Source organism: Sinohyriopsis cumingii, chromosome 7, assembly GCF_028554795.1.
Source record: "Sinohyriopsis cumingii isolate HCF-2022 chromosome 7, ASM2855479v2, whole genome shotgun sequence".
Taxonomy (NCBI): Eukaryota; Metazoa; Mollusca; class Bivalvia; order Unionida; family Unionidae; genus Sinohyriopsis; species Sinohyriopsis cumingii.
In genome coordinates this window covers 20010950-20140158 of record NC_142967.1, presented here as the reverse complement: position 1 = coordinate 20140158, position 129209 = coordinate 20010950, and the positions used below count along the sequence as shown (strand labels likewise).

Sequence of the window (129209 nt, the reverse complement as noted above, 5' to 3'; positions counted from 1 at the left end):
CAACCTGACTTTGAACAGAATGGCACTAATGCTGGCAACCCCTGCACCATTTCATGCTTAACGGACTTTCCATATTAACACGGCGCCATATTGTGTACACTATAGGCTAGTTTATTTCCATCAGACAACATAATTATTACTTAGTTCATCCTGTTTGGCAATGCTGAATAATTGCGTAAATAACATAACTTTGAGAGTTTGGAATTATATCCATCTGCATACATGAACATAGAAATTAAACCGCTTGTTAAATCCACATGAAAAGCGTAGTTGTCATTTTCCTTTGCTTGATTCGACATTGTAAATATCGGAAGCAGACGACTTATGTATGTACATATGTAGTCGTGATACACCCCTTTAATGAAAATGGACTTGTCCAGAAACTGGAAATGGATCCGAGCATATCCGTCTATTGCACTGAAAACTTCCGTTAAGCATGAAACGCGCATAAGATGACGGTGTTAGGGCCACTCTACTCAGAGTCAGTTAGAAATTATAAATCAGTAAATGAATTGACTAAGTTCCTTGCACTTTTTATAACATTAAATTTTCCATTATTTAAATCGTTAGGGGGGTACAAACAAACGGGTTTGTATTATCAGATTATAATTAAAATGACTGCCCCTTGTGCAAATAGGAAAAAAGAGGATGCATTAGTATAAAGTACAGCATCTATAGCAGTTATTAAAATAGGGAAAAGGAATTTTTCCAGACTAGTAGAAAATATCAGCTTCTGAAAGTGCAGTGAATGAATTACCAAATATAAAAAATTTAAATTTAATAAAAAGGAATTGGCTTTTTGTTGTACAATTAACCTCATAGTCAAGGCAGTGGAAATGAACAAGCGGAGCTAGCAGTATTTTTAAAAAGGGAACATCTGAAATAAGGCAAAGTTGTATATTCAGTATATATTACAATATTACACGTATCAATCATGCAGGAAAATAAAGGGAATTAAAAGTTCTTTGAATAATACCACTGTCTTCTTTTTTGAATATCCAGTATAATCCAGTCAGGAAAACCAGGGAAATTCTTTTCGTTTAAAAATTTGTGCAAAATATGAAACTGTATAGCGCCACCTTTTGAACTGCCCTCGAGCCATCATCGCTTGCCAAAGTTCCAATATGTTAACCCATCTACAAAACTATAGACGTTGAAACGTGGTGTAACTTCAAAAAAGTCACTACGACTTGATGACGTTTCATCACTAACAGCAATGCATGCAATAATTTGTTACTAATGAAACCGAATGATTTCATCAATTTTGTATTTTATAAAGTTTAATGAATAACATTAAAAATTTAAAGTTCACATAAAAGAAACATATTCAACATTTATCATTTTATAATAATCTGTTCTTGGACAGCAGGATGCTCGTCCATCAAAACTTTTGATTCAAAAGTTATTAGACTCGCATCGGAAAGATGCAAGACTATGTCAAGATATGCAAGTTGAGTATCCCCAGCATCTTTTGGACTATGCAACGATGATTCTTTCGGTTAAATAGATACTGTAATGAGTAATTAATAACATAATAGTAAGTTCTACTATGTTTAAATTAAGTGGATGATGAAATGTAAATCGATATAGTAACTAATACAGTAATAACATCTCCACTGCTAACGCAGAAGTTCAGTCTCGAACGATATCTCATGTAGTCTAATATTTCACATGCATAACCGATTTTTTTTTACATAGCTGATACTATGAAATAGTCTACCCATAATCAAAATAAAATAAAGGAGATTTTGCAAGAGGATCGGGACAGTGTTTTGGGTTTTTCACTTTTGTAGTCCATACTTAGAGTGTTGGTTATGCAATACATCATAAACGAAGTCATTATCTTTCTTTTAGTACAGAAGTACAACTATCAAGGCCAAGTTGAAATGAATCTATCGCGCTGTTATACAGTCATGTTTACTTTAGGTCTAAAAGACCTCCACAGCAACTATGAAATGCTTCCAATTAAGGTACTCTAATTAACCTTTTTGTAATTTTGCATTTTTTGGAGTGAGTCATGAAGGAGGGTTTATATACATTAACAATATCAGCTCTGTAAACTAGATGCACAAGACTCGGTTTATTCCGGATTGATAAAGACAAGTACTATATAGGAACAGGAGAGTATTAATATGCGATACTTGAAGTACTAACGGGACTTAACATTAAGCCGGAGGTTCACATTAGGGATAATATGAGCACAGGAAAGGGATTTCACACTGAGACTATAAAGCTGACATTTATGTTGCCATGAGCATATTGTATACACAGTTACATTGTTAGAAGTTGCTAATGGCAATAGAAAGATATGTTACCATGGCGTATGGCTACTCTGCTAAGTGCAGACATATGATAGAGTATAAAAAAAAGTTTAGGAGTGTAAAGGAAGGAGTAAGCTTTGACTACAACGAAACCATGGGGTGAAACACCAAACTGTAATTTATCTCATGACCACCAAACTCTGTGTTAATATGCTGGAGAATCCGTAGACTTCAGAATGCAAACGAATAACCACATGATTCGAAGTAAACTTGACACTAATTTCTTGAACCATTTCATTTATGTCGAGGCCCTTGGTATGCCACCAATCAAGTTAAACCCAGGGTAAACCGAATCAGAACGCGCATGAAATAGAAACCTCTCATAACGTTTGTGTAAAGTCCTCTATATATAGGGCAAGATGGAAAATGTAATGTGAAATAGTGATGTACTATCCAACTCTTTGTAATCCATTGCCTAATTATCTAATATCCAATATCTCACGCAATACCATCCGTAACCCCACCAATACTATCCCAGATGCCGTATTTAGTGACCAATACTTAGTTTTCTAGAATTGAAAATCCAACCCTCTACTATCCAATACCCCTCATCAATATACTATCCAACACGCATAGGGGCCCCGAGTGGCCGAGTGGTCTAAAGCGCTGTCCGTCACGGATCACTGCCATCTCACCTCTGTCTGTGTGGGTTCGAGTCCAAGGCTCGGCAAATGTGGATATGTGAGAAAGCTCGCCGGTAGCTTCTCGTGGGTCGGTGGTTCTTTCCGGGGTTTTCCCGGGTTCTTCCTCCACCATTAATACTGGCCGCCATGTATAGCCTATCTTGTGCTGAAAAATGGCGTTAAACCCTATAACAACAATAACAACCAACACGCATCTTTTAGTGGCCGAAAATCCCACACGTACCAACAAACGAAAAGGGTAGGACGTAAAAGAAGGCAGACTTAATCAGAACTATCATAAACAAGCAAGGGTATGAGTTCTTATATACACGCTTTCTGACATGTATGCTATCATACACAAGAGAGTTAAGGATTTTAATGCTTATGTTTAAGTTGACTGTGAACATAGACATAGACATATACATACACATATACAGACATATAAGCATAATACATATAATGGCAGAGATTTTAGTAGTATCTCTCTTTCAAAGAAATTTGGGGGGACATGAAAAGAATAGTTTGGTTTGCTTTCTCAGCCATCACTCTCCATTAGTGGCTGCCGTACATCTCTGGCCAGGCTCCAAGTTAAGCATATCCTTACTTCCATGCATCTCCACCCTAAATATGGATGGGAACAGTAGGCCTAAAATCAGGCTTTTTGGCTTGCATCTCCCAGTCCTCTTCTTGTGAAACCAGGAACTGTTGCTTCTGTTGTTGTTGCTGTTCTTCTCGTTCTTCTCTTTTCTGCTGCCTGAATAGTTCCTGCACTGCTATCCACCTTGCAAAGAGATGCTAGTATCCCTTCTAACTTCTTTCTCCTTCCGCTCCCTCTTTCTCTTCCCACGACCTCTGGATCTTATGTACTTCCTCGTCGATCACTTCTTATATGAGCCCTTTGCCGAATTTAACGAGATCGTCCCCCTACAAGTGCCGGAGGTAATTCTTCCATTCGGTCAGGAGGTGTTGCAACCTGTCCAAGAGCATCAAAGCAGTGCTCACCCATTTTCTTAATTGTCGACACCACGATGAATGGCAAGAATGATTTATTGATTTTAATTTTAAGTCGTATAACCGTGTTTGGCAATTCGCGACTGTTTCAATATACGCACGGCGTACTAATTAAATAATTAATTAATTATGGCACCATGTCAGTCCGAGGTCAAGTTAAAAAGACTGGTTCAGAGGCACAAAACGGCAACAGAATCATGCTTGGAATCTCTAGTTACACTCCATTTGTCTAATTCTAGCCATTATTTGTTGGAGGAGGGGGGAGCGGGCTGTCCATACCGGCAAAATGTGTATTAGCTAAATATTTTAATTGTGTTACGTTTAGACTCTTACAACACCAAACAAGAATAATAGAGTGAAGACAACAGGCTTTGTCAAAGTTAACAAATAATGTATTTCCCTAGAAAAACATGGTAAAAATGAGAAAAAGAACTTACGGTTCAAATCCAAAAATAATCCAAGAATAATCCAAGAATTAAAAAAGAAGTCCTTGTAATAAAATGACCAAATGAAACTGAGATCAAATCCCGATGAAATCCCAAACAGAAGGCGATGAAGTATGCTGTGGTCAGTGTCATACTGATATATCAACATTTCTTTCTTTAATCAAAGAAAATAATATTCCATTATTTGATTTCTTTGTAAATTTTGATAACTGTCCTTGTCCAAGATTTAATTTAGAGCACAAATATTTCCAAGGGCAAATAATTTATTGGAAACCAAAATAATTTGAAGAAAACAAAATAATTAGCCAAATAAAATTGGTCACAACGTTAAACACTTGGACTCAACCAGTGTTAAGGCACAGATTGACTATTCTTTCTCAAAACATCAATATTAAGTCTGAATAAGACGCAAAACAGACGCCCGGATGTGGGTTAATCCACTGGATAAACCTAATTGATACGTGTTATTTATCATGTACTCCAAGTATGGCATCGATTTCACTTTACGAATCTACTCTGAGAAAGAATACAAAAATAAATAAATAAAAGTTGTTTACTTCAACTCTCGCTGATTTTCTGAATCAAGGTCAGGAACAATGTCAACATTAGATACAAAGTTTCAATTATTAGTGTTTACGAAAAACAGTCAGGCCAAACTGAACTGAATTTCTTTATAATGTAAAATCTAGTAAATAAAGTTACATTACAATAGCATGTAAGGAATTAAACAAATAAAACTAACAAACAATTATATTAAATCAAATATAGATTAAATCAAACGTACAGAACAATTGTAATAACCTATCTAATTAAAATTTATTTGCATCACTCAAATTTAAAATTTAGTGTAAAGAGTGTACTTAATGCTTCTATAAAAAAAAACGATCCGTCAACAAGTGAGTAGTATACTACAATGAGCTTTTTTTGTCATATCCTTATTTTGCATTAAGTCGAAAGCAAAATTATCCCCTCCCATGCCCCCAATGTTAGTATAAACAAAACCGGTAAACAACTTTGTTGAGGTAACATCGTCTATTTAATTATTGATTGGCTGTCAAGGACCTACCATTACATTATCATAGTCGTCATACAAAGTAGGGGTTGGCTGCAAAACGCTCATTATAGTCTACTACTGCGAGTTTTATTATATCTTTTTTTTACATAAAATTTTACTTTACATTTACACGAATCACTAGCGATTTACTGTAATAACCAATCTAAAAAAAACATCCACCTTTGCTAAAAACAACACTATCAGACTTTTTATAACCCAACGCAGATGTATTTATTCCATCAGGGCAGTATCGTTTCTCATCAAAGTTACAAAGACCAGATCTTATGATTGACATCATCTCCACATGACTTGAAAATCCATCTAACGCAGCTTTATAATTATTGAATCCTATCACCTTACCTACCACATTTCTTTTAATTTCCTTAGCTCTTTTGTTAACTTTATCATCATTTTGTTTTTGACAATACATTTTATTAAGCAATCTGATAAACTCGACAATACCAACAAAATTTATCTCATCCTTAAGTTTTCCTATTCCTTTTTATTATTATCGAAGTGGAATCTGCTGCTGATGGGATAATCTGTAAAATCAAACATTTCTCGGTTATCGTAAAATTCTTGATAAATATCGTCAGCTTTTATATTTTACGTTAGCGAGTCATTATTTGTAAATAACAATTCTGCATTACTTAACCTTAACAAAATCGTAATGAATTTGTTTCATTAGCCATATTGATATTTCAAGTAATGCCATACCGACATAAACTGGCTTATTCAACTTCAGATTTGTCTTTCGTCATTGAATGGCTACTAGATGTTCATGAAATATTTTCATACTAGCAAAATCATCAGATTCTACAAGTTTATTACGAAGGTCCACGGTATTGACTGTTACGATTCTGGTGCATTTAAAATAAGTAACAGAAAAGAGCGTAGACAACAAGCTATGTAATATTTAACAAATTATTTATTTCCCGAAAATATAAAGTGACAAGAGAGGAAAAAGAACTTACGGTATTTCAAATCAAATGCAAAATTAATCTAAGGATTAAAGACACAAATCTTAATAATAAAACTATCTGAATATAACTCAGTTCAAGTCCCGAAGAAATCCAAAATTGAAGGAAATGACGTGTCTATTATAAGCTCCTGACATTGTTCAGACCAATGAAACTTGGATTTCTTGGTCAATATATTTGTCAGGAGTTCAGTAATTATGGAGAAATTCGAACAAAATTTCCGATAGTATCTAGCCCCAAAATAGCATCTTTTGATAAGTTAAAAGCCATGCTTAAGAGTACACCAGTTCTTACAGCTCCAAATTTCAGCCAATCATTTAAACTATCTGTTGATGCAAGTGATGTTGGGATTGGAGCAGTATTGATTCAAGAAGATAAAAATGGTGTTGATCATCCAGTGTGCCATTTTTCTAAGAAATGAAATAAGCACCATATAAATTATTCCACAGTCGAAAAGGAATGTTTGGCTTTGATATGAGCATTACATCACTTTGAAGTTTACATTAGTTCAGCTCCTTCACCGATTATTGTGTTTATTGATCATAATCCCTTACTTTCATTGGCAAGATGAAAAACAAAAAACAGAGATTATTACGGTGAATTTTCTTGTTGCAGGAATAAAATATTGACATCAGACACAACAAGGGAAATGACAATTTAATACCAGATGCACTTTCAGGGGTATAGAAATTTATCTTGTTTTATGTATACTTTGCGTCATTCATAAGATTTCATCTTATGTTTCTTTTACCACATGCATATTTGACTTATTGTAAAACGAAAGCTTTATTTGTAAATCTTTTTTCTTTACGAAGGGAAGTGTTATGTATGTTTAATTTCATTTTTTGTTTGTTAGTTTTAATTTTTTATTCCACTATATGTTATTGTAATGTGACTGTGTTTGCTTGACTTGATCTTGTCAAAATTAAGTTCATTTATGCTTGACCTGATTGACTTTTTTTCTTCATTTATGTAAACAGCTAATAATAGCTTCATTATTTTCTATTTGTATGAGCTGGTTATTAGGATTATGTTTCACGTAACCAAAGAATGAGTAAATATGTTGGTCAGGGTAAGGTTTTTGGAGATTCCTAAGTGAATTTTATATTCTATTGTGTTGTAAATAAACAAGGCTCATTAGATCTTTCTAGAAGGTCTTTTGTCCATTTAAGTAATGGTTGCTTTTAGAAAATGCTAATTGTTTATCTGAAGTCAAGCAGAGAACTATATTATCTTGTGACTGTGAGAATTTTACGAGTCGTGCCTTAACATCTAGCATTTTAAGTTGCATTATGGTGTGACCAGTTTGGGTTCAATTTTTTTCTTCAAATTACTGAATTCAAGTTATTATTTTCTCTGGAAATACAAAAGTGCTCTGATAAAATTACTGGATAAAGACATTCATTGGAATTAATACTGAATCCAAACCTGAAATAATATTTATGTGATTCAACAAGAGATTGTTTGGCACATCAGTACTTCGTAGGCTATAACAGACACGTCATCACCTTCAATTTTGGATCTCTTCGGGACTAGAACTAACTTTCATTCAGGACCTTTTATTGCTAGGAATTGTGTCTTTAATTCTTGGATTATTCTTGGATTAAATTCGCAATATCGTAAGTTTTTTTTTCCTTCTCATTTTTCACATTATGTTATAGGGAAAGAAATTATTTGTTGAATTTTACAAATCTTGTTGTCTTCACTCTTTTCTATTATCTTAAGAGCACAGACTCGTAAGAGTTTCGATAATTTACCAATTAACTTGTGAATAACTTAGCCGGATCCGATTACAGCCCGTTTATGACAGCACTGAGAATAAGTTACTATTTTATCTTGCACACTGCTAACTAAAATGACTGCTCCCTTGTGTTAAAAAATCAGTCTGAATTAGTCTAAAGTACACTATACATAGCAGCTATTAAAATAGGGAAAATGAATTTTGCCAGACTAGACAATACCAGCTTCTGAAAGTGCAATGAATGAATTACCAAATATATAAAATGTAAAAAAAGTTATCGGCTCTTTTTTATACAATTTACCTCTGAAGTTCAGGAAGTGAAAATGACCAAGTAGAGCTAGCACTTTGTTGAAAGATGCACATCTGAAGTAAGGCCAAGCTGTATACTCTATAACCCATAGTACACCCATCAATCATACACCAAAATAAAGGGAATTAAAGGTTCTTTGCATTATATCTAAGATATACAAGGTCTTTTTTAAATAGCCAGTATAACCAGTGAGGAAAGCCGGGGACATTCTTTTTCTTTAAAATCCTAACCCTATGCAAAATGCGAAACTGTATAGCGCCACCTTAGTGGATGGACCAAAGAGCGATTTACCTCCTGGTACAGGGTAGCATTAGTTCCCTCCCACGTCCTATTCTCAGTAGAATGGGAAGTATACTTACCACTATTCCTGCTAGCATCGGACCAATGAATCCTCCCTGGACTGCTTTCCTGTTCGTCTTCTTTTTAGTTGTTTTACTTTTGTTTTCTTCCTGTTTTACGTTTCCAACCGCTTTGTGTTTCGGGTATTTTTTGTTTGTATCGTTAGACAAAAGTGAAATGCTGCACTAACTGTTTGATACCGTCACCCAACACAGCCTTGTTTTTGTCCGCGGATATGGCGCCCGAGGCATCATCTATCCCCAGGGTGCCTAGCACTGGTCGTAACTTGGGTGGTACCTTTCTTACAATATTCGCCATTGCAGGCCCCAAAAATCCTCCACGGATTGCTTGTGATCTGGACATTGCAATAACTAAAGCTGATGCTAAATTTATATTAAAAGGTAATTGCAGTCCTATTTTATTGATTTGCGGCCGTGGTAACTTTTTTTTTTTTTTTGCAGAGAGTGAATCGCATTGCGATTTTGCTCCCGGGGTGCTAAAATCTAACTTGAGCGAAACAGACCTTCGTTTAATAATAGCTTGTGCTAGTTTTTTTTTTACTTGTCCCGGTGATAAATTCACAATGTATTTCATACTGTATTTATTTTCCTTGTGCTTAATAAAGTTTGTATTGCAGCAATTACGCCGCTTGTTAGAGAATCGATATATTCTATCCGATTTTCTGATAAAACATTTCCAGTTCAGAGGAGCTGGTAGTGTTTCTTGATCAACAAAGTATTACATTCCCACCGCTTGCTTGTTGAAAAAGTTATAACCCAGGTACTTCACACTTGGCATTTAGATTTGGTCGGTCATCCTGCCCTTGGTATAATCTGTTTTTAAGAATATGTCAGATACACTTAGCGCGTAAGCATAATACGCATTATCCGGAGCAAATGGAGCCTGTCCAAGTGACCACATGACCTCAATATCAGAATTCAACCCGATAGCTCGTTTGCTATGCTGAATGACGTCAAAGTGAAATATCGAATAAAGCATTCTAAACTCTTCGATTGAAATTTGAGATCCGCTATCAGCATCCTGATATTTTTGCATAGCTTCCATCATATGCATGTAGGCTCGATATATGTTTCTATCAGCTAGCTCTGCAGCATCAGCAGCAAAGATACATTATATCGCTCGTTCTGGATACTGCTTAGAATTTATTCTGACAAATATTCGTCTGACATCTGGACTATCAAATACAGAATTGTTCTGAAGCTAACCTCCACGTCTATTCTGTCGTTGATACACAATAAATATATGCCTTGGTAACTGTTCGCTCGATGATGTTGTTATTCTCCATGTGCTATTGAACAAATTCAGTATTGCGGTTTGATAAACGTTATTTCGCATAAAATGTATTTTTTGTGAATGCTGTTATTATCATCTGAAGTTATATTGTTTTATCAATAGATGGACCTACACGTGGCATCTACAAAGCTAGTCGTGAAATTACAAACTGAGCATCATCACAACCAGCTCGCAATAGACAATCGCTTTGATTAGCTTGGTCAAGTATAAGGGTATGTTTGGTACCGCGAAATACCTTATTATAGACTCTACAAAATCCAAATAGTGTGCTAAGTGGCAGCAACATAAATATTTGATGAAAAATATCTGTAAATGATCTTCGTTTAGCGTAACTTACGTTGTACGCACTAGTTCTAAAATTTATTATATTTATTTTCATGTTTACGATTTCTAACTTTGCGGTTCTATTAGCTGCAGCACCTGGTGCAGTAATTTCAAGATAATTACAAACTGCTGTTAGAAAAGTCCTTTTACGAGTCTCATTTGCGTATGCAGCTGGTGCAGTAATTCCAAGAGATAAAGCGTTTGTGATATGAAAAGTTCTCACTAAAGCTAGATCAGCAGCAGCATTAGATAATTAAATTCGTTTGAAGTAACATCTCCTGTTTCGGTATCTTTTAATCACATCATATTTGTTGCAACAGTTCGTGAGTAGTCGTTGCTAACTGAAACTATATTAAGAATAGTACTTGCAGTTGACAAGTGCATTGAAATATATTCTACTGTTTGATTAGCTAGTTGATATCTAGTTCTTCTAAACAAACTCCAACCATTATTAACAAGTGCCATTTGTGTACCAGCAGGTACTAATACAAGTAGACTTTATGTAGTAGTAAAATCACGTCCTCGTCTCTTGCATTAAAAGTTCGAATGCCAGTTTTGTTAGGTTGGTTTGAATTGTCATTTTGATATTCAAGATACTCAAATTATGTTGTTGAGTCATCTATTGGTATTTCCTCGGTCAGAGTATTACACACGGCAATCAATGAAGCTCTTACAGCAGCTTCATTTGCATCCGCAGCTGGTGCAACAATTCCAGCCTCGTCAGCTTTATCAATAAGAAAGATCTAAAAAATTTAAATTATCCCTAGCATAAGTTGTATCTGGGATTTTACCGTAAGAAATAAACTAACTTGAAACAGCATCTGCACCTCGAGTATCCTTTAACCACAGTATATTTGTTTCAACAGATCTAGAGTTATCGTCGCGGAATGAAACAACTTTAAAAATAGTACATGCAATTGGCATGTGCATTGAAATATCTTCTACTGTTTGATTAGCTAGCTGATATCTGGCGCTTCCAAATAAACTCCAACCGTTATTAACAAGTGTCACTTGTGTAACAGCAGATACTGCTGAACCAGCTGCTGTTCTTACACTTCCTCGCACTTCAAGTACAGCTTTGTGCGGTAGCAAAAACACGTCCTAATTTCTTGTATTAAAAGTTCGGATCCCAGTTTTGTTATGTTCGTTTGAATTTTCATCGAGATATTCAACATACTCAAATTATGTATTTGGGTCGTCTGTTGGTAAAACCTCGGTCAGATCAAGATAATTTTTGACAGACATTTTTATCTGTTATTGTTAGACAAAAATTTGAACGCAGCAATATGTGGTCAAATGGGTCTAGTTTTAGTTACTAATTTTGGAATTATTTCTTCGCTGGTTGGAGACAGCAGTTTTTGTCATTTTTATCAGCGCCTTAGTAGTTTCTGATGTTGGTCATATTTCAGAAATTGATTGTTTTGTATCTCTGTCGCTTACCGGTGGTCCACCCTTAATTTTATCAGCAATCTTGTGTCCAAAAGCTGAACCTGCTACAGAAGAAGCTCCTGTAACAAAAGTTTTAGATGCGTCTAACGCTATAGGTGCTATTTCTTTTGCATTTCCAGGTACATTTTCAATTATTTTAGAGAATATATTTCCAACGAAACATCCTACTATATTTCTGTGATAAATGTATCGTTGTTATTTTTTGTTATGCAAAACTGTCCGTTAAAATTGGATGTGGTCAGCATAGCTGACTGATCAGAGCTCACTACGAGATCAGTTAATTGTGGTGAGCGGAGCTCACTGACCTAAAGTGTAGATAATATGTTACAATTTCGTTATTGCGAATTAGCTGCCGGCCGGATTGATCAGTCAGTGTCATCGTGATAGCAGATATTTCATTTTCAACACTAACATGATGGTTGATTATTTGTCTTGGATTTACTTGCATTAGCAATCCAGGTGGTACGTCAGAAGAAAAACTGGATAATTTGACCTTTACTACCACGTGCTGTATATGACCCGCTGGCAATAGAGCAGTTTATTAAATTCGAACTTATTTCGTCCACCGGTGACTCGCCATCTTATGAAATTGCTGCACTTTGTGATTCCAAAACGTATTGTTTTCCTGAAAATGCTAACAACGGCCCGATGCTGTTTCTGGCACTAATTCCAATAATTAAAATAATTTTTCAAAGTAATTCTGGCACGCAGTATGTTATAGTTTGGAATGAGCTCAAAATTATCTGATGCAGATTCGACTTTAGTTGTAATTTATAACTTTATTGCTCTATTTTGACCTGCAGCGATATAAGCGCCTTGTTGCATCTTGACAGAAGTCCAAATCTGGCTGAATTGATTGAAATGTACAATCGTAATTCAAATTAGTTCTGATATTCTCCTTAGCGTGCCAAGCAGTATCAGAAACTAAACCTATTTTGTATTGTTTATCGCTGTCAAGTTTGATTGGTGGATTATAAATAACAGAAGTTTGAACTGTCCGCTATAGTCTGTGATGAGTCAAGCAGTAATGTAGTTGACAGTATTCCTATTTTATTTGATAGATAAAACTGAACTGCTAGTAGTTTGTGCTTTGCGGTTAGCGAATCAGATCTCCGCAGTTCGATTTGCCGTGATAAGAACGTTGTGTAGAATATAATATTCGTCCTATGTTTGATAAACGTTTGATCTGAGATTGTCATAAATTTCACAAATTTCGTTGCCGATTTATATGTTCGTATTTCTGGCTTCCTTTGATGCTATTAATAACATCAACCGTTGAACTATTTCAGCGGTTGAGTTATAGATTTTAATTCCATGACCTAAGCTTACAGAAAAATACTTTTTTTACTTATTGAAGTAAATTGAAATTCCCATTATATTTTACTGCCGAATTTTTTTTATATTTTCCAGAATGGCAATATGTGCTTCAGTGATAATACTTTTTTTGTATTTTTTTACAAGATCAAGCGCTTCCAAAAAATCATTGAAATTATTAATATTATCACGGTATTCAGATTCATTCAAACTTTTATATCATTTAATAACTCGATAATTGTATCAATCTCTACATCTCCCAGTTCTCTGATATTACCTACTGTTGTACGTTTTCTGATTCAAATACACTATTATCCAGATCAATAATTTCGTCATCTGTAAAGTAGTTACTAATTTTTTTCATTGCTTTTTCGATATCGCTTAATAGAATTATTTTTCTAATGTTAAGTTCCTCCTGTTTTCATTGTTCTTTATCTCGTTTCATTTTTTATCTTTCTCCATCTGTGTAATTTTCACAGTCAAAAATATGTCTATTCCACAACTAAAAATACGATTTCGTTTTCTTGCTAGCTTATCAGATAAAAAGAAATTCTGATTTCCCTGATCAGAAGACTGCTCAGGCGCTGTCATTCTGCCAGAGACGTTATGATAAAGTTCGGCAAATTTGTCATTTAATACACCCCGCACTGTTTTCGTGTTGTTTTGTACGTCGATATTGTCTAGTCCAGCAGATATTATGAAGCAGGCAGTATTTCGCCTGATAAATCTATCCACATTATAAAATCCTTGAGCTAGGTATATTGCATTACATTTTCTGTTGCGGGATATTGAAAAATAAGCTTTTATCTTGTTAATCACAGCATTACTCAGCGGAATGTCATCAATCACAATGTTCGTGAGAGTCTAGTTCGGCAATAGGAATTAAGTTTGGGGTATTTTTTATGATAAATATATCACTGCCCACGCCAAGTTAATTTTTCCTCTTTTTGTTATATTTGCTAAGCAGTTTGTATTTATCTTGTTGTAAAACCTTGATCGTAGTTGAAGAGGTTGCTCAGTAACATATTCATAAAATGGTTAGTTTTGCCCAAACCAGTTCTTCCTACTATCAGATAGTCCGGTATGTCATGTTTATCCTGATGTGTGATTAATCTATCCGTGTCAAAGTTGATTATACTCGATCTATACCAAGTATTCACAAAATTTTATCTCTCAGCTAGAAATAAGAATGAGCTATTACACAAAATTTGATACGTTAATTGACAGTTTAACCGACAAAGTAGGAACCACAATCACTACGGCTAGTATATATTTAGCAAATGATATATTTTAATAATCTGGAGATACAATGGCAGGCAACCGAAGCATATCAGGTCAGCGAGTGCTAGATCTTGAGACAACATATCCACCAATCAATCCGGATAACTTACAAGCAGTAAGTCTTGCACAATTTAGTGTGATTAGTAATGGTAAGGTACTGTTGTCGGGTGGAAAGATGACTGGAAATATCAATATGAGTATAAAAAAGGATTGTAAATCTTGAGACGAAACCACCCCCGTAATACAAATAATTCACAGGCGGTTAGCTTTGCACAAGAAAGTCTAAGTTACCACTAGCTGATGGGATGATGACTGGCAATTTATATATGGGTGGGAAATTAATATTTAATACTCAACTTGATAACACAACTTTCATCAATAACGATTCTGTAACAAATGTAAAGTTTCTCAAGGATAACCTTGTAATAAAATCCGTTGATTCTATAGTGGGAAATCTAGATATGGGATAGAATAAGATAACAACTACTGCAGTTATATCAGCGGTATCAGATTTGACAAATAAAAATTATGTCGATGATATGATAGTAGGAAATATTGCATTACGAGTAGCAGATTCCGGTGATACTATGACAGGTATGCTAAACATGGGTTCGAATAAAATAACAACTATTTATAATCCAGTCGCCGGATTTGATCTTACGAACAAATTTTATGTTGACGCTGAAATCAGATGGTACAATTACTACCACAAATGCCAATTATCTTCAAAACTACTGTAGGACATTTAAAGGTGCGATCGATATGGTACACAATAAGATATCTTCTTCTGTACCCGTTTCTACATCCGATCTTACCAATAAAATGTATGTGGATAGTGTTATCAAATCGCGATCGATTAGTGGTAGTACAAAAGGAGCTAAAATAGTGATTTCACATTCCACATCTCGCAGATGCTAGAAGAAATCGTTGGGGCTCTGTTGCATCTGCGTTAAGTTATTTTTCGGATAATAATCCAACTTATGCGTCTGCGTTTAATAGCCCTTTATCTGACCGGTTAAAGTCGGTTACGGACGGAGAAACGTCTAACTTTTGGATCAAAATAGAGTGTCAGGAAGAAGTAGCAATATGGATATTTAAATTACGAGGCAGAATATACGCTAATGTCAGAAGAATTTATAATTGGCAATTACGAGGATCGATTGATGATTCGATGTGGACTAAGCTTCATACGAAATCTGATTTCAATATTTCTAACACTATTCATTTTATACTTGATCCTGAAAAAATCATCAACAAGTACTCATATTTCCGGATTTATGTTGACGTCGCTGAGGGTCCATATCCAGGTTTGACGATGTTTTATATATATATATATATATATATATATATATATATATATATATATATATATATATATATATATATATACACTCAATGACCTCGTATAGGTCATTGCGACGATTTTAATGTAACTGTATTATATAATGTCTATTGATGCTCCATCGATCAAGGTCGTAAATTAGTTTTATAATTTTACACTAAATCCATCACCGGAGATCAAAATAGGTGATGTTGATTTGCTAGAACCAGAACGATCAGAGGAAGCAAGAACAATAAATATTATTGCTCAAATGAAAAGAATAACTTTACATTGCCCGGGTTAACTGAGGACAGCGATACCTTTGCCCGAGTTTCAGGAATAAGAGACTTTCAACTGAAATATGCTATCAGAAACTTTGATATAATTAGCAAATACTGTACTGTTTGTGACTGCGAGGAACGGCGCTTAAAGGTTGAAAAATATTTTATAAATACATAGCTTGAACTAAATAAAGAAAATGTTCTGACGATAAATACATATAACGTTGTTAAAACAAAATTTCATGGTGGTAAGAAACCAGAGCGGAAGCGACTAAACGACGAGCTTGACAAACTAGCTAAACAAGAAAACACGAGTTTCTTAAAAAAAAATCATATGCTCGAGGACATATTTGCTAAACGTCTAGTATTTCGTGTACTCGGTATGGATTATTATGATAAAAAGGCGCTGTTAGAAATAGTAGATAACAGTACTGACACTAACCTATTAACAACAGCATATCTAGTTTTAATAGACTCTCTCACCGGCGATATAGAAACGTATGTCGTATATCACATTAACGCTGCACTACACGCAGTAGCATATATTGAACATAGGATTGAGTTATATGATGATGTCGAACGAAATATATTTTATCAAGAGTTTAACGTCATAAGAACTGTGAAACCTGGAATCGATGAAGATTATGAGATACATAATTGTTCTTTACAAAATGCTTTGAAAAATCTTTACAAAAGAAGCTAGAAAGTTACAGACAGAAGCAAAATACAGAAACATCAAAGAGCTGATTACTGGATACCTAAATCTACCCGCCATAGATATAAGGGAAGGTGATATTCTTGGTCTTTTAAGTTTTGCAACAGCATATGCTATTCTCAGGCAGCATCTAGTACTTAAAAATGTTAAACTGGGTCAGTTATCTTATGTTGTTAGTTATATATCGGCGGAACAGAAAGTATTTATCGTGATAGAGTCAATGGTATTACTGAAATACCAGAATATTTTAACCGTCCATTTTCATCCTCAGTTTTAGCAGATATCAGATATGATGATATCTGAAGTATGTGACAAGTACAGTGAGTTTCTTGCCGATCCTGTCAATAAAAAATTTAGTGCTCTGACCGATTAGGAAAGTAACTTTACTACGGCGATTGAAATAATTACAGAAACAGTTTCATAATGACGACAAAAGAAACAATAGACTTCAATCATATTTGATCAGGTCTCCAAGACAAGAATAGAGACGAGCTAATCAAATACTATAAATATTACTTTAAAAAAATCTTTACTATGTCAGACAAGCTAGAACATTTTAGTGTAAAATAATAAGCATGCTGAATTATATTCCTATGATACTAACAACGACTGGAATTACTTCAGTGGGGGAACATTAAATCCGTTATTGTTAATAGTACCCAGCATATGTATTGTTTTATCGGCGGACCAAAATAAAAGAGCAAACATATGTCTTCAAAACATGGCGCTCTACATTTTTTACTTTGTGTAGGGTTAGAATTTTAAAGAAAAAGAATCTCCCTGGCATTTCTCACTGGCTATACTGGCTATTTAAAAAGAAAACCTTGCATACCTTAGGTGTAGTTCAAAGAACCTTTAATTCCCTTTATTTTGATGTATGATTGATGAGTGTAATATGGGTTATAGATTATACAGCTTGGTCTCACTCCAGATGTGCACCTTTCAAAAAAGTACTAGCTCCACTTGATCATTTAACTTCCTGAACTTCAGAGGTAAATTGTATAAAAAAGAGCCTATAACTACTTTTTACATTTCATATATTTGGCAATTCATTCCTTGCACTTTCAGAAACTGGCATTGTCTAGCCTGGACAATTAATTTTCCCTATTTTAATACCTGCTACAGATAGTGTACTTTAAATTAATTCAGGCTGATTTATTAGCACAAGTGAGCAGACATTGTAGTTAGCGGTGTGCTTAGAGCATGTACAATTTCCAAAAGTACAATATCCAAAGATATGTCAGCCACATTACATTAAAGTAGCATAGAGGCATGTCAACATTTTCTCCACTGTGCATGTTTTAAATGCAAACAACTTCACCTCACATGCGTCACTCTCTCAAAAGCACATACAAACTGGTGAGCGCCGCCAAAATAAAAATAGCGACTTATAATAAAATTATTAATCAACTTCGAGCTTATCGGCGTGGTTAGAAGTTTTTAATGTTAGATCTAATACAGGAACTGTAAGTCAAAGACGATTTGCTCGTAGATATGATGCCGAACAGAGTTTGCAAAATATGAAAAACGATACGCAGTAAATTTTGTGTGAAATTGCTAGCGATCTCATTTAAAAAGTAAGGATAGTAACAATTTTGTGTGAAAATAAGGATAGTACACTTTTCTATGAATTATTAAAAATAATGGAATATATTGCAGTGGAATTCTTTTCCGTGGTAAGCATTTGTCAATTATAATTGACAATGAAAAGCACAGCACGTATTTCAAGAACAGAAATAAGATAAAGCTGTCTCTGGTTCGCTCAGAAAATTCATATTATTTTAGCAATATTCCTTTGTTCAAAGATTCACTTTCTAATGCTGCTGATAATCTTTATAATCCAATATATAAGACAATTACACAAAGATCACGGTGGATGATGAATTGTAAAAGTGTTATGTCCATAAATCCAGTCTCACGTGGAAATTTCATCAAAATGCTAGAACTTGGCTCAATCATTAGTGGTAAAGTTAATCTGTACTTGTTTCGTCATGACAATGAAAGCGATTTAACAGTAAAATCTAAAATTTTGCAAATATCTCGACAGGTGGTTGTGTAAAAAATTGTCAAGAGTTGTCATTATGAAACCGTACGATCGCAAATCATGTAAAATTTATGCGAGACCATCCTTGGAGAGCGTGTTGGGAAATACGTAAGTATTCATTATTTTGTAAAATACCAGTGAGTTATTAATAGCGGATTTAAAATTTTTGCCAATGTTATAGTAATTTTGTGTTAAATATACATATAAATCATCAGCGATTTCAAGTAAAACTCGCAGTAGTAGACTATGATGAGCGTTTTTCAGCCAAACCCTATTTTGTATGCCAACTATGATGGTTTAATGGTAGGTCCTTGACAGGCATTCAGTAATAAAATCGATGATGTTGCCTCATCAAACTTGTTTTCCATTTTTGTATATACTAACATGGGGGGCCTGGGAGGGAGTGATCATGCTTTCGTCCTAATACAAAGTAGGGATTTGGCAGAGAAACCTCATACTAGTCTACTACTCAGGTGAATAAGTTATACTTCAATAAAAAAATTTTCCAAGTTTTTTGCTGACCGTGGTTCTAAAAAGTGAAAATGGTCACGTTGAAACAATTGTGATCGACAGGGTATTAGAAGCCAAATGAAACACTTTAGTCAGCCATATGCAAAGCATCTGGTCCTTGGTGACTCATCACATGGAGTGATTGTAGGGGGGAGGATTGTCCCATCAATAAATTTGGCACGATGACAGAACATTACTCAGATAAACTGACCACAATGATGGGATAAAAGCCCATTGACCATTTTCATAGTAAACTATACTTCTTTCTTTCACAATATCTCATCATCATTGCCACTGAAATAGACGTACGATACACAAAATAGAAGAGTTTATACATACAACATATCCAGCAACACACTATTGCGCTACAGTAGGGGTTTAAATCTTTTTTTATTTTTATTTATTCATGGGTGGGAAAAATCAATCGTAAACATATAAACACATAAAAAATTAACAACGGCTGAATAATATCCTTTTTCTAAGATAATTGGATGGTCCTTAAAAGGGCCGTTCGGATTTTATCCTGGATCATAGACAAAAATGCAATCCCGTTAAGATTCCCTCTACGCATGAGATACCAACAATAGTGGTCTCAGCTAAATTATCGACAGTAGCAGGTGAAGAAGTAGGCATTGACCGTGGCAAAGGGATCAGGCAGTTAAAACACATAACTCCCATTCTTGAGCTGGTTTAAAGAAAAAAATACCCAACGGTCATTTACAGGGCCACCCATCTCTCTCGAAAAGAGATTAATCAATGTTTGCCAAAATGAAATAAACTCAAATTCCTTTTTTCCCATGATATACGTGTGTGAATGGGTGAGTGTAGATCCTTATGATTATACAAATCAAAACCAAGAGACACTTACATTCTTCTTACTGATATATTGTCTGGTACAAATTACAATCAAAGTTCACAACACATAACATATAAAAGTTCATTTTTCTTCTTTTCATTTCACTCCTTTTTTTAAATTTCTTCACTGTCAAAGGGTTTTTCCTTCTCCTCCTCTTCTTCCTCACTTTCTTCTCGTCTTCTTTTCTTCTCTTTCTTCACGGGTATGTGTTCTTCCTCTTTGGAGGGCACCTCTTCTTCCTGTTCGGATACCCTCTTCTCCTGCTCCTGTTATTTCTTGCGGCGATTCTCTTTTTTCTTAGGTCAGTCTGAAGACCAATATCCTTCCCTTTGACAATGATAACAAGTATCTTGACTTACGTCTCTTTTAATGCCTGTCTCGCTTTTGACGTTCTGGACATTATGAAGACCAATGTCCCTTTGCCCTGACATATATATCAATTATTATTCTCGTCTTCTTTTCTTCTCTTTCTTCACGGGAACGAGTTCTTCTTCATTTTTGGAGTGTTCCTCTTCTTCCTGTTCAGGTGCCCTTTTCTTGGACCGGTTCTCTTTTATCTTAGGACAGTCTGAAGACCAATATCCTTTTCCTTAACAATGATAACAGGTATCCTGACTTTTGTCTCTTTTAATACCTGTCTTGCTTTGACGTTGTGGACATTCTGAAGACCAATGTCCTTTGTTCTGACAGATATAGCAAGTATTTTGACTTTTATCTCGAAAGGAGGGGGAGTTGACCGTCGGCTTGTCTGAAGAAAATCTTCGTATGACTCCTCACATCTGTGTTGGCTCTTCTATCTTTCTTGTCGGATTGAGAATGAAATGAGTACTTCGAGGGAAGACACTGACCCTGTATATATAGATTATACCGACCTTACATTTATATACATGTATAGGGGACCATGACGTTTAAAATGTAGTCACTTGACCTTTTGCAATCAAGCTGAAGCAATAGCACCATTTCTTGGAAAAAGGAGAAGGTAAGAGGCAGAAACGTGACCTATCGCTTCGCAAAGTAGCTAAAATCTCGTCTAAAATTCAAGCCAGTGATTTCGAAGATGACAGGAGTGAGCCGGAATCCACACCTGTCACGTCTGCATCTAGACCGAGACAGTCAAATCAAAAGTCCACCAATAACGTATGAAAATTATTACCACATTCGAGAGACGAATAAATGCTCCTCTAGAAAATTTTCAATCACGGCCTACACTTAAACAGTGAAATTTAAAGATTTAAAGTCCAACGTACCGCTGGAGAAAACAGGGCTTCATCACCGATTTGTGGGATTCTTTGTTAACCACACTGAAACGGCAATGTCGAGCCAACGAAGACGATCGCTTGAAACTTTCCATTTATCACGACAGTTTGAGGTCCCCCGTTTGGATCTAGTTTAGCAGGCTAGCAGAATTGAAACCTTCCAAAGTCATCGACAAGATGCAAATATTGTCTACTTCGGCAGGGCACCCGCAATAGGTGATGAACACATCGACGTGGAAAACATGCAACAATACAAAGGATTAATTAAATGTAAAGTCTTGCCGCCCACGGACTTGCACCATCCCGTTTTACCTCACCATTCCTAAGGAAAACTGTTTCATTTGTGCCGAAATGTTCATCCAAGACCAACCTTGTCAGCACACCAAGGAAGAACGCATCTAGGCAGGAACGTGGATAACCGTGGAATTGTTTCAAGCTCTGGACCTGGGATACCAACTGCTAGTAGTGTACGAAATTTACCACTTTCCCAAGACAGAGCAATATCAGAAGTGTGACGAGACTCAGAAAGGCATTTTAGCAGACTACGTGGAAGCCTTTTTAAAACTGAAACAAGAAACAGCGGCTATCCTTCCTGGTACCACACGTCGGAGGACCAAAAGAAATTCAGAGAGAATTACTTTGAGCAGGAAGGCATCACTTTAGATAACATCGAGAAAAACAAAGATCGACGATCGTTTGCCAATGTGATGTAAATTGCTTGTGGGGCAAAATGGCACAAGGAACGTGTTTACCCGAGACAGAGTATTTGACAGAATCTTCTAGCTAATTCCATATGACTCACGACAAAAACAAATACATGAAACACGTGGACGTCATTCGTGAAGACTTGATCCTGCTGATCAATTACGAAGAAGAACCGGACTTTGTACAGGTCGACAAATTTGGAAATGTTATTATTTCAGCGTGACAGCCTATACTCGTTTAAAATTGTACGAAGCTTTAGAACTGTTAGGAGATCGTGTGCTGTATTTTGATATGGACAGTTGCATCTACATCGATTGCCTTGGTCACCGACACCATGACCTTGAAGGAGACTGTTTAGAAGCCCGGACGGACGAGCACCCCGATGACAAGATTCTGCTAGTGGCGGTCCAAAAGATTACGGCTACGAATATCCGGACGAACAAGAAGAAGTGTATACCAAGTGTAAAGTGACAGGATTGACTCTAAACTATCGCACGAGTCAAGTGGTGAACTTTGGGGGTATTGAAAGAAGCCTTGCAGTCTGGAGAGGATCAACATTTTAAAGTAACCACCTACGAACCGCACAGCACTGTACTTTTAGCCACACACCCAATCGTCAGTCGGCCTTTGGAAAAACTGTATCAAATCGTGTACCAAAAGCGAGTGCTGCTTCCCAACCACTTCACTTCACCTTACGGACACGTCGATAATGGCCAGCATATAAAAAGGGAAAACGTCCAAGACCGAAAGTTTATTTGGATTACAATTGCCAAACAAAACATATGAATCCTTTAAAACAGGCACAATTCAAGTTCGGCGATTCTCAAGATGAGTGCGATGCAGTGCCTTGAGATTGCAGGTATGCCGTACGCTGTACTTTGCTATGACCTCTACTCCTACTACTCCTACCATGGAAAGTGATGCTGTGCGTGTCAAACCTGACGGATGCGAATGCGACGCCACTCGTTATCGTGGAATCTTTACTGGTTTTTACCCTCAACGTCATTCTACTTTACATCTACCACCCTACGGATGTCATCCAAGCCTGAGCAAACTACTACGGGTTTCACAGTACCCTTGTCGAAATGATCCAGTGAAAGAAGAATATTCGTTCTCTGTGCGTTAGTCTGAATACTGCGACTTTGAAAGCCGTTTCCAAACGTTTCAAGCAAAGTGATCTAAATATCTGGGAAGACCTATTCCCAAAGAATTATCCAGATCTAGATTTATCTACTTGGGCGAAGGTGTCAAAGTCAAGTGTTTCAGTTGCTGTGTGTCACTTCACGAGTGGGAGCAGCAAGATTCGGCTTACCTGGAATATACTCGATTATCTCCGCACTGTCAATACATACATTTAGTGGGACCCCAGTAATCTCTTCATAGGTACTTTACAAGAAAACATGCGTGGTTTGCCTGTGGAGTTGAGAGAACACATTTACCGAGAATTCGTCAGAATAAAAGTGAAACGCAAACAACTATTGCATCCGTTACGTCGCTGATGTTTAAACCACTGGTACCTGAATGCTATAAGAGGACTTATTCTGATGAAAGACATTAATCAACTACTCAATGACCAGAGGGAATGGTTGCAACTGATTCTATTTAAGATAAACTTACTGCAAAGAATTCCAGAGGAAGAGTTAGAGGGTTACCAAAATCCTATGCACAATCTAATCTTGGCTGGAGAGGAACCTTCTGTCCGGTGTGTAATGTGCAAGTTAGTGATTAAACAATTTAGATTCGCGACTGGAGTACGATCTGTGTAGAAAGTATATTTATTTCCTCCGACCAAACGAGGTATAAAATCTTGCTACCATGCCGCGACTTTTATTATTATTGATACAACAGATTCCGTGGAAGGAAGTCAATTACATTATTCAGACAGTGGAGAATTGCAACACGTTTTACGAGATCTGTGTCCATTGAATTGGGATCGTCGTATGGTGTGTGTCTTAGTGACCTCATTTCGGGGATTTCGTTTACCACCCGATTCCTCGTGGGCTCTTTACGATCAGTACCTACCATAAAAAAACATAATGTTAAGTGGCTTACATTGCCCAAGATTTGCGTTATGCATTCAAAGGAAAAGTGAGCTTAAAGTATCCAGTGAAAAAGGTAACCTTTAAACCTGTGTTATTCACAGTGCCAGAAGAACTCGACACCGAAGAAAACCACCTCAGTCAGGACATGGCCATCATTGACATGGAAATCCCCGAAAAGCCGTTCAGGGAGGACACTTGTGTAACTGTGCCAAGTAATGTAGCGACTCTAAGAACATTACCCAGTATCACTGATGTGTATTGTATTGATGTACTTAACCATTAGTTAGCTTTTATGTATTTTTGTCTTTCATGTTCAATTTTAAAAAATTTGAAACAAACGTGTCATGAAAAGTATAAACACTTTTGTCTGTTTTCGTTTCAAAAGTTATATCAACTTTACTATGGCTACCTCTGCTTCCTCTTCTACCTCCTCCTCTGATTGTCAAACGTTTGATCGAACATAAAAGTCATTTGATCGATCGTCCAACTCAACATATCGTGTGGTGTTACAAAGAGTGGCAATCATCGCACAGTATCTTGCGAGAAAGTCAAGGAGATTCCATCGTGTATTTGGACGGTATTCCTGACGTAGACGACGGGATCGTGTCTGACTCAAGTTAGACTCATCTGGTCATCTTCGACGGCATGCTAGGAGAAGACGAAGACGAAATTAAACTGGTTTACACGCCAAAGGCATCCTCGTAAAGCCAGTGTCATTCACATTACCCATATTTTTTCAACAAAGTCAACCCCATTGCACCAGCAGTTTCAATACCCATTACGTGCTCTTGTTTAAAAGTCATAGAGATAAATAGCAAGTACAAGTGTTAACAAACAGTTAGGACTTCCTTGGCTGACTCATGCGTACGACGATGCCACTCAAACCCTCATGCCTATTTACTCGTGTGATTTAAAAACGAATTTTTGCGATTTCGTACCCATGTGTTTCACCACTGGTGAAAAGACTGAGGGCCTGTCGTGCACACATCCCTGACGACTTAAAAAAATCGACAAATACCTCGGACACTTTCGGTCTGTCTCAAAATTGCCACTCTCTGACCCAAACATACCCATTAGTCGCGAAAGAAAAAACCCACAAATACATGCTCGTGTTTTAGAAGCCAGTCTCAGAGAAGTCATCATTCACATCCCACATCAAACCAAACGCTTTTTCGACAGAAACAAAGTAGCCTTGACGCAACTGGCAGATCACCGCTTCGACACTCTAACCAAAAAGCGAATCATTTTGAAACTTGGAGGTAGCTGTTCTCTGAGGTGTGGTAATTCGCTCCCTCTTAAAATGGGATCCAAATGTCCCCAAAGTCATCCTCAAGAAAATTGCCACTCTCTGACCCAAATGTACCCAGAAAAAGAAAAGTCCCCAGAAAATGAAAAGCCCCAAGAAAAGACCCCCAGAAACCGGCTTCTACACGCAAGTGCGGCACTGAGGCTAGGACGAAACCTTACATTCCCACACCACGACCTGCAGCGACGGTGAACGCGTCTCCTGTAGCCTCGGGCTCTTCAACGTCTCCGTTGCTGATGATGCCAGCCAAACCCAATTTGACACGCGTCTTTCCTAATTTGATGAATAAACAGAAACCAGTGTCTTCAGGAACTTCTTTTCTATCGGTGGCATCCTCCTCCTCGTTAGCTGACGTGGCAGCTGTTAACAATGTACCCTCCCCCAAAATCAAAGTCCAAGAGAGATCGGATATGTTACAGAGTTTACTGGATTTATCCAAGCAAGAACTGTCCCGATTTAGTCCGTTGCGAATCCCTCAACATCGAGTGATGCATGCCATGAAGATGATACGAACGACCAACAATCAATGGTGACGCATTCCACCCCTATAAAAAAAGACCTGGGACAAGCGATAGGTATCAGTACTTTTGTACTTGTGATTGCAAAAAGATGCCATCTACAAGAAGTGCACACCACCAATATCGTCATTCTCCTGTCCAAAAAGGAAAAGAAAAAAGAAAAAGACAGTCTCGTCGTTTAAATCCGCATCCGAAAAAACACTTAACCAAGCATTGACGTCTACCCATGAAAAGACCCAATCGTCTAAAGAAAAAGAGAAGCAATCAAAGGGGAGAATTGTTCTTTTGGGAATGATATGATAATGAAAGAGATCGTCAAATAGACTGGTTACAAACCCTACGACCTACTAAAAAAATACATCCCCCCAAAATAAGATACAAGAACGTGTGCCAAGTCTTCGACGTCATTGTATTTTGCTTGTGCTCTGGAACAAGCAAAAATGTCACCCACCCCCAGAAGCCATCCCTCTTCTGTCCCCAAAGAAACGAAGAGGAAAGGATTTCCTCCTTGTTTATCCAAACACTGGGGCATGTTGTCCGTTCTGCTCAAAGCCCTTTCACCCATGCAAAAACAGCTCATTCATCATCCTCGAAAACACCTCATAACGGAGAGGAAAAAAATACCAGTAGTAATGTCACAATAGCTCGAACAAGAACATCAGTTAGTCTCCTGGTTTGCTCACCACTTTGCTAAAATAACTACACTCCTGACCAAAGTGCTTTTAATGGATGTCAAATCGATCATCCTAACAAAAAATAACAGACCAAAGTTTAATGATGAGTCCGGAAGATAAATGGGAAGAGCTTCTGGAGAAAGCATCGACAGTCATCCCGGAAGAGACGATGTTGAAAGAATGGTATAAATACTTGAAAGACCGTTTGAATACTCCATTTACTTCCTTAGAAAAGTCACACATCGAAGCTCTCTTGTAACAGAGTACTGAGACGCCCCTTTCTAAGACTTACTTGACATAGCTTTATAAAGGAAAAGTCAAGTGTGAAATCATTACCATTGATGATCAATATCTGAGAATTTCATTACCTCCTAACTCCTATATTGTACAGAGTTTCTGGAATCCAGTAGTGCGTGCTAAAGATGAACTTTCTCATTCAAAATCTTAAAACGTTCGAGCCGATGTCATTAACACGGACTACTGTCATTGACCAGAAACCTACTGTTTACTTTCCCATTGACCCCAGCGGAGAATATTTCGATTCCTGTGGATTATAAAAACGGTATCACAGACTTGATGATATCAATGATGCTGTAAACACTCGATTTAATGATGGAATTTCTCACAGCTCACAGCTTATTATCTCGTAGATAACTCTGCTTCAAAATGCTGATTATTATCTGCTGAATAAACATTTACATCCTAAAGTTCAAACAGGCAATTTTCGACATAAAAGCGTTTTTTGTTCCCACAAAATTTGTGGATATTACACAGCATACCTCCCATCTTGTGTTTAATCATTTTGTACTGTAACAATGAAGATTTCTGAAGCTTTGCATCCAATTTTGGTTTCTTCTTTGGGGGTTCACTTAACCATATATCTGACATGGTTCAAAATTACTGTCCTCCATTTGGCGAGAAACTGCATTTAATTGTCCACTTTCTTCTTGCTGTTCAATTTGCACATTCACGCCAATGACTTGATGTTGAAAAGAATAGGTAATTTTCTTGCTCGACTATAAACCCTCCTTCTGGAATGGATGAATCTTTATGCATTGGTAAATGAGGGGAAAAGGCACCAATTGCACAAACCCTCTAGAGCACAAGTTTCCCTTATAAATAATCAGAAAGATATTTTCTAGCATCCTTTTGCAATGATGTACATCTGCAGACTTTGCAATGGACAAGACGTATTTTAATCAAATATATATCCTTACCTTTTAATTCCCTTTTAGATTCATATTCACTGAATATATCTGGACAGCTCAGTAATAGTTGTACTCTGTGCAGAGTGCATTTTTATAAGCATGACTGAACAAGTTTGCAGGAATTCTAATTCATCAGTACTTTCCAACAGTGTAAATTCATACAAATTTTGTGCAACTTGTATACTTGAGCACCCTGCTGCCATCTCTGGAGTAGGTGTAAGTATTGGTCAGTAGGTGTACTTGCTGGTCAGTATGTATGGGTGTTGGTCAGAAGAATGGTCAATGTGTGTGGGTGTTGCTTAGACAATTTTCCCCTAAGTAACACACTTTACTACTTATACAAGGGGTTTAAAACAGACTTCAAGTTTTCAAATTATTTATATATATATATACCTATAGTGTGTTTTTAACTTCTATCCATGATTGTAGATTGTAGTTTAAGTTAATGATTATGTATAAACAAAAGTTTAGATAGTTAACTTTTGTCCATGGTTACAGGTTGTACTATAATATTTGCAAATATGTTGCATGGCCATTTGACATTAGAAAGTTCTGGAGGAGAATTAATTGCTCACAACCTAGTTATCTTATTGTGTCTTCGTTTTTTATACAAGGTTCTGATAAACATATTCATTCTTATTTTAATATTAGTCCTTGTGGAATCACTTTTATTTGTATTCAGATATAATTTATGAGGATTAATTATTTAGACTATTGATTGAAATTAATAAGTTTGATCACTGACTGGATTAATTCTAATTTCAGATTATTGAGGACTGATTCAAAGACATTCTGGAATATATTATTGTGATACATCAAGACTATTGGTACTTCAGCACATTCAAGATGACTGAAATTTGTTTGGAATATTCTGTTAGTTTGGAGTTGTTATAGAATATTTAGCATTATTTGGGATTTAATTCACAGCACTAAGTTCCTCTGAAATTTTCACTTTAAAGCTTAGAGAATTAAATTATCTGTTCATTTTACTAAACTTGTGATTTTGCTTCTCTCTGTTACTTAGTTTATGACCATAGAGTTGTAACACTATAATAATTTATATTCTGATTTTGTTTCCATATAACATCACAAAAATGATAAATTTTAGTTGACATATATGGCAAGCCTGCTCTCCACAATGGTAAATTTGTGTCCTTTGAGGATCAAAATACTCTGCTAGTGACTGAAAAATGAAAGTGCAAATATCCTAGAGAATTTATAAAGTGTTTACCTTATGTATTTAGAAAACAATACACTAGAGAATTGATATACAGTGTGCATCACCTGAATATAAAATACAAACCACAGAACAGACAAAAATAATCTGGCAGCTGTTCTTACCAAGAAACAAAGTGGGCTGAGGTTGAATAAAAACATTCACAGTTTAAAAGGTTAAAGTTTATTTTTTCTAGCTCCCAAAAGCAATGTAAAAGATCACTTAGTAATGCTACTACTGAAAAACTGTCACAACACATGCTGGCAGTTCTCAACTAATATAGCTAAATCCCTTCTTATCTTTTAAAATACCTGACTAGACTAAACAAAATGTCATGCAAAATGAATAAACAAAATACATGAATGATGTTGTACAAATCAAAATAAAAGTATTCCAAACATTTAAAACTTATTTACATACAGTGTGGGGATTAAATCACACCGTTAAAATCAAACCAAATTCAGAGTAATATTTATTTCCAGTGTCACCTGGCAGCTGAAATATTAAAGAGACCAATGTGGGCTGATAGTGCTCAACTGGTCACTTAACAGTTAAACATTGCATTAAGCAGATTTACGTATCAATGTAAGAAGAAAAAAATCTCATGTAATCTATCCCCCAACCATTGTATCATGTCAATTTTACATATTTTACAAAAGTCCACAAATGGTATAATATACTAGCCTTAGCTAACAATTGGACTCATTCAAAAAACTGATGATATTTTACAAAGGTTTATTACAGCTGGTGGAGAAATATAGCCTCTAGAGAAGAAACAAGTTCAGCCAATCTGTTGCAAGATCCCCACTCATTAATATGCATGATTTTCTCTCATAAAAAATTTTTTTTGAGATCATGATGATATAACAACATATTTAAAGCTTGATCAGAACAGAAATATGTCTTTCACAATGGTAACATGCTTGGTCAATCAGTTACAAGATCAACTCATTAATCTGAATCATTAGAGCTCAGTATGATCAAAGATGATAATCCAAGTATAATTAAGAGAAAAAAATGACCTCAAGAGGTCTAACAAGCTCAGCCAATCTGGTGCAAGATCACCTCATTTATATGCATGGAGCTTGCTCATCACTGAAGTTTTCTAAGAGCTAGATGATACAAACCTTTGTTCCAAGTTTGATCATATTTGGATAAGAAATATGGCCTCCATGGTTGTAATAAGAAATTTATAGATTGAGGAAGAATGCAGGACTATACAATAAGCTCATTTTTGACCTTATGGCTAAATGAACTAAAATACCAATCTTATAAATACAATGACTTAATATTTTTCATGGATGTTATGAATTGCCTGATAAGTTAATGAAGGAGAAAATGAAAAGGTGGGCTTCAGAGAAATAAAGTTAAAAAGGTAAACTCTGCAAGTGAAATTAAATCCTGGCAGAATTTATGATTTCACTCTAACCTAGATTTGATCTGATTTTATATCTCAACTAAATTGTAGTTAAATTTACCGGTAATACATAGATCACTGTTAAATTTGCCTGTAATACAGAGATCACTGCTCAATTTACCTGTAATACATAGATCACTGTTCAATTTACCTGTAATATATAGATCACTTTTCTAGTGGCATGTGAGACTCTCCTACAAATTTACCTGAAATACATAGATCACTGTTCAATTTACCTGTAATACATGTACATACATCACTGTTGTAGTAGCAAACAAGATTCTACAAATTTACCTGTAATACATAGACACTGTTATAGTGGCATGCAAGATTCTACAAATGATACTAAAATCTTTGTCTAGATGGAGGAGTAACAACCATAAAAACACATTACAACACTTTTGCTGTGTAACAGTAGAATCTGTCTAAAACAGCCACCTCTTTTGTCCAAAACTCTCAAAACAAGCAGTCTTATAACAGATCATAAAACTATATAATCATAAAACTATATATCTGTGTATAAAGTGGGTTCCCTCAAGACAGTTTGTCTCTTATGACAGTAGTCTTTCAAGACAAGTTTGACAGATTAGCCATTCAATTTTCATACAAAGCACAATGCCTTGGGGTTTGAAAAAAAAACAATCTTGTGCATGTTCATACAGTGTACATTTGATTTCTTTTTCGACATTATACACAAAAAAATTCTGGAAACAAAATATTAAATTGGATTTCCACGTATTTTGGATTCAATAATCTGAAAACTTATTTTGAATCATACATTAATTACAATGAAAGTGGAATAAAAATGTGTGGAAGCTGTATTATAAGCATTTACAAATGCTTTGACCTTGATAAAAATGGAATGATTAACTATAATATAGAAATTTCAGAGGTAGCTAAAATATGGAATTCTGTTTGGACATTGAAAATGTCAACTGAAAATAATACAAATGTTTATTAGAAAAGTTGGTTTTCTATATTCCAGCTTTTCCAAGGCTATTTTAAACACGTTTTTCATTTTTCGTGATGAAGGAGACAAGGACTGATGGTGCCAAGAATTCAATCAATATTCAATCCAGAACTTCTCAAAATGTTAACTCAAATCATAGTGGTGGAGCGATAATGGCTGTGTGGTTAATTTGCCAAATGTCATACTTACAAGTAGTTGGTTGGGGATTTAAACCTAAGTTGCTGTCATATGTCTCTCAGCAAGACTCCCATTGCCTTGGTAGTACATATTCTTTCATGTGCTGATGTGTTGTTAAACACTCACCAATCAATAAAAAGACTGACCGTAGTTTTGCAGTCTGACCTTTCATTACAGTATTTAAGTTCATCCGTCAAATTGCAAAATAGGTTCAGATCTTGTGCATGTAATATATAGTTAAAATATTGCATCTCTTGTCATCAAGACTATACCTAATTGGGAAGTAACCTTGGGAAGTAGCCAAGACTTGAATCTCATATGAGAGGAGAAACAGCTATGGAATTTTGGTCAATCTATAAAAGAATGTACATGTAGGCTAACTGTAATTTCTCCACTGTTAAATCTTCTAGTAGCACTTATAAATTTGTTGAATAATTTATTCATTTAAATTATTCATACATCTAAAACATTCTGAATAATCTGTTCATTCACTCAAGTTATTCCTTATAATTATGGCAAACCTAGACAGTTCTTCCCAGGCAAGATCTGCCACCATGCTGTGTTTTTGCTTGCAACACATTATTATTCCATTTGCCACATGATTTAACCTCTAATGCCAGCCAATAAACACCCAATTAACAAGAACATTATCAGACTTTTATTTTGGAGGTAAACATTTATTTGTGGACTTGATGACACTAATGGTGTTTTTTCCATTGCAAACTGAGTTTAAAAGGCAACAAATAAAATAAATATTTATGACATAAAAACTACAATTACCACCATCAAATTCTCAAACACAATCTTATCCATGCTCACACACACTGGAAAATTATTTTTATTTTCTATAAATAGGTGAACACCTAGTTCTCCATGGTATTACATGACTCGAGTCACAACTGTTTCTCCGTTTTTATTATGGATATTAATGCTAACAATTTAAATTTCATGCAATCAAAACTGCATTACATTCACATCATCCAATCAAAAACAGCATTACATTCACATCAACAAACAAAAAACTTCATTATGTTCACATCAACCAATCAAAAACTGCATTACATTCACACGATCCAATCAAAAAAATTACATTCACATCATCAAATCAAAAACTGCATTACAATTACATCAACGAATAAAATGCTGCGTTACATTCAAAGGAATCAAAACCTACCATAGAGTAATACAAACTTCATTAGCTAGCCATCAAATACTCTTTATTTCTTCTAACTGATGATTCTATCACTTAAACATATGAAAAAAGTCTGCTACTAGAAAAGTTATAAGTATGTAAATTTTGCAAAGCAATACTTTTAAAATTAGTTATAGGTAAATTTTGCAAAGCAGTAATTTTAAAATTAGTTATATGTATGTACATTTGGCAAAGAAAAACTTTTAAAAGGATCATATATGTATAGTAAGTCTTATTATTTTAAAATAAAAGAACTTAAAACAGATCATGTTGAAAAGTCTTAAAAATTTAAGAAGTTTAATAAATCTAATGTACTGTAAAGGCTGCTATTTTAGCAGCAGATAATTTGAGGGAATTTGTGGATGCTAAAGCATTGCAGACCACTTATATTCACGAAAAATGTTGCTAGTACACCACTTGATACTAAAATATTACTCTTTTAAAGTACCTTTATTTATTACAGAAAAACAAACACTAGATTGGATTCATTTCCTTGTTCTGCTTAACAAGGAAGCATCGGTAACTGAAAATGTATTTTGTGAAGAATACTTGTGGCTAAATCTTCCATAGTAAAACAGATTTTTTTAATAATAAGACAAACGTGTCTTTTTAATAGTACTGTATGAGTGAACACATGCAAATATGTTTCAATTTCCACTTTACTGACTGCATTAATCAATGAATTTAAAACAACGATGACAATTCTAATTTCAGTAAAATCAGGTGGATAAACGGAACTCCCTTATACACTGCCATTCGTCATCTTAGGCACTAACATCCTAAACAGACTGCAGTCTTTGTAATATCATACATTTTCTATCCTCGTATGAGAATTCATATTAACATTTAAAACTTTATTTGAAGAATTAATTTGATAAATTCCTTTTAAAAGCATTGTCAGCTATTGTTTCAAGCATTATCACCAATGGAACAATATCCAAGGGACATAACTAATAAATGGTGTATTTGGAGATGCCTCTCTTAACATAAAATGGACTTGAAAGGCCAGTTAATGTATCCTTTTATTACTAATTCCATGCAGTCTGTTACTATTATTAGTAATACAAACTATATCTGATAAGAGAATGGATACTATGCCATGAGACTGAAATCCATCTAAAGCAAAAATGCAATTGTATCTCACATAATCCTGATATGAGTATGCTATAGTCTCTTTATAAAATTCATTTTTTTAATTTTAAAAAACCCTGAATATGTATGTGTATGCTTTTTTCCTCCTACAGTTAACTGACGATCATCTCAGCACTGATTAAGGATTAATTCACACAAGAAAACAATCACCATATCTCATGACTCCAAGCTATCTAAACCAGTAATAACTCAAATTCAAGCAATTTTGGACATACTGTAACTAAAATAAAGTGGAAATAAAAGAACATTTTCAACTCAAAATCTTTTGGGGCAGGTTTGATTCATGAAATAGACATAAGGGAAATGTTATATACAGGATTTACAAATGTTATTGTTGGGCTGGAAATATGTAGAGATGTTTGACAAATATTTATACAAGGTCTGAATATACTAAGCCTGCCTTAAAGCCATGGCAACTCTAAAACTAGTCATTTTGGAACTGTGCATAATTTAAATGACTTTCTGAGTCTAAGAGTAAAACTATCTCTTTTGTAAAACTCTAAAAATGTAAACAATTTATTAACTCAATTAAAAAACAGTTGGGCCTGCATCACTTTGAGTTTTTGAAGTGCTACTTTAATTTCATTTTTACAGACCATTCATCTAGGCAACCAATTATGCAATCAAAATACATTTAACTTGTATTTAATTTATCCAAACTGCCTCATCAGAAATCCTTTTAGTTCCATGTGCGGTAATTCCAATATGTGGAGTTCACCTACTTTAGTGTGAAAAGTTAAATGACACGAGTTGGTTTTAATCAAAGAATGGCCTGGATATTCAGTTCAGATGAATAAACATATCTAGTGATTCCTCATATTAAAGGACTTTATTATAGAGTGGCCATTCAGATAACACTGATGCCAGTATTGACATGCATTATAGGGTGATGTTACTTAAAATGCAGCATATTTTATAGCTCCCCTAGTGAAAGGTATGATGTGCTAACTTCCATTACAACAATTTTTTTGGGTATGACAGTTATCTTTTCATCAAGCTGAAGTAAAATCACGCTACTTTCTGAAATTTATGTTAACTTCATATTAATTACACCTTGATGTTTACAAATAATTATATCTTAAAAAAATGTATTATTCTCTTTTTTTGGTGTCTGCAACATTTTTATAAGAACCTACAGTGATGGTGATCAAATTAATAATGTAATATATGAATATCCATGCCTCTCCCACCCCAACAACTATCACCTGATGAAGATGCATCTACAGTCTAGAAAAAAGAGCACAACTCTTGTGAAAAAACAGTACAAGAAGAATGATTGGTCACCATGAATATCTTCCGATAATGACCATAATATATATTGTCACTGACCTAAATATCTTAACAATAAAAAAGAATTAATCATTTGTCTTTCCAAATATTTCATGTACAAATGAAAATTGCACTGGCTTAAAAAAATGTCTGCCTTCTGGATTGCTTTCTGGACTAATTAAAAAAATTACACATGTAAAAATATTGTGTCTGGAAAATAGGGAAGCTACCACTGATAAGCAAATCTTTAACAAGTTGCCCAGCAATAAAATAATAACTGTGGAACTAGTTACACTAAAAAGTATTGTGTCCAGCACTGCTTTAAGCTACGAGGCAAAGAGACAATAGCAATAATAAAAATAAAGCAAGAGATTTATCAGTATGCACATCTTCAGCTGGTGACTAACTTTTATGGCAATTTGTCAAAAATTGCAGGAATAGGATGCACTAATGTAAATGTCATACACGGCATCAAGGTCAAAGACAGACAAGGGCAATAACTCTAACAAATTAAGGGAAAAAGTGATTTATCATTGTGTGCATCTTCAGGTGATGACAAAAATATTTACCAAGCTTCATGGCAATTGATAAAAAAAACTGGTTGTGCTAATGGGATTGTGTCAAACACTGCATTAAGCTACATGATAAAAATAACTCGTACAAGCGAAGTGATTTATCGATACGCACATCTTATTTACCAGCTTTCATGGTAATCCCTAAGAAACTGAGGGATTAGTGTCACTAATGAGATTTTGTGTCATACAATGCAACAACACATGGCAGTACCACAACAAAAAATTGTGGAAGGAAAGTGGTTTATTGCCATGTGACAAAAAGGGCAATACCACTAGAAAAATTGTGGAAGGAAAGTGGTTATTTGTCATGTGACAAAAAGTGCAATACCACAAGAAAAATTGTGGAAGCAAAGTAGTTTGTTGCTATTTGCATCCCACTTCAGAAGATAACATAATATTGATCAAGTTTCAAGGCAATCCATAAATGATGCAGCATAGTCACCCTAACACTGGACAGATGGATGGATGGACAGATGGGTAGACATGCAGATTACTACAGATCCTTGTCTACACAAAAGGCAGTATGAAAGGCTCTCTGTACCAATCGTCATCTGGCAAAAATTAATAGTAGGTTTTAAGAACTGATGGTGAGGGAGTATTAATTGAGGGTATGAAGAAAAAAAAGTACAATACAGTATGTAGCATTATTAGATTTTTAGAGTTAAAAATCCAGCATATTTACCATTTTTGAAAAATGGCAAATTGCAGATTGGCACCATTAAAAATTAATAATCAGTTATTATAGTTGTCTGATGTATCATCTCAGAACATATATTTCAACAGATCATTTCAGACCATATATGTTCAACAGATCATCTCAGATCAGATATTACTTAAATTGTATTCTTTTGCAAAGTCCACCAAACTGTTTGCTCATTAACAATTTTTTATTTAAAAACAATGGACATCTTCGCATCATATTAAGAAAAGCATCAAAAAGGCTCAATCATTTAAAAGATAAAATGATGCTGCCAGGAATTAACAGAAGATGAAGAACTCCCCCATCAATTTCCAGAGAGGAGGGGTCAGAAAAATGACAGAAGGGTATAAATCTCAACACATCTTTCCTTTCTATCCCCTGCAAGTAGGTATGCAGTACAGTATGCATGCAGTGCAGTATGTATGCAGTGTAATACTTTTGTAGTTGAGTATGTATGCAGTACAGTATGTATGCAGTGTAATACTTGTGTAGTAGAGTATGTATGCAGTACAGTATGTATGCAGTGTAATATATATGCAGTACAGTATGTGTGCAGTGCACATAAGTTGCAGATAACTGTAAATAATATATATCCTGATCCATTGCTCAATCCTGCACTGTCAAATCAGTATCTATGTCATTCATTCTACTGCATACTCCAGTTCTTCCAACGCATTATGCAATGGTAGCTCTTGGTCCATTTGTTTTGCACTCAACTTATAAGTGAATATATACAGTAGATTCTTTGTACATCTTAGATTTTTATTTCTGCAGTCCAGGTTTCACTTCAAAGGTTTTTCCACATAGCTAATATCAAATTATGTGAAAGATGATAAATTCTGTGTAATTAGCACAGGCTCATGAGGCCTGGCTACAACAATGAAGATATTTTGGGTAATTTTCATTCTGAGCTGAAAATTGTTATTTACCAGCTTTACCAGCAAAATATTGCTGTGTCAAGTAATTGTTCCTTTTGATTTTTGCCAACTCAGCTGTTGTATGCTTAGGTTTAATCTGCATCCAATCTAAGATATTCTTTAGACACAAAATACTTAGTAAAAGAAATAGCAGGTAAAATTGCTACATATATGTGCACATTTATATAAATAATAGTATTTATATAAATAATAGTATCTATATAAATAATAGTATTTATATAAATATGAATATTTACATTTAAAACAGTATCAAAAGTCTCTCAAACGACTAGTACAAATACAAGTATAAAATTTAATATATTAAAACAATTAGCATAAAAATTACAAACATACAACTATCACACCATAAAAAAACATTTACACTGAAACACCCATCCCAGTTTAAAGTAAACTATATATAAATAAGTCTGCTAAAAACTGAACAACACAAAGTGGTGCAAAACCAACTGTTATAAAAGTAAATTTTCTCTACATAAAAAAAGAAATACTTCAGCATAATGATAGAAAAGATGTACATGTACCATATAGGTAAAAATAAACTACATAAATTACAATTTGACTGAAGAGCAAACCAAGTAAAAAGTAACATTTTAAGAACTTGCTTCAACCACTCTAATACTCTGCCTCAAAATACTTATTCATTCTTGATGCTGAGTCTTGAGTTGTCTGCGATCTACAAATAAAGTTCCATTGTACTTGAATTACTGTGAAGTTTACATCACCTGTGGCACTTACTACATACTTTAAATGAATTTCCAATAATTTTGTATTACTGATGCAATTGAATATTTACTGTACTAAGGTCTTATTGTAACCTAACATTTGTACATAACTTGTCAGCCAGTCATGTAGGCATCCAAAGATGATGATGGCAGGGTTATCAACTTTGTGCTTAAATTGAAAACTGAGACCTAAGAATACATTTTTCATGCAAAACTCCTGATGGTGGCAGTTTAGCAGCTATTTTTAATAGTGCAAAGAATTAAGGTTATTACCTGGGGTGAAACAATTAACTGATGTAACGACAGTCTATATGTGTTTCATTGAAGGTAACTAGTCTAACGGTATCACTGTTTGAATTTTTAAAGATACGACACTGGATACTTATTTCAATGACGATAGCATGGCTAAGGTACTATCATCTAAAAGATGCTTCATTAGGATAAAGACAATTTCATAATTAGCCACAGTTATTAATAGTCAGTGTAGACAAGTAAGTACACCATCATATAGTCACTGTAAGCAAACCACATAAGTATGCCATCATAAAGTCATTTTAGTCCAATCACCATAGGTATACCAACATGCCGTCATGGTAGGCAAACCACTACAAGTATACCTTCCTTTCAATAAATATATCTGTACAAAAGGTTCAAATTAACCATTCAACTGTCATTGAGAATTATAGCCATAATGCACTGACCAGATAATTTCATCCTTTAATAAAAACTCCACATTTAATTTAACAAAACCTATGTTTTTTTAAGCTAAAACAGACATTAATAAAACACCATTACTTTTTTGGGGTAGATGGTAAAAATCAAACGGTTCAGAATACAGATAAAAAACAGGTTTCCTCTTCTATCCACAAAATAGTCAACTTGGTAGACAAAGATTGGTTAACTTGCAAATATTGATAGAGTTCTATGCATTTATTAAGCTGTATTGATCTAACAAAATCAATCTGTCTCCCTCTGAATTGCAGTGGACACTTTTCTTTTCTTTCCAATATGATAACTATGTGATTTATTTGTGTAATAATCTCTTTTAGCATTACAAAATGGTGGATTATAAGAAATGTCAGGATGTATTAAAGTTATAATTTTTAACATTTATTGTCCAATGTGTTTTTCCTTGACATACAAATTATCCTTGATTACTTCAGCTATATATCTGTCAATGTATAATGTTTTGTATCAGTGTTTCACTGTCTGTTATTTGATTATTATTAGTCAACATGACTATCGTGATTAATGTATGGCTTATATCGCTAATTCTAGGTAAGATCTTTGCATTTCAACAGTTTAATAAGCCCTAACTAGCCTTTTGACCCAACCTCAGAGGTTAAAGGTCATGGTTACTGGGGCCTCCTGCTTTGTCCTGGTCTTTCTGTTGCATTAAAATGTTGTAACAGCTCGTACACACAAGCACTGTATCTGTTTGAGCAGTGGGCGCTACAAATACAAAAAAGAGTGTGAATTACATAAATATTTTGTTAAAATTTATGTTCAAAATTGCCACTCAATTTGCATGATATTTTAAAAAATAATTTCAACACTAAAAAGGCAGAGAATACAATTTATTATCATGATGAGTATCAGATAATTAGAAAATATCATATTCAATAATTTACTGTTTAATCTCATAGTCATAAAAACTGAGTGACATGAAAGATCCCTGAAACAAAACAAGTACCATGGTAAGAAGGAAAATTTTAGAAGTAATTATTACCTGGAACTTGTGACTGTCTTGCATCTAGTGTTATCAAAAAAGCCAGCAACTAGTACATTTCACCATCTATGATTACACCTGCAGAAGTTATTTTTCTCCTGGTTCAATATTTTTTAGTTTTTCAGTGAAAGAATATGATGTACATGTCACTGCATTTTCAATGAAAGGACATGATGTACTTGTCTTACAGTGAAAGGGTATGATGTACTTGTCTTACAGTGAAAGGGTATGATGCACATGTCACTGTATTTTCAGTGAAAGGGTATGATGTATATGTCACTGTATTTTCAATAAAAGGGTATGATGTATTTATCTTACAATGAAAGGGTATGATGTATTTATCTTACAATGAAAGGGTATGATGTATGTGTGTATGTGTCACTGTATTTTTCAATGAAAGTGTATGATGAACATGTCACTGTATATTCAGTGAAAGGGTATGATGAATATGTCACTGTATTTTCAATGAAAGGGTATGATGTACTTGTCTAACAATGAAAGGGATATGATATACTTGTCTAACAATGAAAGGGTATGATGTATGTGTCTGTATTTTCAATGAAAGGGTATGATGCATGTGTCGCTGTATTTTCAGCGAAAGGGTACGATGCATATGTCACTATTTTCAACGAAAGGGTATACATGTCACTGTATTTTCAATGAAAAGGTATGAAGTACTTGTCTTTCAATGAAAGGGTATAACTAATTATCTTACAATGAAAGGGTATGATGTATGTGTCACTGTATTTTCAATGAAAGGGTATGATGTATGTATCACTGTATTTCCAATGAAAAGGTACGATGTATGTATCACTATTTTCAATGAAAAGGTATGATTTACTTGTCTTACAACGAAAGGGTATGATGTACTTGTCTTACAATGAAAGGGTATGATGTACTTGTCTTACAACGAAAGGGTATGATGTACTTGTCTTACAATGAAACGGTATGATGTATGTGTCACTGTGTTTTCAATGAAACGGTATGATGTACTTGTCTTACAATGAAAAGGTATGATGTACTTGTCTTACAATGAAAGGGTATGATGTACTTGTCTTACAATGAAAGGTTATGATGCATGTGTCACTGTATTTTCAATAATAGGGTATGATGTATGTGTCACTGTATTTTCAATGAAAGGGTATGATGTACTTGTCTTACAATAAAAGGGTATGATGTATGTATGTGTCACTGTATTTTCAATGAAAGGGTATGATGCACTTGTCTTACAACGAAAGGGTATAATGTATGTGTGTATGTGTCACTGTATTTTCAATGAAAAGGTATGATGTACTTGTCTTACAATGAAATGGTATGATGTATGTGTCACTGTGTTTTCAATGAAAAGGTATGATGTACTTGTCTTACAATGAAAAGGTATGATGTACTTGTCTTACAATGAAAGGGTATGATGTACTTGTCTTACAATGAAAGGTTATGATGCATGTGTCACTGTATTTTCAGTAATAGGGTATGATGTACATGTCACTGTATTTTCAATGAAAGGGTATGATGTACTTGTCTAACAATGAAAGGATATGATGTACTTGTCTAACAATGAAAGGTTATGATGTATGTATCTGTATTTTCAATGAAAGGGTATGATGTACTTGTCTTACAATGAAATGATATGATGTACATGTCACTGTATTTTCAATGAAAGGGTATGATGTAAATTTCACTGAATTTCCAATGAAAGGGTCTGATGTACATGTCACTGAATATCCAATGAAAGGGTATGATGCACATGTCACTGAATTTCCAATGAAAAGGTATGTTGTACATGTCACTGAATTTCCAATGAAAGGGTGTGATGTACATGTCACTGAATATCCAATGAAAGGGTATGATGCACATCACTGAATTTCCAATGAAAAGGTATGATGTGCATGTCACTGAATTTCCAATGAAAGGGTGTGATGTAGATATCACTGAATATCCAATGAAAGGGTATGATGCACATGTCACTGAATTTCCAATGAAAAGGTATGTTGTACATGCCACTGAATTTCCAATGAAAGGGTATGATGTACATGTCACTGAATTTCCAATGAAAGGGTATGATGTACATGTCACTGAATTTCCAATGAAAAGGTGTGATGTAGATGTCACTGAATATCCAATGAAAGGGTATGATGTACATGTGATTGAATTTCCAATGAAAGGGTATGATGTACACGTCACTGAATTTCCAATGAAAGGGCATGATGTACATGTCACTGAATATCCAGTGAAAGGATATGATGTACATGTGATTGAATTTCCAGTGAAAGGGTATGATGTACATGTGATTGAATTTCCAGTGAAAGGGTATGACGTACATGTCACTGAATTTCCAACAAAAGGGTATGATGTACATGTCACTGAATTTCCAATAAAAGGGTATGATTTACATGTCACTGAATTTCCAATGAAATGGTTTGATTTACATGTCACTGAATTTCCAATGAAAAGGTATGATGTACATGTCACTGAATTTCCAATAAAAGGGTATGATGTACATGTCACTGAATTTCCAATGAAAAGGTATGATGTACGTCACTGAATTTCCAATAAAAGGGTATGATGTACATGTCACTGAATTTCCAATGAAAAGGTATGATGTACATGTCACTGAATTTCCAATGAAAGGGTGTGATGTACATGTCACTGAATTTCCAGTGAAAGGGTATGATGTACATGTCACTGAATTTCCAATGAAAAGGTATGATGTACATGTCACTGAATTTCCAATAAAAGGGTATAATGTACATGTCACTGAATTTCCAATAAAAGGGTATGATTTACATGCCACTGAATTTCCAATGAAAGGGTATGATGTACATGTCACTGAATTTCCAATAAAAGGGTATGATTTACATGTCACTGAATTTCCAATGAAAGGGTTTGATGTACATGTCACTGAATTTCCAATAAAAGGGTATGATTTACATGCCACTGAATTTCCAATGAAAGGGTATGATGTACTTAAAGAAAGAAACAAATCTGTTTGATCTTGATTATGCTGCCAGCAGATCAAACACTGCCAGAACTGACTGAGCCATTAGCCACTTGAATTTGCATATTTTTCAAGCATTTCTGTATGACCATCTATAACCACTGAATGTTGCTTACTTCATTCATAGTCATCAACATCTTTATCAATAAATTAAGTCCAGAAAAACTGTTACAGTTGCTTTAAACTATTTCAGTAATCACATTACTGGAGGACAGAAAAGAACACAAGGTTCTATTGAGATGTCACTTATTTCCACTGAATATGCTAGCTCTATACAGAAGCAAACAAAAAGCTGATTTTTTTTTGGCATCCTGTGAGCTAGGTGTCAGTACAATCGTCAATGGTCTACCTCATTTCCCAGGGGGATAAGTTTTACATATATTTCTGAAAACACTTTACTCACATTATTCACTCTAAGGTCAAAAACAGTTTATAAATGCATGTGAGAGAGAGGAATTTGAAAAATTATAGGAAAATCATAATTTAATGGCAAAGTACAAGACCTGTACTGAGAAAAATCTTCTCTAAAGATCACAAAAGGTTAGTTTTAGTTTGAGACCGTTTTCTCTGTCAGCCAATCGAAAATACCTTGTCAAAAGTAAAGACCTTCATTACAAACATTTTTATATCTCGAGGCTAGGAATACATTTACCTGTAGCTCCAAATGTTGCTTTAGGAACCTTCTGATTACAGCACTTGGAGCAAAAGTTGTTACCACAGTGACGACAGTAATGCTGTAAATAGAAAGAATATTGAATAAATAACAGAAGCATTAATGATCTAATCATCTACAACACACAACTGACAAATATTCAGACTCCACCCATCTAACACCACCTGTCAGTCAATTATTGTTTATTCAAATTGATAATAGGCCATGAGCCAGTCTTGTCAAACACAAGATATAATCCATTATATAACAGTTCCACACAACATATGATCATTACAAAATAGTCCCACACAAAACATGATCAATTAAATAACAGTCCCAGGAAACACATGATCCATGCATAACAATCCCACACAATGCATGATCCATTAAACAAGTCCCACACAAATATGATCAATTACATATTAACAGTCCCACACAACATATGATTCATTACATAATAACAGTCCCACACAACATACATGTATATAGAGGATCTCAAATGGGTAATGATTTAATAGTGAATTTAAATTCAATATTAAATCATTTCCCAATTGAGATTCTTTTTATCACATCGTTTTTATTTGAGTGGAAATTATTTAGATAGAAAGAAGAATGAATAATTTCATTCATTCTGACAGACAGTGCACCTTTCATTTATTGTGCATGAAATACAGTCCCAAACAAAGTTGAACTGGTAAAACTAGCTTGTACTTTTTTACAAACTCTAAATCAAAGAAAAAGCTTCCATCCAAATAAACAGAACATTTTATAATATAATCATTTTTCAAAACAGAATGATCAATGCAATGGGATGCAACCTTGTTTGATATGGAACACAGTAGGCCTAGAATATGTTTACCTCAAAATGTCACTTTCAGAACTAAACATTGCATTGCGATTTTCATGTGAAAAAGGATTACTGGATGCAGAAATTCCTTTATTTACTGTAATGCATTTGTGACCGGTTATTTGTAGTATTTAATTTGGAACAACAGACTATACAGATGATGTAAACACATTTCTTTTTGAGTCGGATTTGCATCACAAAATATTACTGTGTAAATACGCTGTGGTTGGATAAAGTTCTGTCAGTTGGGGAACCCATTTATGTCCACATTCTTCTGTGAACAGAGGTAAGTTTATTTGCTTTTGTAAGTTAACATTTAAACCACACTGTATATAGGGTGGATTCTATATATATGGTATAAAAGAAATACTGCACCTCTCCCACAACCCACCACCCATCATTAAATACCCTTAGTTTACCATTTCTTGTTATTCTTGTAGTTCAGTTTTACACCTTTTTCTTATGATGATATTGTTATACATGACATAACAAATTCAGACAGCCAAGATAATTTTTCATCAATTTCCTTTCACAGGTCGAGTTGAAAAATGGTCGCCAAAATGTTCATTCAAAACATACCAGAAGGTAGGGTTTAAAATGTTTTCCCATGATTGCAGCCAATCAGTGAATATAATACTGCACAATAATTTTATGGACTAATCAGAATCACATAAAATGACATGTTCACATGTTATAATGTCAAAAATATTAAACTGCAAACACTACAGACAAAGTGTACCAACTATGTGTTAAGATCAATTACATAACTGTCTCACACAACATATGATCCATTACATACAAGTCCCACACAGTACATGATCCAGTAAAAGTCCCACACAGTACATGATCCAGTATATAACAGTCCTCACTTTGCCTAACAGAATGGCTGTTACCCTAATAGTTTGACACCTGGATAAATTTTGCATTATGTGACACCTATAAATTCTGTGTTTAAATAATTTCATTATTTTCATCCAAAATGTCTTAAATGTTCACAATCAGTTGAAAATTTATCTATGTTATGCTGTTACATACTCATAGTTATATCAGTTCCAATTAACATACACAGCATCAGTTTAAGCATATCAGATTTATCAAATTCTTTGATGTTGAAATTATTACACTGAAAAACTCTTAAATTAAAAAGATTTAATAGGAAAAATTAATTATTCTTTTAATAAAAAGTATCAGACCGTAAGAAAAATTAGTCACATATAAAAGAAAATTACCATTTTAAATCCTTTCAAATTTCCATATTTTTTCCTTTGATTGTGATATTATATCTAATGGGGGAAAAAAAACTCTGACTCACCAAAGGAACTTGAAAACAAAATACTAGGACATAAGAAATTAACTAGCCAAAACGATCCTCATGCCATATTTGGTGTGGCCCATGATATACAGATGGGGACATCACAAATTTGAATTGGATGAAATGGTACCACAGGCAAGCAACATATCTGGCATCCCACACTTGAAAAACAATATAGCAAACTCCATGAAATGTGCCCTCCCCCCCACCATGGTCTGTGTACAGATTAGTATGTAGGAAAGTACAAGTCACTCAAGCTGACAAATTATGTTAGAGTAACCAAATTGTTTATATGGCTGAGTTATTATCCTTGAGATATGTCCACATACCAAACTATGTGTATTAATGAAACTGGGTACAAGATACTAAGGGTCTAATGAATGTAAAGCTGAAAATACAAAAGTCATTTAAGCATGAAAATTAGGTTACAGTGATCTTGTTATGGTATGGTATAGTACTCACCTTGAATTGTATCTACATACCAGTTTTCATGTGTGAGTGAAGTAGAACTGATTCAAGATATTGGGTGTTTAACAAAAAAGACAGTTAACAATATACAAGTCAGTCAAGCATGACAATATAGTCACACTGACCTAGTTTCACTTATGGACAAAAGTACTCTTCTTGAGATGCATCTAAATAATAATTTATTAGTGCAGCTTAAATAGTAAAGGATATTGACAGTGTAATTAACAGATAGTTGAAAATAAACGAGCAATCAACATCTGAAAATTGTATCACATTGACCTAGTTTTGGTATGGCAGAGTTATTCATGCTGAATTGCATACAATTACCAATTTTCATAACTGTAGATTGAAAAATATATAAGTAGACAGAATTTTACCACTTAATTTCAAACAGCTCTTGAGTTTCAGAAAGAAACTGATAGAGTAATGGAAAACTTCAGTAAAATTTGACTCATGACGTTGATCTTGGAAATAGGACCCCCAGTGTGGTTCATGAGACACGTTACAATGATAAATAAGTATACCATGTTTCATCCATAAAGCTTAAAAGGTGAGATATCTATGCAACTGAATGGAACATATGTTTGCGAACTTGTAACACTAACCATAGACCTTGACTTTGATGGCAGGACCTGCTTACCCCCAACCCAAGTGGTATTTAACCCTTTACCTCACGCAAGCGTCTTTCGACGCCTCTACTCTATTTGCATGGAAGCGCCTTTTTACGCCTCTACTCCATTCGCATGGAAGAGCCTTTTGACGCCTGCTGTAAACATCAGCCATTTTAAGCTGGTTTTCGTAGCACCACCTTTGGGGAAAACCACCTATTAGATACTACATTCATTTCTGCGAATGACAATTACGTCAGATCACATGGTCACTGTTTATGCTCTGGTCGATATCTGCTATTTAAAGTAAATGGGTCATAATCTCTACTCTCCAAAATGAAGGTCGTGGATTTCATTCAGTACTTACAAAGTTTTCACGATTAGAATCACAACTATGAAAGATACAATAACTTAGGTAAAGGCTCTGATATTGATGTAGGCAGCAATTAGTTTTTATAAATTATCAAATTCAGATGACAAAGCAGACGAAAAACTTGTAAATTTCAAGTATTATAAATGGCAGCTACGGTTGGTCATGGGGCCTCACTGACATGAAGGTGAACGAGTTTTCTCAAGATTTTAAAGCACATAAAATACTCTTCCATGAAAAATAATTACAAAGCTATAACAATCGGACTTTACTCTTAAATTTTTCCACACATAATAGATGTATACCAAAAATGTAAAATGGTTAAAATTGCTGTTAAACGTAACATACACTACACTGCTTAACAGTTAACAGGCAGGCCTATGTGTATGGAGTCGAATAGGTAACAGGTGTTCTATTTATAGTGCACTGCACTTTGTAACTATGCTCTATGAGGTAAAGGGATAATACATCTTCAAATGATGATGCAAAGTTATACCAAGTTTCAGCCCTTAATCTCAAAGAGTTCTACAGTTTTAGGTTTATGGTTTTCATTTTGTTGGGTTTAACATCATCTTTCAGCATATGATAGGTGACCAGTATATTTGACAAGGGAAGAATCCCTGGAAACTACAGATGATGTGAATCAATCTCCTGCACCTCTTGACCTGATACAGCTCTACAGGATACATTGGAAACTGTGAGTAAATACTGTAAATATTTTGCTGCCATGACTAAAAGTTATACAAATTAGATACCATCATGTGCCATGAGTTACAAAAACATACAGATATGCTATTATCATGTGATAATGTATACATGCACATCATATTTCACTGTTTACTCTCAGATGCCATGCAAGTTTTAGAGCAGAAATAATGTGAGGAAAAAGTTAAGATATTGAGCCATGACCTTAACCATGAAGACAGCTCCAACAATATGTTATTTGAAACACCCCTCCATGATGAAGCAAAAACATAACGTGTTTCATCTTTTAATCTAATGTTAAACAGCACAAGATAAAGCTTGATGAAAACATAATATATTGACTTTGACCTTGAAGATAGTACACAACATCTATTTATGATGCACATGTAGACCTAGCTTGTACACAACATCTATTTATCATGCACATGTAGACCTAGCTTGTACACAACATCAATTTATCATGCACATGTAGACCTAGCTTGTAAACAACATTTATGATGCACATGTAGACCTAGCTTGTACACAATATCTATTTATCATGCACATGTAGACCTAGCTTGTACACAACATCTATTTATGATGCACATGTAGACCTAGCTTGTACACAACATTTATGATGCACATGTAGACCTAGCTTGTACACAACATTTATGATGCACATGTAGACCTAGCTTGTACACAATATCTATTTATGATGCACATGTAGACCTAGCTTGTACACAACATCTATTTATGATGCACATGTAGACCTAGCTTGTACACAACATTTATGATGCACATGTAGACCTAGCTTGTACACAACATCTATTTATGATGCACATGTAGACCTAGCTTGTACACAACATCTATTTATCATGCACATGTAGACCTAGCTTGTACACAACATCTATTTATCATGCACATGTAGACCTAGCTTGTACACAACATTTATGATGCACATGTAGACCTAGCTTGTACACAATATCTATTTATCATGCACATGTAGATCTAGCTTGTACACAACATCTATTTATGATACACATGTAGACCTAGCTTGTACACAACATTTATGATGCACATGTAGACCTAGCTTGTACACAATATCTATTTATCATGCACATGTAGACCTAGCTTGTACACAACATTTATTTATGATGCACATGTAGACCTAGCTTGTACACAACATCTATTTATCATGCACATGTAGACCTAGCTTGTACACAACATCTATTTATCATGCACATGTAGACCTAGCTTCATGCCTTAATTTCAAGAAGATTTAAAGTTATGTAATAGAAGGAAAAGTATAAAATGCTGAGTTGTGACCTTGACCCAATGTAGTGTGCAATACATTTACTGTTGATGTATCACAAGTTTCATCCCTAAATCTCAAATGACTTTAAAGTAAAATCAAAGTATACACAAATGTATGATGGCTGGATGGACAAATGTTGATACAAAGCCACCACCCCAAATATTACTACTCACCCGTTTCTTCAATATTGAGGAGAAGGACACTTTGCAGTCAAAACAGGATTCTTAAAACCAAAAAAAAAAGAGAAAATATTTTGAAAATAATTTTTCATACATTGATCTGCATAGGGTTGTGCAACAGGAAAGTCAGAAAACTAAGACTAGTACCTGTTAGAATAGTCCCTAATGGATCGAGAGTTTATTTCCAAGCAAGATTCTTTTCTCTCAAAATTGTGCATGTGGACAAAAGACTGATACATACATTATTTTAGGCAGCCAGTTCACTCATTATTGATAAACAGTGACTGTTCCCTTGACTGCTGAATGCCTGTGGTATCAATAAATCCAGAAAAAATGGTACAAACAAGAAAATGGTCAGGTTAGGACAAGTCACTCAATAAACAAGAAAATGGTCAGGTTAGGACAAGTCACTCAATAAACAAGAAAATGGTCAGGTTAGGACAAGTCACTCAATAAACAAGAAAATGGTCAGGTTAGGACAAGTCACTCAATAAACAAGATAATGGTCAGGTTAGGACAAGTCACTCAATAAACAAGAGGTTTAAGTGCATCTTTGAGTGCTCACCTGACTGGCATCTTCCTAAATGTATATCATTACAATGACTGCACCAATCATGCACTGTATCTTAGTGTAGTGACTAAGAAAATATACAAATCAGGTGTAGCTTAGTGTAGTCCCTTAGAAATTGTGTGTGCGATTTGCATTTTTAACATAGCTTTAATACTGAGCTCCTAGTGAGGCAGCTGTAAGTACCATTTTTATAAGTCTTTGGTATGACTCAGCCCAGGTTCAAACCTGTGACCTACCACATCCGAGGTGGACGTTCTAACCACTACGCCACCAGAGTGGTGGTGCTCTAACAAAATTAAACCAATCAGGTGTTACTGTACCTTAGTGAAATCCCTAAGAAATAAATTGTTATCTGATTTTTCCTGGAGATCTGCTAACCATTAAAATGAATCTTACTTGCAATTGTGTGTGTGTGTGTGTTTGTGTGAGAGAGAGAGAGAAAGAGAGAGAGAGAGAGAGAGAGAGATCTTGATTGTTTGCATCTGATGACAAAGCAAACTACAGTGATTTGGTCAATTATTGAAAGGTCAATTAAAACTTTCCATTTCATTTAATTATTTGTACATGTCTCAAAGGTCTTTATACATTTATAGAACTCTCAAAGGCCTGTATACATTTATAGAAATCTCAAAGGCCTTTATACATTTATAGAAATCTCAAAGGCCTGTATACATTTATAGAACTCTCAAAGGCCTGTATACATTTTTAGAAATCTCAATGGCCTTTATACATTTATAGAACTCTCAAAGGCTTTTATACATTTATAGAACTCCCAAAGGCCTTTATACATTTATAGAACTAAGGCCATTATACATTTCCAGAACTCTCAAATGCCTTTATATGATAATACTTTCTGTCAAATTTTGTCAAATTCTATTACAATATTTGATGTTGCATTGACATCATTTGTAAATCCCTAAAAAGGCTTTCATACCAGGATGTTTTCTTTGACATGTTGTTAACTTCTGTTCAAGTCTGGCTTTGAACAAGACATTTAAATGTTTTCTATTTTTAGCAATGGCAACCATAATGGAATGCAGATCAACACCACTTATATCAAACTGAAGGGTCTTCATGCCAAGATGCTCTCTGCCAAATCTTAATGAAACTGGACCAGTCCGTTTCAAGAAAAACATTGAAAAAAAATTGTTAATGGAGAGCAGAAGATCCACTCTGATGCTGACCTGCCAACCCTGAGTCCGTCTCAGTAAGGCAGTTGATTTTTTTCCATAAGACTGACTAGTTTTCAGTAAGGTGTAACAAAATATCAATAACTTCTATCGTAAAGCTAGAAAACGTAATTAAAAGTTTGACGAATCAACGATAAACATTATGTTTAACTGAAAAGTTTGTGAAGTACATGTAGACTTTATTTACCACTAGTACAGTTGCACAAACTCTAGATCCAAACCCTATGCAGCTCAATTGCTTTTTGTTATCTCTCAGCTTGACATAATTCTTGGAAATACTTTTCCATTTCACATAACGATGGCAATCATATCTCCCGCCATGAGACATACTCAAATTGGCATGAGATGTCCAATAAATGTAATTGTGTCCTTTCCAGCTTTTATTCACAAGAATCTGAATGCTCTTTTTTATTCTTCTGTGTTGATTAGTAACACTTTTCTAGAAGCTTATTTTCCCTTTCATCTTAGACATGCATCGCTTTTGGATGCCATTTTTAAAAATTCTATACTCATCAGCTTTGATCATACAGATGATTCGCATGAACAAATAGGTGCAGTTTAGAGCATCTTGGTGCTGCTGCAAAGTTAGTCTGGTTCACTGACTAATTTCACTAATTCTAAGATGAAACCCGTATCCAAATAAAACACAGATGAACCAATTATCCAGATTTTTCAGCAATGATCATTGTTCCATAGTTTTTACTAATATGCCATAAGTCTGTATTTTAAGGTTAATTTTCATATGACTTACAGCAAAATTGTAAGAGTTGGCAGGTCTGCTGATGTGGGAATATACCATGAGCTCATTCAAATTATTTTTAAAAAGTAAACATTAAACAAATATGGGAAAGATCTGAACAAGTTACTTTTCCATATAGTAAATTACTGAAATTAAACAAGAGTACCATGAGCAGCACATGACAGACCCACCCAACATTTAGTAGTTTTCTCTACAGATTACAATTATGTTGCACAAAACCATCTATCCTCTTTCATGACCTTCGATTTTTTGACACCAAAATCAATAGGCTTCTTCCATGACCTAAGTGCAAGCTATCAACAAAGTCTGGGCCTGGTCTGCGATGTAGGCTTAATGTTATTGTGAATGACATTGCTACTGACATAATGTCAGGCAGAACTAAAGTGATTTTACATTTTTATTCTTGCAATCATAGTTACCATGATCTTTGACTTTTTTTATTCCAAAACTGATATGGTTGTTCCTTGCTCAAAGCGTATACCATCCACAAAGTTTGGAAACAATATAAGATGGAGTGATCTTGATCTTTCACCTTTTGACCCCCAAATCAATCAAGTTCTTCTTTACCACAAGTACAAGCCTTTCTTGTTAACTTAGTGGTGGATTTATTATTCAGAAACCATTCCCCTTCTTTCAGTGAGTGACCTTGACCTTTTAGCTGTTGAGCCTAAAATCTACAGGTTTCTTCCTTGCCCCAAATGTAAGCCATCCACAAAATGTGGCTCTGGTCTGTGATGCAGAACTAAGTTATTATGTGGAAACCATTATTCTTTCTACATCACTGTGATGCAGAACTATGTTATTGTGTGGAAACCATTATTCTTTCTTTCAGTCCACAGTTATCTAGACCACTGACATTTTGACCAAAAAGTCATCCATGAAGTTTGGTGTCTGTAGCTGAAGTTATTGTACAGTGACCTTGGTCTTTGAGACTTTGACCCAAAAATCAATATGGTTTTTCCTTATCACAGGACATCCACAAAGTCTGGTAAATGTAAATGGTGGACAACTAGAATAACTGTGCACAAACTTTATTGGAAACTGACGGTTGTTTGACTGAAGCAGCAAAATTCAACAAATAATTTATTTCACAAGAATACAAAGTGAAAAATGTAAAAAGAACTTAGGGTATTGCAAATTAAATTTCAAATAATCCTAGAATTTCTAACAAAAGTCCTAATGATTAAAGTTCAGAATGAACTTTAGTGGTATTCCAAAATAAATCCAATGCTGGAAGTGCTGATGTACCTGTGAGGGCCTGTGCCACAGTTATGTGCTGACAGTCTTTTGTTAGAATACATCCTTATTTGAATTTCACTACAAGTCCATGTCTCTGTTTCCAAGAATGTCATTTCTGAGCATTTTATATTTTACAGAGAAAAATAACTTGAATGAAATAACCTGAATAAATAAATTCCAGCCCAAATGAAACACTGGACACAACAACAATACAACTGATTCTGCTCAGCTCTTAAAGCAGGAATGAATAATTTTTAATAAACAAGATTATGTAGTCCTCTACTTGACTCGAGTCACTTGTAGCATTTTCTAAAAAAAAACCAAATCAAACAACTATTACCTAATGGAAAATTTCATTCTGGAAGGTTCTAGATATTTACAAGATAAAATTTTAGTTATAATTAGAAGGTCTGTTACTAATATTATAATATAAAATGTGGTACACAACAAGTATACCCAGCATTTCTTGGGGAATTTCCAATGTTCCAGACTCAGATTGAGATAAACATGTTGTTTACAAAACCAAAATCCATGATTCAGGTTAAGTAGAAAATGAACTTGATTTTGGACATACAAGTATCCGTAGCATTTAATGAATAAAAACAGCTAACAAATGATGCACATAAAAAAAAATATATATATGTTTACAAAACCAAAATCCATGATTCAGGTTAAGTAGAAAATGAACTTGATTTTGGACATACAAGTATCCGTAGCATTTAATGAATAAAAACAGCTAACAAATGATGCACATAAAAAAAAAATATATATATATATATGCAACAGCATGAAAGTTACAACTGAAAAGGTTTGTTTCCTTGCTCTGGATAATTTATGATCATTAGTGATTTCCCATACTCAGAGCAAAAATATATTAAGAGTTCGAAATCTGCAGCAATATCACACTGCCTTGATCAGCGACTAATGTTGACCAAGTGATCTATAATGGTCATGTGATATGAGAAGACATGTACATGGGTGGTAATTCAATACAACTCTTTAAGACAACAACTTACCCATGTGAAGGACAAAACTGAAAATTGTAAAATATGTGGTGTGGTTTATTATTTCAAATGTAATGGTTGTGAGAAAGATAAAATTGGGGAAACAGGCATAGTGTGAGAAACCAGGATTAAGACAGTAGAGAGTCATCAATCATAAATTAACACTATGGCAATACTGGCATTCTGTCATCCTCAATTCCCCAACCAAACCAAAGTGTCATAGGACAATATATGGAAAAGGAAGGTGAAGGAAGCGATGAAAAAAGAACATCAGAGGACAACACTAAACAAGGATGAGGGGATTGAATTAACACCCATCTACACCAGTCTCCTCATATCGCATGACCAATATAGGTCACATGATCAACATTACTTGCTGATGAATTAGTGTGATATTGCTAAAAATTCTGAACTCTTAAGATATTTATGCATTGAGCAATGATCAGTATGAATGTCATTCAATTTTGTTCCCTATTTTTAACTGTCATTTCAAAACTTTAGTAGAAACAATGCTCTGACTATCATACTTTGTATCTGTCAGAACATCAATCTTAAATAAGTAAAATTTAAATGGAAAATGTCAGAACTTGCCATTTGCAAGTCGCTGTCGTCTTCTCTTCATTTCTATCAGCTTGGCAACCATCCCTGGCTTTGATATTTGAACTTTCATGTCACCATCACCTCCATCTATTATATCACTCTCCACCTGAATCAGAAGATTAAATGGCTGCAGTGTCAATGTATCATGCTATTATAAGGAAGAGGCCCAGGTGGAGATGATAAGTCTCACCTAGATGGCATTAGTCTTATGGTCAAATGAGTTATTAACTGAAGGAACAGAACCTCTCTCAAACAAAAATGAAACTTTAATCTCCAGAAACTGATTCACTCTAGTATGGGGAGTTTCATTTCATTGGATAGAGCCATGTCAAATAGTGAAAGACATTTCATGGAATGAAGTCCTTGAAAATAAGGCCTTGTCCTATAATTTCAGGAAACATTTTAAACCACTAAGATTTTTTCTTCATGAAACAATTGCTAAACCCTGGAGTTTTTGCATGTTAAATTCTGCCTCTGATGATCCTGATTTCCTGGCAATTTGGGTAAAGATACAGTGAGATACTTGTACATCAAGATACACAGATCCTTGAGAAACTTAATAGATATTCTCCATACATAAACAAAAGCTGCAATTTTCATGACAACAACAGTGGAAGCTTTACAGTGATATGAGGGTTCTTGCTCTCTTGCTTGGTCTGCACTCTGGATACACAAAGCACTGCTGTTTTCTCTGCAAATGGGACAGTCATGTGAGAGATTCCCACTACATCAAGAAAGATTGGTCACTACGACAGTTATTGGAGCCTGGGAGGAAAAGTATTCAGCATCTGCCACTTGTTGAATCAAGGAAGATTTTTATTACCACCCTTGCACATCAAGATTGGTCTGATGAAGAACTTTGTCATGGCCATGAACAAAACACAAGCAGCTTTCAAGAACCTCCATGGAAAATTTCCAAGGTTAAGTGAAGCTAAGATAAAGAAAGGTGTCTCTGCTAGTCCTCAGATTTGTGACTTTCTTTGAGATGATGCATTTGAGCAGGCACTGCATGGCAAGGAAGAGACAACATGGAAAGCCTTCCAGTTAGTGGCAACAAATTTTTTCAAAAGCAACAAGACAGACAAGGCAGACAACTACAGGGAGTTGGTGGAAAACCTCTTCAAGGCATATAAAAGCCTTGGTTGCAACATGTCACTTAAGATACATTTTCTGCACTCTCCTCTAGATTTTTCCCCACTAAACTGAGGAGCAGTGAGCAACGAGCACGGCGAGTGATTTCACCAGGATGTGGCAACAATGCAGAAATGCTATCAGGACAAATGGAGCCCATCAGTGCTTGCAAACTATTGCCAGACAGTGGCAAGAGATGCTCCATTTAATGAATGCAAGAGGCAAGCCAATAAGCGCCAAGTAGACACTGAATAAGGACTAAACTATGTACTTATACATAATAATTTTGTGCCTTTTGTTACATAACCCTTTTCCTGTTTTATAAAGTGTTACATAAACAGGACAGGTAAAATATTATCATGTAAAGCAACCATAAACACAAGAAAAGACCTAGGTTTACAAATTATGATTAAAACTCTACTATCTATACAATGTACAAAGACACAAAATGTAAAAACTTAAATATCTTGGAAACAGTAGCAATTCAGTTGTTTTAATTGTTATATTTGAATTTAGCACATATTTTATGCCTGAATAAAATACTTCCAACATGATGACAGCTCAATGACAAGACTTTGCTTGCATCCAACTACATCAACCATGATAGATTGTTGTATATTTCTACAATTGCTTTTGCTTAAATGTTTTGGTAAAATCTTGTGGAAATTTTACATATCGATAGCACTACTAAGTTTGTGCAGTACTGATGATCAAATCATACACCTCTCAGAAGTCATATGCTGATGCCAAAGCTGTATTTTAACGTTGAAAGCATCTCTCTCATGAATTCGTTTCATGGTAATCTTTGCTGCCTTCATTGTCTGCACTGTCCTCACTAGTCATTTCAATGTCTTTGTTGGATGGCATACCTGTCAATTCTCAAGTCAGGAGAAAAACAAAATCACAATTACTGGGTTTGTTCTATGCCTACCTCTTGATCTTGTAATATCTCCAGATTTTTGCAGAACTCCCAATTATTATATTAAGTCTGTCAAATTTCATTTCTTCAAATAAAATCCTATATAAATAGATATATCACGTGGAATCCACAGAAGCCATTTTTTTATCACCTGTGAATACTGTTGTAATGAATTAATTAATATCACACTATAAAGAAATTTTTCTTTAATAAATAGATAGTTTCTTTTAAACATTCATCTAATTTAACCCCATCAATAATACTAACATAAAAAATAAATTACAATTAACAATAAACCACAACAATATCATTGTCAGCAATTAGTTTCAATCCCAAGAATGATCACTGTGAATGCTGTACAATTTCTCTACAGGCAAAATAGCATCTCCATTCCCACCATAAAAACTTACAGGAATAAACAATTAGCATTACTGTACCATATATATAAATGTTTATTACCATCATTAAATTAAAAAGAAGGAACATACCTCACAGGATACGTTCCCCCCAAAAAACTAATTCTGATTCTGAATAAACATGCTATTTAGTAAAAACTCTTTAATACCTTACAGGTTGACAATAGCGAATTGTTGTTTTGTTGTTGTAGGATTTAACGCCATTCTTCAGCACACAATAGGTTATACATGGTGGCCAGTATTAATGGCGGAGGAAGAACCTAGGAAATCCCCGGAAAGAACCACCGACCCTTGAGAAGCAACTGGCAAGCTTTCTCACATACCCACATTGGCCAAATCCGAGACTCGAACCCACGCACACGAAGGTGAGATGGCAGTGATCTGTAATGGAGAGCGCTTTAAACCACTCGGCCACTCGGGGCCCCCCAATAGCGAATTAAGGTGGGATATAAAATGTAGGAAAAATAGTATGGTAGCTTGAAACTGCCGAGTTGAACTGTTAAAATGAATCCACACACACTTTAGGCACTGTAACAAAGTAGGGCATCATTTATGTGGTAATTAATTGCTAGTATTTACACACATGGTTTCTCTGAAGCAGTGCAGATGTTTTGTCACAAGCTCAGAAGACAGTCTATCAGACTAATATATTTCTTTTAAAGGTGCTATGGTGACTCAAAACTAAGGACTTCTGGCCAACCATTAAATCATTTTTATCATTAAAAAACAGACCTGCCAACCCTGACAAGTCCGTCTCAGTAAGGCAGTTGATTTTCTTCCGTAAGTTTGACCAGTTTTCAGTAAGGTCTAACAAAATATCATAAACTGCTATTGTAAAGCTGGAAAACATAATTATTAGTTTCTTATTTGGAATGAGCAGCAACGATAAACATTATGTTCAACTGAAAAGTTTGTAAAGTATGCATATATTTTATTTACCACTAGTACAGTGCACAAATTTTACTTTCAAACCCTATGCACCTCAATGGCTTGTTGCTGTCTCTCAACTTGATGTAATTCCTGGAAATTCTTTTTCCATTTCACATGAAGATGGCAATCATATTTCCTGCCACGAGTCATACTCAAATTGGCATGTGATGTCCAATAACATAATTGTGTCCCTTCAAGCTTTTATTCACAAGAATCTGAATATCCCTTTGCATTTTTCCTGTGATGATTATTAGCATTTTTCAAGAGGCTTATTTTCCCTTTCATCTTAAAGATGCATCACTTGCTGGATGCAATTTAAAAAAAATTTATATGATCATCAGTTTGATCATGCAGATGCTTCGCTTGAACAAATAGGTGCAGATTAAAGCATCTGATGTGCTACTGTAAAAATAGTCTGGTTCCCTGACCAATTTCACTACCTCTAATATGAAATCCAAATCAAACACGGATGAACAAATTTTCTGGATTTTTCAGCAATAATCATTTTCTGTAGTTTTTGCTTTTATGCCTAAGTTCATATTTTAAGGGTAATTTTCTCAAGACTTACGGCAAAATCGTAAGAGTTGGCAGGTCTGCAAAAATAAAGGTTCAGACTGTAATATACTTATCATGGAGGCAGATGCCCCGATTACTGACCAAACAAATGTGTGTGAATGTATGCTATACAAAAATATTGCAACAGAACCAATGGGTCACATGAACTCACAGATAACACTACTACTCACCCAAGCATACAAGCTATTTGAAGATAATCAACCACCTGACCTCACTCTCAAACTGAAACCAGTAGTGCCAGAACAAGCTCAACAAATAATGAAAAGCTTTGATACAAAGAAGTCTTAATATGCTGACACCATACCATCAAAACTGCTTAAATTATGCACACCAGTTTTATGCTAAAAAATTTGAAAACTTTTTAATTCTTATACTAACAAAGGGCATTTCCTGATTGTCTCAAAGAAGCACAAATAACCCAGTGTACAAACAAATATGATCCTACGGATAAGGGTATGGATGTGAAACAATTCTATTGAAACTGTATGCAAACAAACCTTCAGAAATTCCTAACTATTATTTTCGGACAATGCGCAAAAAGAAACCAATATATAGCAAACCATGAAATACAATGTGAAACTCCTTGGAGTAGATACTGATTGTCAACTAAATTTGAGCAAGATATGCCAAAAAGCAGTAACACCATTAAATATCTTGCAATGTCCCAACCACTATTTGTCCACCAATACTAAGCTACTAATCTATAAAATTGCTTTATTAGGTCAAAGTTCAACTACTGCTGCCTTAAAACTGAAAAAAAAGTAAAGGGCACTAAAACCGTTCTTTGATTAATTTACTAACATGCATAATTCTCTGCCAAGAAATGCAAACCATCCTACTCTTCACATTTGCAGATTGCGACATATGGCAACTGAAGTATACAACATACTTTACGAAAAACACCTAATATCTAGAGTAATCTGGTCTGACACTCACAAAAACTGCAAATGCAATCTAAAAACACAAAATCTGGAAAGAGTACCATGAGCAATGACCACAAGGTATGGTAAGCTCTCTTTCAGATCTGATGTTTCCCCAAGTCTGGAACTGCCCACCCAATAAACTACGAACTCTGACTCCAAAGAATTCAACAGGATGATTCAGACATGGTGTAGCCTGCACAGCAAATGTCTGCTATGTCTACCTTTTTAGCGGCCAAGAAACATCAGCTATCGGATTACCTTCTTCACTGAGACAAATTTCAATCCTGCAACCATATTTTAAGAAAAATACCTTTTACTTTAATTTTAAGCACCCTCATTTTTCAGTAAGCCAATGAACACCTTTAACTGCATGCAATGAACACCTTCAACTGCATGCAATAAACACCTTCAACTGCATGCAATGAACATCTTTAACTGCATGCAATGAACACCTTCAACTGCATGCAATGAACACCTTCAACTGCATGCAATGAACACCTTCAACTGCATGCAATGAACATCTTTAACTGCATGCAATGAACATCTTTAACTGCATGCAATGAACACCTTCAACTGCATGCAATGAACCCCTTTAACTGCATGCAATGAACCCCTTTAACTGCATGCAATGAACCCCTTTAACTGCATGCAATGAACACCTTCAACTGCATGCAATGAACACCTTCAACTGCATGCAATGAACACCTTCAACTGCATGCAATGAACACCTTCAACTGCATGCAATGAACACCTTCAACTGCATGCAATGAACACCTTCAACTGCATGCAATGAACACCTTCAACTGCATGCAATGAACACCTTCAACTGCATGCAATGAACACCTTCAACTGCATGCAATGAACACCTTCAACTGCATGCAATGAACATCTTTAACTGCATGCAATGAACACCTTCAACTGCATGCAATGAACATCTTTAACTGCATGCAATGAACATCTTTAACTGCATGCAATGAACACCTTCAACTGCATGCAATGAACACCTTCAACTGCATGCAATGAACACCTTCAACTGCATGCAATGAACACCTTCAACTGCATGCAATGAACACCTTCAACTGCATGCAATGAACACCTTCAACTGCATGCAATGAACATCTTTAACTGCATGCAATGAACACCTTCAACTGCATGCAATGAACACCTTCAACTGCATGCAATGAACACCTTCAACTGCATGCAATGAACATCTTTAACTGCATGCAATTTACTACTGTCATGTCTTTTAATCAGCTGTAATCACTGACAATGTGCATGATTTTAAACAACCATCATACCGGTATTCCATATTTAAATTATTAAGTGTATTCATCTCTGTGATGTGTTTGTTCATACAAAAAAGAACTGTGCATCTGCATGTTGGTTACTACTGTGTTGTACTTCAATTTTGACACTGCACTCTACTGTGATAGTGTTTTTAATCTGCAGCACTATTGTCTTTTGCTTAATGTTGCATTGTCTTTTGATCTGCTGTTACAGTTGGTGTTGTAATGTCTACATGTATAGTATAACACAGTAAATGTGTACTATCTGTATCTGCCTGTTGAATAATTATTATGTCATATTGTTATGTCATACAGTGTTTTATGTTTTTAACTCAGAATGAAGTAAACTGAGGCACATTAGCCTGCAATTTTTCTACTTACATCAGAGAAATCATCTTTATCAGCAGCATCTGGTTTTTCTTTTATTTCATCACTTTTGTAGTTCTCTTCCTGTGAAGAAAGATAATTCACATACACAGACAAAAATCAATGTAACTTAATAATAATAATAATAATAATAATAATAATAATAATCATACATAAGTCTTCCCTGAGGCCATACTGAATACTGCATGTCAAACTACTAACTGTAAACTGTGTGGCCTTCAGCCAATCTCAAAGGATTGAGTAAGCATGTGATAGAATTGAAAGTTTTAGTATCACGATGATTTATCTAAGGCATGACTAAGATCCATCAAACAGCCATCTTATCAAAAGAGAGGCTTAGGTTCTGGCTTTTGACTGTAAATTATTGAGCTAGTGTTATCAAAGCCAACTTTACAGGTAATGGCCAGGTTAAGTAACTGTAAACTTAACTTCATGATTCATATGTCATACTGCCAAAAGAATACATGTGAACTTCAAATAAAAATGTTAATTTTTACAATCCTTGTATTTTAAGTGCTTTGGAAAAAAAATGTTTGAATGAATGAATATAATATTTTAACAAGAACAAGGAATGAAGGGCAAATATATGTATAATAATTATATGCAATTTTGATTCATCAGCTGAATTTCGCCATGAAAACTGGCCCTTCCATTCATACCTGTTGTGAGTGACCACCTGTCTGGAGTGCCCACTTTGTTGGCTGAAAGAGTAGTCTCTCAAGGTATGTTTTCTGTTCAAATCTGAATGCCCTCTACACTATAATGCTTTCTTTAAAACTCGTCATTATCTTTTGAACAGTTGTTTACAAGAAGTCATTTAAACATTTATTTTTAGTAACAGTAGTCATATTGGATGGCAGATCAGCATCACCATCTTCATGCCATGATACAGTCTCTAAATTTCAGTCCAATTTTACAAAGTTTGGGTTTTGGTTTTTAGTGTTTTAGGGCACAGAACACAAGTAGGTTATTTAATGCTGAGACAATTGGAGCAAAGTACCTTGACCAAGGACATACCACAGTATTTCCGTCTATGTTATGTAGCTTAACACAGTCTGGTCTGATGGTGGGATTTGAACCTGTACCTTTCTAGTCTCGAGTCAGGCACACTAAGCACTTTTGGAGAAGTAATTTTAATTCTGTTTCATATTAAGTAATTGTGGGCATATTTGTTTAATTTGTATAAAGCTAAACTATCTTTATGCCTGGATGCATTCTGTCAAGTTTCTTTAAATTCTATTTAGTAGTTTTGAAGAAGTCATTTAAAGGGTTTTCAAGTTTGGTAATTGTGGCGATATTACTGAAGTTGGATCTGCATCACTGATATAAACTTGATAAGTCTTCCTGCCAGGATGATTTCTGTCAAGCTTGATCATATTTAGTTCAGCACTGGTATTTGTTTTCAGTAACAGAGGCCAAAAGAGTGGGCCTGAAATCAGGCAATTTGAAAAAAGTTAAAAACACAAACATGTCCAAAATCCTCATTTCTTTACTCTAGTTATGCAATATTTTAAGTTTACCTTGTCCAAAAGAGTGTATTCAACAAATTTACAGATGGTTTTCACATCTGACATAAACTGAATAGTACTGAAAGCCCTTTATGCCAAGATTCAATCTAAATTAACTTAAAGTCCTTTATGCCAAGATTCAATTCGAATTAACTGAAAGCCCTTTATGCCAAGATTCAATTCGAATTAACTTAAAGTCCTTTATGCCAAGATTCAATTTGAATTAACTGAAAGTCCTTAATGCCAAGATGCAATTAAAATTAACTGAAAGTCCTTAATGCCAAGATGCAATTAAAATTAACTGAAAGCCCTTTATGCCAAGATGCAATTAAAATTAACTGAAAGTCCTTAATGCCAAGATGTGATTAAAATTAACTTAAAGTCCTTTATGTCAAGATTCGATTCGAATTAACTGAAAGTCCTTAATGCCAAGATGCAATTAAAATTAACTGAAAGCCCTTTATGCCAAGATGCAATTCAAATTAACTGAAAGTCCTTTATGCCAAGATTCAATTCAAATTAACTGAAAGCCCTTTATGCCAAGATGCAATTAAAATTAACTGAAAGCCCTTAATGCCAAGATGCAATTAAAATTAACTGAAAGTTCTTTATGTCAAGATCCTCTCTTCAAAATCTGGTCAAGATTGTTCTAGTTTTTTGAGAAGTTTTAAATAATAATAGGCAGATGCAGGTGATTTGACAAGAGATGTTTTATTTTATCAATAATATTCAACCATGTGATTTAAAAACAGAAGCTGATGGAGACTAACAGTCTGCCTAAAATACACATCTAACAACACCAGACAAAAACTGAGGGGCCAGCTTACAATACAAGCCTTGCAACATAAGATGAAGATGAGGGGTCATCTTTAAAAAAAGCTTAACTGTTCTTTTGGCAATTTGAGTTTTCTTCCCCAATTCAATATATAAAATACAGCCATTATGAAGCAATTTTGTATATAACAGATTTAGGAACTCTTTCAGTTTGAACAAAAAATAGTTTGTTTTTTAACCTCTGGACTCTGATCACTCAGGAAGTACACAGTATCAAAACAACACTGGACTTGCATCAACCAACATCCAATCATATTAAATCTATCACAGGTTCACTCAAGCAACATCCAATCAGATCAAATCTATCACATGTTCACTGGGAATGCTGTGACTATTGCAGATAGAGTTTGAGCACCTAATATCGAAACAGTACCATTACCTATTTATAAGAGGGACTTGTAGCGGCAACAGCTGATCACCGATGCCAAATTAAATGTTTCCAATACAAAAGCTTGAATATCAATGAAAGCTTAATTTAAACTTATATAATGCAATTCTTGGGACTGGATCCATAAACTTCAAAATGTTTTGGATCCATCCATGCCTGTGGTAGGGAAAACAGACTTTACTGCCTGTGATTAATTTTCTAGACAGCATTTGAAAATGGCTGCTACGATATACTGTAGTCTTTTTGTAAACCTGATAATGGACTTGCAACAGTCTATTTTTCTCTACTTATATGGAAGATCACAACTATGTAGTTATATAATGCTAGTTCTGTTTCATCTCCTACATACATTCTATTCTGTCTTCCCTTTTTCACCTCATTTATAATTTTTGCGCTCTGCATCATTGCAATACTGCTGTGTAACTGTAGTATTATTGGCCTATGGCCTACATTACGAATAAACTATTGACATTGTCATTGCTATGCAACTGTAGCATTATTGGCCGGTGGCCCATATTACCAATAAACTATTGACATTGTCATTGCTATGCAACTGTAGGATTATTGGCCTATGGCCTACATTACCAATAAACTATTGACATTGTCATTGCTATGCAACTGTAGCATTATTGGCCGGTGGTCCATATTACCAATAAACTACTGACATTGTCATTGCTATGCAACTGTAGGATTATTGGCCTATGGCCTACATTACCAATAAACTATTGACATTATCATTACTATGCAACTGTGGGATTATTGGCCTATGGTCTACATTACCAATAAACGATTGACACTGTCATTGCTATGCAACTGTAGGATTATTGGCCTATGGCCTACATTACCAATAAACTATTGACATTGTCATTGCTATGCAACTGTAGGATTATTGGCCTATGGCCTACATAACCAATAAACTATTGACATTGTCATTGCTATGCAACTGTAGCATTATTGACCTGTGGCCCATATTACCAATAAACTACTGACATTGTCATGATGAATGTTATTTCTTCATACCATTGCAAGCAATAACAATGTCAAAAGAAAAGTCTAACTGTATCATCTTGACCAGATACCAGTGGCCTGGCAAGATTCAGCTGTCCCCTTTGTCCTGTGAATAGAAGCTGGACAAAATAGATTGAACCTGCCAGACAACTGACTCCACTATGTCCAGAATCAAAACATTACATACAATGGCAAGACTAGTGGAAATCGCTTGTATTTCATGAGTTGTACCAGATCCAGGGAGTTTTCAGAGCAAGCCAATCTAATAAGCCACTTTAGCCAAGTGACCAGTGCTTGTTGAAATTATATTTCACTTTTCTCTGGACATAGCTGGAATATCAATGACCCCAGCTGCTTGAACGGTATGGAAGTCACTATGATTTTCCTGTGAATATCTGTCATAATAATGGACAGACCACTGACCCAGGATTTGTAACACTGGCAGACCTGCCAACCTGACAAGTCCATCTCAGTAAGGCAGTTAATTTATTTCTGTAAGATTGACCAGTTTTCATTAAGTTGTAATAAAATATCAATAACTGCTATTGTAAAGCTGGAAAACATAATTAAAAGTTTGACACATCAACGATAAATGTTATGTTCAACTGTAAAGTTTGTAAAGTATGTGCAGACTTTATTTACCACTAGAACAGTTCACAAACTCATGCTCCAAACCCTATGCAGCTCAATGGCTTGTTGCTATCTCTCAACTTGACATAATTCTTGGAAATTCTTTTCCATTTCACATGACAACAATCATATCTCCTGCCATGAGACATACTTAAATTGGCATGTAATGTCCAATAAAAGTAATTATGTCCTTTCCAGCTTTTATTCACAAGAATCTGAATACTCCTTTTTATTCTTCTGTGTTGATTAGTAACACTTTTCTAGAAGCTTGTTTTCCTGGATCCAAATAAAACACGGATGAACCAATTATCCAGTTTTTGTGGCAACAATCAATTTTCCATAGTTTTTGCTAGTATGCTGTAAGTCCATATTTTAAGGGTAATTTTCTTAAGACTTATGGCAAAACCCTAAGAGTTGGCAGGTCTGCATTGGACAAGAGGAATTAGAGCTAACTTGTAAGCCTGGCCTTCATCTTCTTAATCAGTTTCATTTTTGAAACAACGGGGGGAAAACACAGGCCCACATCCACTCCCAGGTGACTGATTGGGCATTGACAGCCCATGCCTCTGGGTCCAGGAATAGAAAGATAATGGTAGGCCATTTGTTGTTCCACCACATCACAAATATGACTAGAATCAGTTTGCCCCTTGATAAAAGATGGGCAGGATGGGATGACTCCATATGAAGCAGTTGGCCTCTACTTACTAATGCATCAATGATGACTATCAGGATGTATTGTACTTGTATGCACACACGGTAGTTGTTCAAACTACCTTCTCTTGGATGTGCTCCCTACAAGCATGAAAGGTTCGGTGAATGGCCTTCATTTACAGATTGCTATAAAGGGCCTTCTCTTGCACCATCCACTTGGTACTTACCATCCAAAAGCCTAGTAGGAAGACTGTTTCCACCCCACATCAGTCAACAAACTAGTATCTGTACCGGTTATAACCTCTTGCTGAGGGGCCTCTGAAAGTATTCTAGCCTCAAGCCACTCCCTGTATTGCCAATAAAGCAGGAGGTATATGATTTTGATCCTGATCATAACGTGGTGATTGAAACAACCAAAGATTGTGCTGTGATGGCAATCTGCAGATTGGGCACATTAAGGTACATTACGGCACAATAAGGCAGCCGAGGCACATTAAGGTACACTAAGGCAGCCGACGCACACTAAGGTACATTAAGGCTGGCAAGGCACATTAAGCCAGCCAAGGCACATTAAAGGCATGGTAAGGCAGCCGAGGCAAAGAAAATCTGCTTCAGATAAGAGCAACCCGGTGAGTTGAACAAACTCTTGTTGTGATACATGTTTAGGCAGACTATGTCTCTGATGCACAAAAAATACAGCTGATGTGTTCTACAGGATGATGAACAAGGCTGAGCTCAGTAAGAAACTCCATCCCTAGATGAATGAAAATGTTTTACATGGTCCAACATCGCCATGTTGGCTAGCCACCCTAAATGGCATAGGAGAGTGAATGATATTTTATTTATATACTGACTAAAACAACATGAAGAGTGTTTTTGCTGACGATCTTCCAAGTGTGTTGCCATCACTATGGAGGACATCCTGAAGTGGGATAAGACAGAGTCCATTGTTGCGGTGAAGGCCCAAGGGGATGAGGTTAAGGCCAAATGGAAGGGTTTGGAATCAGTATAATATCCTGTTATAGCCAAACCAAATGAACTTTGAGGTACTATATGAATTGGTATGTTTAAATATGCATACAAGACAGACATGTAGCATCATGTCCCACCCAGTTACGTTATCCTGACACTAGGCTGAACAGTCCTAACACTAACCTCTCAATGCTGAGTGCCAAGTGAGGAAGTTGCTAGCACCATTTTTATAAGTCTTTGGTGTGACTCAGCCAGGATTCTAACCTGCTAACCACTTAGGCCACCGAAGCGGTCAAAGTAATAGGTATATGGAAATATGCATGAGACACTATGTGATTAGGTATGTGGAAATATGCATGAGACACTATGTGAATAGTATGTGGAAATATGCATGCGACACTGTGTGAATAGGTATGTGGAAATATGCATTAAGACACTGTGCATCTTGGGATCCCCAAGATGAAGGTAAATGATAAAAATGTCTTTGTGGAATCACTTGTAATCACCATGACAAAAGGGAATGATGGAAATGTCTTTGTGGAATCACTTGCAATCACCATGATGAAAGGGAATGATGGAAATGTCTTTGTGGAATCACTGGCAATCACCATGATGATGGGAAATGATGAAACTGTCTTTGCTGAATCACTTTTAATCACCATGATGAAAGGGAATGGTGCAAATGTCTTTGTGGAATCACTTGTAATCACCATGATAAAAAGGAATGATGGAAATGTCTTTGTGGAATCATTTGGGATCTCTATGATGATGGGAAATGATGAAACTGTGTTTGGGGAATCACTTAGGATCTCCAAGATGAAAGTAAATAATGAAACTGCCTTTGTGGGATCTCTTGGGATCTCCATGATAACAGGGAATGATGAAATTGTCTTTGTGGAATCACTTGGGATCTCCATGATGAAAGTAAATAATGAAACTGCCTTTGTGGGATCTCTTGGGATCTCCATAATGAAAGGGAATGATGAAATTGTCTTTGTGGAACCACTTGGGATCTCCATGATGAAAGTAAATAATGAAACTGCCTTTGTGGGATCTCTTGGGATCTCCATGATGACAGGGAATGATGAAACTGCCTTTGTGGAATCACTTGGGATCTCCATGATGACTGGGAATGATAAAATTGTCCTTGTGGAATCACTTGGGATCTCCATGATGACAGGGATTGATGAAACTGCCTTTGTGGAATCACTTTTAATCACCATGACGAAAGGGAATGATGGAAATGTCTTTGTGGAATCACTTGGGATCTCCATGATAAAAGTAAATAATGAAACTGTCTTTGTGGAATCACTTGGGATCTCCATGATGACAGGGAATGATGAGATTGTCTTTGTGGAATCACATGGTATCTCCATCATAAAATAGAATGATGAAAGGAGCAGGAATTTGATAAAAAGATGGAACCCCTCCAAAACGACCTGAGTTACCCGATCATTAGTCAAAAAGAGGCTCATCCAAGTTTGGCAAAATGGAAGAATCTAGCACCCAAAATAAAAATCAATGTTGGGCAGAAACAACAGCAAATCACTGTCTGTTGGCATGAGGCTTTGGTGATAAGCAACCGTTTAATTTGCCCCCTTCCAGCCTGTCTTAGAAAGGACACAGCTGCCTAAAATAACTGTTGTCGCTGAGAAGTACCACTGAAGTCTTTTTGTCGACAATCATCCCATCTCTGGTACAATTCCTGATGAGGTCTAGATGAGTTAAAGGCCTGCAAGGGCAGCTGAAGTGACAATTGTGCCACCTGTTTTCTTACCTACTCAATACAGACCCCAAACAAATGGGATAAACCAAAAGGACAGCAAACAGAAAAGTTCATCTTTGAGTAGAGAATAAAGTTACATTCCTTTTCATTAGGATCAAGAGATATCCAAAATTTAACTTTTGTCTGTAAAGTCAGTCAAAGTTTTGGTTCATGGTCACAAATAAAAGCCACCAACTACTATTTTTAATTCCCTATTTATCACTGACTTTTTGCGTTAGTCAACTGTTATTTCTACACCAATGATAGCTATAGATAACAATGTATTTATGTATTTTACACAGAAAATTCAACTACAAATGTAAACATAAATTTTCTATCAATCTGAATTATGCAATTTCATTTCAAGCATTTAGTCCAAATCTCACTGTTTTGATCCTGTCTTAAATGCTGTCTATAATGTATAACAGCAAATTCATTCAGAAGAAACCTAGCTCTCCACTGAGTTAAATAACTTAATCATTGTGAGAACAATCATATCCCATTATGAGAAGAATTTCATATCCCACTGTGAGGACATTTATATCCCACTGGGAGAACATTCATATCCAACTGTGAGAACAATTTCATATCCCACTGTGAGGACATTTATATCCCACTGGGAGAACATTCATATCCAATTGTGAGAACAATTTCATATCCCACTGTGAGGACATTTATATCCCACTGGGAGAACATTCATATCCAATTGTGAGAACAATTTCATATCCCACTGTGAGGACATTTATATCCCACTGGGAGAACATTCATATCCAATTGTGAGAACAATTTCATATCCCACTGTGAGGACATTTATATCCCACTGGGAGAACATTCATATCTAATTGTGAGAACAATTTCATATTCCACTGTGAGGACATTTATATCCCACTGGGAGAACATTCATATCCAATTGTGAGAACAATTTCATATTCCAATGTGAGGACATTTATATCCCACTGGGAGAACATTCATATCCAATTGTGAGAACAATTTCATATCTAACTGTGAGAACATTTGGATTTCAAATAATACTGTCTGCAAAACTCTTAGCAAGATAACAGAACAGCAGTTTGCACATTAACTGTTTTTGGTGTTATGCAAATAGTGCTATCAACAGCATATGTACCAACTTGAGAATCGGAATGTCAAGTGCACACCAATTCTTATTTGAATCATTAGTTTCAATGTGCCACAGCAGTTAATAAATTACAAGCAATGTCTAAAAGCATTGATACTGTATCTCAGATGTGATCAAGGCAAGGTAATGTGGAAGCACTTACATTCTCTTCCTCCTTATCTTGGGTCTTATCCACAGATTTTTGAAATAATGATGACAGAGTTCTCTTTCCTTGGGCACATTCCATAAGTATCAGAAGATAGGAATAAAATACTGAAAGTAAACAGAATAAATGAGAAACTATATCACTGTAATTCAAGTAATTAAATGTAGAAAAATGTAATTATTTTCAGAATACAAATATTGAATATAGACAAAATGATTCTTTTGTATTATTTTGGAACCATGCACAAAATAAATGGAATGGACTCCCCAAAATTATCTCTAGGACCCATGATACATGTTTACCTAACTGTACTACTGTAAAAAAAAGAAAAAGAAAAAAAAAAGTTGCTCAGTGGAACCTGCACTGTACTGGTAAAAACAAAGAATATCCTGGAATTCATCTTTTCTTTTTCACTGCCAAGTGATGAAACCATGTCTAATATATTTAGCAATAACATAATTTTCAAATTAGCCAATGTATCAGCAATATTGGACGTAAGATCAAAACCATTTTCACTCAGACTAACCAAATGTCTAAGTGAAAACTACATGTGAATTTGACCATCCATTTCGAGAGAGTAATGATATGTTCATGAGGGCCACCATTGTGGCCATACTGGAGGTCAGACTGACATCATTTCAATGAGACCCAATTAGACACCATAAAAAGTCTGCTGGAGTGATTTTCCACTTTAGGATAAATAACAATAACAAGATTTTCGTGATGGCTGCAATGGTGGCTATATACATGTACTAGATATTTGATTTCCAAAATGGCTGCAATGGTGGCTATATATATGTACTAGATATTTGATTTCCAAAATGGCTGCAATGGTGGCTATATACATGTACTAGACATTTGATTTCCAAAATGGCTGCAATGGTGGCTAGATACATGTACTAGATATTTGATTTCCAAAATGGCTGCAATGGTGGCTATGGTGGCGCTCTACAGTTTCGTATTTTCCATAGGGTTAGGATTTTAAAGAAAAAGAATGTCCCCGGCTTTCCTCACTGGTTATACTGGCTATTTAAAAAAGACCTTGTGTATCTTAAGTATAATGCAAAGAACCTTTAATTCCCTTTATTTTGGTGTATGATTGATGGGTGTACTATGGGTTATAGAGTATACAGCTTGGCCTTACTTCAAATGTGCACCTTTCAAAAAAGTGCAAGCTCTACTTGGTCATTTTCACTTCCTGAACTTCAGAGGTAAATTGTATAAAAAAGAGCCGATAACTTTTTGTACATTTTATATATTTGGTAATTCATTCATTGCCCTTTCAGAAGCTGGTATTGTCTAGTCTGGCAAAATTCATTTTCCCTATTTTAACAGCTGGTATGTATAGTGTACTTTAGACTAATTCAGACTGATTTTTTAACACAAGGGAGCAGTCATTTTAGTTAGCAGTGTGCTTAAATCATGTAAAATTTCCAAAAGTACAATATCCAAAAGAAATATCATCCACATTACATTAATGTAGCATAGAGGTATGCAAACATTCTCTCCACTGTGCATGTTTTAAATGCGAACTACTTCACCTTACATACGTCACTCTCTCAAAAGTACATATTATCTGGTGAGCGCCACCTATATACATGTACTAGATATTTGATTTCCAAAATGGCTGCAATGGTGACTATATACATGTACTAGATATTTGATTTCCAAAATGGCTGCAATGGTGGCTATATACATGTACAAGATATCTGATTTCCAAAATGGCTGCAATGGTGGCTATATACATGTACTAGATATCTGATTTCCAAAATGGCTGCAATGGTGGCTATATACATGTACTAGATATTTGATTCCCAAAATGGCTGCAATGGTGGCTATATACTAGATATCAGATTAGTATCAAGAAGATATAAAAAGTCTTCTCATGAAAACACCATGACAAAATGACATGTCATTTGGGAGGAGTAGTGATAAAAGGGTCAAGTAATATTAATTTACATAAGATTATGTATCAATATATAATGATGGCTTGAAGGGTCATGTATCAAAATATAATGACAAGGGTACAGGGGGCTCTGGATAGAGGTAGTATCTTTGTTGTTTGGCATCTGCACTCTCTGAGTGGATGGACGCACTGGTCCTCATCCATCTCCCTGCTTCAGCTGGCGGGCCAAATGACACTGAGGAGGTCATGTTAACACTGCATCACTAGGCACATGAACTTCTACAGGGAAGTCACCGGCTAGGGCAGAAGGTCTCTACAGATCAACGACCAAGTATTCAGGACCAGGGTGCACCATATGTATTAGTGGGTTGCAGTTGTGGCCAACCAGCTATGGTTTGAAATAGCAGGGAATGCAGATCTCTTCAGCCATGGTTGGCCATCTGTCCAGAAGAGGGAAACTCTGATATAAAACCTACAGCCTGTGGACCTCGCTGTCACCATCCTGGCTTGCTAAGCCATGGCAGATGAACCCCAGGTTTAAAAGGATGAGGCCAGTTTGCACAGACTGCACTCCACCTAAAAGCTCCATTGCGCAGGCATGAAGGAACTGTCTGTCTACTGTTTACGTTCAACTCTATCAAACCCTGCAGCAATGGGAAAGGGGCAAAAATGGCAGGTGAAAGATGTCACTGGAAGCCGCAGTCCCAATCCTGCATGCAGGCGACTCAGGCCTTTGGCGGTCTGGTGTTGATCTGGAGACAACACCATCACCCGGCAGCAGCCTGAGTGACCAAGCAGCCTTTTCTAGGGACAGCACTGCTTGCTCCGCATGGAAAGGCGCCTAGAAAAGGTGGCCTCACCAAAGCTCGTCTCCTTTCCACCCTCCAGTTGGCCTGCCACAGCCAATGGGCATCTTCCAAAGCGGTCAAAACATAACAGAAAAAACAAGGCATGCCCCAGCTGCCTCACATTGTGGGAAAAGACTAAAACTGGTTTGTTGGAACATAAGAACAATACTAGACTGAACCAACAGCAACAGACCAGGATGACGCTCTGCCTTAACAGCACACGAACTCTCTCGCCTTGGTGTTGACATTGCTGCACTTAGCGAAGTCTGCCTTTCAGAGGAGGGAAGTCTGAAAGAACTCGGTGCTGGATGCACCCTGTACTAGTCAGGAAAATCAAAGACTGAAAAATGACTTTCTGGAGTTGGTTTCATGGTCAAGGACTCAATCGCCACCAAGTTAACAAACCTTCCCACTGGTCACACCTACCGCATCATGTCCATGTGTCTCTCGTTAGGGAACCAACAACACACCACACTCTTCTGTGTATATGCTCCAACACTCCAGGCAGATCCTTCTGAAAAGGATAATTCTAGGCTGACCTGTGCAGATGTCTCAAGGGCATCGGAGAGACCGACAAAATAATCATCCTCAGAGATTTCAATGCCAGAGTGGGCCAAGACTCAGAAGCCTGGAAAGTCTTTCTTGGGAAACATGGTGTGGGTGTGGCTGCAATGACAATGGGTGCCTGCTTCCTGAATATTGCACAGAATTACAGCTCACCATCACAAACACCCTACTCCAGCAGAAAGACAGCCTGAAAATGACCTGGATGCATCCTAGATCGAAACACTGGCACCTAATCGATTAATTCATAATACACCAGAAGGACTTAAAAGCTGTCCTTCATACCAGAGTGATGCCCAGTGCAGAGTGTCACACAGATGATCATCTTGTCTGATGCAAGCTCAACTTCCACTTCAAACCCAGACCCAGACAACAAGGAGGTACCCTGAGAGGGAAGCTCCAGATCAAAAACCTGTTGTCTGAAGATGTCAAGGCAGATTTTCAAGAGAGCCTGCAGTCTAGACTTGAAGAACCTAATTTTTTGCTAGATGTACCTCTGGAAGAGATGTGGAATCACATCAAGGCTGCCATTCTGCAAACCTCAGAAGAAATCCTTGGGTTCACCACTAAGAAAAACAAAGACTGGTCTGATGAAAACAACCAAGAAATCCAAGAACTGCTTGCCAAAAAGAGATCAGTGTACCAAGCCCACCTCGCTCAACCACCCTGTCCAAAGAAGAAAGCAGCCTTCTGCCTTATCTGCAGCTCCCTCCTGTGCAGTCTCCAAGACATACAAAATTAATGATGCACAAAACTTGCAGAATGATTCCAGCTGTACACTGACACTGGTGACTACAAGGGGTTCTAGGAAGCGTTGAAAGCAGTGTATGGTCCTTCCTTCCAAATACAGAGACCCCTATGGAGTGCAGATGACCAGGAGCTACTCACTGACAAGAAATCTTTCCTGAACTACTGGTCAGAGCACTTCCACACCCTCTTCAGCACTAGCCGTACAGTCCAGGAGGCAGCTATTGATCACATCCCACAACAGCCACCAAAGATGGAACCTACACTACAAGAGACTGAAAAAGCCATAGAACAGCTAAAGATTGGAAAGGCTGCAGCAAAAGATGGTATCCCATCAGAGATATGAAAGAGAGGAAGCCCAGTATTGCACATTAAACTCCAAGAGTTCTTCGTTTGCTGCTGGGAGCGAGGAAAACTTCCACAAGACCTCCGAGATGCAGTCATCATCACCTTGTATAAAAACAATGGTTAAAATTCTGACTGTTCAAACTACTTTGGGATAACTATGCTCTCCAAAGCAGGCAAAATCCTTGCTAGAGTGTTATTGAACAGACCAGTGCCCACCATTGCAGAACATGCTCCAGAGAGTCAATGTGGCTTCAGAGCCAATAGGGGCACAGCTGACATGGTGCTCATCCTTAGATCCAGGAGAAATGCCAAGAACAAAACAAAGGACTGTACATCACATTTGTGAACCTGATGTAGGCCCCCACACTGTTCTCCATCTTCATCATGATGCTCCAAAAAGCAACAGAAGACCTTGTTGACAAAGATGGCATCTATATCCAATTTCGTACTGATGGCAACCTCTTCAACTTAAGGTGACTTCAGGCCCACACCTAGACCTTGGAAAAACTGATTAGAGAACTTCTCTTTGCAAATGAAGATACCTTTGCTGCCCACATGGAAGCCGCCTTACAGCAAGTAACATTCTGCTTTGCAGAAGTTTGCCAGCTCTTTGGTCCAAAGGTCAGCCTAAAGAAAACTGAGATACTTCAACAGCTTGCTCCCAAGAAGAGTACCGGCCACCAAGCATCTTCATTGACCAGACAGAGCTGAACGTAATCCACCAGTTCACCTACCTCGGCTGTGTGATATCCTCTGATGCCAAGATTGTCAAATAGACAACAGACTGGCCAAGGCATACAATGCCTTCAGCAGACTCTATAAATGAGTATGGTACAGTACAATGCCTGTCTCAAGAGAGATACAAAGATCAGCGTCTACGGAACTGTCGTAATGACCACCCTCCTATATGGCACCAAATCATGGGTCACCTACAGCTGCCACCTCCACCTCCTTGAACGCTTCCATCAGCACTGCCTCCGCACCAACACTGAAGTCTTCAAACAAGCAGGGATCACAAGCATTGAGGCCATGTTCATGAAGATACAGCTATGCTGGGCAGGGCATGTGTCCTGGATGGAGGATCACCACCTGCCAAAGATCGCACTGTATGGTGAACTGTCCACTGGTAACTGTGATAGAGGGGCACCTCAAAAGAGATATAAAGACTCCTTGAAAAAGACCCTCACCACCTGTGGCATCAATCACCACCAATGGGCATCACAAGCTTCTGATGGTGAAAGCTGGTGACTTACAGTTCACCGGGCCACTGCCACTTTTGAACAAAACAGATGGGCCATCTTGGAGAAAGAACGATGGCAAAGAAAAAAAACGGGAACCATCGGCAGCACCCATCACAAACCAGACATTCCCCTGCAGCCTCTGTGGACAGATGTGCCTGTCGAGTATTGGGCTCATCAACCACCAGTACGCATGCAATAGATATGGACATCCCCCTTCCTAAATCTTCTCAAGTGAAGTGAAGCCAACAATTTATCAAAGTATAATGATGGCTTAAAGGGTAATGTGATACTAATTTACACAAGTGTGTGTGTGATTAGGATTTTTAAGGTAGCTTTAACAATTTTTCTGTCATATTGCTACAATGTCTGCAGTGTGGCAGTTTATAGTGATGTCTAGCACTGGGGCATCATGCCGCAGACACAAGGCATGATGTCCCACCCAGCCACATTTATATAAGATTTTTTATCAAAATATAATGACAGCTTGAAGGGTCATGTGATACTAATTTACACTACATCATATGGAAAAATACAACTTATATAACTATTCACAGTGTCTCTATATTTTTTGTAGTTACAACTAGGATAAGCTATCAAAAATATGTTTTACATTAATCTAACTTTCATTATCAACCAATACTGGCCAGTGGAACACATATACTCGATTCACATTTCTTTTAACTGTTTTATTTGTATTACTATTTACAGTCCTTGTTATCATTTTATTATTTGTATTACTATTTACAGTCCTTGTTACTACTGTAGTTTTTGTATTACTATTTACAGTCATTGCTACCATTGTATTATTTGTATTACTCTTTACATTGCTTGTTACTACTGTATTATTTGTATTACTATTTACAGTCCTTGTTACCACTGTATTATTTGTATTACTATTTACAGTCCTTGTTACCACTGTATTATTTATATTACTATTTACAGTCCTTGTTACTAATGTATTTTTTGTATTACTATTTACAGTCATTGCTACCATTGTATTATTTGTATTACTATTTACAGTGCTTGTTACTACTGTAGTATTTGTATTACTATTTACTGTCCTTGTTACCATTGTATTATTTGTATTACTATTTACAGTCATTGTTACTAATGTATTTTTTGTATTACTATTTACAGTCATTGCTACCATTGTATTATTTGTATTACTATTTACAGTGCTTGTTACTACTGTAGTATTTGTATTACTATTTACAGTCCTTGTTACCATTGTATTATTTATATTACTATTTACAGTCATTGTTACTAATGTATTTTTTGTATTACTATTTACAGTCATTGCTACCATTGTATTATTTGTATTACTGTTTACAGTGCTTGTTACTACTGTAGTATTTGTATTACTATTTACAGTCCTTGTTACCACTGTATTATTTGTATTACTATTTATAGTGCTTGTTATTACTTGTAGTATTTGTATTACTATTTACAGTCCTTGTTACCATTGTATTATTTGTATTATTATTTACAGTCCTTGTTACCACTGTATCATTTATATTACTATTTACAGTCCTTATTACTACTGTATTTTTTGTATTACTATTTACAGTTATTGCTACCATTGCATTATTTGTATTACTATTTACAGTGCTTGTTACTACTGTAGTAGTTGTATTACTATTTACAGTCCTTGTTACCATTGTATTATTTGTATTAATATTTACAGTCCTTATTACTACAGTATTATTTGTATTACTATTTACAGTGCTTGTTACTACTGTATTATTTGTATTACTATTTACAGTCCTTGTTACCACTGTATTCTTTATATTACTATTTACAGTCCTTGTCACCATTGTATTATTTGTATTACTATTTACAGTCCTTGTTACTACTGTATTATTTGTATTACTATTTACAGTCCTTGTTACCATTGTATTATTTATATTACTATTTACAGTCCTTGTTACTACTGTACTTTTTGTATTACTATTTACAGTCATTGCTACCATTGTATTATTTGTATTACTATTTACAGTGCTTGTTACTACTGTATTATTTGTATTACTATTTACAGTCCTTGTTACCATTGTATTATTTGTATTACTATTTACAGTCCTTGTTACCACTGTATTATTTATATTACTATTTACAGTCATTGTTACTAATGTATTTTTTGTATTACTATTTACAGTCACCGCTACCATTGTATTATTTGTATTACTATTTACAGTGCTTGTTACTACTTTAGTATTTGTATTACTATTTACAGTCCTTGTTACCACTGTATTATTTGTATTACTATTTATAGTGCTTGTTACTACTGTATTATTTGTATTACTATTTACAGTCCTTGTTACCATTGCATTATTTGTATTATTATTTACAGTCCTTGTTACCACTGTATCATTTATATTACTATTTACAGTCCTTATTACTACTGTATTTTTTGTATTACTATTTACAGTTATTGCTACCATTGCATTATTTGTATTACTATTTACAGTCCTTGTTACTACTGTAGTAGTTGTATTACTATTTACAGTCCTTGTTACCATTGTATTATTTGTATTACTATTTACAGTCCTTATTACTACAGTATTATTTGTATTACTATTTACAGTGCTTGTTACTACTGTATTATTTGTATTACTATTTACAGTCCTTGTTACCATTGTATTATTTGTATTACAATTTACAGTCCTTATTACTAATGTATTATTTGTATTACTATTTACAGTCCCTATTACTACTGTATTATTTGTATATTGAATAATGAGACTGTTTTAAATAATTAACTTACATTACTCTGATTTCCAATTTAAAGCATTTTTCATTGTTGTTTCAAATATGTTTTGAGTGTTTTATACATGTTACCTTTATATTTTATTTTATACACCTTTTACAGAATGTTAACATCTTGATCTTTTATAAATTATCTTGTACTTCATACTAATATATTTTGCAAAGGTTCATACTCTAAATGTTTTTGTGCTATTCTTCATTTTTAGAGCTTTCCTTTTAAATGACACAAACATTTTACTGATGCAATTAGGTGCCATCAGTGCTAATACTAACACATACTTGTTTTAAAATATTGCCACCGATGGTTACAATATCCAAAGAGGTAACTACTATAAGGTCTAGCCATTTACCTACCTTTTAAATGCCTCCCTTGAAAGAAATATAATTGACCTGAAAGACTAATTTCTCTCAACTTTCTTACTACATTAAAACATTGGAAGGGGACATGTATTTCATCCAGCAAATCAGTCATCTCAAGGACTAAATTCTGCTCAAAAAGTTGAACTGTGAATAACTGTCAAAAGGTATTAATCAAGGTAAGTTTGACATATTCTATTCAAACCTGCTAAAAGGTGATTAACTTTTATCACCTGGTAAGTCACAATTGATTGATGATCAATAATTACATAGGCTGGGACTGTAGAATTGTTTTATCAAACCAAATTTCAGTCTTTAATCCTAATTGATTACTTGGGATTTCTGAATGACAAATTATACTCGCTAAGCAATCACTTTGTGAAAACATAAACATGAACATTCTCTTTATACGTCTTTCATTCTCTACTAATTACATTTATTTTTACTTTTAAATCAATAAATATAGTTATACATAATAACACTGTAATGATAAATGTATAATTGTAATGATAAATTTATGAGGTATTCAACTGTAATAATAACCATAAAAGATCATATTCGACTGGAATTATAACCAGATCATATTTGAATGTAATCACAACTGTATGAGATCACATTTGACTAATTATAACCATATCAGATCATATCTGACTGTAATTATAACTGTATGAGATCATGTTTGGTTATCAATTTAAATTTCACTAATCTGTGTTGGCACTGTGATCTGAACAATTTTTATTATTATATAGACACACAAGAAAAAGCATTTGGGGTACTAATTAGTAGTCCATACAATCAACATCCAGATAATTAATGTTCAACTGTATTAAGATGATTCATTTGGTTACTATTATTAGTAATGCAAACTATGTTTAGCAAAAGTGAATGGATAATATGCCATGAACATGAAGAGATCCCTCCAAACCAAAAACATGCAGCAGACACTAAATGTTCCTTAAGGTCTTACAGTAATACACATCTTCACTGGCCAGGAAAAACCAGTTGGTAAAGATGACAAAATTCCATCTGATGGGCATCACCACCAAGCACAAAAGAAATCCACACAACTCGATGAAGAACCTGAAAAGGAAAAATAAAATATGACAGCTGCAACTTGGCTTCATACCATTTTCTGCATAAAATACGCACACTGAAGAAAATAAACAGGTGATCTTAAATCATACTTCATTGCTTTAATCACAAAGAATGGGTTCTGCTCTCTGTGTTAAATGTACCTGTGGCTTCAATAAATTTCCGGATCTCAGGAAAGATCATAGCTTACTACAGAGCTACTTATAGCAGTCTCTAGAATACAATGTTCTGCCTGGCTGTTTGCACTTATAGCAATCTCTAGAATACAATGTTCTGCCTGGCTGTTTGCACTTCTGTAGTCTCTAGAGTATGAAAAATATTCTGCCTGGCTGTTTGTACTTATAGCAGTCTCTAGAGTACAATGTTCTGCCTGGCTGTTTGCACTTATTGCAGTCTCTATAATACAATGTTCTGCCTGGCTGTTTGCACTTATAGCAGTCTCTAAAGTACAATGTTCTGCCTGGCTGTTTGTACTTATAGCAGTCTCTAGAATACAATGTTTTGCCTGGCTGTTTGCACTTAAATCAGTCTCTAGAGTACAATGTTCTGCCTGGCTGTTTGCACTTATAGCAGTCTCTAGAGTACAATGTTCTACCTGGCTGTTTGCACTTATAGCAGTCTCTAGAATACAATGTTCTGCCTAGCTGTTTGCACTTAAATCAGTCTCTAGAGTACAGTGTTCTGCCTGGCTGTTTTCACTTATAGCAGTCTCTAGAATACAATGTTCTGCCTGGCTGTTTGCACTTGTAGCAGTCTCTAGAGATTTTCTTTTGGCAGGATGACTAACCATTTCTGGAATAGATTGGTTTCTTCTTGCAGCCAACTTTGTGGTGACTATGTCTAACAGATGAAACACTGCAGAACTCATGGTATTAATTCAGTTCCCAGAATAAACCTATGCAAACACCATGATATTAAAATTCCAATAACTTAAAATTTCTGAGAGTTCATGACCAAACTATATTATCGGTATTGACGGATCCTAGATAAGAGCTTGTGTGCTGAGAAAATAACATGAACCATTGCATTTTCTGGACCTACATGTATTTGAAACATGTGCTTTCATTCCACATCAAAGAGTTGGGTGCTAATTTCAGTCATAAGTGTCCAAACTCAAGACTGTTAAGGGACTGAAATTCATCAATAAAATGATGTCTCTATTCTTTTTCAGTTACAACTAGGATAAACTCTCAAAAGATTATTTTACTCAAATTTAACTTGATTATCAACCAATCCTGGACAGTCAAACCTATATATACTCTATTTTATCTTGACCCATTTCCAGACTGGTACTCATTTTTCCATACAATTAGTACAGTGTGTCCTGAAAAGAATTAGGAATTAAAGGTTAAACAGGGATACTCAAGAATCCAGCTTGTGGTGCAGTCAAACATCAGGAAATAAGTGTTTGTGGGAATCAAATTGCCATTATGGAAAAGGTTGATTCATTTCACTTGTGAACTGTTCTGACAATTTTAGGCATCCCATACTCACCACAGTCATCTAAAATATCAAAAAAGAACAACAACTTTTGACAAGTTAAGAGATTTGTGTGGTGTTAATTCTATGGCTTTAAACTAAGTAATAAAAAAGAGCAAAGGCCAAGAAGTTTTATGAACTGAAAATATATTTCCCTAAAATACAAAGTGAAAAAAATAATAAAAAATAACTTACATTATTGTGTATTAAATCCTAATCATTCCTAAACGTCTTATTAAATAAAAAAAGTATTGAGTAATCATAATGTGTTCCAGTGGTATTCCGTATGATATCCACAATTGTCCTTATGTGCCAACAGTACTAAGGAATCACCATGATTTAGTCACCAAAATCTCTTTCAATGAATTAGTACTTCTACTACTCCTACTAATCCATGCACTTTATAATTCCAATGAATGATTGAATTAAATAAATGAATCCCTTCAATTTAACACAACTAAATATCTTCCATGACTTATCGTACAGTACTAAGAATACCTAATACTCTGTAATAATTCTCTAATATACAAAGCTAAGTCTTGGCTTCAGAAACAAATGAATGATGCATATTCTTTTTAGAACAATTTCAACTCATAAACAAGATCAGCTGTTAAACAATCAGGAATTAGGTCAGCCTGGCCTTTCCAAAACTCATGCCCTGAAGTTGTTGTTGTAGGGTTTAACTGCATTTTTCAGCACAAGATAGGCTATACATGGCAGCCAGTATATAACTACTAGAGGAAGAACCCTGGAAAACCCCGGGAAGATCCTATGACCCTCAAGAAGCTACTTGCAAGCTTACCAATGCTAGCCAAGCCTGAGACTTGAACCTACATAGACAGAGGTGAGATGGCAGTGATCCGGAAATGGTGAGCACTTTAGACCACTTGGCCAGTCAGGGCCCCCATGTCCTGAAGTCAGATCATGGTATATTAACCTGGACTAATAGTACAGTACAACCTTGGAACTTATGAATGAATGACTCATACAAACACTGATCATTAAAATAATGCACAAAAGATATATATATGTAGATTGTCAGAGTGAACTCTGCAGCCACGGTCTACAAGTAGTTGACTCTAATTCTACACTTATTGGCACTCCAGCAAAGCCATAAAGTCCTTTAGCTTGCACAAAAGGTGCCAGCTCGGCTAATTTAGGGATTCAATGATGAGAAATCTTGGCTAATTGAACTGATATGGTCAAGTTTCCTCATCCAAGTCAGTGTCCTTGTCCTTTTGAGACCAGGTATTACACTACTGGTTTAAGTTTTGGTTAGTTTTCCCAAAGTGCAAAATTATTATTTCATCACCTGTGTTCCCCATCCACTCCAGAGCATACCACCCACCCAACAGCTTAACAAGTGGGACAGAGATTTATATCCATTTAATGTTTTTTTCATGTCAAAGTTATTGAGGGTGATATCCTATGATAAACATAAACAGGTTAGCTACTCTCTTTTTCAACATGTAGCAAGGATGGATTCAACATCTGTATAACCCAGAGCCAACAGGGCACAATCACAAAATATATAAATATGGCAAAATAGATCCTTCAAACTCAGAAAAATGGGTCATTATGCTGAATGTCAAAGAAGGGCTGCTGCAAAATTTGAACAAGCAAACTAATTAAGTTTCTCTGAAAATAATTACCTAATAGCATTAACATTAGGGGATATAAGTTTACTAACTCCCAAATCAAGTCCTACAAAATGTCAAAACTACCTTATCCACTTATATCATACAAAGGGCAATAACCCTTTCCCATTACCTCCCCTTGCCACCACCACCAGGTATTGCTAATTTTAGGGAAAACAAAATTATTTTGTTTTGGAAGGTTTATTGAAACTAATCTGGTTGGGTAATGTTACATACTAGAGTGTGTCTTCATTCCTTTTGGGGTTAACGTTACATTTAGTGTGCTGTTTATAACGGATATGATAAAGAAGTGGAAAGAAAATTAGTAAACTTTTACCCATATATAAGACAAGGTACAAAAGTTGCCACTTTGATTTCAAGGTCAAAGATGGACATTGCTATATTTGTTTGCAGCTGTAACTTGCAAACTTTTCAAGAAAGTAACACATAAAACTTGGTATAGCCGTACATCATAACTTGATGTCATCACTTGGCATCTTCATGGACCTATCTGTTGCAATCATGACCAAACAAAATTTAAGTGGTAAATAAATGGCCAATAAATCAAAGTTTCATGATTTGTGGCTACACCTTCTGCTTACATTATCTAGGATATCATTACAGAGGCTTGGAAAAAAGTACTTCATCTCAGATGTTAAGCTTATTTATAAAACCAATCCTACTTACACATAGATAAAACTAATATGTATTCTAAAATATTATGAATAAAGCAAAAAAACTAATACATGATAAAATTAATTCTTTAACTGATTTTACTACTGTCTCAACTAAACGTGTTTTTAGACAGAAACACTCTATCATGATCTTAATCATTAAATGATTAACAAAAAAACTTTCAGTGATTCCTCATGCATGCATTCATAAAATCAAAGTTTACTGCACTGCTTTAATAACTGCATTATTACACTCCCAATACATCATTTGCTACCCTACTGTCTCACAGTACCATGAACTCAGACAGTGAACAGAGACAAGATATGATTGTAACTTCTGTCTCTAACTGAACAAGAGTACTATGATTGACACACTATACTCATGCTCCATCTCTAATATTCCTCACTGTACTCATTGGCACATTTTGTACTTATGCTCAATCTCTAATACTCCTCACTATACTCATTGGTACACTGTACTCATGCTCCATCTCTAACATTCCTCACTGTATTAATTGGCTTATTGTACTCATGCTCCATGTCTAATAATTCTCACTGTACTCACTGGCACATTATACTCATGCTCCATCTCTAATATTCCTTATTGTACTCATTGGCACATTGTACTCATGCTCCATGTCTAATCTTCCTCACTGTACTCATCAATATATGGTACTCATGCTCCATGTCTAATATTCCTCACTGTACTCATTGGAACATTGTATTCATGTTCCATGTATAATTCTTTACTGTACTTATTGGCAGATTGTACTCATGTTCCATTTCTAATATTCCTCACTGTACTCACTGGCACATTATAATCATGCTCCATCTCTAATATTCCATTTTGTACTCATTAGCACATTGTGCTCATGCCCCATGTCCAATATTCCTCACTGTACTCATTGGAACACTGTATTCATGCTCCATGTATAATTCTTCAATGTCCTTATTGGCACATTGTACTCATGCTCCATTCTAATATTCCTCACTGTACTCACTGGTACACTGTATTCATGTTCCATGTGTAACATTCCTCACTGTACTCATTGGCACAATGTACTCATGCTCCATCTCTAATATTCCTCAATGTACACACTGGCATGTTGTACTCATATTCCATGCATAATATTCCTCACTGTACTGATCAACACATGGCACTCATGCTCAATCTCTAACACTGCTTGCTATGCTTATTGTACTCATGCTCCATGTCTAATATTCTTCACTGTATGCATTGACACATTGTACTCATGCTCCATGTCTAACATTCCTCACTACACTCAATGGCACATTGTACTCATGCTCCATGTATAATATTCTTCATTGTACTCATTGTATTCATGCTCCATTTCTAATATTCATCAATGCACTCATGCTCCCTCTCTAATATTCATCATTGTACTCATACTCCAATTCCAATATTCCTCATGATACTCACTGACACATGGTACTCATGTTCCATGTCTAACATTCCTCACTGTACTCATTGGCACATTGTACTCATGATCCATCTCTAATATTCCTCATTGTACTTATTAGCACATTGTACTCATATTCCATGTATAATATTCCTCACTATACTGACCAACACATGGTATTCATGCTCCATTTCTAACATTTCTCACTGTACTCATTGGCACATTGTATTCATGCTCCATATATAATATCCTTCATTTCACTCATTGTATACATGCTCCATTTCTAATATTCCTCACTGTACTCATTGACACATGGTACTCATGTTCCATGTCAAGCCATCCAAAAGTGGTCCAAGTATGGGAAGTAGAACTAATGTTACTGTGCGGAAACCATTTTCCTCCTGTCTGTCACAGTGAGCTTGATGTTTGGACCAATAATCAATAGGGTTCTTCTTCATCAAATCATGCATAAAGTTTGATAATTGTAACTGATAAACAACTCAAGTTATTGTGCACAAAATGAAACACTGATCAACAGACAGATAGGTCCAAGGATCAAGCATACTATAATAAAATATAAAATTTAATACAATTATAGTAAATGTATGAATAATACTGTGAAAGAAAAGGATAATGTCAACAAAAAAGCATATGACATCTTGGGAAATCAACAGCAATTTAAGATGCATTATAAACTGGCCTTTCACCTGTGACCTACCTTAATATTAATAAATGTGGTCAAAATACTTATACATAATATTATCAATGAAAATATTTTGAAACAACATATCAAAAAATTATAAAATACATACCTAAAAGCTGGAGTTGTCACTTCCCATTTCAGTATGGCATAAAAGTGATTCAAGTAATCATTGCATTTCACGATAAAATCATGCATCTGCACCAAGCTGCAAAAGAGAAACATACTGAATATTAAATGTTGCGTGAATATTCCAGATTGTAGGTACATTTAAAAATTGTACTACTCTGGTTCCAAAAATTTAACAGGAGTTGTAAGAGAGACAACCAAGCACACCTGTACAATAGTATCTGTCTGGCACTTGAAGTCACAAATGTACGAAAAGTTGGTCACTGTGACCTACCTTTCATTTGACAATGGGGCACAATAACGTATGGAACATCCTGGCACAGTTCCAAGTGGATAGCAAACTTACAAATAGATATCTGCCAAGTCATTAGTGTTGTAAAAGGTGGTCACAGTGACCAACTTTTGCCCACTGTGGTTGATAACTATGCAATGAACACACTGACCAAGTTCCACGAGCATAGCATGCCTATACAGACAAAGCTTTTACACTAGGGTTAACCTGTAAACAGCAACTCTTAATGCAAGAGAAGAATAAAGTATCACAAACAGCATGTCATCCCCACACTCCATGTCAGTCTTATATGAAGATAACTGTCATGTCCACACCCCATTCCAGCCTTCTATGAAGATAACTGTCATGCCCACATCCCATGTCAGTCTTCTATGAAGATAACTATCATGTCCACACCCCATGTCAGTCTTCTATGAAGATAACTCATGTCCACACCCCATTCCAGCCTTCTATGAAGATAACTGTCATGCCCACACCCCATGTCAGTCTTCTATGAAGATAACTCATGCCCACACCCCCTGTCAGTCTTCTATGAAGATAACTGCCATGCCCACACCACATGCCAGTCTTATATGAAGATAACTGTCATGTCCACACCCCATTCCAGCCTTCTATGAAAATAACTGTCATGCCCACACCCCATGCCAGTCTTCTATGAAGATAACTGTCATGCCCACACCCAAATGTCAGTCTTCTATGAAGATAACTGTCATGCCAACACCCGATGCAAGTCTTCTATGAAGACAATTGTCATGCCCACACCCCATGCAAGTCTTCTATGAAGACAACTGTCATGCTCACACACCCCAGTCTTATATGAAGATAACTGTCATGCCCACGCCCCATGCCAGTCTTCTATGAAGATAAATGTCATGCCCACACCCCATGTCAGTCTTCTATGATGATAACTGAAATCTGTGTGCAGAAGCCACTATTCTTCCAGCAGTCACAATGATCTAGACTTTTGATCTTAAAATCACAAAACTTCTTCCTTACACCATGAATAAGCCATCAACAAAGTTGGGTCTAGTTTTGATGATTTAGACCTTGTATGACTGTGAGAAAACCATTTTTCTTTTTTCAACACTGACCCTGACCTTTGATCTCAAAATCAAAAGGATTCTTCCATACCCCAAGCGCAAGTCATCCACAGAGTATGGTCAAAGAATGGATGTGGAATCAATCTTATTGTGCAGAAACCACTTTCTTCTTTGTAAAAGTGTCACTGACCTTTGACCCATTGACACCATTTTTAAAAGTCTTTGGTATGATTCAGCCAGAGTTTTAATCAAAGACCTTAACTGTTTACCCATTTATCCCCAAAATAAATAGGCTTCTTCCTTACCCCAAGTAAAAGCTTAATACAAAATGTGTACCAGTAAACAACTGAGAACTTGATTTATTGTCTCAAAACAATTTTCTTCTTTCAGTCACAATGACCTTGACCTTTGACAATAAAATCAACATGTTTTCCCTTCTACAAGTGCAAATCATCCATAAAGCTGGCAACTGTAGATAGTGGAGAACTCGAGACACTGCAATGAAAATATTGTTGATAGTTCTGCCAGTGTCCTTGATCTGTGACCTTTTGACCCCCAAATTGATATGGTTCTTCCTTAGATGTCAACCTGGTAAATTTATGTCAAAATAAGAATGTCCTATAAACAGGATACAAAAAATTCAATTATTTTCACAAATTTACTTTGCACTCATGTAAATTTGCAAAATTACCATTTATTTTAAAAGGTTGCTTACGTAAACTTGCATGTTTTACTTGTACACGACACAGGATAGCCAAGTGGTCAAAGGTGCTCACCTTTACAGATCACTGACATCTCACCTTTGTCCATGTGTGTTTGATTCTCAGACTTGGCCAGCATGGGGAAGTGGGAAAGCTTGTCAGTAGCTTCCCATTAGTGGTTCTTCTAAGGATTTTTCTGGGCTATTCCTCCACCAGACATACTGGCCACCAATTACGGCCATGTTATCATGTGCTGAAATATGGTGTTAAACCCCAAATCACCAAGAACAATATCATAATCTACAATTCTATAATAACTAATTACAGCATTGTAATAAATATGCAATGTGCACCCCAACAAATGCGAAAAATGAATGCTCATATTCAGATAAAACAAAGAGCAGTTTAGCTGTGAGACACATAGGAAGTCCTTCCTACAGCTGACCTGTTTGCTATTTAGACTCATTTGATAAATTAATTACATCTCTCCAGAGTTTTATTCTGTGATGCAGAGATCAGTAAAATGATCACTCAATGGCTCAGCTGGGGGAGCACAGTTACTTCCTAGGGTAAATTCCCAGTCTTTACTCTATGCACATTGTTTTCAAATAACTGGGCAGTAAAATTACACAATATCCCTGCCTTTTTTGTTTTCAAATCATTGGGTACTAAAATTGCATAATCATGACTCTGCCTTCCTTGTTCTGAAGATGCATATTATATAACCTTTCCCTGACAGCTCATTGTGATGCACTAATATTGTATAATAATAATACACGACAAACTTTGAGTCCAGCATTATGGTTCATACAACCATGCTAACATTTCTGTTCAATGACTTATGAAGGAGTTTTCAATGATTTTCAAAAATGTTCAATGAGCTTTCTTCACGTGTTGCTTTGTTTATAAATGCATGAACAAGCACAAAAGAAGAATAAAGATACCATAACTAATTGGCATGCCACTGCAGCAACTGGACTCTGCCAAACTACCTATAAATTGGCATGCCACTGCAGCAATGGGACATTGCCAACAACCCATAAATGGCATGCCACTGCTGCAACGGGACACTGCAAAACTACCCATATATTTGCATGCCACTGCAGCAATGTGACATTGCCAAACAACCCATAAAATTGGCATACCAGTGCAGCAACTGGACATTGCCAAACTACCCATAAATTAGCATGCAACTACAGCTGCAATGGGATACTGCCAAACTACCCATACATTGGCATGGTACTGCAGCAATGGGACATTGCCAAACTACCCCCATAAATCAGCATGTGACTGCAGCAATGGGTCACTGCCAAACTACCCATAAAATAGCATGCAACTACAGCAATGGGACACTGCAAAACTACCCATAAATTAGTGCAATGATGCTATGGTCTTAAATTAAGTAATAGAAATAATCAAAACCAGCAAGTTTATTAAAACCAACAAATACATTTCTTTTTCTAAGTTACAAAGTGCATATTTAAGATGAACTTATCACAACTCCAAAAGTATAGAAAGTTCAAAATGAATTCCAGTAATGAATGTACTGATGCACCAATAGTCTTGAATAGGTTGATGTACTGACACTCTTGGTGTATCACACTGATAGAATCCAGAATGTCTTTGAATGAATTCACATTAAACTAAAAATAGTGTTTTAAACCAGTAAGTCAATATAAATGATTCCTCTCAAATTATATCTGAACACAACTAAAAACTGACAAAAATCGAGTAGGCCATTACTACTTTGAAATCTATCACAAAGGTCAAGCACACAAAATAAATTAAACATACAAAATTAGCATGCCACTGCAGCAAAAGGACATTGCCAAACAACACATTAACTTGCTTGCAACTTCCAAAGCATGCTTCCAAACTACCCATTAATTAGTAGCAACTACAGACAAAGTACCCTGTCAAAAGACCTATTAATTAGCTTGCCACTACAACAAAGGGACACTCAAAAACTACCCATTAATTAGCATGACATAACAGCAAAGGGACACTTTCAAATGACCCATTAATTAGCATGTCGCTACAACATAGGGACATTTTCAAATGACCCATTAATTAGCATGCCACTACAGCAAAGGGACACTTTCAAATGACCCATTAATCAGCATGCCACCACAGCAAAGGGACAGTGCCAAACTAAACATGTCAGGTGTTACTTAGCTATTTTATCCCATTTTATTTATCTGTTCAATACATCTTTCTTGGAAAACATGTAAATAAAAAAAATCTGTGATGAAATTATTTATTCAGTTTGAAAGGAATAATTTTTGTATGCCTTCAAAGAAATTTATGGTTTTTTGGACATATTTCAGGTTTTTTAAAATATAAATTCAATGGCATTTTGGGACACGATCAACTTTTAAGTATTTTCAAGGTTGCCCTTCATATTCAAGGATTTTTCAAGCTCATATTCAAGGACTTTTCAAGATTTATGAGCCATGTGCACAACTTATTGCAGTAAAGATGGTTGCCTAAATACAATGACTGGTATTAATGTGAGGCCATTTTACAGGCTTTGAAGTTTCTGCATCTTGTTTCGAAGCGACATTTTCCAACTGGTCAATTTTCATACAATATGGGATCATCAATCCAAAATAAATCATGGAGCATTAACTAATGCATCACAACTTGGACGTCTCCTGAACTTTATGAAAACTAAGGACTGGGATCCTCTCTGCCTTGTTTTGTACATTCTCCGAGTTTTGTCATCAACATCTATAGATATACCCTGCTGATTTTTTAAAACTCAGAATCAACCTGACATTTATAGTGGATACCTTTATCAAAGTTCTCATTTAAAGTGTGAAAGCTTGCAATTTATTTTCTTTTTTCTATCTCCTTGCAACTCAAATACTTGCACAGTTAAAACCATATTTTATTCTGAGTGTGTGTGATTTGGATTTTTAATGTAGCTTTAAAAACAAATAGGGTCACATCACTATGATATCTGCAGTGTGGGGCAGTTTATAGTGATGTCTAGCATTGGGGAATCATGCCACAGACATGCAGCATCATGTCCCACCCAGTCACATTATCCTGACACCAAGCCAACCAGTCCTAACACTAACCTCTTAATGCTGAGCACCAAGCAAGGCAGCTGTTAGTACCATTTTTTACAAGTCTTTGGTATGACTCAGTCAGGGATCGAACCCACGACATCCTGCATCCGAGGCGGATGCTCTAACCACTAGGCCACCAATGCAGTTATTTTATTCTGAGGGGCCCGTAAGGGTACTGCATGTGATATTAAAGGCATGCTTGGGTACTGGTATTAAAGGCAATAGAGACATACTGCCTGTCAATGTCTGAAGACCCACAAGGGTACTCTTATTAACTTCACAAGGGAAATATTGTGTCCATTTCTGAAGGCCCCAAGGGGTACTGCCAATAAATGCAAGAAAGAAATATTGTCTATCCATGAATAAAGGCCCACAGAGGTACTGATCTTAAAGGCATGAGAGAAATAATCTCTGAAGGCCCACAGGGGTACTCTTATTAGAGATATATTGCCTGTCTAGGTCGGAGGCTATATGTCATGTTTGTGTTCCATTCTACCTTTACCTTTCCAATAAACTTATGCATATCTAAGGAGCCTTCCATAAAAGCGTTTTACCATACACTATATGTCATGCCTGTGTTCCGTTGTCCCTTTCCTATACACATGTGCATATATAAGGTGCTTTGTATAAAAGGAATTTTACCACAGGCTATATGTCATGTTTGTGTTCAAGTGTCCCTTTCCTTTTCCAATAAACCTAGGCATATATAAGGAGCTTTCCATAAAAGGATTTTACCATAGGCTGTATGTCATGTCTGTGTTCCATTGTCCCTTTCCAATACACATATGCATATATAAGGTTCTTTCCATAAAAGGATTTTGACCATAGGCTATATGTCATGTTTGTGTTCCATTCTACCTTTACCTTTCCAATAAACTTATGCATATATAAGGAGCTTTCCATAAAAGGGTTTTATGATAGGCTATATGTCATGTTTGTTTTCCATTGTCCCTTTCCAATACACATATTCGTATATAAGGTGCTTTGCATAAAAGGAATTTTACCACAGGCTATATGTCATATTTGTGTTCCATTCTCCCTTTACGTTTCCAATAAACATATGCATATATAAGGTAATTTCCATAAAAGGGTTTTACCATAGGCTATATGTCATGTTTGTGTTCCATTCTACCTTTACCTTTCCAATAAACATATGCATATATAAGGAGCTTTCCATAAAAGGGTTTTACCATAGTCTGTATGTCATGTTTGCGTTCCATTCTCCCTTTACGTTTCCAATAAACATATGCATATATAAGGTGCTTTCCATAAAAGGGTTTTACCATAGGCTATATGTCATATTTGTGTTCCATTCTCCCTTTACGTTTCCAATAAACATATGCATATATAAGGTGCTTTCCATAAAAGTATTTTTACAGCAGGTATGATAGTTTGAAACAGTTCTCAGTATGATGGATATGCACTGCCTGAAATTGTTTTCAAGTCTGAAGAAAAATGGTTTAGAGGTATTGTCTGTGCATCAACAATTTATAAAGAGGTAAAAAGGCCATCTTCTCCACAACAGCATATTCTATAATGACCAAACGCCAAAATTGGTTGTTCTATGAAAAGTTTATTGTATATGCATTTTGCTGACTGCATAGTATTAAATATGCTGAACACTGACCAATGGAATGTCTTTTCAAATATTCAACTACAATTACTTGATCTCCCATGTAACGAAATTCCCTGACCATCTGTAACAAACTACAATCGCTTGATCTCACCTGTATCAAAATTCCCTGACTGTCTGTAACACAAACTACAATTACTTGATCTCACCTGTATCGAAATTCCCTGACTGTCTGTAGCACAGTGCCTTCATCTGCCTCTGAGTCAGAGTCCCTCCGCTGCAACGAGGTCTCAGGAAGAAATTTGTCAAGAATGCGAGTGTGCAGTTGGAACAAGCAAGTTGTGGCGATCAGTATGACTAGAAAAGCTACCAGGGCAAACACAGCACCTGAGGAATTATAAACAAATAATCTTGTGTATAAAAGGAATAGTCATGGAATGGACATCAATGAATTTTAATAGATTCATGTCTATAATAAACCCCAAGATATATATATAAAAAATGACACAAGGATAAAATAAACACCAGACATGTGGATTCAATAGAACAAAGACTATTTTATTGTTCTGAGTCATACAGAGAGAGAGAGAGAGAGAGAGAGAGAGAGAGAGAGAGGGAAAGTGTGTGCTTGTGTGCATGCATCTTTCATTCATGATGTCTACCAACTCCTTCTAAAACATTCTAGAGATTTCAAACCTTTGGACATAATTGAAGGTAATCTGTCAATTTTGAATTAACATGTAATGGTTTTCAAATATTGTTCCATTCCATGGGAATGGGGCTAGGTGAATTGGGTGGTTTTATATAAATTTGAAATTACTCTGAAGTTGTTAAAGTTAAATACAAGGTCTGCAAATTGGTATGTGCAAAAGACCTTTTAAATTATCATTATGTCCAAACAAATGCCCATGGGTGTTTCAAACAACAATAAATCCTGGGACTGTTTGCAAGGTTTGACTTAAGGGAGCACATCTGTCCACAAATCTTAAACTAACTGATAAATTTTAAATAAATAATTCTAGAACTCCACAAGATCTTTAATGTATATTTCATATAAAGACAAATATTTATTAAATCACCTCCAAGTTTTCAAAGGTCTAGTTTTAATTATAACACTGTGCTCATGTCATTCTGCACACAAAATAGACACAAGGATAAAATAAACACCAGATATGTGGATTCAATAGAACAAAGACTGTTTTATTGTTTTGAGTCCTCTATTTAGGGGAGATTTGTGGATTGACAGCTATGTTGAATGTGAATTGTCTGCTCTGGAGGAGGACAGGCCAAGATTACTGCTTTATGAAGTTCAGTCTAATGAAAATGTTAAACCCTCATTTGAAAGCAACAACCATCATTCTGGTAATTCAAACATTCATCATACTAGTAATTCAAACCTAATGTCTGTATTTCACCTCCTTGTTTCACAATAGTTCAAATTTCCATGTGCAAAATGAAGTGCCCCTTTGTGAATGAAACGATTTAAGTTTTATATTTATCTTGTCTTCTTAATACTCTTATCAGGTTCATTTCTTTACACTCATCATTTCATTTCTTTATCCTCTAGAGAGGCTCTTTTGTATATACTCTAGTCAGATATTTTTTTTTATATTCTAGTCAGATTCTTTTGTATATACTCTAGTCAGATTCTTTTGTTTATACTCTAGACAGGTATTTTTGTTTATACTCTACATAGGTTCTTTTGTTTATACTCTACACAGGTTATTTTGTTTATACTCTACACAGGTTCTTTTGTTCATACTATACACAGGTTCTTTTGTTTATATTCTAGTCAGATTCTTACTCTAGTCAGATTCTTTTTTTTATACTCTAGTCAGATTCTTTTGTTTATACTCAAGACAGGTCCTTTTGTTTATGCTCTACATAGGTTATTTCATTTATACTCTAGACATGTCCTTTTGTATATACTCTATACAGGTTATTTTGTTTATACTCTACACAGGTTATTTTGTATATACTCTACACAGGTTATTTTGTATATACTCTACACAGGTTATTTTGTTTATACTCTACACAGGTTATTTTGTATATACTTCTATACAGGTTATTTTGTTTATACTCTACACAGGTTATTTTGTATATACTTCTATACAGGTTATTTTGTTTATGCTCAACACAGGTTATTTTGCATATACTCTAGTCAGGTTCTTTTGTTTATACTCTAAACAGGTTCTTTGTTTATACTCTACACAAGTTCTTTTGTTTATACTCTTCACAGGTTATTTTGTTTATACTCTATACAGGTTCATTTCTTTATACTCTTGTTTATTCTGTTTCTTTGTGAATTTATGAACTTTGTAATTATCCTGTTTCTATCGTCATACATTTACTTATTCATTCATTTACTCATTCAGTCCATCAGTCAGACAGTCATTCATTCCTGTAGTCAATAAGACATGCATTCACTCATTCAGTCGGTCATCCATCCATTCATTCACTCATCCAGTCCATCTGTCATCCATCCATTCATTCACTTATTCAGTCCATCAGTCAGTCATCCATTCAGTCCATCAGTCAGTCAGCCATTCATTCACTCATCCACTCCATCTGTCATCGATCCATTCATTCACTCATCCAGTCCATCTGTCATCCAGCCATTCATTCACTTATTCAGTCCATTTGTCAGTCATCCATTCATTCACTTATTCAGTCCATCAGTCAGTCAGCCATTCATTCACTCATTCAGTCCATCTGTCATCCATTCATTCACTCATTCAGTCCATCAGTCAGTCAGCCATTCATTCACTCATCCAGTGCATCTGTCATACATCCATTCATTCACTCATCCAGTGCATCTGTCATCCATCCATTCACTCATCCAGTCCATCTGTCATCCATCCATTCACTCATCCAGTCCATCTGTCATCCATCCATTCACTCATCCAGTCCATCTGTCATCCATCCATTCACTCATCCAGTCCATCTGTCATCCATCCATTCATTCACTCATCCAGTGCATCTGTCATCCATCCATTCACTCATCCAGTCCATCTGTCATCCATCCATTCACCCATCCAGTCCATCTGTCATCCATCCATTCATTCATCCAGTCCATCTGTCATCCATCCATTCATTCACTCATCCAGTCCATCTGTCATCCATCCATTCATTCACTTATTCAGTCCATCAGTCTGTCATCCATTCATTCACTTATTCAGTCCATCACTTAGTCAGCCATTCATTCACTCATTCAGTCCATCTGTCATCCATTCATTCACTCATTCAGTCGATCTGTCATTCATCCATTCATTCATTTATTCAGTCCATCAGTCAGTCATTCATTCAGTCGATCTGTCATTCATCCATTCATTCATTTATTCAGTCCATCAGTCAGTCATTCATTCACTCATTCAGTCGATCTGTCATTCATCCATTCATTCATTTATTCAGTCCATCAGTCAGTCATTCATTCACTCATTCAGTCCATCTGTCATCCATCCATTCGTTCAACCATTCAGTCCATCAGTCAGCCATTCATTCACTCATTCAGTTAATCAGCCATTCATTCAAGCACTCAGTCAATCAGTCCGACATCCATCCATTCACTCATTCAGTCCATCAGTCAGACATCCATTCATTCACTCATTCAGTCCATCTGTCATCAATCCATTCATTCACTTATTCAGTCCATCAATGTGACATCCATTCATTCACTCATTCAGTCCATAAGTCAGTAAGCCATTCATTCACTCATTCAATTCATCTGTCATCCATCCATTTATCTGATCATTCAGTCCATCTGTCAGTCAGCCATTCATTCATTCACTCAGTCCATCTGTCATCCATCAGTTTTTTTTACTTACTCAGTCTCAGTCTATCAGTCAGACAGCTATTCATTCACTCATTCAGTCCATCAGTCAGTCAGACATTAATTCATTCACTCAATCATTCATCTTTCCATTCAGTCATTTTTATGCTTCCCCAAAGATCACTTGTGAAATTTTAAACTGAATTATCATAAATGACAGTCTAAGTTAAAATTATTAATAAAAAATATACTGAAAGAAAAATTAACGATATTTAAAGATAATCGCTAAAGAATTTATCATTAAGTATATGCCCAGGGAATTAGAGACTTTAAAACTACCTTTTTTTCATGGATGGGATACCTGACCCAGATCATCCAGATTTACTGTGGCCTTGGGCAAAGTACATATATCCATTTCCAATAATGTGGTTAAATTCTGTTAAAACCAACAAAAACAGCAAACAAATCTCTCCACAATAAACAATGATTATTCTTCCCTACTGTGTCTCATTTGTCATTTAGAAAAAAGCTTCTCTCTCACCAAACAGATACTGCCTTTATCAGTAATGATAAGTTTTTGCAGAGATAGTCAACAATTTTTAGAAGGCCATAAAAAGGCAAGACAAATCCATTGTATTTGATGTTTTCTTTGTAGAGATTCATATAACATTGTACCCACTGAAATTAATATTTGGATACAATTTATGGTCACTTTATTAATAAAGTACTTTTTGCATCTGCTTGGCAGGCAATATGACCAAATGTTCCAAGTAAAAATAATGAAAACAGTCCACCAGGCAGATAATATGGCCAAATGATCCTAGTAAAATAATGAAAACAGTCAGTCAGTCCATCAAGTGGGCAATCTGGTAAAATGGTCCTAGTAAAATAATGAAAGCAGTCAGTCAGTCCATCAAGTGGGCAATCTGGTAAAATGGTCCTAGTAAAATAATGAAAACAGTCAGTCAGTCCATCAAGTAGGCAATCTGGTAAAATGGTCCTAGTAAAATAATGAAAGCAGTCAGTCAGTCCATCAAGTGGGCAATCTGGTAAAAGGGTCCTAGTAAAATAATGAAAGCAGTCAGTCAGTCCATCAAGTGGGCAATCTGGTAAAAGGGTCCTAGTAAAATAATGAAAGCAGTCAGTCAGTCCATCAAGTGGGCAATCTGGTAAAAGGGTCCTAGTAAAATAATGAAAGCAGTCAGTCAGTCCATCAAGTGGGCAATCTGGTAAAAGGGTCCTAGTAAAATAATGAAAGCAGTCAGTCAGTCCATCAAGTGGGCAATCTGGTAAAAGGGTCCTAGTAAAATAACGGAAACAGACATTCCATCAGGCAGTCAATATGGTAGTCAAAAGTTCCTAGTAAAATGATGAAAACAGCTTTTCTTGGCAACTTTTCTTTATGAAGAGTTAAATAGTTGAATGTTCTTTATATCACTGACATGAAGAAAATAAATTATGTATCTCACATTTTATTGAAATTCTGTGTGTGTGTGTGTGTGTGTGTGTGTGTGTGTCTGTGTGTGTCTGTGTGTGTGTGTGTGTGAGTGTGTGAGAGAGAGAGAGATTTGGATTTTTAATGTAGCTTTAACAATTATTCAGTCATATCACTACAGTGTCTGCAGTGTGGCAGTTTATAGTGATGTCTAGCACTGGAGAATCATGCCACAGACATGTAGCATCATATCCCACCCAGTCACATTATCCTGACACCAAACCAACCAGTCCAAACACTAACCTCTTAATGCTGAGCGCCTAGCAAGGTAGCTCTTAGTACCATTTTTATAAGTCATTGGTATGACTCAGCCTGGGTTCAAACCCGTGACCTCCAGCATCTGAGGCAGAGTCTCTAACCACTAGGTCACCAGAGCAGTTTGAAACTAGGTGAATGAATTTTTTTTTAAAAACATCTTAAAAAATGATAAAGTATTATTTTTTTCAAAAAGCTGCATGTAACATGTATCAAGTTTCTTTAACAGTGTCAACTCTTTTCTATCCCTTATTTGTTACCAGCCTATTTACATAAAAATCATTTTTTATTTTGGTTACAAATTGTTTTATTCATTTATTTATTTCACTCATTCACTCAGTAGGAATCCCTGGAATGTCTCTTCAATGGAAAATCACACATTATCTCATGGGTATTGGACATGAGCAGCAAAAGGGCAGTAAGAATGTAAAAGTGGCAACTATTTACTATTATTTTAAATAAGACATCAGGATTGAACCCAGGCTAGGGGGAGGGATAAAAATGTGACACCTTGGGTCATATCTTCTAAACTATTGAGATTTCCCAAAACCGTGAATACTGCCAAAAACTCAGGTATGCAAGCCACTCTGGCCCCAAGTTCCATGACCCCCAGAGATTAGGCCATATATATATATAGATATCGGGAGAATGTTAAAACTGTTGAGCTTGGGCTTATGTGTATTCAAACACACTCGAGTTTCTTTGCTTTTCTGGATAATTCAAACTAAAATATAGAAAGGATTTATGCAAGGACAATGCCAATGATCACCAAGGTTAAAATGAACCTACTCTGAGGAAAAATAAAACAACCAATGTTACACACAATCTAACAAATGAACCTACCTTGAGTGAGAATAAAACAACCAATATTACACACAATCCATAATATAAATGTCAACATGGGATATCGCCACCTGAAATGTTGAAAACAAAAGTTATACATTTGCTCAATTACAGCATAAATGTCTTTTTTCTTCTTATAAAAAAATAAAACATGAAACTGGTGATCTGCATATTTTACACCAGTACTGTAGTTCAAAGTCCTATTTTTGACACCAATTGGGCAAACATGAATCTGGATATGACTGAGCAACAGGTCTGAATAATCTGGACTTTTGGTCTGAATAATCTGGACTTCTGGTCTGAATAATCTGGACCTTTGGTCTGAATAATTTGGACCTTTGGTCTGAATAATCTGGACTTTTGGTTTGAATAATCTGGACTTTTGGTCTGAATAATCTAGACTTTTGGTCTGAATAATCTGGACCTTTGGTCTGAATAATCTGGACTTTTGGTCTGAATAATCTTGACATTTGATATAAATAATCTGGCCACTTAGTTTACATGTGTGATTTGTATTTTTAATGTAGCTTTAAAAATTTTCCAGTCATACTGCCACAATATCTGCAGATTGGCACTTTTTAGGGATGTCTAGCACTGAGGCATTATGCTGCAGACATGTAAATTTAATAATAATAATAATAATAATAATAATAATAACAATAATAATAATAATAATAATAATAATGATGATAATGACTTTATTTAAAGATGGTAACACAATTAGCTAAGAACATGTAGCATCATGTCCCACCCAGTCACATTTTCCTGACACCAGGCCAATCAGTTCTAACACTAACCTCATAATGCTGAGCACCTAGCAAGGCAGCTGTTAGTACCATTTTTATAAGTCTTTGGTATGGCTTGGCCAGGGTTCAAACCCATGACCTCCTGCATCCGAGGCAGACTCTAATCACCAGGCCACCAATGCAGTTTTAGGTCATTTAGTCTGAATAATCTCGACCTTTGGTTTAAATGATCTGGACCTTTGGTCTCAACAATATGGGCCTTTGGTTTAAATAATCTGGACCTCTGGTTTAAATAATCTGGACCTTTGGTTTGAATAATCTGGACCTTTTGTTTGAATAATCTGGGCCTTTGGTTTAAATAATCTGGACCTTTGGTTTAAATAATCTGGACCTCTGGTCTGAATAATCTGGACCTTTGGTTTGAATATAATCTGGACCTTTGGCCTGAATAATCTGGATCTTTGGTGAGAATAATGTGGACATCTGGTCAGAATAATCTGGACATTTAGTCTGAATGATCTTGACCTTTGGCCTGAATGATCTGTACCTTTGGTCTAAATGATCTTGACCTCTGATTTGAATAATCTGGACTTTTGGTCTGAATGATCTGGACCTTTGGTCTGAAAAATTTTGATCTCTGATCTGAAAAATCTGGATCTTTGGTCTGAATGATATGGAGCTTTAGTCTGAAAAATCTGGACCTTTGGTATGAAAAATCTGGACCTTTGGTCTGAAAAGTCTTGACATTTGGTGAGAATAATCTAGAGTCATCTCCATAAACATGGTTGGAGAAAAACCAACTCATAATGCCAAAGACTCTGAAACAGGCCTAATCTATGGATCAGGCATGATGCTTGCTTCCACATCTCACAGACACTAAAGTGATCAAGAAAACTGTCTTGAGGGTAAGAGTCTTGAAAGACGCTTCACCCAAAGGTTCATAGCATGGTTTATTAAGAGACCAAAAGATGTAAGAATGGTTCCATTTAGGCATTAAAGAGTGAGACACTGATCTTGGCACCCTGAAATACCTGATTAGGTCTGCTAAATAATAATCTCTCCTGACAGCCAAGCCTTTTGAAAATTTGAGAGTGCTGGAAAGGGCTGCTCAATAGTCCTCATATGTAGAAACTAAGCATTCCTTTTTTAAAAGGAGGAGAAGAAATGCAGCTACTGTACTCATAGAGGGATAGATGGGACTGACACTCATAAAGGGACAGATAGGACTGACACTCAGACAGGGATAGATGGGACTGACACTCATACAGGAATAGATGGGACTGACACTCAGACAGGGATAGATGGGACTGACACTCATACAGGAATAGATGGGACTGACACTCAGACAGGGATAGATGGGACTGACACTCATACAGGGATAGATGGGACTGACACTCAGAGATAGATGGGACTGACACTCAGACAGGGATAGATGGGGCTGACACTCAAACAGGGATAGATGGGACTGACACTCAGATGGGGATAGATGGGACTGACATTCAGACAGAAATAGATGGGACTGACACTCATACAGAAATAGATGGGACTGACACTCAGACAGGGATAGATGGATCTGACACTCAGACAGGGATAGATGGGACTGAGACTCATACAGGGATAGATGGGACTGACACTCATACAGGGATAGATGGGACTGACACTCATATAGGGATAGATGGGACTGACACTCAGACAGGGATAGATGGGACTGACAATCATACAGGGATAGATGGACCTGACATTCATACAGGGATGGTACTGACACTCATACAGGGATAGATGGGACTGACACTCACACATGGATAGATGGGACTGACACTCAGACAGGGATTGATGGGACTGACACTTATACAGGGATAGATGGGACTGACACAGTTTTTCTACTAAACCAATTGCAAAAGATTCTCTGTTATCATCTATTATCATACACCTTACAACATGATTTTCTCCAAGACTGAATGATGCACTTGGCAACTTTTGATTGAAATTTTTTATCTGCAAAGAGATAACTTGACATGGATCAATAGTGAAGATGGAGTATATGTCAAGGAAAGCCCATGTACTGTAACAAAAGGTCCATCCTATGAGGTAAGTTCCTGGGATGGTCCACCAGCAGATTGAGCACCACAATCACTGGGGTCATAGAAGGGCAGTCAAAATGTGTAGAGGAATGCCTGACTTTATGTAGAACCTGTGGGCTCATCTTTAAAGGTGGGAAGGCATAAGTGAATAGACAATCCCACTATGGGCTGAAAGCATCCACTATCCAGGCCCCCTAGTTGGGAACTTCAGAAACATAAAACGGGAAGTTGTTGTTTAACTTGGTAACAAACAATTTAACTAGAAGTCTCCAAAAGTTGGAACAGGGAATCCGTAACTGATTGGTGAAACAACCAATCTATGATAACCAACTTCCTTTTCTTTGACAGATTATCCAACAAAATCTTTAGCCAACAACATGGCAAACTTGGAGGGTAATTCCCTCTGATGCTGCCCAGCAAAGGAGGTTCTAAACCTCCACACAGCCAGAAGGTGGATGCATAACTACTTGTGTCCCCAAGATACACCAACAATGACATGTTGTCAAAGGAAACCACCATGCAGCAACATCTTATTTGGTGGACACCCCCTGAAGGGCTAAGAGCAATGCCCTCATTTCAAACTTGTAACATGGAGGGTAGATTCTTCCCAAGACTGCCATGAACCCTGAAGAATCAATTGTTTCGGTTCTAGATGAATGCCCCACCATAAATCTGATGCATCTATGAACAGGTAGGAGTGGGGTTGGAGTGGGGGTGCATAGGGACTCTGACCAGAAACAGGGAAAAGAATTAATAATTCCATAAAACAGAATTTCAGCTCAAACTGGTCACAACAAAACAGACACCTTGATATCTAAGAGTTTAAAAGCCTGAATGACTAAATTCTCTATGGAAAAAGGTTATACGCTAATTTAAGATGCAAAACAAATTCCCATATGAGGGTCACGTGATCATTTTCTAGAACAAGATAGAAGCTTTACATCACATACTCCCAGTACAGCCTTGATTTCACTCTATAAATCACACATTAAGAATGAATTAAAAAAATAAGAATAAAAAAAGGTTGTTTACTTTAACTGTCACTAATTCTCTATCAAGGTCAGGAACTAGGACAGCATTAAGATACAAAGTTCAAATATTAGGTGTTTATGAAGAAAATAGGTCAAACTAATTTCTGGAAAATGTCATATTCCAGTAAATAAAATACATTACAATAGCATGTAATGGAATAATACAAAAATTAAAACTAACAAACAAACAATTAAATTAAATCAAATATAAACTGAATCAAATGTATATAACAACCTCTTATACCACTTGATGAAAAGACAGCAACATTCTTCCTCATGACTATGCAACCCAACGTCTTTCTGTTGTGCATGAGACCTGGGGGATGAAGAACTTAAAGCAGTAACTCCTCCAATGGAGCTAACAGACTATCCTTAGCAGTGAACTTAGCAGGTTCTTGTTCATGCTGTTTTGGGTTTAATGCAATTTTTGGGCACATGATAGGCTATACATGGTGGCCAGTATATCTGGTGGAGGAAGAACCCCAAAAATCCCAGGGAAAAACACCAACCCATGGGAAGCAACTGGCAAGCTTTCTCACATACCTATGCTGGCTGAGCATGAGACTCAAACTCACATGAACTAAGGTGAGATTCAGTAATCTGTAAAGGCAAGTGCCTTAGACCACTTGGCCACCCAAGGCCCCATACTCAACAGGTGGGTGAGGGCAACTCTCCACTCAACCAGAGCATTTGGGGAAAGCCGGTCCATCCCCTTCCTTCTTTTTTAACCCAACTTAGTAATACAATGTAGGTCTATAACCCACATCAATCACATCACTACTAAGTGGCCAAGATACAAAAGTACATGACTGCATGTAGTAAAAGGTCCCACAACTCACTGGGATTTAGAGAAATAATTGGGAAGGAAGGAGACCAAACAAATCATCATCCCTAATTTGGCATATATAAGCCAATTCCTAGTCCCCCAGTGGGATGAAATGGCAGTCTGAGAAGACATGGGGACTTTTCCCAATCCCTATCCTGGTTCCATAGGGGCTCCAATGATGATGAGTTTTCTTCCCCACTTTACAAGTACATCAAAGCTCAGGATGGTCCAGACCTCATTCGACCATAGAAGGGACAACCATCTGTCATCTAGCAGCCTGTTCAAGTTAAGCAAATGGGGGGGGTCCCATGGGTATTTTATATGATCACACCTACATATAGACTGATTAGACAAAGTTCCTGTAAAAGAAATCTGAAAAGATTTTATTTACATAACTTCTGCGTAACTAAAAGTGACACAAGGTAATGCATAGTTCATGCTAATGATGATAATTTCAAGTCACCTTACTTAGGTGCTTTCAGTGCCTAATTGTAAAACATGAAGCAATGCTAAGTTAGTACAAACAAATAACAAGATTATGAAGTCAAGCAAGTTTAGCAAGATCTAATGACGCTAAATCAACATACACAAAAAACAGTCAGAATGACTGCTAGTAGAGCTAAGGTTACTGTCTTGTTTCAGCCACAGTGATCCTAACCATTGATTTTTTTTAAACCCAAAACTGATAGGCTTCTTCCTTATCCTAAATGCATGCCATTCATAAAGTTTTGTCCAGATGTGTTCTGCAAAACTAATATTATTGTGCAGGTAGCATTTTTCAGGTATGCTGACCTTGGCCTTCAGCATTTTCTGTCATGCTGACCTTGGCCTTCAGCATTTTTAGCCATGCTGACCTTGACCATCATTTTTAGCCATGCTGACCTTGACCTTCAGCATTTTTACCCCAAAACTAATAGCATTTTTTTCTAAACCATGTGAAACTTATCTACAATGTTTGGAACAGGTATGTGATGTAGAAGTAAAATTCTTGTGTGGAAATTACTTTCCTTATTTCTGTTACAACGATCTTGATCTCTGACCATTTTAAATGATAGACTTCTTCCTTACCCACAAGTAAGAGTCATCCACAAAACTGAATGACTGGAGTTAATAAGCAGAAATAAAATTAGCAACAGACACATATTATAACATAATACATTATGGTGGGCATATAAAAGCACACAAAGATTGTTGTTGTTATGTTGTTGTTATAGGGTTTAATGCCATTTTTTTCAGCACAAGATAGGCTATACATGGCAGCCAGTATTAATGGTGGAGGAAGAACCAGGAAAACCCCAGAAATAACCACTGACCCATGAGAAGCTACTGGCAAGCTTTCTCACATATCAACATTGGCCTAGCCCAAGACTCGAATCCACACAGACAGAGGTGAGATGTCAGTGATCCATGACAGAGAGTGCTTTGGACCACACGGCCACTCGGGGCCCCTACAAAGATTGTAATATTTACATCATGAATTTGTTCTCTTTAATTGTAAATTTATTTATTTCAACATCTGCAGTACTTCTTTCAACCTTCCTTCTAACACAATGAATAATTCTTGTCTGCTGTAAGTTTGAGACTGATGATGGAAGGTGAAAAAAAAAAGTAAGAAGTAAAGGGCAAAGGTAGTTGTCTAAATCCGACAGATGCACCTTTTCATTCTACATCTATTTATCAATGGAACCATTTGATTTTTTTCAGATGTACATACATGTAAAATATTCTTCAGGGCCTACTGAGTTTAAAAAACCACTTTCACTTGGCCCATATGCAAGAAATGTTTTTTTAAGCAATGGATTGCATATTATAATGAGAAACACCCGACTTAAATTAAAACATATAAGAATGCGCTTACCTTCGTAAATCGTCCCATGCATATATAACAAAGGCAAATGGTTCAACTAACTTATTGAACCTCTCAACTTCCTGCACAAAATCTGCTAAATCTATCCTTCCATTGATTTGCCTCTCATTGTCAAGGTCACTGGTTGTCACAGTAACTGGCTTGTTACCATCACAATGACTTGAGTTGTTTCCCTCCATCTGAAATACAAGAAAAATAATTAAATTTTATGTCAAAACAAATATAGACTAAATCAACATTTGGTTATAATCAAACATGCATCCAGCATTTTACTATAGACACAATAATGCAACAGAATACATAAACCATAGCAAAACACAACTATATCCTTTTCCTTTGACATTTGATGGGGTGGGGAAAAGGAGGGACATAAATAGGGTTTCTCTAGAGTCTGAAACTTCAGTTATAAACTCATCCTCCAAACAACAAAATATGACTGCCCTCCATCAACTGATGTAGACAATAAACACTAAATGACAGGAATTAAGACTCCTCAACAGAGCAAGAGGTCATGACCAGTCACAATAATAACTTGATACATACTCTTCAATGTAATTTCAGTTAAGTATGATACACAGCATCAGCATTCCAATTTTCATCAAGCACAGAACCCTAGTTGGAAAATCAAAAGCACATCTTATCTTCTGTGAAATTTCTGGCTTCATTTTCAAAAATTTATTAACAGGATTTTCTCAATGACCTTGTAACAGGACTACAATAAATCTGATAGCAAAACAAACAAGTATTCTATGGAATCCCATACCATATCTCACCAGTTCTGCTGTGGCATAATCAAAACTCTTTCAAAGAAGCAAAAATAAGAAAAAGAGGTCACTGGGAATTAATTTTGCAGGCAGACGGTAGTACCTTTTAAAATGAATACGCTAGTATGTTTCATGGCTGTAAATTCAATAGTGTGAGAAACTGTGCTAAATGCAAAAGCATAACTTACATAAAATGTGGGTTACTGTGACCAACCTTTGCTGATGATGAAAGTGAATATACCCATTCAGTTTCATGCATCAAGGTATTAGAAAAACTGAGCTAAATGCAATAACACATGACCTGACAAATATTACGGGAAGGAAAAGAAACATAATCTGACCTTCACAAAAAATATGGCAATTGGTAAAATCTATTTGCAGAAAAGACTGAACAAACATTACAATATTTTCTTCTGCTCAATCTGCAAATGAATGACTTACTCTTTGCAATTAAGTGCAATATATACAATACTCTATACAGCTTCACAATAAAAATGTTACATGACCATGCAATCTGTGATATTTTCTCTCTAACCAGTCAGCACCCTAGGCAATGAACTGATTCAATTTTGTCTCTAACCAGCTGTCACTCAAGACAATAAACTGATTAAATTTTATCCCTAAATAGTTGTCACCCAAAACAATGGACTGGTTAACTTTTGTCCCTAAATAGTTATCACCCAAGACAATTAATGGACTGATTCAATTTTTCTCTCTAACCAGACAACACCCTAATAAATGTAATGGACTGATTCAATTTTGTCCCTAACCAGTTGTCAACCATGACATTGTGGACTGATTCAATTTTGTCCCTAACCAATTGTCACCCAAGACATTGTAGACTGATTCAATTTTTCTCCCTAAACAGTTGTCACCAATGACATTGTGGACTGATTCAATTTTGTCCCAAAAAGTTGTTACCTAAAGCAATGGACTTACAACAGCTAGATACTGATCGTTTGGATTACATGTAACTGATGAAAAACACTACTGATACATTCAACAATCTATGACACATGTGCATTATAGCAATTAGGTGACTGCATGGTGGAAAATATTGTATATTTATCATGGGTTCCACAAATCTGAATCCCATGAACCTATATGTTAATGAATGCAAATTCAATCATGGTACCAGAACAATTAGAGTTGTTTTAATATGGGCATCCAAGTTGTAGTTTCATATTCCCTATAACTTATGAGCTGTTTAGGATGGATGAATCTTTGTATTGTGACTAGAAGCTGTGTTGCATTGCACATTATCAGCAAAGTCAAGACACACATATTAATGGCTCCTTTTGTTTGTGTGAAATCCTAATAGCAGCTGAGGGATGAATCATAGTGCAGAGGTGTCTAAATTATCTTGTTTTCTTCCTGTTTTTCCAAAATGACTCCTCCAAAGTCTTAAGGGTTTGGGCCACAAAATTTGGTTAATTTTTAATTCTGCTCATTAATTATACAGTTCTATCACAAGGACCATGGTCATATTTCAGGACTGTAAACTTCCTGACCCTACACTGTAAATAAGGAATAAAATTCACTGCATTTGCCCTTATTTAAGAACGGCTTGCCAATCTGATTAGTTTGGACAAAATGCACCCTGGGCATGTCAAAGGTGAAATACAATATTGTGGTCAATTATGGATCTACTGGTTGAGCATCAGACTTGTAACCCATGGGTCTCAGGTTCAGTGCCCATCTCAGCCATCCAAAGATGACTGCCTCATTATGTCCTTGGGAACTCAATATAGCTTCTATTTCCTCTGCATGATATAGCCCCTGTCTTATAAGTGCTTTTAAAACCAACAAATAAACACACCCTGTTTTTACACACATGATACTGTTGTTGAACTTGTTTAGTGCTTGTTTGTAACTGATGACATCCAGCTACCAACAACACAAAGCTAGATCTACCATCACATTATACATGGATTAGGTTTATTATAATATCTTTCTTATGATCTGAAATGAAAGGCATAGACCCAGTCATGCCATTACATTATACATGTACATGGATTAGGTTTATTATAATATCTTTCTTATGATCTGAAATGAAAGGCATAGACCCAGTCATGCCATTACATTATACATGTACATGGATTAGGTTTATTATACTATCTTTCTTATGATCTGAAGTGAAAGGCATAGAACCAGTCATGCCATTACATTATACATGTACATGGATTAGGTTTATTATAATATCTTTCTTATGATCTGAAATGAAAGGCATAGACCCAGTCATGCCATTACATTATACATGTACATGGATTAGGTTTATTATAATATCTTTCTTATGATCTGAAGTGAAAGGCATAGAACCAGACATGCCATTACATTATACATGTACATGGATTAGGTTTATTATACTATCTTTCTTATGATCTGAAATGAAAGGCATAGAACCAGTCATGCTATTACATTATACATGTACATGGATTAGGTTTATTATACTATCTTTCTTATGATCTGAAATGAAAGGCATAGAACCAGACATGCCATCACATTATACATGTACATGGATTAGGTTTATTATAATATCTTTCTCATGATCTGAAATGAAAGGCATAGACCCAGTCATGCCATTACATTATACATGTACATGGATTAGGTTTATTATAATATCTTTCTTATGATCTGAAATGAAAGGCATAGACCCAGTCATGCCATTACATTATACATGTACATGGATTAGGTTTATTATAATATCTTTCTTATGATCTGAAATGAAAGGCATAGAACCAGACATGCCATTACATTATACATGTACATGGATTAGGTTTATTATAATATCTTTCTTATGATCTGAAATGAAAGGCATAGACCCAGACATGCCATTACATTATACAAGTACATGGATTAGGTTTATTATAATATCTTTCTTATGATCTGAAATGAAAGGCATAGACCCAGACATGCCATTACATTATACATGTACATGGATTAGGTTTATTATAATATCTTTCTTATGATCTGAAGTGAAAGGCATAGAACCAGACATGCCATCACATTATACATGTACATGGATTAGGTTTATTATAATATCTTTCTTATGATCTGAAATGAAAGGCATAGAACCAGACATGCCATTACATTATACATGTACATGGATTAGGTTTATTATAATATCTTTCTTTATGATCTGAAGTGAAAGGCATAGACCCAGACATGCCATTACATTATACATGTACATGGATTAGGTTTATTATAATATCTTTCTTATGATCTGAAATGAAAGGCATAGAACCAGACATGCCATTACATTATACATGTACATGGATTAGGTTTATTATAATATCTTTCTCATGATCTGAAATGAAAGGCATAGACCCAGTCATGCCATTACATTATACATGTACATGGATTAGGTTTATTATAATATCTTTCTTATGATCTGAAATGAAAGGCATAGAACCAGACATGCCATTACATTATACATGTACATGGATTAGGTTTATTATAATATCTTTCTCATGATCTGAAATGAAAGGCATAGAACCAGACATGCCATTACATTATACATGTACATCGATTAGGTTTATTATAATATCTTTCTTATGATCTGAAATGAAAGGCATAGACCCAGTCATGCCATTACATTATACATGTACACGGATTAGGTTTATTATAATATCTTTCTTATGATCTGAAATGAAAGGCATAGAACCAGACATGCCATTACATTATACATGTACATGGATTAGGTTTATTATACTATCTTTCTTATGATCTGAAATGAAAGGCATAGACCCAGTCATGCCATTACATTATACATGTACATGGATTAGGTTTATTATAATATGTTTCTTATGATCTGAAATGAAAGGCATAGACCCAGTCATGCCATTACATTATACATGTACATGGATTAGGTTTATTATAATATCTTTCTTATGATCTGAAATGAAAGGCATAGAACCAGACATGCCATTACATTATACATGTACATGGATTAGGTTTATTATACTATCTTTCTTATGATCTGAAATGAAAGGCATAGACCCAGTCATGCCATTACATTATACATGTACATGGATTAGGTTTATTATAATATCTTTCTTATGATCTGAAGTGAAAGGCATAGAACCAGACATGCCATTATATTATACATGTACATGGATTAGGTTTATTATACTATCTTTCTTATGATCTGAAATGAAAGGCATAGACCCAGTCATGCCATTACATTATACATGTACATGGATTAGGTTTATTATACTATCTTTCTTATGATCTGAAGTGAAAGGCATAGAACCAGACATGCCATTACATTATACATGTACATGGATTAGGTTTATTATACTATCTTTCTTATGATCTGAAATGAAAGGCATAGACCCAGTCATGCCATTACATTATACATGTACATGGATTAGGTTTATTATACTATCTTTCTTATGATCTGAAGTGAAAGGCATAGACCTAGTCATGCCATTACATTATACATGTACATGGATTAGGTTTATTATACTATCTTTCTTATGATCTGAAGTGAAAGGCATAGAACCAGACATGCCATTACATTATACATGTACATGGATTAGGTTTATTATAATATCTTTCTTATGATCTGAAATGAAAGGCATAGACCCAGACATGCCATTACATTATACATGTACATGGATTAGGTTTATTATAATATCTTTCTTATGATCTGAAGTGAAAGGCATAGACCCAGACATGCCATTACATTATACATGTACATGGATTAGGTTTATTATAATATCTTTCTTATGATCTGAAATGAAAGGCATAGAACCAGACATGCCATTACATTATACATGTACATGGATTAGGTTTATTATAATATCTTTCTCATGATCTGAAATGAAAGGCATAGACCCAGTCATGCCATTACATTATACATGTACATGGATTAGGTTTATTATAATATCTTTCTTATGATCTGAAATGAAAGGCATAGACCCAGTCATGCCATTACATTATACATGTACATGGATTAGGTTTATTATAATATCTTTCTTATGACCTGAAATGAAAGGCATGGAACCAGACATGCCATTACATTATACATGTACATGGATTAGGTTTATTATAATATCTTTCTTATGATCTGAAATGAAAGGCATAGACCCAGACATGCCATTACATTATACATGTACATGGATTAGGTTTATTATAATATCTTTCTTATGATCTGAAATGAAAGGCATAGAACCAGTCATGCCATTACATTATACATGTACATGGATTAGGTTTATTATAATATCTTTCTTATGATCTGAAATGAAAGGCATAGACCCAGTCATGCCATTACATTATACATGTACATGGATTAGGTTTATTATAATATCTTTCTTATGATCTGAAGTGAAAGGCATAGAACCAGACATGCCATCACATTATACATGTACATGGATTAGGTTTATTATAATATCTTTCTTATGATCTGAAATGAAAGGCATAGAACCAGACATGCCATTACATTATACATGTACATGGATTAGGTTTATTATAATATCTTTCTTTATGATCTGAAGTGAAAGGCATAGAACCAGACATGCCATTACATTATACATGTACATGGATTAGGTTTATTATAATATCTTTCTTATGATCTGAAATGAAAGGCATAGAACCAGACATGCCATTACATTATACATGTACATGGATTAGGTTTATTATAATATCTTTCTCATGATCTGAAATGAAAGGCATAGACCCAGTCATGCCATTACATTATACATGTACATGGATTAGGTTTATTATAATATCTTTCTTATGATCTGAAATGAAAGGCATAGAACCAGTCATGCCATTACATTATACATGTACATGGATTAGGTTTATTATAATATCTTTCTTATGATCTGAAATGAAAGGCATAGAACCAGACATGCCATTACATTATACATGTACATGGATTAGGTTTATTATAATATCTTTCTCATGATCTGAAATGAAAGGCATAGAACCAGACATGCCATTACATTATACATGTACATGGATTAGGTTTATTATAATATCTTTCTTATGATCTGAAATGAAAGGCATAGACCCAGTCATGCCATTACATTATACATGTACACGGATTAGGTTTATTATAATATCTTTCTTATGATCTGAAATGAAAGGCATAGAACCAGACATGCCATTACATTATACATGTACATGGATTAGGTTTATTATACTATCTTTCTTATGATCTGAAATGAAAGGCATAGACCCAGTCATGCCATTACATTATACATGTACATGGATTAGGTTTATTATACTATCTTTCTTATGATCTGAAATGAAAGGCATAGACCCAGTCATGCCATTACATTATACATGTACATGGATTAGGTTTATTATACTATCTTTCTTATGATCTGAAATGAAAGGCATAGACCCAGTCATGCCATTACATTATACATGTACATGGATTAGGTTTATTATACTATCTTTCTTATGATCTGAAATGAAAGGCATAGACCCAGTCATGCCATTACATTATACATGTACATGGATTAGGTTTATTATACTATCTTTCTTATGATCTGAAATGAAAGGCATAGACCCAGTCATGCCATTACATTATACATGTACATGGATTAGGTTTATTATACTATCTTTCTTATGATCTGAAGTGAAAGGCATAGACCCAGTCATGCCATTACATTATACATGTACATGGATTAGGTTTATTATAATATGTTTCTTATGATCTGAAATGAAAGGCATAGACCCAGTCATGCCATTACATTATACATGTACATGGATTAGGTTTATTATAATATCTTTCTTATGATCTGAAATGAAAGGCATAGAACCAGACATGCCATTACATTATACATGTACATGGATTAGGTTTATTATACTATCTTTCTTATGATCTGAAATGAAAGGCATAGACCCAGTCATGCCATTACATTATACATGTACATGGATTAGGTTTATTATATCTTTCTTATGATCTGAAGTGAAAGGCATAGAACCAGACATGCCATTACATTATACATGTACATGGATTAGGTTTATTATACTATCTTTCTTATGATCTGAAATGAAAGGCATAGACCCAGTCATGCCATTACATTATACATGTACATGGATTAGGTTTATTATACTATCTTTCTTATGATCTGAAGTGAAAGGCATAGAACCAGACATGCCATTACATTATACATGTACATGGATTAGGTTTATTATACTATCTTTCTTATGATCTGAAATGAAAGGCATAGACCCAGTCATGCCATTACATTATACATGTACATGGATTAGGTTTATTATACTATCTTTCTTATGATCTGAAGTGAAAGGCATAGACCTAGTCATGCCATTACATTATACATGTACATGGATTAGGTTTATTATACTATCTTTCTTATGATCTGAAATGAAAGGCATAGAACCAGACATGCCATTACATTATACATGTACATGGATTAGGTTTATTATAATATCTTTCTTATGATCTGAAATGAAAGGCATAGACCCAGTCATGCCATTACATTATACATGTACATGGATTAGGTTTATTATACTATCTTTCTTATGATCTGAAATGAAAGGCATAGACCCAGTCATGCCATTACATTATACATGTACATGGATTAGGTTTATTATACTATCTTTCTTATGATCTGAAGTGAAAGGCATAGAACCAGACATGCCATCACATTATACATGTACATGGATTAGGTTTATTATAATATCTTTCTTATGATCTGAAGTGAAAGGCATAGACTCAGACATGCCATCACATTATTTAACAGCATATCTTGGTTTGTGTTTTCTGGATATGAGTGCATTGATTATGTGTAAATACAGCAGAGGTATCAAGATCAAATAACATCAAACAAATCTTCCTGGTGTGAGAAGGAAAATATGTTCTGTTCTATACATGAACGGAAACCATTCTGTGTAAATAATAACTATTAAAGATACCTGAATGCTAGAGTGGGCTTTAAAATTTAGACAATGATGCAGATCCACTATCAAATATGGCTGCCATTACTAAAAGTAGAAAAACCTCTAAAAGGGTGAGTCTTTTGTCTTGCATCATATCTGTCCACAATTACTATTGACAACTTCTCAAAAACCACAAAGTCAGTCTCAACCAAACTTGACAGACAGCATCTGGCATAAATTCCTTTAATATGTATGATAATTACTCCCTATTAAATATGGTTGCCATTTTTAAAAAGAGACTAAATATTGAAATGATTTTTTTTCTTCAAATACCACTCAACATAAATTTAAATGAATTTGACAATTTTGTTTTTTAATAATTCTGATCTACAGGTGGCCACATAGGGCTTCTTTTTTAATCAACAAGTTTACTGGTGGCCACATAGTTTTTTTTCTTCTACAATCACTGAGTCCACATGTGGCCACATAGGACTACTTCTACAGTCACCAATTCCAAATGTGGCCACAGAGCTTCTTCTATAATCAACAAGCCCACTGGTGGCCACATAGGGATTCTTCTAAACTCACCAAGTTCACAGATGGTCACATAGGACCTATTTTACTATCATCAGGTCCACAGGTGGCACACTGGGCTTCTTCTATAATTACCAAGTCAAAATGTGGCTACATAGGGCTATAATCACCAAGTCCACTGATGGCCACATAGGGCTTCTTCTATAATTATAAGTCCATAGATGGCCAAATTTTGGTTGAAATTCAACCCATTTTGGTGAAATCTTGCAGAAACTCAAGTAAGGACAACGAACAATCATGGAGCAATAAGTCCCCTACATAAGACTCAACCCATTAATGGTACATGCAAGTCTAAGAACAGTGTTCAAACCAAACTGCCTATGTATATGTTGGATGCTTCTTGGGATATGCCAGCTACAAAGAATATAAACTGAAAATGTTAAGTCAACTGTCAAGGGTCATAACTCCATGCCAAATGAAGTTGGCAAGATAAAGCCCATAAAGGGCATATCTAGGTCTGTGAGATAAAGTATCCACCAAAACTGCTTCAGTGGCCTAAGTGGTTAGAGCATCCACCTCAGATGTTGGTCACTGGTTCATACCCCAGCTGAGTCATACCAAAGGCTTGTAAAACTGGTACTAACAGCTCAGCATTAAGAAATTAGTATTAGGACTGGTCAGCCTGGTGTCATGATAATGTGCCTGGGTAGAACATAATATTACATGTCAGCAGCATGGTACCCCAGTATTATAAACATTAACTACCACAATGCAGACATCATAGCAATTTGACTCAAACTGATAAGCTACATTAAAAATACAAAATTTAAAAAAACAAACACAAACACGCCTCATGTTGAATGGTTCTGAAGCTATGCTGGATGAATGATAATGATGTAAAATGATGGAAAATGGGCAATAACTCTGCTAACATTATACCTAAAAAGATTAAACATCTGAAATGAACATCAACATGTAATATATCATTCACTTACCATAGGGCATCAAATTATATTTAAAGACTGCAGAGCTACATTTGTTAGAAGAAGTGTGAATGGACAGACAGACAGATGAACTGATGAAGGGCCCTGAATATATGAATCTCCAATCATTTCCATTGTTAACAGAAGATCACGTTTCTCTTATCTGATATAAACTATGCTGCATGTCAGACCACTAAAAGCAGTATCCATCTACTGCATACACTGCATGCCAGACCAGTAAAAGAGGTATCCATCTACTGCATACACTGCATGCCAGACCAGTAAAAGCGGTATCCATCTACTGCATACACTGCATGCCAGACTAGTAAAACAAGTATCCATCTACTGCATATGCTGCATGCCAGACCAATAAAAGCAGCATCCATCTACTGCATACACTGCATGCCAGACCAGTAAAAGTGGTATCCATCTACTGCATACACTGCATGCCAGAGACTGGTAAAAGAGGTATCCATCTACTGCATACACTAGATGCCAGACCAGGAAAAGAGGTATCCATCTACTGCATATGCTGCATGTCAGACCAGTAAAAGAGGTATCCATCTACTGCATACACTGCATGCCAGACCAGTAAAAGAGGTATCCATCCACTGCATATGCTGCATGCCGGACCAGTAAAAGAGGTATCCATCTACTGCATACACTAGATGCCAGACCAGTAAAAGAGGTATCCATCTATTGCATACACTGCATGCCAAACCAGTAAAAGAGGTATCCATCTACTGCATACACTGCATGCCAGACCAGTAAAAGCGGTATCCATCTACTGCATACACTGCATGCCAGACCAGTAAAAGTGGTATCCATCTACTGCATACACTGCATACCAGACCAGTAAAAGCGGTATCCATCTACTGCATACACTGCATGCCAGATCAGCAAAAGCGGTATCCATCTACTGCATACACTGCATGCCAGATCAGCAAAAGCGGTATCCATCTACAGCATGCACTGCATGCCAGACCAGTAAAAGCATTATCCATCTACTCATTGTGTCAGTACATAATCTGCAGTAGTGACACTTTTCCCAAATATGCAAAGCATCTAAATTTTGTTGCATCCTCAAGGACAGGAACTGTCAGATGATCTCAAAGCTGCCATTAGCTGGAATTGCAGTTTTGCAGGAATGAACAACATACCTAAAGTTTTCTGGTATATGAACAGCAGACCAAAAACGTTTTCCAGTATAACTGATTAATTTACCAAAATGTGAATACAAATGGATAATCACAATGAAAAACTGTGGATGTAAGTGTGGAGTATTTTGAGGGCATGTACTGTGTGGATGTTCGTGTTGAATATTTTTAGGGCATGTACTGTGTGGATGTACAAGTTGAATATTTTGAGGGCATGTACTGTGTGGATGTACAACTTGAGTATTTTGAGGGCATGTACTGTGTGGATGTACAACTTGAGTATTTTGAGGGCATGTACTGTGTGGATCTACAAGTTGAATATTTTGAGGGCATGTACTGTGTGGATGTATGTACTTAATATTTTTAGGACATGTACCGTGTGGATGTACAAGTTGAATATTTTTAGGGCATGTACTGTGTGGATGTACAAGTTGAATATTTTTAGGGCATGTACTGTGTGGATGTATGTACTGAATATTTTTAGGGCATGTAGTGTGTGGCTATACAAGTTGAATATTTTTAGGACATGTACTGTGTGGATATATCAGTTGAATATTGTAGGGCATGTACTGCGTGGCTATACAAGTTGAATATTTTTAGGACATGTACTGTGTGGATATATCAGTTGAATATTGTAGGGCATGTACTGTGTGGCTATACAAGTTGAATATTTTTAGAGCATGTACTGTGTGGATATATCAGTTGAATATTGCAGGGCATGTACTGTGTGGCTATACAAGTTGAATATTTTTAGAGCATGTGCTGTGTGGATATATCAGTTGAATATTTTAGGGCATGTACTGTGTGGCTATACAAGTTGAATATTTTTAGGACATATACTGTGTGGATGTACAAGTTGAATATTTTTAGGACATATACTGTGTGGATATATCAGTTGAATATTTTAGGGCATGTACTGTGTGGCTATACAAGTTGAATATTTTTAGGACATATACTGTGTGGATGTAAAAGTTGAATATTTTTAGAGCATATACTGTGTGGATATATCAGTTGAATATTTTAGGGCATGTACTGTGTGGCTATACAAGTTGAATATTTGTAGGACATGTACTGTGTGGATATACAAGTTGAATATTTTTAGAGCATATACTGTGTGGATATATCAGTTGAATATTTTAGGGCATGTACTGTGTGGCTATACAAGTTGAATATTTGTAGGACATGTACTGTGTGGATGTATGAGTTGAATATTTTGAAGGCATATACTGTGTGGCTATACAAGTTGAATATTTTGAGGGCATGTACTGTGTTGATGTACGATTTTAATATTTTAAGGGCATGTACTGTGTGGATGTACGTGTTGAATATTTTAAGGGCATGTGCTGTTTGGATGTATGTGTTGAATATTTATAGGATATGTACTGTGTGTATGTATGTGTTGAATATTTTTAGAGCATGTACTGTGTAGATGTACGATTTGAATATTTTGAGGGCATGTACTGTTTGGATGTACGTGTTGAATATTTTGAAGGCATGTACTGTGTGGATGTATGTGTTGAATATTTTTAGAGCATGTATCGTGTAGATGTACGATTTGAATATTTTGAGGCATGTACTGTTTGGATATTTGTGTTGAATATTTTGAGGGCATGTACTGTGTGGATGTATGTGTTGAATATTTTTAGGGCATGTACTGTGTAGATGTATGATCTGAATATTTTGAGGGCATGTACTGTGTGGATGTGTGAGATGAATATTTTAAGGGCATGTACTATGTGGATATATGTGTTGAATATTTTGAGGACATGTACTGTATGGTTGTAAGTGAGGTTATTTTGAGGGCATGCACTGAAAATCTGTTGATAAATAAATACAGTGCACTAATATTCTTAACTTTATGAACACCCCCTCCCCCATATTTCTGGTAAAGATATTTTTAACCAAATCTATGAGTAGACACTAACTACAGCTCAGGTTAGTCATGTTCTTCTGCTCAGGTGTGTTGATTTAAAAAGCAAAAGCATACTTTCCAGGTAAACCAAAACTGCATGCAGGTACAGGTTACATGATCACTGTACTACATGTATGTGTATACCTCAAGTAATGAAATAACAAGTACTGTAATATATATAACAATTGGCACACTTTAAAATACAAAAACAAAATTAAAATATAAACAGATTTTAAAAGATACATAAATAATATAAACAGAATTTGTGAATAGTTTACTCTAGTTGGATGATGACAGCCCCAAAGCCTTTCTGCACACTCGTGATGAGCTTTAGAAACAGAACAGTGATAAAGATGGTATGAGCTCTAAAGTGGCCCTCTGTAGGATTGGCCAGCCTATTCTAATAACAAAAATATTGATTCATGTTATGGGCCAGACTTTAATATTGATATTGTAAGCATTATCACAGATTCAGATGTACCTGATTACCATATCACTGGCATGGAGCTTCATCAGCTCTGTCAAATTCAATAAATCTCCAAGGTTTTCATTCAAGTAATAATAAAATGATGAAAGTATCAGCTCTTCATTGTTTCAGAGCTATGTCAGTTTACTCAGTGTTATTCTAAGAGAAACTTCCCATGCTGTGAAAATACAGTGTGATAAAAACAATCTAACAGAGTGGTTCCGCAGATGATCTCTAAGAGCGACTCTGCAGATGATCAATAAAAGTGGTTCTGCTGATGATTTAAAGAGTGGCTCTGAAGACATTGCATATGGGTGGCACTGCATATGATCTCTAAAAAAAGACTGGCAGATGATCTATAAGAGTGGCTTTGTAAATGTTCCATATGGGTGGCTCTGCAAATGATCCATAAGAGTGGCTCTGCAAATGATCTCTAAAAGTAGTGCAGCAGATGATCCATGAGAGGTCCTGTCGATGATGTATAAAAGTGGCTCTGCAGATGAATGCTAAAGGTAGATCTGCAGATGATCTCTAACAGTGACTGCAGTTGATCCATAGGAGTGGCTCTGCAGATGATCTATAAGATTGACTTTGTAGATGATCTATAAGGGTGGCCCTGCAGATGACCTCTAAGGGTCATTCTGCATATGATCCATAAGGATGGCTCTGCAGATTATCTATAAGAGTGACTCTGCAGATGGTTTATAAAAGTGGTTTGGTAGATGGTCTATAAGAGTGGCTTTGCATATGATCTATAAGAGTGGCTCTGCAAATGATCAATAAGAGTGGCTCTGCAGATGATCTGTAAGGATGACTCTGAATGATCTCTCTAACAGTGACTGCAGTTTATGTGAGTGGCTATGTAAATGATCCATAAGGGTGGCTCTACTGATGACCTATAAGAGCAGATCTGCAGATGACCTATAAAAGTGGTTTGGCAGATGATCTTTAACAGTGGCTCTACAGATGATCACTAAGAATGACTCTGCTGATGATCCATAAGAATGGATCTGTAGATTATCTGTAAGTTTGGCACTGCAGATAATGCTCCAGTCCAAGCAAATCCATTTTGAGCTGCCTAAATAAACTGTTCTATAAGGTTTTAAATAAAAAATATATGAACAGACTTAATGTTTTTCATTGCTATTAAATTGGCTTCAGACATCGATACAGAACAAGTAATCACGTTTGTTGTATATTCCAATGTAGAAAAATATATCTTAAAGGGTAAAGATCTATTGCTTCTTTGTTCATTCCATGAAAATCATTTGATCCTGTATGGAAATCTTTACAACCTACCTAAATAAACTACAATGTTAGAGAAAAGTTTTTTTAAATTGTCATTGACATACACAAGGAGACAAATCACATAAAAACTAAACTAAGGATTAAATGGTCCAATTTAAGCAATGCTGGAATAAAAATAGGCCACAATCTCAGTCCAAGACCACTCTGATGGCCTCATAGGTTACAGCGTCTGCCTTGGATGTGGGAGGTCATGGACTTGAACCCAGTGTTAGGACTGGTCAGCTTGGTGTCACGATAATGTAACTGTGTGGGACATGATGCTACATGTCTGTGGCAATTAATATCCCAGTACTAAACACCATTATAAACGGGCACACTGCTGACATAGTAGTGTCTGATAAGAATAAAATCATTAAAGTTATGTTAAAAATCCAAATCTCAAATGTACACATACCACTAGACAGATATTAAAATAGGAATGAATAATTCTGATGTAAACAATGTTACACTGACCTACACTTGACCTACATGTATATCACAATAACCTATTACAATATTATGGGACACATGACCTTCTCAGAATCTTTTTTTTATCAGGTACTTTGCGCCTTTTTCTGAGAACCCTTCTTTGTGTGAAAGTGTCCTTACTCAAGGAGTAGAGTGCTGAGCTTTGTTAATGTTCCACTCCATTATGCCCATTTTCCGAGACTTAGTCTCAGGACCCATGACAGTCAAAACATTGATTTTTACCACTGAGGATATTCATTTATTACAAGGCAATGATCTAGCTGTAGATAAGGTTAATCTACATGTATCTGACAAGCCTTGTTTGGATCAAAAAGTTAATCCTCTTGTGCAGTTACTAGAACTATGGCAAAAAGAGTTCCTGAGAATGATGTTGACCACCTGAAGTACCTGTTGGTGATGAGTGGTCAATGTGCAATCACACTGTTGTTCTAAAGTCATATCGACAAGAAATTCTTAGTCTAGCCCACGAAACTCCTTTGGCTGGTCATTTAGGAGTCAGTAAGACCTACCATAAGATCCTGAATCATTTTTATTGGCTGAATGAGTGAACGTGATGCTTGTAAATACTACAGATCTTGTCATACTTGTCAAATGGCAGGAAAACCCAATCAGAAGATACCTAAGGATAATCTGCAACATATTCCTGCACTTGACAAGCCATTCAGCCAAATAATGATTCAATTTGTGGGCTCCATGTCTAACACCAAGTCAAACAACTAATACTTGCTGACCATAATATGTACATCCACAAGAGTTCCAGAGGCTATTCCAGTCAGGACTATTATAACTAAAACCACAGTAAAGTCTTTGATAAAAAAAAAATTTGCTCTTTTTGGTCTTCCCAAATCTGTCCATCAAAGGTCATATTATGTCTGGAATTTTCCAACAAGTTATATGTGAATTAGGCATCCTACACTTGAAATCGTATGCCTATCACTCTAAAGTCATGATGCTTTGGAAACATTCAATCAATTTAGTTATACCTGTCCCCCACAGTAAGGATTTTAACAATGGCATTCAAGTGACTTTGGTTTAACCAATCTTCAGAACTCAGAAATATTAAATAATGTTTATCAGAAACTTTCATATCAACAGCCAAAAGAAAAGAGTGAACTAAAACCAGCTATAATATGAATATGAACACTTGGTTCCAAACGTTCCAACACAAACAAAATTTACCATGTCATTGAAATCTACACCCATGAAACAGCATTCTTACAGGATGAATCCTCTCAAACAGGAGGGTTTATAATTTTTTTTTACTTGGCACTGTTTTAATCTTACTTAATACTCCACACTGTTTTAATCTTACTTAATACTCCACACTGTTTTAATCTTACTTAATATTCCACACTGTTTTAATCTTACTTAATACTCCACACTGTTTTAATCTTACTTTATACTCCACACAGTTTTAATCTTACTTAATACTAGGCACAGTTTTAATCTTACTTAATACTAGGCACAGTTTTAATCTTACTAAATACTCCACAGTTTTAATCTTAGTACTCTGCAGTTTTAATTTTACCTATTACTTCAGTATTAATCTTACTCACTACTCTGCACTGTTTTAATCTTACTTAATATTCAGCACTGTTTTAATCTTACTAAATACTCTGCACTGTTTTAATCTTACTTAATACTAGGCACAGTTTTAATCTTACTTAATACTAGGCACAGTTTTAATCTTACTAAATACTCAGCACAGTTCTAATCTTACTTAATACTCCACACAGTTTTAATCTTACTTAATACTCAGCACAGTTTTAATCTTACTTAATACTCAGCACAGTTTTAATCTTACTAAATACTCCACAGTTTTAATCTTAGTACTCTGCAGTTTTAATTTTACCTATTACTCAGTACTCTGCACTGTTTTAATCTTACTTAATATTCAGCACTGTTTTAATCTTACTAAATACTCTGCACTGTTTTAATCTTACTTAAAACTGTGTGTGTGTGTGTGTGTGCGTGCATGCATGCATGTATGTATGTATGTATGTTGGTCTGAGCACGTTAATGTTTTTGTTATATTGGTTTTATCTACCCATACTGGCCTGAGTATGTATCTAATAGAACTAAAATAAAGATTCTTTAGTAAAAATTTAAATTGGTGTCCTGTAAAATTTATGGTTTAGTTCCATACAATATCATACATCTATATTCTCCTAAGACTTTGGACCTCATAAGACTAAGTATACATTGTTAATAATCTGTGGCAAAAGTGTTGCATGTTAATTTTTCTTCTCTGAATTCATAATGTATCATTTAATGTTCTGCAAGTTACTTACAATTACAAATTTGAAGAAAACAAACATTGTTCATGCAGTTAATTTGTTTTCATCTTTATGTACTGATCACAATATGCTAATGTTGTAATTATATTTTCGTCTATATGGTAATGCCTTTTTCTAAAATATATTTATGTAGAATTTATCTTGATACTAAATTAACATTATGTACCAAAACTAATGAGTACCATAAGTTGTTGTCATTTAAGCTGATTAGTTGAATTTATAATGTATTAGTTAAGTTTTATGAAAATGTATACTATACAAGAGCAAAGATAAAAAATAGCAAGTATTATCATAATTAGTTTAACTGCAAACAATAATAGTGACAGCATCTGACCAATAACGTTCAAAACCTGTTTGATTAATGCCGCTATAATTAAACATCGTATTATCACCACCTGTATAACACAGTTTGATCACTGCACCCTTAAAATTTAACTGCAAACATTAATATTCACTGGGATCATCTGACTATGAACTAGACAAAAAAATGTTGATCAACAACACCATAATCAAAGCACCGTTAATGTCATTTGCCAATTTACTCTACTACTGAATTTAATACCATTCTGGAACACAAAATATCATGCTGACTTGAAATAACTTTGCATTACTGTTGCATACTGTTGAAAGTCAGCCATACTATCCTGATTTATGAAAAATTTTAAAATGTTTTTCTAATGTTACAATTCCAATAATAACTTCAAATTCTCTTTAGCATAAACAAAGAACATTCATTTTGGTTAGCAAACAACTAGATGTGATAATTCTTTTTGTTCAGATTTGGACTGGAAATTTGCTGATACCTATCTGATGTAAATTTAAGAGCTGAAAATTGACCTTTAACCATCTCTTGGCATGTTTGCTGAAATAGAAATACTTAATAAAATAAATAGGCTATGTGTGTTCCATTGCTTTTACTATGTTCCAGTTGGGTCCAAATCAGCCAGGCATTTTGGCCAAGACAGGGGTAATCAGGACCAAATAAGCTGATTGTACTGAATCAACAATGGTCCTAATCAGCTAGCATTCATGGAGGTCCACTATAATTTACAAAACATCCTTTTATCAATGGTAACGCTATCCCTTACCCTACTCATTCAATGGTATGATCCAATTACCAAAGTCTGGATCTCTTCTGACCGCTCCAGTGGCCTAGTGGTCAGAGCATCTGCCTTGATATGGGAGGTTGTGGGTTGAAACCCAGGCCAAGTCATACCAAAGACTTATTTTTAAGAAATGGTACAAAAAGCTGCCTTGCTAGGCGCTCAGCATTAATAAGTTACTGTTAGGACTGGTCAGCCTGGGGTCAGGATAATGTGACTGGGTGGGACATCATGCTACATGTCTGCAGCATGATACCCCAGTGCTAGACATCACTATAACCTGCCAAACTGCAGACACTGTAGCGATATGACTAAAAAAATGGTTAAAGTTACGGTTAAAATCTAGATCACACAGACATACACATACACTGGATCTCTTCTTCAGAGTGAGAAGGAGGAATTAAACTATCAGTCATATACGTACGATATAATAATAACAGTATTATTATATAGTACACGTATGACTGATAGTTAAACTGTAAGAAACAATATGAGCCCCTGTGGGGCAGCCCGTTGCCTTCGTTACTAGCATGCAATTCCTGCTTAAGCTCAGAACCATTTCATTCCTTACAATAGACTAAAATTGCCAGCACCATCACTCAGCACGGAACGTGAGTAGCTCTCGTATCATACGTATCCATGCAAACGCGATGATACGTATCCACACAAACATGAGTAGCTCTAGGATGATACGTATCCATACAAATATGAGTGGCTCTAGGATGATACGTATCCATACAAACATGATTTAGAACAGCAAGTAGCCCGCATTAGAGTGAGCGAATCAGCATTGCTATACCACCACCACCCCACCACCAACTATTTCCTTGATCAAACACAATCATATTGTCAACTCTTACTTACGATCACTTTAAGCTAATATGATGTCAGAACGCTATAGTTCCCTCTCCCGTAAGAGTTTTTACATTCCCTCTCCGTACAAAATTCACAATAAACTTCACATGCCCTCGGGAATTTTGACAAGTGGTTGCTGCTATTGTATGCCTGCAGCTTTTTGCAGACACATGTTAACCGACTGCTGTTAGCCCACACACCGTAAGTACTATATTATAAATTTCCATAAACCTTACCTGACAGGACTCAGTGAGATTCCATGAAAGTCTTTTATCTGTATCTATGGTATGCGTTCAAAATCACAACATGTTAAAGTAGGAATTATATCAGGAACATTTTTCTTTATTATTGTTATTATTTTTTGTTTGTTTAACCGGAAGTTGTTCAAGGGACGTTATTCTTTCATACTTGTGCCTGATACTTTCATGATTCACTTCCCATGGTAATAACCACCTGTACCCAACTCGACGATCTACGATCCTATTTCCCATTCCTATCCGCAATACCATACTCTAGTCCATATTTTCCATAACAGTATATTTATCTGCATTCTATTTAACTCGCATTCACCGTCAATTTTTATACTGAATCTCAGTTCACCATGTAGTCTATCCAACACTGTTCCAAGCGAGTTGGATCCTGTTCAAGTCCGGCCTACCTTCTAATTGGTTAAGTTATTTTAACTGGTTTTAATTACTCATACGATAAGTATTATTTGTTTCAAGCATTAGGAATATACCATAACAATAGCCACAGCAGTTATAATAGACGTGCTCTGCAAAAAGAGACCCACCCAGCTATGTTTATATTTTAGCAAATAGTTAATCATTCTCAAGTGATAAACCCGTTTTCATTTGTTTATATATTCTCTCCCCTATTCGTTTCCATCATAATTCTTTTCCTCTAGTTGTCTTTTGTTGTTATAGGTTTTAAAAATACAACTTAACGCATCATACATACATACATACATACATACATACATACATACATACATACATACATACATACATACATTTTGTTGTTGGCATCTGTTAGTCTCGAGAGACGATGGAACTGCGCCCATGAGAGATGGCCCGATTGGTGGTTGTGCAGAGTCTGCTGTGGCTATGTAGTCCAATGCGGGAGTGGCAGTCCCTGCTGCACTTGCTGCACTTGAGGTTGCGTCTGGTGTTGGTTGGAGCTGCTCCTTCTTCCTCTGCGATCGTCTTTCATCAGCTAGCAAGCATAGCTTGTCCTCTCCAGCTTTCAGACCATTGATCACAGCATGTCGCCAGCTTGATCTGTCTAGAGCGAGCTCTTCCCAGGTGTTGACATCGATATCAAGGGCTTTCATGTCGTGCTTGCAGTCATCCTTGAAGCGGAGATGTGGACGTCCGATCGACCTTTTGCCAGAGGCGAGTTTCGAATAAAAAAATGTCTTTGGGGATGCGTCCGTCATCCATCCGACGTACATGGCCCAGCCATCTGATGCGACGTTGGCGGAGAAGTGTAATCATGCTGGAAATCTGGGCACGCTCGAGCACCTCGTTGTTTGTTACTCGATCGCTCCAGGTGATCCCGAGTATGCGTCGGAGGCATCGTATGTGAAAGGCGCTCAGTCTTTTCTCTTGTGAGGCGTACAGAGTCCATGCAGACACGGTATACGGTGATGTTAGTGTTCAGGGTCAGCATGCTTTTGTTCCACACTCTCTGCGACAACCTGGAGAGAGTTGTTGATGCCTTTCCGATCCGCTTGTTGAGCTCAGCATCGAGCGAGAGGTTGTTGGTGATGGTAGAGCCGAGGTACATGAACTGACTCACCACCTCAAGTTCGTAGTTGTTGATGATGATGCTTGGGGGCTCCGCGTCCTGAACCATCACGTTTGTTTTCTTTAGGCTTATGGTTAACCCAAACTCATCGCATGCTTTAGCAAAGCGGGCCATCAGGCGCTGCAGCTCATCTTCTGTGTGAGTGGCTAGAGCAGCATCGTCTCGAAGAACCTGTCCCTGATGGTTACTTCACGCACTTTGCTCTTTGCCTTCAATAGTGCCAGGTTGAACAGTCTGCCGTCTGATCGCGTGTGCAGGTAAATCCCTTCTGTGGACGTCCCAAAGGCGTGCTTGAGCAGGACTGCGAAGAAGATGCCGAAGAGCGTGGGGGCAAGGACGCAGCCCTGTTTAACTCCACTGCGGATGTCAAAGGGGTCGGATATTGAGCCATCTTACTGCACTGTACCTTTCATGTCATCGTGGAATGACTGGATCATGCTTAGCGGCTTTGGAGGGCAACCAATTTTCGCCAGGATTGTGAAGAGTCCGTCTCTGCTGACCAGATCGAATGCCTTGGTGAGGTCTATAAAGGCCAGCCAGGTAGAGGGGTCTGTGTTGTTCTCTGCATTTTTCCTGCAGTTGCCTGACAGAGAAGATCATGTCGATTGTGGACCTCTCTGCGCGGAACCCGCACTGCGACATTGGATAAACTCTGTCAGCAAGCGTCTGCAGCCTGTTCAGGATGACGCGTGCGAAAACTTTACCCACGATGCTGAGAAGTGTTATGCCCCTGTAGTTGTTGCAGTCGCTTCTGTCGCCCTTGTTCTTGTACAGGGTTATGATGTTAGCGTCTCTCAGGTCCTGAGGCACTACACCCTCGTCCCAGCACTGGCAGAGGAGGTCGTGCAGGTGTGTGAGCAGCACGCTACAGCCGCACTTGATGAGTTCTGCTGTGATGCCATCTTTCCCTGGGGCTTTACCTAGGGACAGTTTCTCTAAGGCCTTCTTTAGTTCGTCTACAGTAGGGTTCTCGTCCAGTTCGGCCATGAGAGGGAGGTTTTCAAATGGCGTTCAGGGCAGACTTCAGTAGTGCTGTCAGTTTCTTCGTGGGACCCATTGCTTTCTTTATGCCGTCGTATATGCCTCTGATGTTTCCAATATCTACTGCTGACTGGATGCTCTGACAGAGCTGAAGCCAGTATTCACTGGCACACTGCCGTGCTAATCTCTGCACTTTGCTTCTGATAGACCTGTATGCCTGTAGTGTCCTCTGGCAGGGGGATCGCTTGTATTGCAGGTGAGCACTGCGACACTCTTCTATGGCTGGCATGAGTGTGGCAGAGTTAGCCTCAAACCAGTCATTGTTCTTTGATTGCTTCTTAACAAAGATCTTTGTAGCTGTGCTGTACACAGTCTCTCTGATGTGATCCCATCTTTCTTTGGCACTGCCGTTGGGGGGTTCTGAATCAAATGTCTTGGAAAGAGCATAGGTAAATTCCTCAGCCTTGTCTGGATACGATGTTTTGCTCACATCAATGCGTGGTTTACCCTCTTGCCTAGAGCGGTGGATCTTCTTCGGCTGAAGCTTCATACATACATACATACATAGTATAGAACGCCAATTTAGTGACAAGCTTGGGGCATAGCGGGAGAAATCCACGTTTAATGGCGTATATGGAAGTAGTAATAGGGTACGATATAGGGCAAATGAGAACAAAGAAGGAAAAACACCCTGTGACATATAGGGCACAATGGGAATTTAACATGGGAAATTTTAACATGGCTGGGACTATAGGGGGACAAAAAAAAGTATTGGGACTGAATAGGGACAAGATGAATGGAACAGGGAAGGT

At 35.9% G+C, this 129209-nt stretch overlaps 1 protein-coding gene across 2 annotated transcripts; it reads right to left on the bottom strand.

Moving 5' to 3' along the window:
• Positions 1–29326: 29326 nt before the first annotated feature.
• On the bottom strand, positions 29327–125973 carry LOC149794832 (protrudin-like). Of its 2 annotated transcripts, none has more exons than XM_089964490.1 (12): positions 125844–125973; positions 105895–106082; positions 99353–99423; positions 93200–93377; positions 86294–86389; positions 80146–80258; positions 70402–70511; positions 61360–61428; positions 54789–54903; positions 49428–49477; positions 43651–43732; positions 29327–39723 (listed from the first exon to the last, which is right to left on the bottom strand). In XM_089964490.1, exons 2-12 carry the CDS (start codon positions 106080–106082, stop codon positions 39614–39616), a joined length of 1182 nt encoding a protein of 393 aa, XP_089820616.1. In that variant the 5' UTR covers positions 125844–125973; the 3' UTR covers positions 29327–39613. The 2 variants fall into 2 exon arrangements, with proteins under 2 accessions (XP_089820616.1, XP_089820617.1); XM_089964491.1 differs by lacking the exon at positions 125844–125973 and adding an exon at positions 125617–125794.
• Between the last annotated feature and the right edge of the window lie 3236 nt (positions 125974–129209).

Coding starts and splice junctions, on each gene's coding strand:
- LOC149794832 (XM_089964490.1), bottom strand. CDS start 106,082: ATGGAGGGAAACAACTCAAGTCATTGTGATGGTAACAAGCCAGTTACT. Junction 99,424..105,894: donor GCATGGGACGATTTACGAAG/GTAAGCGCATTC, acceptor TCAACATTTCAG/GTGGCGATATCCCATGTTGA. Junction 93,378..99,352: donor TTGTTTTATTCTCACTCAAG/GTAGGTTCATTT, acceptor ATAATTCCTCAG/GTGCTGTGTTTGCCCTGGTA.